This window comes from Orcinus orca, chromosome 16 (assembly GCF_937001465.1).
Source record: "Orcinus orca chromosome 16, mOrcOrc1.1, whole genome shotgun sequence".
Lineage (NCBI taxonomy): Eukaryota > Metazoa > Chordata > Mammalia > Artiodactyla > Delphinidae > Orcinus > Orcinus orca.
In genome coordinates this window covers 48,427,886-48,570,212 of record NC_064574.1, presented here as the reverse complement: position 1 = coordinate 48,570,212, position 142,327 = coordinate 48,427,886, and the positions used below count along the sequence as shown (strand labels likewise).

General features: G+C 48.4%; 3 protein-coding genes, 1 long non-coding RNA gene and 1 other non-coding gene across 19 annotated transcripts; 2 read left to right on the top strand and 3 right to left on the bottom strand.

The window, feature by feature from the left end:
* Positions 1–22,993: 22,993 nt before the first annotated feature.
* SNX5 (sorting nexin 5) lies at positions 22,994–73,575 on the bottom strand. 9 transcript variants are annotated; one of them, XM_033429368.2, is made up of 14 exons: positions 73,114–73,435; positions 63,269–63,373; positions 62,045–62,155; positions 60,868–60,989; positions 59,683–59,806; positions 58,913–59,008; positions 57,596–57,701; positions 57,438–57,513; positions 56,137–56,176; positions 55,961–56,047; positions 54,562–54,721; positions 51,970–52,055; positions 45,690–45,767; positions 22,994–23,158 (listed from the first exon to the last, which is right to left on the bottom strand). In XM_033429368.2, exons 1-14 carry the CDS (start codon positions 73,162–73,164, stop codon positions 23,009–23,011), a joined length of 1,392 nt encoding a protein of 463 aa, XP_033285259.1. In that variant the 5' UTR covers positions 73,165–73,435; the 3' UTR covers positions 22,994–23,008. The 9 variants fall into 9 exon arrangements, 8 of the variants coding, with proteins under 8 accessions (XP_033285259.1, XP_033285257.1, XP_033285261.1 ...); XM_033429366.2 differs by lacking the exon at positions 22,994–23,158 and adding an exon at positions 37,665–38,888; XM_033429364.2 differs by lacking the exon at positions 22,994–23,158 and having other exon boundaries at positions 44,718–45,767; positions 73,114–73,195; positions 73,435–73,575.
* LOC117201555 (small nucleolar RNA SNORD17) lies at positions 67,926–68,162 on the bottom strand. Its single transcript, XR_004483619.1, has one exon. It is a non-coding gene; the product is annotated as a small nucleolar RNA SNORD17 (small nucleolar RNA).
* On the top strand, positions 73,488–83,819 carry MGME1 (mitochondrial genome maintenance exonuclease 1). 3 transcript variants are annotated; one of them, XM_033429376.2, is made up of 5 exons: positions 73,488–73,625; positions 74,932–75,509; positions 78,744–78,963; positions 82,123–82,255; positions 82,643–83,819. In XM_033429376.2, exons 2-5 carry the CDS (start codon positions 74,999–75,001, stop codon positions 82,802–82,804), a joined length of 1,026 nt encoding a protein of 341 aa, XP_033285267.1. In that variant the 5' UTR covers positions 73,488–73,625; positions 74,932–74,998; the 3' UTR covers positions 82,805–83,819. The 3 variants fall into 3 exon arrangements, with proteins under 3 accessions (XP_033285267.1, XP_004270447.1, XP_033285268.1); XM_004270399.4 differs by lacking the exon at positions 73,488–73,625 and adding an exon at positions 73,658–73,859; XM_033429377.2 differs by lacking the exon at positions 73,488–73,625 and adding an exon at positions 73,877–73,993.
* Positions 83,820–102,010: 18,191 nt separating this feature from the next.
* Positions 102,011–130,210, bottom strand: OVOL2 (ovo like zinc finger 2). Of its 5 annotated transcripts, XM_033429373.2 has the most exons (5): positions 128,515–129,076; positions 127,628–127,848; positions 125,627–125,702; positions 116,710–116,902; positions 102,011–102,695 (listed from the first exon to the last, which is right to left on the bottom strand). In XM_033429373.2, exons 1-5 carry the CDS (start codon positions 128,554–128,556, stop codon positions 102,382–102,384), a joined length of 846 nt encoding a protein of 281 aa, XP_033285264.1. In that variant the 5' UTR covers positions 128,557–129,076; the 3' UTR covers positions 102,011–102,381. The 5 variants fall into 5 exon arrangements, with proteins under 5 accessions (XP_033285264.1, XP_004270448.1, XP_033285265.1 ...); XM_004270400.3 differs by lacking the exon at positions 125,627–125,702 and having other exon boundaries at positions 128,515–129,081; XM_033429374.2 differs by lacking the exons at positions 127,628–127,848; positions 128,515–129,076 and adding an exon at positions 126,837–127,613.
* Positions 130,211–130,441: 231 nt separating this feature from the next.
* LOC125961388 (uncharacterized) lies at positions 130,442–136,800 on the top strand. The gene is made up of 3 exons (XR_007472068.1): positions 130,442–130,583; positions 130,703–130,822; positions 135,784–136,800. It is a non-coding gene; the product is annotated as an uncharacterized LOC125961388 (long non-coding RNA).
* The last annotated feature ends 5,527 nt before the right edge of the window (positions 136,801–142,327 follow it).

The window sequence follows — 142,327 nt, the reverse complement described above, 5'->3', positions numbered from 1 at the left end:
GGAAGAGAAGTCTGCGGCCCTGGGGCCAAAGGCAACTCAGGATGCTGTTTTAAATTAGCCAACGGCTGTCCCCTCCCACCGGTGACAATGACCAGATTTGGGGTGGGGGGAGCAGGTGTGCCCCAGTTCATGAACATTTGACAGGCAATCCCCAAAGCTTGAGGCTGAGATCATCCACGGCCACACGGAACCTCTGTCTCAGGCAGCCCAGTGACCTCAGGAAGGGCCAGAGGGGCCTGTGCGAGGTGGCTTCTGTGACCCGTCTAGCTGGGACATGCTCTAATTCCATAGCCTCCCAGCCGCCTTCTAATGGCTCCACTGGACCCCTGAGTGGTCCCCCAACTGTTTAAAAAAGGAACGTGTGTACTTTGTGGTGAGAGCACTTACAGACCTCACAATTTAGTCTCAAGAAGAGACTGGAAGACAGCTGTCATTTTGGGCAGCCCTTTTCTTATGGGGGGGGTGCGCCCACTGTGTGGACCTTGGTGGATGGGAGGCCCCGCCTCCTAGTCCAGAGGCTGGGGAAGGACATAGGCCTTGGCCCAGACAATGGGACAACCCTGCCCAGGACTCCAAATGTGGAGCAAGAGGTGAAAACATGCAGGAACCAGTCAGCGTTCATTTCGTGGCAGCAGCAGCAGCTGGTGGCCCAGGCAGAAGCCAGAGGCGATCAGCAGCGCCATCCAGCAGTGCCAGTGTCCAGCCGCGGTTGCCAAGCCAGCCCATCCCATGCCTTTGGCTGCAGCCCTGCGACCAAACCACCCATGGCTCCAGTCCACTTGCCAAGCCCACAACTTCGTGCTCTTTGTAGATCCTGCAGGCTGCCCAATAATCTCAATAGATTTGTTTCTTGCTTCAAGTTTAGCTACAGTTGATTTTTGTGGCTTGTTCCCCCGAAACACTGACTGGTAGTAAGCCAAACCATTCTTACTTTTTTTTTTTTTTGGCTGTATCGTGTCTTCTCTGCTGCATGCGGCCTTTGCTGCGGTGCGCAGGCTTCTCATGGTGGTGGCTTCTCTTGTTGCGGAGCACAGGCTCTAGGCTTGCGGGCTTCAGTAGTTATGGTGCGCAGGCTCAGTAGTTGTGACTCGTGGGCTCTAGAGCACAGGCTCAGCAGTTGTGGCGCTCGGGCTTAGTTGCTCCGTGGCATGTGGGATCTTCCCGGACCAGGGATTGAACCCGTGTCCCCTGCATTAGCAGGCGGATTCTTAACCACTGTGCTACCAGGAAAGTCCCCAAACCATTCTTTCTTACTTCAAGAGTTAAATAATGTCAAAGAATAATTTGAGGAGTAAAAAGGTAAAATTATGACTCTCATCAAAATATAAAGGTTCTGTTTAACTCATTCATTAATGAGGGAACCAATTAAGGTGTTCCAAGTGGTTCAGAGGAGAATTTCCAAGGACCACACACATAGAGGTAGTCAGAATGCCAAAATCACCTTACAAATGGGTGCAGAGGGGCTTCCCTGGTGGCGCAGTGGTTGAGAGTCCTCCTGCCGATGCAGGGGACACGGGTTTGTGCCCCGGTCCGGGAAGATCCCACATGCCGCGGAGCGGCTGGGCCCGTGAGCCACGGCCACTGAACCTGCGCGTCCGGAGCCTGTGCTCCACAACGGGAGAGGCCACAACAGTGAGAGGCCTGCGTACCGCAAAAAAAACACAAAAAACAAAAAACAAAAAACAAAAAACAAATGGGTGCAGAGGAAGTCTGTCCACAGGGTGATAATCGATTGAATTCCACGGGACCAAATTAATTTGCATTTCTATGAACATAAATCACTAGAATTATTGTGGGGTTTTCCGTGACTTACAGAGTTGTAAAACAGCTCAAAGAGTGTGAGAGGCAGAGATGGCCTGGAAGGTTACCCTAGACAGGACACCAGGGATCTTTTTATTTTTCTTGTCCATCTGCAAGTCTGTCACTAATTTTTCCTGATGGTAATATAGGAGATGATCCAATGGACGGAAGAGACAACACAGGCAACACTCAGAAGACTGTACACTCATCTTGAACTCAAGATTACACTCATCTTGAACAGGCTACACTCAGTGTAACCAGTTCAAGACGGAATCATGTGGAAAGTCCTCGGGGCAACTTGAGCTGGGTTTTAAGGCCTAAGTCAGAGCTGAAGAGGAGGGTTTTCTGGAAAGTGTGAGCAGAAGCTTGGGGGCAGTAAGGAGGCTGGCAGGATCCACTGGCAGGTTGGACGCATCTGCCCAGAAAGGCTGGCTTGTGATGGCAACTGGCAATGACAAGGTTGGAAATATAAATTGGAGCATCCTTGTGGCTTCTTATTGCAACTCTCAGAGCTTATTAAAGGGAGAGGGGAAAGGGAGGTAAGATGGCCAAATAAAAACAGTGTAGAAAGAGTCACCTGAAAGGGCTGCTTGATTTAGTCTGCTCACAGTAGGCAAGGCTGGGGTGCTTTCCTAGGGACTCTCTTTTGGAAGTGTCCCGCCTCCTTGCTGAGGACGAAGCAGCAGGCAACCAGGTTTGAAACCAGATGACCCCAGCCCTTGGCGGGAGTGGGGAGGGGTAGGGTTTACACTCAGACCCAACCATAGTCAGGGGATGCTGATTCTGGAGTGGTGAGAATGTAGAAAATTGGGGCCTAGGTTACTACTATGGCAATCTAGAGTCTGTTGCCCACTGTATCTGGAGGAGCAGAAGGGCAGAGCCTCTAGGACATAGTCAGTCTGCAGGGAAATGACCACAGGCCCGGGTGCCTGGCAACCTCTGGTCCACGAGGCCGCAGTCCAGGTCCCTCCAGGGAACACTTTCTCCCTTGAATTCACATGAATAGCTCTCCACTCCTTGCCCCCAAACAGGCTTCAGGGAGCCTGATGAGCCCTGACACATTTCTTCCCGAGCACCCACTCTCCCTGCACCTGGGCAAGGTTTGCAGGAGAACTGTTGAATACAGATTGCACAAATGAATGAACAGTGAATGGTACAAAATCCCATCATTTCACTTCTTTCAGAAAGGCCCAGGAGGACATTCCACTCCATCCCTCATGTATTAATTAAACGCCCATGGCTCCCTTTCACTGGACACCCACTGTATGCCGGGCACTGTGCTGACCCCTGCACATTTCAGAGGCAGCTCTGAGCCAACTGCCTGAGTCTCAGCCTGATGCCCCGCTCTGCCTCTTACCAGCTGTGTGACCTTGGGAAAGTTACTTAACCAACCTTTCTGAGTGTCCATTTCCTCACTCACAGAATGGGAACAATAACTTTCATGCCTCCGTAAGTTGTGGGGATTTCGGTGAGTGAAAACAGGCAAAGCCCTAAAAATGATGCCTGACACAAAGTAAATGCTCAACAAATATTAGATCTAATCTTCAAAACGCCCTTCAGAAGGTAAATACACGTATTACCCCCATTTCAGAGATGGTAAACTGATGCTTAGAGCCCTTTCCTGAGCTGGTAAGTAGTGGGGCTGGGGTTCAAACCGATTCCAGAACCTGTTTGCAGGTTATGTCATGTAGCTTAAATACTCAGTGTGCACCTAAGAGGTACACAGTGCAAGGTGCTGGGGATACGGCTGTCACCAGAACACACCCAGCCCCGCGCCCTCGCTGGAGGCTGACCTGGCTGCCCACCCCCACTCCCCGTCCCTAGCAGCCCCAGCAGCCGCAGGGATGCCCATCGCCCTCAGACGACTCAGGCTTGCGGGCTGGGCCGTTCACGTGTCGGGAAGGGAGGGGAAACCCATCGCCGGGGGAACACCCTCTCGGGGGTGGCGGGCGTCCCTGAGGGCGCCAGCTGCAGCGCTCACTGAAGCTGGCAACGCTTCAGTCCAGCTTTTAATAAAGTACCGTCCGAGCTGGAGTAAACCCGGAGGGAGACGCGGTCGGGCTGCGACGGAGGCCCTGCCGCCCCGGGCTTGGTGGCCGCGAGCGCGGAGCCTGCCCCGAGGCCGCCACGTAGAGGAGCCAGCCTTCCGGTCCACGCCCGACCCGGCCCAGCCCACCCCGCAAGCCGCTGCCCATCAGCCTCTCGAAGGGACGCGGACTCCGTCAGGGCTCGGGGAAGGGCGGGGCTCGAGGAGGGCGGGGCTGCGGGGGAGGCCTGCTCACCAGGCCCCGCCTCCCCAGCGTCGGCTCCCACCCCAGCCCCGCCCCCCAGCGGGGCTGGCCTCTCCCGGGCTCCTGTCTTCACATCCCCAGGTCCTCCCTCTGCGGCGCCCTGTCCCCCTGCAGTGGCCTCTGCCTGCACGCTCACACTCACACAACACCCGGTACCAGGTCCCTCTAGGCTTTCTTCCTTATCCAGTTAGAGCCCTCAGAACCCCCAGAGGTTCAAGGGCCTGCGGTCCCCAACACGTTGGCTGGGTTCAAATCCCTGCTTGCTGGCTCTGTGACTTTGGGCAAGTTACTTAATCTCTCTGGGCCCCAGTTTCTCCATTTGTAAAATAGGGATGATAGTGACAAGTACTCACTCCATAGGGTTATTGTGGAGCTTAAATAAAATAACACAAATAAAGGGCCTGGCTTTAAATCAGTGCTGTTCTCCCATAGCATGACAAAGGCTAATTAGAATACAGAGCCTTATCTTCCCAAGGAGGCTTAGGGTTGGCCAAAGGAGGGCCCTGCTTCCAGGACAGGAATTAAGGTTTTGCTTTAGAATAGGCACGAGGTAGGAGGTGGAGGGGCCCCCTCTGTATTCTTGATATCACAAAGGCAGTCGAATTCCATGGTCTCTGTTTGCTTACCAAGCACTTATCGAGCACCATCTGTGTGCCAGGCCCTGAGCGGGGAAACCACAGCACCTGCAGATCAAGGAGCTCTCAGAATCCAGAGGCACCACGCAGCACAATGCTGAAGAGTATAGAAGGTGCTACAGAAACAGGAGACCAGGAACCAGCCCCAAGGCCAAAGGAGCAGCTAGAAACCTTCCTGGGGTGTCAGGGAGCTGGGTCTCCAAGGAGGACGACCCGCATGGACAGAGGGCACCCTCTTCCTGAGCTCTCAGATGCGTAGTAGGTCCCGTTTGCTCTGCCAGGGAAGCGGGAAGAATTCCTTAGCCCCATTCAGCTGATGGAAAAGTAGAGGCCCGGAGAGTAAGTGACATCTTCCCCAAGAGCAGACTTCTAGTAAAAGGATGTTCTGTCCGATCCTAAGTGGCCAGCTCTTTCTGCTTCCACACTTGCCAGGAGTTCGCCGGCAGACCTGAGATGAGGGGGAGGAGAGAGCCTGCGCAGATAAGCCAGGCTGGCCGGCCACGGGCCTGGCACCAGGTCTGGACTTTGTCCTGTGTGGGTGCGGTGAGTCTGCACAGAAGTATCAACACCCCCACGTTGCTCGGCCAGCCCCAAGGCCAAACTTCGTGCTCGCGACTCCCAGAGCTGCCCTGAAACAGGGCTCCTTACCACGACGCATGATTTAAACACAGTGATTTAAAGGGGAGCAGGGGCCATTCCCACCAAGAATTGTTTCCTCACCTGCCTGGGCCTTTGTTGTGTCCACACAGGCACGAGCAGGACGAGAGGGTGCTTTCACTTATTGGGCACTGGGTGAGCCAGGCCCTCTGCTGGGACCTCACAAATATCAATGCCCTCCATCCTTCAAATCAGAGCCCTGGGGCGAGCATCATGGACAGCAGGCAGCCTGGGATGAGAGGACCAAAATCTGGCTCTGCTGGAGCCATGCAGACATCTCGGGTGGGGTGGTTGGGATTTGACCCCCCTCCTCAGTGGAGGCAGGGGGCTCTCCCTGTTCACTTGGAGCCCACACGGGCCAGGCAGCAGGCACAGGGACCTCCTTGGCAGGGTGAGGTGAGACCAAGCAGGAGGCCCTGGCCAGCTTTGGCCCCTTGCAGGCAGGGCGGCCAGACGTACCAAATAAAATCGCAGGACACCCAGTTACATTTGAATTTCAGGTGAACTAGAAATAAGGTGTAGTATAAGGTGTTCCGTGGACTAGGGCTGTTGGAATGGGGATGAAGAGACGGGGGCAGATTGAAGCTTTAATTTGGAGAGAGGCTCTGCGGGGATTGGCCGTGAGCTGGATGTAGGAGTTGAAGACATGGGAGAAATCAGGGAACCCCCCCCACCAGGCTCCAGGCTGCAGCAACTGTGTAGTTAGTGGAGCCACTGAGCCAGCAAGGGGGATGGAGCGATATCAGATCAGCGAGGGGAACCGTGGGATCTGCTTCTGGTGTGTTAAATTGAGGCTGCCTGTTTGAGCCCAAGTGGAGGTTGTGCAAGTCTGGGGCTTAAAGACAGCCCTGCTGGGGACCTACCAGCACGTGGATGGTATTTGCAGCCATGGTTCTGGATGCAGCCACCTGGGGAGAGTTCTGAGAGCAGGGACAATGGTCCAGAACTTGGCCTTGAAGACTCTCCATATTTGCAGGTCATCCAGAGAAGGAGGGGCGTCCAAGGAAACGGAGTCAGAGCAGCCAGGGAGGCAGGAGGAAAGTCCACAGGGGGTGGGCAACAGGGCAACAGAGGAGCGAGTCTCCAGAAGGCTGGGGCTGACCGTGGTGGATGCTGCAGGGAGGTCTGGGGAGTGGAAGCGAGGGCCGGCCTGCGGTGGACTGGAGGCAGAATTAGAGGGGAGGGTGCAGAGGCACCACATCCAGGAAGAAATCCTGTCGTGGACTTCCCTGGTGGTGCAGTGGTTAAGAATCCGCCTGCAGGGGCTTCCCTGGTGGCGCAGTGGTTGAGAGTCCACCTGCCAATGCAGGGGACGCGGGTTTGTGCCCCGGTCCGGGGGGATCCCACGTGCTGCGAAGCGGCTGGGCCCGTGAGCCATGGGTGCTGGGCCTGGGCGTCTGGAGCCTGTGCTCTGCAACGAGAGAGGCCGCAGCGGTGAGAGGCCCGCGTACCGCAAAAAAAAAAAAAAAAAAAAAAAGGATCCGCCTGCCAGTGCAGGAGACATGGGTTCGAGCCCTGGTCCGGGAAAATCCCACATGCCGCGGAGCAACTAAGACCGTGCGCCACAGCTACTGAGCCTGCGCTCTAGAGCCCGCGAGCCACAACTACTGAAGCCCGCGTGCTGCAGCTACTGAAGTCCATGCACCTAGAGCCCACGCTCTGCAACAAGAGAAGCCACCACAATAAGAAGCCTGCGCACCGCGATGAAGAGTAGCCCCCGCTGGCCGCAACTAGAGAAAGGCCACGCGCAGCAACGAAGACCCAACGACAAAGACCCAACGCAGCCAAAAATAAATACATAAATTTATAAAATAAAATAAAAAAAGAACGAAATCCTGCCGTGCGGGCGGGGCTGGAGGCAGAGGGAACCAGAGGGCAGTGGGGTCTGGGCAGTTTTCCATCCATAACCTTTGGGGCACGTTCCTGCCTGGAGGCATGGAGACAAATCTTGACCACCCTCTAACTGGCAGTGGGTCCCTGGACAAATCAAGTCCAATGGGAACTGAAAACAAGGGCCTTCGAAAGTGTGTTAAGTGACGTAAAAGAGTGGGAGGGATGAACACACACAACGACATGGCTGGATTTCAGAACCGTTACGGAATGTGAAGGAAGCCAGCCTCCAAAGAGCATGTGAGGTAGGAGTCCATTTCCAAGAAGGCCCAGAACAGGCGAAGCTAATCGATGACGAAATAAAGATGAAAACCATGGCTGCCTCTGGGGTAGAGTGGGGATGGATGGACTGGATGGGGAAGGGGCTTGAGGGAACCATCTGGGTGATGGCAATGATCTGAACCCGGACAGGGCTCTGATTCACACAGGACAATGCATTTGTCAAAACTCGGCAAATGGTACACTTAAGATTTGAACATTTCATTGCATGTAAATTTCACCTGAGAAAAATGAACTAGAAAGTAATTATTCAACTGTACTTAATGATGTATGTGCTGAAATGTTTAGGGGTGAAGTGTGCTATAGTTTGCAACTCTCCTTAAAAGGTATGAAAAAATAAGCTGGATTGATGGGTAGAGAGTTGGATGGACATATAATGAAGCAAATAGAGCAAAATGTCATCCAGCTGGTAGGTATTTGAGTGTTCACTCAACCTTTTTCACGATTCACTCAACTTTTCTGTATGTATGAAATTTCTGTAATAAAATGTTGTGGGAGGGGATAAAGAAAAGAGGATGTGAGAACACTTTTCACCCAGTCCCAAGATGCTTTTTGAGCGCTAGCTGTACATGAGGTGCTGCGAGACAGGAGTGGTGCTGATGGCGATCCCAGCGCCATTGCGTGAGGCGCCCTCCAAGTGGGTTCTCCTTAGAGCAGAAAACTGTCACTGTCGCTTCTCACAGGGGACACCAGAGGTCAAGAAAAGCACACACAGGCCTGCCAGGAACTGATTTAAAGAAACAAGTCGCTGGAGCCAGTGGGGTGGGTGGACAGCCAGGTGGCCTGGCCCCTGGCCATTTGGATTGGGTTATTCAACACATGCTAAAGACAGTCAGGTTTGCGAACAACTGCTTAAACTCCAGAGGTTGAAACATGCCCCATCTAATTTGCCCACTGGTAGGGTTTTTGAATAAAGCTCCAGGTCCCTCTGTCTATACAATAGAATAGGAAACCCAGACCCGCCCCCTGCAGGATGTATCCTCAGGGAAGTTCATCATTGCCTGTTTTAAGAGTGAAAGTTTGGCAACAGCTGACATGTGTGTTGTCCAGGTAGAGTGCTGGTTAAGTTATTCACGGTGGTTTAGAAATGCAGTGAAATTCTATGCAGCTGTTAAAAATGAGTGAGGTAGATCTATATGTCCTAGACTTTAACAGCTGAAATCTTAATGTAAAAAAAAAATAATAAATATATATATATAAATGATCTTATTTATATAAAATTATATGTAGGTAAATGTCTATGGATATACATATAAATGGATATGAATATAAATATATATAACTCTTTATATTATGTCCTGCATGTTTGTGTCCCCCCAAATTCATATTTTGAAGCCATAGCCCCCAATGTGGTAGTATGAGGAGGTGGGGCCTTTGGGAGGTAATTGGGTTTAGATGAGGTCATGAGGGTGAGGCACGCAGCATGGGGTTAGAGCCCTTATATGGAGCTCACTCCCGGCCACGTGAAGAGAAACAGTGAGAAGGTGGGATATACAGCCAGGAAGTGGGTCCTCACCAGACACCAAATCTGCCAGCACTCTGATCTTGGACTTTCTAGCCTCCACAACTGTGAGAAATAGACATTTATTGTTTAAGCCACAGTCTGTGCTATTTTTATTACAGCAGTTTGAGCTAAGACAGTATATAAATGTACACACACACAGAGCACTGTAAAAATGTTCACCAAAATGCTAATAATGGTCACTTCTCCATGACGGAATTAAAATTTTCTCTCTGCTTTCTTCTTTGTCTTTTTCTGTATTGTTTAACGTTTTCACGATAAGCATGTATAATTAATGAAGCAATTATTTTGAAAGCTAATTCTTAGAGTAAATGGCCACTTGCAAAGTGCTTATGAGGCTGCCGTGTAGCCCCGACTGTTCACAGCCGTGTCCTCTAGTCCCACCCTGAGTCCCAGAGCAGGAAGAACTTCTGAGAGGGGAGGTGAGCTGAGGACCCTCCCCGCCCATGACTCAGTGCACTCCTACCCCTCCTGAGCCCCAAGACAGGAACAGTGACAGCATTTGTGGGGCTCAGCGCAAAAGCAAAAGGTAGGGCCCTTGTTCAAAAATCATTAAGAATTTCAAGATGGTGACAGCAGAGCCTTCAGCCAAGCGTGAGGCCCTCGTGAGTACAGAGCCTGTGTGATCGCACGCACTGCACGCCTGTGAGGCCCTGCCTGGCGAGACCATCTGAGAAACAGCCAGAGAGGCGGCCAGGAAAAACCGTCCAGGAGGAGCTGAGCATGGCCTTGGGAGGCTGAGAGGGAGACCCACACGGACCATCAGCTAACCAGGAGTCTCCCCAGGGCCAGCGTGAGAAACACTCCGGGTGTGGGTGTGGAAGGCACACAGCGGGAGTGGGGAGCAGGTGCGTGGAGCTGCTTTAATTAGTAAGGGGCGGTCAGGAGGGCCTCCTGCCCTGGGACCGTGTGGGCCCCTTGGAGGTGGCAGCCACCCACTGTTCGGCATCCCTGGCTACCCGAGGGAACCTCCTCCAGGGACCCCACACACACACCCTGGGAGCCCCCAGCCCGGCCTGCCATCCCCCCAGCGCCCCCCGCAGGGCCCTGCGACCACCGCATCCCCCGCTCACGGAAAACCTGCGCCGGCACCGGCCACAAAGAGAGCCTGTGTGGGGCCGGTGGCACAAAGGCCGCTCTGTGCGGGGAGGACCCGCCACCCCTCCTCCGCCAGGCACCGGGCGCGGCGGGCACCGGGGACACGCTGGCCGAGTGCCCGGGGCACGGGCAGGGCTCCCACACGGTCTTCGGGCTGCGGTCCAGACGAAGGGCTCCACCGAGTCCTCCCCTAACCGCGTCCCAGCCACCAGCCGTCCCACACCCTCCAGCCCAGCTGAATGGGACCCCGGCGATGAGAACGAAGACCTGCGGAGGCCCCGCGGTCTGTGGACACAGCCGACCCGTCGGGCGGGCACCCGCCGTCCTCCCGGCTGACCCCATCCCCGCCCCGCTCCACTCCCTCCAAGCTCGGAAGCCTGTGCTTCTGCTAAACCAGAGACCCTCCCGGGCCCCCGCAGAGGCTATCTCAATCCTTAAAATCCGTCTCCTCCACTGTCCCCTCGACTCCCCCCACCGCAGGACCCCAAGGCTTTATTGGGCGCGCGTCCACGGCAGCACCTCCAGGCCGGGCGCGGCGCTCAGCGGGTGCCTTGCCCGCCCGCCCTGGTGCACACAGCAGGTGCTCGGTAGATGGGCCTCCCCGGCCGCCCCGGGGCACACAGCAGACGCTCGGTAGACTGGTCTCCACCGGAAGGACCGCGTCTCCTCCGTGGACCCGGAGCGGCTGTGGCGGCCGCGCCCCGCCCTCCTCCGAACTCACCTGCGCTTCGCGGGCAGCTCCCGAGGCCCGGCTCCCGCCTCGAGCGCCAGCAGGGCTTCGCTCCTCCAGCTGAAGGCACTCAGACAGCCGGGCGCGGGGCGCGGGGCGCGGGGTATCTTATGCCGCCCGGAGCCACCTCCACCCACGAGGGTTAGGAGCTGGCCGGTACATCCCTCAGCTTCCCCTTCCCGGTGGGACAGTTCTGGGGTGCCTCCTACCCGGTTCTTCAAATGGTCCCGGGAGGATGGAGTCCCAGGTGCCGTCGCAGGTAACCACCCACTATCGCACCATCACCTCCCCCTTCCTGTCTCCTCTCTCGTCCCTGCCTGTGCACTGCCTGCACCTGGGCTTGCGCAGGGTCTGCTCTGGTGTAGAACTTCATTCAGACCTCGGGCTCACCTCCTGCTTCCTTCACACGCGACTAACTTTTGTCCCGTGTCTGCTGGCATCAGGCAGTGGTGACGGGGTGAGGAGAAAGTTCTGTAGCGCTTGCCTGCCCCCCTTGCGGTGGGCACCTGGGCACCACGTCCCAGGCGAGAACTGGGAGGGTTCCTCCCTCGGGTCAGTCCGGGGTCTGGGCACCCTCTCTGGCTTCTCCAGAAAACCCCTCCATCCACGGGTGGCCCCACGATCCTGCAGGCTCAGGACCCACCCTGCCCCGCACCCTGGAAAGCCGAACCCTGGGTCTTGCATTGCCTGGGGCTCTAGTCCCCTCTTCCTGTTGGATCCAGCCCTGGGGGGGAGACCCTGGCATGAGACTGGGGGAGGGCTCAGAGCATTGATCACACCCCTCACTCCTCCCTCCCTCAGTCATCGGGGTCTGGTGGGGCTCCTGGTCGGTAGCTGCCCTGGAAAACCCTCTCCCTGGGCCCTGCTGGCTGATGCTACTAGTGGATGGCTCATCAGCCCCTGTGGTTCCCTCCACCCTGCCCACCTGGCTGTGAGCAGCCACTCCATTAGGAAAACATCCTTAGTGATCCCAGCTGAGTTGCCGCTGGTCTGTTGTTGCCTTGACAGAGCTGGGGGCCGTGGACAGCATCCGGCCCCAGCAAAGTGTTCGGTGTTCAACTCAGATGACCTCGACGCAGATCCCAACGCTGCCTTTTACTTCCAAGCTGCTAGGTGTCTCTCAGCCTTTGCTTCCACATCTGTAAAATGGGTATGATAATAGCTATGCTAATGTCTTGGTAATCTCAAAGCGGCAAATAACAGAGAAGAGGGAATTCTCTAAGGGCCCTGGGGCTCCTGACTTGACAGAGGAACCCGAGCCATGTTCTCATCCAGGTTCCGTTTGTCTCTCTGTCTGCTTCTCTCCTTACCTCACACTTGGCCAACTGTGGTTCCCCTCCAGTTCACCAGTCTTTACACTCTGAATAAATACAGACTTTATTCCACAGAAATGGGCCCACACTGCACAATGGGCTGCAACCCGCCTTTACTCACTGATCGCCAGGAGCCTCCCCCGGTATCACTGGATAGTCTTCTGCGCTGCAGCCGCACTGCCCCATGTACTCTGGAGGTTCTACTAAGATTTATTCCTTTGACTTGTCCCTTACCCTAGGATGTTTTGTAGTGACTGTCACCAGTGTTTGAAGCACACATCCCTTCCAGAGCCCTCTCCCAGGACCTTTTTTTTTTTTTTTTTTTGGCCACACCGCATGGCTTGTGGGATCTTAGTTCCCGGACCAGGGATTGAACCCAGGCTCTCAGCAGTGAGAGCGCGGAGTCCTAGCCACTGGACTGCCAGGGAATTCTCCCAGGATCCCTTCTGAAGCAGGGACTGACTTCCTTCCCATCCTGATTTCCTTCCTCCACCCCAGCCCTCGACCTGGCTTCCACCTGGAGCTCCCTACACACAGCGTGGTGCAGGCACGGCATCCTCCCCTCCAGTCCTGCTCTGACTTACTGTGAGCTTTCTGAGGACAGCCCCCTTGGGGACGAAACCATCTCCAGTTTGGGCCCCGTTCCCTGGCAACCGTGACTTTTAAAACACAGTTGACTCTTGCGCTGAAGAAAAGCACAAAGCTACTCTTGTCTCCTTCCCCAAAGGCCTGTTTTCAAGTTCAAACAATAGCAATTCGATTGAACACACACATCCACATCCCTCCTGAGGCCTTCGAAAGAGGAAGAGGACACCACAGAGCTTTTGAAAATATTGTACAAAATAAAGTTTTGAATATCGGGTGAGGCACAGTCCCTGGGGGCACAGAGGGCACTCAAACTGGGTGATTTGAAGGGAGTTTGGTAGATTATTCACAAAGGAGCAGTAGGATTTAGGAAATGAGTGTGGGGTTGTGCAGAATCCTGGGCTCAACATCGAGGGGCCCTTCCCAGAGCTGAGGAGGGATCACCAGAACCCAGAGAGAATGACCGCATGGAGAGGGCCCTAGACAGGAGCTGGGGCCTTTAGGAGAGGGAGGCACCCGACCTGTGCAGACCCAGAAAGGAAGGAGCTGGGGGGTAAATACCCAGACCTCACTTTCCTCCTGCCCCCCAGACGTCATCCCACTGGATGGACCCAGCTGGAAACAAGACATCGTGGCTTAAGTGTCCAGAATCCCAGGACCCAGGTCAGAGTGGAGAAGGACCAGGGGTGCCCGGGCGGGGAGCAGGGAGGAGAGCACTGAAAGATATACTCTCACAAAGCCTTTGAAAGTGTGCAGTCCAATTAGAAATTATGAATTTATTGAACAAGGAGTAGTCATTTGCACAACTAAATGATGTTTTTGATTTTACAAACATTTTCAACTCGTTACCTTTAAACTAACCAACTTCCCCCTGCAGTTAAAATATGGTTCCATTTATGGACAATTCAGCTGATTCAGAGCTGTGCAGGACCCCAGATGTTCAGGTAAATCAAACCAGGGCGCACCAAGGGCTGGCTTGGAGTTACGCATAATTCCCGACAATGGCCCGTCCAGCGACCTCCCTGACGGCATCGGAGTGGGGAAAGGGCAGATAGTTTCCCGGAAGGAAATTAGGGCCGAGAAAAGAGGGGGCAGATGCTGGAAGGCCAGGAAGCCAGCTAGCCATTCCATGAGGTGCAAATTAACTTGCAAAGCTCACCCTGTTCATTTAGTGGCTGAGTCCTGATCAAAATACCAGCCTGTCCTCCCCGACAGCTCTCGTGAATATTTCAGGCTGCCTTCCACCTTGACCTAAGCATCCGACCAGCACAATCTTTCCCAGAGATGTTCTTTCTTGATGCTCCCATCAGAAACACTCAGGCCTACCACAGGAGCCCGTTGCCTTGGGAGATCCAGGAGCCAGTGAACATTTCCCAAGGAAAGTCCTTATGATGGGATTTTTTCCTATGCTCGTAGCTCCCCAGGTACAAGACATCACTGCAAAGCTGTACTTCACTGGTAACAGTGTAACACATGACAGCAATAAGGATAGACCTGCATGCAGATGGGGGCTCTGCTCAATGCCAAGGCCCAAGGCGCCCACAGAGCCCCAGCCAGCAGACATGCGGCTGAGTCCACTGTCCTCGCTGCTGCACCCAGGACAGCACATCTGCCAGCACTCTGCTGGATACCTGACCTCAGCTGGAAGTCACGGACACAGACAGAACCTCCACGTGCCATCCAGCCGTCCCAAACGGCCACGTGCAAATCCTCTCCTGGTTCTTCATCTCTTCTCACCTCGTGCTAACAGGTAATCGTGCTTCACAAACTTGGAAGGTGGATACGGAAAGCGCCATCCCGAGCTGGGTGGGACAAACTACAGGAAGCTCAGAAAACACTGTGTATTTAAAGAGCTGTTTTGAACAGCTGACCTTTTCAGACAAATCCCAGCAACCTTGGCACCGCCCCTGAGACGGCAGACTGGGGAGGGTGTGCAGCCATGGTGGCGTGTCGATGACCACTCAGCAACACCTCCTGCGCCCTTTTCAAATGCCTACTGTTTCCTGACAATAGTGGTGGCCGTGGACAGGCTGGTCCCCGATGTCATATTCCCTCAATGGAGGCCTTTGTCTCCTGCCAGCAGCTCCACAGCCCTTGTCTTCACGATGCGTCACCCTCCACCGGAGCCCTGCTCTGTGGACAGTGTAACATGGTTCTGGCAGGGCTCAAAGGAGGCCTCCACTCCCTCCCAGCACGTGCAGAAGTGCCACTGGCAGGATGCAGGGCGGAGACCTCCATCCCGGAGCTTGGCGGGAACTCGGCCAGCCTGAGTGGGGGATGATTTCATCACACCCTCCAGCTCCAGCCTCTCCCGATCACCTTCCAGCCACATCCCTGTTCCCGTCCCTGTTCCCATGGTAACCAGCCTTTCAGATGGACCCCCACCTCCTGGCAATCAGTCCCTTCCCACATTTCAGAGGGCTGACCCGAGCAATCTGTTGTGGAAGGGCAGGATGTGACTAGGTCATAACAGACATCGTGGCTTCCACCTTGCTCTCCCCAGGATCACGCCTCTGCCATGGGGTGAGGGCAGTCAAGCATCCCCGTGGAGAGGTCCGTGGGATCAAGAACTGAGGCCTCCTGCTAACGGCCAGCATGAGCATTGCATCCACGTGAGTGGCCGTCTTGGAAGCCAGTCTGCCAGCCCCTGTCAACCCTTCGGGTGAGTGTAGATCTTGCATCTTGACGGCAACCTCATGGGAGACCCTGAGCCAGGACCACCCTGCTAAGCCACTCCCAGATTCCAGACCCACAGAAACTGTGAGACAGTAAATGACTGTTGTTGCTTTAGGCCACTAAGTATTGTTACACATAACATGGCATTAGGGAGTCTGATATTCTGGGTGATAAAGTCTGAAGCCTGCAGGGGCAAAGAGCAGAGTGGTGAAGGGCAGAGAATGGACATGGTCAGTAATCCAGCACACGTGGTTTCCGGATTCCTTACTGTCCTGCCCCTCGTTGTGAAAAAAGGAAGGAGGTCTTAAAAATGCAAGTTATCCAATATGCTCCAACCACCAGTCAGTACGTAGGACACCCCCCCCAACCATGAACTGGATACTGCCCTCCCACAAAGCACCCCAAATCATGTTCTTCTTATAAAAATTATACAGCTTTCTTGACTAGAGCCCCGAGCTCCTTTTCACAGAAACTACAGCCTGGCCAGACGCCCTCAACCAGTTCTGCACTTGGCCAATGGATTTCTCTTTAAAATCTAACCTCCTCTCTCGTCAGTTTTATCTTAGCTTCATTCTAAATTTCCAAGCTATCAAAATAACTCATCTCAGCTCAGTGATCACTTTCACTCTTGCGCCCCCAACATTGCATCACCTTCATATCTGATGCCATAATTTCTCCCCATCTGCATCTGGAAAGTTGACTGAAGTAGTGACCTGGGCAGAGCTAACCGCAGAGCCCTTCGGCCCTCCACTACAGACTCCACTACTGCCTGGGGCCAGAGACCCCTTGACGACAAACACTTTGCAGAAAGTTGTACAACCTGCCATAAATGCCCTGGAAATGCTCTCACTATCAATGAGTTTTCCAACCCATTATTCAAATGCTGGCTGGATACAGTTTATCCATTCACTCTATTCACCAGCACTGTCTACAAAGAAAGTTATCTTAGCTTGTGTACTAGTTTCCCGCAGCTGCTGTAATAAATTGCCACAAACCTGTTGGCTTAAAACAATAGAAAAATATTCTCTCACAGGTCTGGAGGTCGGAAGTCTGAAATCTGTATCACTGGATGGAAATCAAGGAGTGGGCAGGGCTGTGCTCCCTCTGGGGGCTCTAGGGAGGAATTGGTTCCTTGTGTCTTCTAGCTCTGGTGGCCGCTGGCATTCCTTGGCTCGTGGCTGCATCACCCCAACTTTCAAGTCCAGTATCTTCAAATCTTTCTCTGCTCTGTCTTCACTTCACTTTCTCTTCTCCACGTGCAGGTCTCCCTCTGCCTGTCTCTTATAAGGACACACATAATGGTATTCAGGGTCCAGCCGGATAATCCAGGATAATCTTTTTTAAGATCCTTTGTCACATCTGCCAAGACCCTTCTTCCTTATAACATCAACAGGTTTCAGGGATTAGGACCTGATATCTCTGGGGGGCGGTGGTGGGGGGAGGCATTATTCAGTTCACCCACACCAAGATTTCCCACCTCCTGATCACTGCATTCTTTCCTAATGTTTACAAATAAACTATATCATGTTCTGCTCTATCATTTTCCAAAAGTTAACATCGAGGTTACTGTCTCTACTTTTATCAATCCACTTAAGAACTCTGCTTCCCCAGGCCGCATCAGTCCGGACATAAAAATGGGGTCATAATAAACAAAAACAGCATTTCTCAAGTTTGCCATTACTGCTGGTTCTCCAGCCCCCTAGAAACATTGGGAATTCCTAGAACGTATCTCTTAAGTGGACGCAGCTTAGAGGTTAAGATCACAATCTCTGTTTGGACGGTCCGGGTTTGACCCATCACTGTGACCAACTTTCCAAAGATGACCACAGAAATCTCTCCCCTCCCAATGCTCTTCTACAGTGTGGACTCGACCCCCGCTCCCAGCAAGAGGTGGAGTCCGTTTCTCCACCCCTTCGATCTGGACGAGTCTATTGTGCGTTCTCCCATAGAATGTGGTGGAAAAGACACTGCGCCATCTCCGGGCAAAGCCCTAAACTGGGCGGGCAGTTTCCCATTCCTCCCTCTTGGAATGTTCTTTCTTGGGATGCTCCTTTCTGAAGCCAGCCACCCGGCTGCGAGGAAGCCCACCACACAGAGAGACCACTTGGCCGACAGCCCCCGCTGAGCTTTCAGACGGCCAAAGTGAGAAGCCACCATGGACGTCCAGCCCAGTCAAGCCTTCAGAGGCCTCATGCCCCACCAACATCTGACTGCAACCACAGTGGACCCCAAGTGAAGACCACCCAGCGAGACCAGTCAACGCACAGAACCACGAGCGACAATCAATTGTTGTCTTAAGCCATTGAGTCCTGGGGTGGCTTATTATATACCAATAGATACTTAAATGAGCCACTTATTAACTGTGTAACCTGAAGCAAGTGACAGGCCTTAGTTGAGGGTCCAGCCAGAAGCAGACCCTGCAACAAAGACCTGGTGCATGTAGTTCATCTGCATTCCAGGAAAGCCAGGTAGGAGAGTGGGGAGGTGAGACAGGGAAGAGAAGGCAGCCAATAAAAGGGTAGCGTTTATGAGCGGGTTACCACAGTGACCCGTCCCTCCAGGGACCTACAACTGTCTCATCAATAAAATGGTGCAGCCATTGTGGACAACACTATGAAGTTTCCTCAAAAACTTAAAATTACTGTGTGACCCAGAAATCCCACTCCTCAGTATACATCCAGAATAATTGAAAACAGGATCTCAAAGAGATATTTGCACACCCATGTTCATAGCAGCATTATTCACAATAACCAAGAGGGGGAAGCAACCCAAGTGTCCATCAGTGGATGAATGGATAAACCAGATGTCATATATACCTACAGTGGAATATTTTCCAGCCTAAAAAATAAGGAAATTCTGTCATATGCAGCAACACGGATGCACCTTGAGGACTTCATGCTAAATGAAATAAGCGAGTCACAGAAGAACCAACACTGCATGATTCTACTTATGTGCAATATTTAAAGTAGTCAAATTCATAGAAACAGAAAGTAGAATGGTGGTTACCAGGGGCTGGGGGAGGGGAACAGGAGCTGTTCAATGGGTATAGGGTTTCAGTTTTGCAGGATGAAAAGTTCTAGAAACCTGTTGCACAGCAAGGTGCACGCAGGTAACACTGGAAACTTAAAAATGGTTAAGATGGTAAATCTTACATAATGTTTTTTTACCACAATTAAAAAAAATTGTCTCAGCAAGGAGCAAACAAGTTGGGGTATTCACCATCAACTCCTTTGTTGAGGGTCACTCTTGGGGTGTTAACTCCACCCCCCATGCTAAGGGCCAGAGAACACCCTGTACAGAGATGCAGGAAGCCATCAGCACATATGGGACTCTCAGGGGTGACCTCTGGGTAAGCAAGGACCTGGGTGGGGCACTTATGGGGTCTGACACATCACCTACCTTTGAGTCTCAGTTTCCTTGTCTGTAAAACAGGAATAAGCAACACCCACCTGGACGGAGGTTGTGAAGGCTATTTTGGGTGACAAAAGCTCCCTGCCTGCTCCCCCCACCCCCGGGGCCTCCCCAGTCTGAATTTAAGTGCACACAGCTCAGTCCCGAGTTAGGACCACCCCCACCATCACACACCCTGCCTCCCCGCTTTTATTTTTACAAATCAGTGAAATATTTGCCCAGACCCAAACTTTTGGAACCAGCCTCTGAGGTTTGCAAAGACCGAGGCAGTAGCTCTGGGTCCCAAATGCACACTCCACCTCCTCCTGGACTCCGCCCCCCCTCCCAGCTCACAGATGTTCCCGCTGAGAGAGGTGGACACACAGGCAGCCTCTCTCACCAACCTCCACCAGCGTGACATCACCTCCCCCGGCAGACAGACTTCGCCCTTCTTTATCTCGCTCGTTTCAGGCTCCAAGCACGGCTTTAGACACCCTTTCTGGAGGCTGGGAGAAAATGTGCTGAAATACCAGCAGTGATCCAGCTGGTTGTAGGACTGGGGGAGTCGCTCTTTCTTCTCTATGCTTCCTGGATTTTCCACAATAAACACATTCTCTTTTTTTATTGACGGAAAAACCAATTGTGTTTTTTAAGCAAGCCACCTAAAAGCCCTGGGTGCCTCCGCATTTTTCGTAGCCTCAGCTCATTCTGAGCGTCAGTTTTTCAGCCATTATTCCATTTCCTGCCTCTCTGGTTTGAGTCCTCTGCCTTTGGACCTTTGCTCCGTCCTTTGAACATCTGAGCTAATCACAGATGCTTGTATAAACCACACCAGCCTCCCTCTATGTGTCTTGATTTTCCTTCTCACTGGCAATATTTATAACCCAAATTTGCTTTACAATCTCCCAAACCAAGAAATTACCCTCACCTTCTGATACGATGCACTAAGAACGTGCCACCCCGTCCCTAATATAGGAGGAAACATCAGACAGACCCAAACTGAGGGACAGTCTATAGCATAACTGGCTCTCACTCTTCAAAACTGTCAGTGATGACAATGGCTCCTTTCCTCCTCCCCAGCTGGAAGCACAAGGGAAGTTTTCGCCCAATATTCACTTCTTAGAGCAGATTGGGCTTCTGGAGGTAATTCACAAACAGGTGAGGACCCCTCTCCCACTGGGCCCCCTCTGGAGTTTCAACTCAGCCTGGTCTACACTGAGCCCCGAGCAATTCGTCAATTTCTGTTCTGGTTCCCTTCCCCAGCCCTGGTTCCTGTGTAGCTTTCTGCTCCTGGAGCCGTGATTCTCTGCACTTATCTGTTGCTGCCTCCGATGCTGTGGGGGCAGCAGTTTGCCCTGTGGCCTCACTTCTTTCACAAATCTAACAAGAGTTGTTGATTTAATAAAAAACAGGACTTCCCTGGTGGTGAAGTGGTTAAGAATCTGCCTGCCAATGCAGGGGACACGGGTTCGGGCCCTGGTCCGGGAAGATTCCCACATGTCACGGAGCAACTAAGCCTGTGCGCCACAACTACTGAACCTGCGCTCTACAGCCCATGAGCCACAACTACTGACCCCACATGCCACAGCTACTGAAGCCCACATGCCTAGAGCCTGTGCTCTGCAACGAGAGAAGCCACTGCAAGGAGAAGACCGTGCACCGCAACGAAGAGTAGTCCCTGCTCGCCGCAACTAGAGAAAGCCCACGCACAGCAACGAAGACCCAATGCAGCCAAAAATAAATACATAAAATAAATAAATTTTTTAAAAAAGAAAAGCATTAGGGCTTCCCTGGTGGCGCAGTGGTTGAGAGTCCGCCTGCCGATGCAGGGGACACGAGTTCGAGCCCCGGTCTGTGAGGATCTCACATGCCGCGGAGCAGCTGGGCCTGTGAGCCATGGCTGCTGAGCCTGCGCGTCCGGAGCCTGTGCTCTGCAACGGGAGAAGCCACAAGAGTGAGAGGCCCGCGTACCGAAAAAAAAAAAAAAAAAAGAAAGAAAAAGAAAAGCATTAAAAAATATATATATCTTAAAAAAAAAAAAAAAACTGTCAGTGTTGTGAAAGACAAAGAAAGCCTGAGGAACAGCTCCAGACTGGAGGAGACACAACCACAGGCAACTTGTGATCCCGTGATCCTGGATATCCTTTTGTTTAAAAGGAAGGTATTGGGACAATTGGTGAAATCTGAATCTGAATAAGGCCTGATATTACATCACTGGATTGATAGAAGTTTCCTGAGTGGGGTAAACGCACTGTAGTTCTAGAAGAGAATGGTTTTTATATTTTTTGGAATTATACAGCTGAAGCTTTGGGAGGTAAAGGGTATCCTATCTGCAACTTATTCTCATATGACTCAGAAAAAACAAAACCAACACACACACACACACACACACACACACACACACACAATGTGGGCGAAGAGTAAAAAACAAGTTCTTTGTTCTATTCTTGTGATTTTTCTATAAGCCTGAAATTATGTTGAAATTAAAAGGGAAAAAAATCCCACAAACCTCAGGCACCGCAGGCCCGTCGGCCCCTGGGGCTGTCCTTTCCGTGTCTGTGCCTTTAGTTCTCTGACGAGAACCTCTTCCTCCTGTCTGGGGGCTCATCCCTCTCTCACCCACAATTCCCTGCTGACTGTCAGAATTTCCATTTGGGACTGTCTCAGGATCCCTTTCGCTAATGAAGACAAAAAGGCCTTTCCCTACCCTGCTGCAGAGCAGGAATTCCCCTCCATGGGGGATCCTGGATTCTCTCCATCACAGCAGTGGTTCTCACCCTTGGAAGCCCTAAAAACTCCACGCTGAGGAAACACCCTAGATTAGAATCTCTGGTGGGGGAACCCAAGCACCTGTGCTTGGAAAGCTCTCTAGGTAATTCTATTGAGTAGCCAAGACTTTAAAAAATCGACCCTACATCCCACCCAGAAAGACAACAATTAAGACCCCACCCCCACCCCGAGTGCATTCCAGAACAATCAGACCAGAACCTCCAGGGTTGGGGCCCAAGCAACTGACTTGTTTAAACTCCCCAGGAAATTAGACCGCCATCACGCTGATTTCTAGATATAAAAATAAAAGAAACAATTGAAAACAAATCAAAAAATACAGAAAAACAATCAACTGGAAACAGGTGATTCCAAAGAGCAGCCACGTTTGAGAACCAGCGACTGAGGACGGCGGTTCCCAAACTTGAGCTGCATCTGAGTCTCCAGTGAGGCCTGATAAAGCGCAGATTGCTGGGTTCCACGCCAGGGTTTCTGATTCAGTCGGTCTGGATGGGGCCCGAGAACCTGCATTCCTAACAAGTCACTTGTCAGGGGACGCGCCTGCTGCCCCTCAGGACAAGACTTTGGGAACCACTGATGGGAATCTCCCTATTGTGTGTGGCGCTGGGATCAGCGAGGCGGCACCACCTGAGAGCCTGTTAGAACTGCAGACTCCCAGGCCCCCCAGAGCTCCTGATTCAGAATCTGCATATTAAACCAGCTTTCTTGATTTCCAAGCCGCGCTGCTGTAAAGGAAATCCCCACCATCTCACACACATACACGTGTGCTAGGGCCCCGAGCACTCAGGACTCAGGATGGAGTGGCTGCATCTGGGGAGGACCCCCATCAGTATGACCCAAAAAGCCCTCTCGTAAAAGATGGTTAACATAACCCAGACAGGCAGAGGCCACCAGTCTGCTGGACCAGGATGAGAGGAAGGGGGTGGGCAGAGGCCCTGTAGGGGTTAACCGTCCAGAAAGCACAGGTGGGGGTGAACACCCCAGGAGCCCCCTGGTCTGCCCTTTGATTTGACCACCAGAGAATGAAGTTGACACAGCTGCCTGACTCCTAGGAGACTCCTGGCTAGCCCAGTCACTTGACGTTCTTGACCTTGGACTGTGTCCTCACCCTGATGCAGCCCCTTTAGGGACCCTGAGCAGGGAGCCCAGCTCAGAGCTAGGTGTCTGTCGCCGCCACACCGTCATCGTTGCCTGCAGGGGCTGCACTTAACTGTCTGCGGGCGCTGCCCCGAGGCTGCACTTCACCGGCTCTTCACAAGAGTCCTGAGGTCGGTATTTATTATTAGCCCCAATTTACAGATGAAGGAACTGTGGCTACGAGAGGTGAACTTGCTTGCCCCAAACCACAGCAGCTGTTAAGTGGCAAGGGCAGAACTGACTCCCAAATCTCTCTGGCACCACCGTCTTGACAATAAACTAACCTGAAGCAGAACCCTCACCCGGAGAGCAGGAGCCTTAACTGGCCACTGTGCTCTTCCTGTGTTTCCTCTCTGGTTTCTCCTTTGCTGAAATGACAGAAACAAAAATTATTCTAAAGCTGTGACCCTTGGGCATGTGTGGCTATTTACGTATAAATTAAAATTAAATAACATTTAAAATTCAGTTTCTCAGTCACACTAGCCACGTGTCAAGCACTCAACAGTTTCACGTGGCTGGTGGCTACTGAAATCGCATAGGACAGATTGTGGAGCAAATTTCCAAAAGTTCTGTTGAACAGCCCTAGTCCGAAAAATTTTACATGCCCTTCACTACCCACGGTCACTCTTCATTCCAAGTTAACTTTAAAAAAGTAAAGAAATGAAACTTCAAACCCACAAAGCGTGCTTTTACCTTGTTCTCATTTGTCAAATAGAAGCCAACGTTTTCAGCCATGAAACATCAGGTGTTAGAAGGGAGGCCCCTACTGGCAACACATGGGATTACAACCTAGCACAATCAGACACTGGAAACAGGCCAGAGGCTGGGGTGGAACAGCCATCACTGAGGTATCAGGGAATACACAAGTGTGGGAGAAATTCCATATCTGGATAGGATCAGGGATGAGACTCCAGGAGCAGACCCTCAGTCAGAGAATCCATCCATTGCCAGACTGAAATCTCCAGTATCATATATCTCATGCCTAACACAATGCCTGACACCAAGAAGATACATAATAAATGTTACTTACTCAATTTCTAAAAATCTAAAACCAGTAAATGGCACGAATTTTCCAGTCATTTATCAAAATGGGCATATAGGTTTCTGCCTTTGATATTCTGATGTGATGATTATGTAACTTCCTAATAAAGCTTGGTCTTGATATTAAAAAAAAATTAGTCACTTAAATAATTGATTGAATGATTGATTCTGAGGATTCCAGAACTGCACCACTGATCATTTAATCCTTTTATCATTTTTTTCGCAATTGGACACATCCTTTTTTTTCTTTTTTAATTTTATTTGTTTATTTATTTATCTATTTTTGGCTGCATTGGGTCTTCGTTGCTGCGCGCAGGCTTTCTCTAGTTGCAGCGAGCGGGGGCTACTCTTCATTGCAGTGCATGGGCTTCTCATTGCAGTGGCTTCTCTTCTTGTGGAGCACAGGCTCTAGGCAGGAGGGCTTCAGTAGTTGTGGCTCACGGGCTCTAGAGCGCAGGCTCAGTAGTTGTGGTGCATGGGCTCAGTTGCTCCGCGGCATGTGGGATCTTCCTGGACCAGGGCTCGAACACTTGTCCCCTGCATTGGCAGGCAGATTTTTAACCACTGCGCCACCAGGGAAGCCCCCATCCTTTATATTAAGAAGCCAATGGAGAAACAGGATTTACTATTTCAGACACTTAGCTGACACGAGAGTGTTCAATAATCAAGGGTGGTTAGGACTTTATGAAATCATCAAGAACAAGATGTCAAAATTTTTGAGTCTCTGGTAAAACATGAAAAGACATTCCTGGTTCTTCCTTTGGCCCAAGGTGGCAGGAATGAAAGATCGCCTGCCTGATTGGGAGATGAATCAAATCCCAAACCATTCATTTATCCATTCAGTTCACAAATACAGACTCGGCCGCATGGGAGCCAGGTGGCAAAGGAAATGAGCTGGCGGCTGCTTATCTGAGCCCTGCGCACAAAAGAACACAACGCATCCAAAGCTCATCCCCAATCTGGAAAGCACCCTGGGCCGAGCAAATGCTCCACAAAGACCTGGGCTGGGGAGGGCAGCCTGTGGTCTCTGACGTCTCTTCTGGGGTTCCAGGTGCTGGGAGCCCTGGGCTATTGGATGCGAATCTTGACCGTGAAGAAATTGGAGTATAGATAGTGATGCAATCCCAGGGCACTGCAGAGGACCCCCAGTTATTGGGGAGGCTTTTCACGGGATCCAAGCAAGCCGATCGACAGGTCTGATTCAGGGCTGTATTAATGATCTGGTGGCCTAAGGCTGCTTATCGGTCGCTGTCCAGAACTGGAGGGGACACAGGGTCTGGCCTAGCTTCACGGGGATGGAAGAGTGGAGAATGGAGAATATCATTTATTGCAAGATCCAAAACAGCCCGCCCTCCGACAAAAAACAAAGGATGGTCCCCCTATTTGATGAGTTTCACTGGGTTCCAGGCTTGTGCGTGGTCCTGTTCTAGGTGCTGGGGAGACAGATCGGTGAGCTTCCGGGGCCGGGGGCAGACTCATTACAAAGGGCCCTTCTATCTCATCCTCCTCTTCACAAGCCCACTTGAGCCCCCTCTCAATTCCTGGCATAAGTAAGGCACTATTTCACGACACTTTTACCTTAATTAAAAGGTCTCAGATACCCATACCCAATGTGCAAACGACTTGGACAGGGGACTATCCGAATGGCTGGGAAACATGAAAAGATGCCCAACAACAATGGTTACAGGGAAATACAAATTAAAACTACGAGTTCTGTGACTGCACCCTCACCAGAATGGCTAAAGCCAAACCTCTGGAAATGTCCAGGGTGGGTGAGGTTGGGGAGTAGCACACACTGTCAGTGGGAGTGTGGATTGGTCCAAGCACTGCAGAGAACTGTCGGGCAATTTCTGTTCAAGTTAAACAGGGACTTCCTTGGTGGCGCAGTGGATAAGACTCCGTGCTCCCAATGCAGGGGGCCCGGGTTCGATCCCTGATCAGGGAACTAAATCCCCCATACCGCAACTAAGAGTTCGCATGCTGTAACTGAGGAGACTGCCTGCTGCAACTAAGACCCAGAGCAACTAAATAATTTTTTTTAACAAAATAATAATAATTAAAGTTAAACATACACTTAACATACAACCAAGCAGTTCCACTCCTGGGGATAAACCCAAAGGAAAGGAGGGTGTTCGTGCACCACAAAGGCCATGTCCAGAAATGCACATCACAGCTGAACTGCAAATACCCAGATCCTAAACATAACCCAAGTGCCCATCAGTGGAAGAATGGAGAAATATCACGTACGGCACCGAAGGGAAATGACCGAACTGCTCTTACATGCGATAATATGGATGAATCTCAAAAACAATGGTCAGGGAAAGAAACCAGACACAAACGAGCACATCCCGTGTCACTAAGTTCATATGGAGTTCGACAGGCAAAACTCACCGGGGGGACTTCCCTGGAGGCGCAGTAGTTAAGACTCTGCGCTCCCAATGCAGGGGACCTGGGTTCGATCCCTGGTCAAGGAACTAGATCCCATATGCATGCCGCAACTAAGAGTTCACATGCCACAACTAAGGAGCCCGCGAGCTGCAACTAAGATCCAGCACAACCAAATTAAAAAAAAAAGTCCTCATCCATGGCGCTGGGGTCAGACAGCGGCTGCCTGCTGGGGCGGTGGGAGGTGGCGACTGGGAAGAGGGCTTGAGGTGACTCACTGGATGATGGAATGTCCTCTGTGCTGATCTGGGTGGTGGTCACATGGGTGTAGACACAGGTAAAAATTCATCAAACTGTCCACCTAAGATTTGTGCATTTTACCGTGTGTAGATTATGCCTCAATAAAAGGGTAAAAGCAATCAAAGGTCTTGGTGACCACACTTGACAGAAGCATGGCTGAACATCAAAAGCTTATGAAATACCATGACCACATCCCCTGGGGGTTTAACAGAACAGCGTCTCAAACACAGTCACAGTCCTCAGGCCCTTGGCAACAGTTTCCATCCTTACTGCTCACCTAGCACCAAAAGGGATGTGTCCCTTTCCAGCCAAGCGGGCTGCAGCCCCTCCCAGAGCTCTCAATGGACTCACTCCCTGGAGTTGTCCTCCAACAGCTCCCAAGCACCTGGGGTTGAGTGCTGCCGGCGCAGTCCTGCACCCCCGGAGCCAGGCCTGCTCAGAGCCTCGGAGACGGCCCTGCTGGACTTTAGTGGAAACTTACGGGGCCCTGAGCAAACTAGACACGCAGGGCTGGCCTGCAAGGAAAGGTTAGACAAAGGGGGCTTCCCTGGTGGCGCAGTGGTTGGGAGTCCGCCTGCCGATGCAGGGGACACGGGTTCGTGCCCCGGTCCGGGAGGATCCCACGTGCCGCGGAGCGGCTGGGCCCGTGAGCCATGGCCGCTGAGCCTGCGCGTCTGGAGCCTGTGCTCCGCAACGGGAGAGGCCACAACAGTGAGAGGCCTGCGTACTGCAAAAAAAAGAAAAAAAAAGTCCTGCTGTATAGCACAGAGAACTATATTCAATATCCTACGATAAAGCATAATGGAAAAGAATATTTTAAAAAAAGAATGTATATATATATATATATATATATATATATATATGTATGTATAAATGAAGCACTTTGTGCAACAGAAATTAACACAACATTGTAGATCAACTATACCTCAATAAAATATTAATTAATTTTAAAAAACCAAGAGAATGAGTTAAGAAAAAAAAAAAGAGCTGTCAAGTGGTAGGAAAGATCCAGACTGGAGGTATATTTGGGCATCATTAGAACAAATTCAGTTTTTAAGTCCATAGGAATCAATGAATCACCTGAAGAGAGATTTAAAGAAGAAAGAGCCTGAGCTCCTAGGAACCCAGACTTTAGAGATTGGGTAGAGCAAAGGGAGCAAGTAAGGAAGCACAAGAAGACTCCAGTGAGGCAGAAGGGAAACCAGAAGAGGCAGGTGTCGCCGAGGCTGAGAGACAAGAGGATTTGGAGAAGGAAGTGGCCTCCCGGGTGGGACACGGCCCATAGGGTGGGCAGCACGGAGGCGGTCAGGACCTGGACGAGGCAACTCCAGTGTGATGATGGGCAGAAGCCCACTGGGATGGACCAAGGGATGAATGGACAGAGCGGGGTGGGGAGTGGAAGCTTGAGTGTCAGTGACTCTATCCAGAAGGTTGGATCAACTGGGTGCAGCTACAGGCAGATATGGACCAAGGACCGATGGAAGAATGGGCGGGAGGGTGTGCAAGCTGAGTGTCAAGACTCTATCCAGAAGGTTGGATCAACTGGGTGCACCTACAGGCAGATATGGATAAAGGATTGATTCTCTTCTGCTCAACATATTATTGTGAAAAACTTCAAACCTGCAGAAAGTTGAAGGAAGAGTACAACGCACAGCTCTTCACCCTTCACCTAAAGTCATCATTTGTTAACATTCTGCCTCATTTACTTTCCACACACACACACATATTCATTTTGGGGTGAACCACTGGAAATAAAGTTGCAGATACTCCTAAATACCACAGCATGCCTTTCCTAGGAACAAGGCCATTCTCCTACATGACCTCAATGCCACATCCCACCCAAAGAAATTTAACATTGAATCGGTAACATCATCTAGCAAACAGACCATATTTACGTTTCCCCAGAAGTCCGGACACGGCCTTTATAGCTGCTTTCTATTTCCTGGTCCTGGATCCAATTGAGGTTCACTCCTTCCCTTTTGTTGTCAGGTTTCCATACTTTAATCGGAAACAGTCCCTGGCCTTTTTCTTGTCTTTCAGGGCACTGACATGCTTGAAGAGTTCAGGCCAGTTGTCACGTTGCCTGTCCCCATACTGGATTTATCTGATTGTTTCCTCATGACTGGATTCAGGTTAAACATTTTTGGCAGGAATACCACATAGATGATGTGAGCTTCTCAAGGGAGAGTTTTTGAAAGATGGAAAATACTCCATCGACTTGAATGCAGATGTAAATGACGCAGTAGATCAGGATGATGACGGGGAGGGAAATTGGCTCAGTGAAGGAGGTCATAACATCCTTAAATTGGCCAGAGGTGGGGTGCGGGGCCGGGGGATGGGGAGGGTGGAAACAGATGAAGGGATAGACATACCTGACTGGCAGCAGGTACGTCTCCTTGGTTGTAGCAAACAAGGAGACGCAGAAGGTGGTGTGAATGAATGAACATAGTCTGAGGCAGGGAGGGTGAGTCTGTTTGGATCTGATAGCTTCTACTCCTCACTGAAATGAGGTGGCTGGTGGGAATGTAAAAAGGCACAGCCGCTGTGGAAAACAGTATGGCAGTTCCTCAAAAAATTAAGTAGACAGGAATTCCCTGGTGGTCCAGTGGTTAGGACTCTGTGCTGCCACTGCAGGGGGCATGGGTTCAATCCCGGGTCGGGGAGCTAAGATTCTGCATGCCATGCGGCATGGCCAAAAAAAAAAAAGAAGAAGAAAAAGAAGAAATTCCCAGGCCTAGATGTTTTCACTGGATAATTTTATAAAATATTTAAGGAAGGCTTAACACCAATTTTATACAATGTCTTCCAGAAAATAGAAAAGTAGGGAGTACTTCCCAACTCATTTTATGAAGCTAGTATTATCCTGACACCAAAACCAGACAAAGATAGTACAGAAAAGAAAACTAGAGACCAATATCCCTAATGAACATAGATGCAAAAACCCTTAACAAAGTATTAGCAAGAAAAGTCAGTCATATATAAAATGAATCATACATATTGACCAAGTAAGATTTATTTCAAACAATAAAATATTTGAATGCAAGGTTGGTTCAATATTTTAAAAATCTATCAATGCAATCCACCATACTGACAGTCTTAAGAAGAAAAATCACATAATCATATCAATCAATGAGGAAAAAAGCATTTGACAAAATTCAACATCCATTTATGATTTTAAAAAAAAGCTCTTAGAAAAATAGAAATAGAGAGGAACTTAACTTGAAAAAGGAATCTACCCAAAAAATCTACCACTAATGATATACTTAACGGCAAAAGACTGAATGTTTGCCCCGTAAGAGCAGGAAAAAGGGCAAGTAAAGGCTCTCACAACTTGTATTCAGCATCGTGCTGTAAGTTCTAGTCAGTGCAATAAGGCAAATACGAAAACAAAAGAAACAAAAAAAGTAGGAAGGAGTAAAATGCATATGACTGGAAGAAAAAAATTGTTCCTGTTTGCAGAGAACATGACTGTCTATGTAGAAAATCCCAAGGAATCTGAGAAAACAATTCTAGAACTAATAAGTGAGCTCAACAAGATCTCAGGACACAAGTTAAACATATAAAAATCCATTGTATTTCCATGTTCTAGTAATGAACAGTGGACACCAAAATTAAAAATACAATACCATTTACAATTGCACAAAAAGAAAAGGAAATACTCAAGAGTACACATCTAACAAAACTTGTTCGAGATCTGTATGCTAAAGTGACAACATGCAAGTGAAAGAAATGAAAGCAGATCTAAATAAATGGAGGGACATAGTATGATGGTGGATTAGAATACCCAGCATAGCTAAGACGTCAGTTCTTGACAAATTGATATACAGGTTTAAAGCAAACCCTATCAAATTCCCAGAAAAGGGCTTTTTTTTTTTTTAGATACAGACAAGATTATTTTAAAATTTATACTGAAAGGCAAAGAAACTAGCATAGCTAAAAGAGTCATGAGAAAGATAAATAAAAAGAGAGGAATCAGCCTATCAGATTTCAAGACTTGCTGTTAAGCCTGCAATTATCAAGGATGTATGGTATTGGCAGAGGAATATACATATAGACCAATGGAACAGAGTAGAACATTCAAAAATAAATGCACACAGACTTGCCCAACTGATTTTTTACGAAGGTGCCAAAGCAGTTCAATGAAGGAAAGAGAGCCTTTCCTACAGGAGGAATTAGACATCCACAGGCAAAAAAAAATTATCATCAACCTAAACCCCACATTTAATACAAAAATTAACTCCAAATGGATTACTGACTTAAAGGTAAAATGTGAAACTATAAAACTTTTAGAAATATGCATAGGAGAAAATCTCTAGGATCTAGGGCTTATACTTGATACTAAAAGCGCTATTCATAAAAGGAAAAATCAGTAAATCGAACATCAAAATTAAAAACTTTTGCTCTATGAAAGATCCTGTTAAAAGGTAGAAAGACAAGGTACAGAGTGGGGAAAAAATATTTGCAAACCATGTATCCAACAAAGAACTATTATTTTGTGTATATAAAGAACTCTCAAAACTCAACAATAAGAAACACAAACAATACAATTAGAAAATGGGCAAAAGACATGAAGAGAGATTTCCGAAGAGGACATATGGATAGCACGTAAGCAGTTGAAAAGATGCTCAATGTTATCAGCCATCAGGGAAACACGGTTTGAAACTGCTATGAGATATCAGTCAGTACACATTTATCAGAAGTCTAAAATAATAATAGTGACACCACCAAATGCTGGCAAGGATGTGGAGTAAATGAATCCCTCCTACATTGTTGGAGGGAATGTGAAATGGAACAGCCCAACTGGGTCTTGGAAAATCTAAACATGCAACTCCCATATGAGCCAGAAATTGCACTGTGGGTAAATTATCTCAGAGAAATGGAAACTTATGTTCAGACATAAACTAGTACATGAATGTTTATAGCAGCCTTATTTGTAATAGCCAAAAACTGGAAACAACCCAAATTCCTTTAAGGGGCAAATAGTTAAAGCAACAGTAGTACATCCATACCATGGACTACTGCTCAGCAATAAACAGGAACAAACTATTGATACGAGCCGTAACCAGGATGAATCTCCAGAAAATTATGCTGAGTGAAAAAAAAAGCCAATTGCGAAAAGAAATCTAAAGAAGAATGAATATATGTATAACTGAATCACTTTGCTATACACCTGTATAACAAATTATAAATCAACTATACTCCAATAAAAATAAAATATTAAAAAAAAACAAAATTTTTTTCAAAAGCCAATTGCAAAAGATTACACATTGTGTGATTCCATTTATGATTCCATTGTTGAAATGGCAAAATTATAGAAATGGATTAAGGAGGGAATGGCTGGGCTTCCCTGGTGGCTCAGTGGTTAAGAACCTGCCTGCCAATGCAGGGGACACGGGTTCGATCCCTGGTCCGGGAAGATCCCACATGCCACAGAGCAGCTAAGCCCGCATGCACAGCTACTGAGCCCGTGCACCTACAGCCCGTGCTCTGCAACAACAGAAGCCACCACAATGAGAAGCCCGCGCACCGCAACAAAGAGTAGCCCCCCGCTCGCCACAACTAGAGAAAGCCTGCACGCAGAACAAAGACCCAATGCAGCCAAAAATAAATAAATAAATAAATAAATATATATATATATATATATATATATATATATATATATATATAAAAGGAGGAAATGGCTGCAGGAGGCAAGTGGGTGTGGCTATAACAGCTCAACATGAGAGCCCTCCCCATGTACACAGGATCACTCTGTATTACTTCTTCCAACTACATGTGCGTCCACAATTATCTCAAAATAAAATTTAATTGAAAAAATTCCAGTTGAATTATTAGGAGATAAAGTCAATGACATTTTCCAAAAGTAGAATGGCAACAAAACATGATAACCTGGAAACTAGGAAAGAAAATGTAAGAAAAATACAGCATTCATCCAGGTGGTCTGACATCCAGCTAAGATGAGTTCCAGACAAAAGAACAGAGAAAAACAGTGGGGCAGGAGATTATCAAGGAAATTATACAACAAAATGACCAGAATGAAAGGAAGTGATTTTCCTATTGAAAGATTCATATAAATGTAAATCATCACGAATGTCAGGACTCTAGGGTGGAAGAACCCAGAGAAGGAGAAAACAGAAGTGTCTCTGGGGTCCTTTGGTGTCAGCACTTTCCACTTCCCCACTGCCGGCCACTATGGATCCCTGTGTCCTGGCTGCTCAGCCTCTCCAGCCTCTTGTCTCTGTAGGGTTTCTCTCCCTTTACTGTCACTTGGATTCAGGAAGGAGCCGACACTAATACCTGTGCTCGGTCTACCCTCAACTCAGACGTCAGGTGCTAGAATTTTACTCTGTGTTTGAACCTAAAATCTAAATTCTCTCCTCTGCCACCTCACAAAAGGCTCATATACAACCAACAAGCCAGTCCCCTCCCAGCCTCTCAGTCTGCAACTGTGCCTTCTTCACGGGAGTTCACACCTGACTCTTACTGTTGTCTAGTCCACATTTCACCTGCATGGCAGAGTGAGTGCTTTATCCCTCGGTTGGGAGGTGGGGCGGAGTCTGGAAAATTCACTTTCCAGTGTAACTTGCCTGTCTTAGATCAACATTGCCTAGATGTCATGTTTTTTAATTATACGAGTAATATTTGGATGCATTCTTTTCATAAAAATTAAGCCCTTACAAAAGATTCTGCCTTTACCCAGCATTCCCAATACAGGCAGACCTTGCAGGTTCGGTTCCAGGCTACGGCAATAAAGCAAGTCAGGGGCTTCCCTGGTGGCGCAGTGCTTGAGAGTCCGCCTGCCGATGCAGGGGACACGGGTTCGTGCCCCGGTCTGGGAGGATCCCACATGCTGCGGAGTGGCTGGACCCGTGGGCCATGGCCGCTGAGCCTGCGCGTCCGGAGCCTGTGCTCCGCAACGGGAGAGGCCACAGCAGTGAGAGGCCCGCGTACCGCAAAAAAATAAATAAATAAATAAATAAAAGAAAGCAAGTCAGATGAACTTTTTGGTTTCCCAGTGCTCATAAAGCTATGTTTACACTCTACTGGAGTCTATTAAGTGTGTGATGGCATTAAGTCCAAAAAACAATGTACACACCTTAATGAAAAAGTACTTTCTTGCTAAAAAATAACTCTCATCTGAGACTTCAAGGAGTCATAATCTTTTTGCAATAGTAACATCAAAGGTCACTGATCACAGATCACCATCACAAATATGATAATAATGAAAAAGTTTGAAATATTGCCAGAATTACCAAAATGTGACGCAGAGACACGAGGTGAGCAAATGCTGTTGGAAAAGTGGCACCGATAGACTTGCTCAACGTGGGGTTGGCACAAACCTTGAATTTTTGTGAATATTGTAAAACATGCAATATCTGCAAAGTGCAATCACGTGAAGTGCGACAAAACGAGGTGTGCCTGTACCAGAGGGATGCGTTTCCAGTCCCTTTTCTATACATTTTCATACATATTCACAAGCCCATAGAAAACATAGAGCATTGTTTTATTGCAGATTTTCTTTTTTACATTTAACACTTGAGAAAACTGTATATCCTTTTTCTACTCAATAACATGTCTCAGCCACCTTTGCACGTCAGGTCTTATAAATCTCCCATCTTTATTTCTTACTACTACACAGATTTTATGCTATGGACATAACATGTTTATATAGTCATTCTTCTATTGATAAGTATTTAAGCTCTTTCCAGTTTGTTTTGCAAGCAGCACAGCTGAGCATCATGACTCAGAGTCTGTGGTCCAGCAACCAGGGCTGGCCCCAAGTTGTGAGGCAGGAGTTGGGAGGGAGTGGTAAATACTGAGAAACTTTTAGAGCAATTTGGCAGTGATGTTATGTCAAATCTCACAATAAAAATCATGGGCTTGTATTTTGTAAGCCTTTCATTTTTAAAACTTTCTCTAGTGATTCATTTTTACTGTAAAAGTAAAAATGTATGAGTTTGTGACAGATTGGAAATAAAGGCTAGAGCTAGCCCAGGACCGCTGAGAAGCCCTGCTTTTGTGAACAACCTCACGCACACCCAAGACCTTACCCTCCTGCTCAAGGGTCTCTGTCCCACAGATTCAAAGACGTGATTCTCTGGGTTATAGGATGTGGAAATTTTTTTATTGCAATAGGTAGTCTCAACTTGCCTCTTTAATTCACTAGTATTTTTTTAAAAGAATTTATTTATTTATTTATTTTTTTATTTTTTCTGCACTGGGTCTTCACTGCTGTGCGCGGGCTTTCTCTAGTTGCGGCGAGTAGGGGCTACTGTTCATTGCGGTACGCAGGCTTCTCATTGCGGTGGCTTCTGTTGTTGTGGAGCCCGGGCTATAGGTGCGTGGGCTTCAGTAGTTGCAGAACTCAGGCTTCAGCAGTTGTGGCTCACGGGCTTAGTTGCTCTGCAGCATGTGGGATCTTCCCGGACCGGGGATCGAACCTGTGTCCCCTGCATTGGCAGGCGGATTCTTAACCACTGTGCCACCAGGGAAGCCCCTTCACTAGTATTTTTAATTCATATGTTCCTGAAAACCGGTGAGGTGGAGCTTCTTTTTAGATTGGTTTTTGTTTTTAAATATTTATTTAATTATTTTATTTTTGGCTGTGTCGGGTCTTAGTTGCCACCACGGGTTCTTCGTTGGGATCCTCCACTGCAGCGGGTAGGCTCCTTGTTGCAGCACATAGGCTTCTCTCTACTTGTGGCCCACAGGCTCAGTAGTTGTGGTGCGTGGGCTTAACTGCCCCAAGGGCATGTGGGATCTTAGTTCCCTGACCAGGGATCGAACCCACATGCCCTGCATTGGAAGGCAGACTCTTAACTACTGGGCCACCAGAGAAGTCCCAGACCTTCTTTTTATATGGTTATTGTCTCTTTCTGTTCCTTGGAGGCCAGGAAGTCAGCCAGGCCCTGGGTTGTGACAACCCTTTTGTCACCTCATCTGCTTTGAAGCCCTAGGCAGTCCTAGGAGGGGGACCAGGCGAGGGTAATTTCCTCTTTAAATTTCCTCCTGTGGGTAATGGAGGCGGGGGCTGCACCCGGGCCCCACATCCACAGATATTTATTGGCAAAGCCCAGGTCCCCTCCCTCCCGACTCAGAACGAAAGCCCAGGCCCAAGAGTTCACCAGGAGAACAGGCTGGGAATACAGGAGGGGCCGGAGGAGTAGTGAGAACATGAAACAGGAACTAGATGCAGGAGGTCAGGAGGGCCGGGGGAACAGTGCAGAGCTGGGACACACAAAGCGTGACTCGGTTCCCTCTTCTGGAGCTGTCAGAGGGGCTGCCTGGGGCCAGAGAGACAGTGGACTATCCATCAGCCCGACAGTCTAAGTCAATAAGAAGCCAGGCGTTTCTTCTATTCACCTAATCTTTTAACACTGTTTATTGGAGGGGTTGACATAACTCAAGCCTCCTGAAATAATGCAGGGGCTTTTCCCCAACCAACTCAAACATCGAACCTGCAACTACCAAGACACTAGGCGGAACCATCACAAACACACACCCTGCCCAGCCTGGGAGGCAGTTTCCTGGCTAGGAAGAGGGCTGCAGAGGAGGAACCTGCCGTGAGAAGCAGGGGCAAAGGGAGAAGGCTCCAGGGTGTTCGGTGGAGACTTAGAACTGTCCTCATCCAAATTCATATCTTCAAGCGCCAGCTCTCAGTACTGTTTCTAGACCCCAGATAAGTCACTTAGCTTCTCTGTACCTCAGTTTCTTCACCTGTAAAATGGGGCTATGCCTGGAGTGGATGCTGTGGGTGTCCTGCCCGTAACCTGTAGACCCTCACCATTCCTGGGCACAACTTTGCCTGAGGACTTTCTCCAGCCACCATAGCCTGCTCTGCCTGCATCCTTAGAGGAACTAGAGAATGAACACGCCCAGGAGCAGCCATCAACCCAAACTAACGGGAATCGGTATATAAGCACCCCTGCTCCTGAGGGGCCGGAGAACTCAGGTATGAATTCCACACTGCCTCCCAGGCTCTCCAGCAGGACTGAAGTCCAGTTGCTCATGGTGATGATTTGCTTGATTATACAATAATACAATAATAATACAGCAATGGCTGCCCTTCCCTCCCTGTCTCACCTCCCCACACCCCCGAGATCACTTCCCACAGAAAGCCCTTGCCCTTGAATCGTTATAACAAGGTCAGCTTCTGAGGGACCCAAATGAAGGACCTCCCTTCCAACAACATTCTCAGTTGTTGGTAAGCTCACTCAAAGCTCGTAGACAAAGGTCAAGGTTATCATCATGATATCTTGGCACTTCCTGTCTGCCACGCAAAGGGAGCTCCTGGTCAGCATGACTTGGGTGTTCTCCAGCTTTTGAACCCTAGGGGCTCCCTGGGGGGACTCTAAGGTAGAAGGAACAGAAACCATCAAAGACAACCATTTGGAGCCAAACTAGGTCCTACCTGGTTTGAATGGATCCCGACACAACAATCACGACTTCCAACCTCCAGATGGTGGGGATTTCTGCAAAGACCCAGCTGTGCCGACACACCAAACAACTAAGATATATGTTTTAGGTATAATCTGGCCCATAATTGATTCAAACAGAAGATGTGACCTGTGGCCTCAATAGCCCACAGAACCCAAGGAGAATATCTAATAATTAGCCGAGTGAGGGCGGCAGCAAATCCTAGAAAACCGAGGGGAACCAGAAAACACGGGGCTGGTCCAAAGGGTACAGGGGCCCTGAAGGAGCTCCCAGCAGCCAGGGCTGAGAAATGTGAACAATAAAATAAAAAATGATAGTATCAGATTATCACCCACAGAATAAAATATCCCTAAGTCCACACAGATATAAATAAGTATTTGATTAAATAAGTCGGAGCAGAAGGGACAGCTCTTTTTTTTTTTTTTTTTTTTTTTTTTTTTTGCCGTACGCAGGCCTCTCACTGTTGTGGCCTCTCCCGTTGCGGAGCACAGGCTCCGGACGCGCAGGCTCAGCAGCCATGGCTCACGGGTCTAGCCGCTCCGCGGCATGTGGGATCTTCCCGGACTGGGGCACGAACCCGTGTCCCCTGCATCGGCAGGCAGACTCTCAACCACTGCGCCACCAGGGAAGCCCTCTTTTTTAATTTTTTAATTTTTATTGGGGTATAGTTGATTTACAGTGTTGCGTTAGTTTCAGGTGTACAGCAAAGTGAATCAGTTATATATATATATATATACATATATCCACTCTTTTGTAGATTCTTTTCCCACATAGGCCATTACAGAGTATTGAGTAGAGTTCCCTATGCTATACAGTAGGTCCTGGGACAGCTCTTTCTTGCAGTGGAAATCCAATCAATACATGTGGAAGGAAGGAGGGAGGGAGGGAGGGAGGGAGGGAGGGGAAGCCAAAGAAGTGATGCTGCAGACAAGATCTGATGGAGGCTAGAATCTTGAAAGGTTTAAGGAGAAAAGGCATCTGCACGGCCTCAAGGAATTTCTCCTGAGATGTCTGTCGATGGGGCTGGGGGTGGGGATGGGAGGTGAATATAACCACTCAGGACCACTTGACCAGAGAGCCAGGCATCGCTGCACAAACCAGCATCGTGACCCCGTGTCCCCAGGTCCGGAGCTCCACGGCAGCGGTGCCCTTGCCAGATGTATGCCCTCCACCCAGACATGAGGACCCCACAAAGCCTGGGCTCAGGGGTGTCGGTCAACACTCCTCGCGGGTATCTGGGTCTGGGCAGACAAGGAACAACTTAGGGACTGTTGCTGATAGCAAAGCAGCAGAGATGCAGAACAACTAAATGCACGGGCGGGACCCTGGATGCATTCTTCTGGAGCCAAGAAGGACGTTCGTGGAAAAGCTGGTGAGGTTCACGCAGGGTCTTGGATTGGATTAAGGGTGTTACGACGAGAGCTAACCTCCTGGCTTTGATCGCTAGGCTGCGGGTTTGTAAGTTTGGGGAAGTTGGGAGAAGAGGACAGGAAACTTTCTGTACTGTTTTTGCAACTTTAATACTATACTTACTACGTTTTACTCCTACTTTTTGAAATGTAGTTCAAAATGAAAAGTTTAGAAAACAGCAGCCAATGTCCAGTTTGCCAGCAATGTCCTTCTTAGAAAAGGAACAATCGCCACACCTGTGCTGATCTGAGCAATGCTCAAAACTGGGACGATAGACCTCAAAATATTCTGCCGCGTGTGAGTGGGGAGGTAAGAGCCAAGGCCTTTTCTCTCTGCAACGCGCCCCCCAGGTTCAGAGGAGGCAAAAATTGCAGGATCGCATCTGAATAAACTTGGCAGAAAAAATGTTTGGTGGCCTGTCCGAGGGCCGGTCACACATTCACCAACAGCGTTCGCAGCTCTGGGCTCCCCACTGGGGTCTCCCAGGCCTGTGCACGGCATCCGCCGAGGCCAGGAGCTGATTTCCTGGAAAATAACGTGCAAAACTGTTTCAGACAACACGTCCTTTCACCACAACCTCTACGTGGCTTGTTCGAACTGGGATCAGGAGCCCGTGTTGCAGCCAGGACCAGTTTGGGACATTTAGAATATTCTCAGGACCTCAGTTCTAGGCCCGTGGACCAGACCCGACATGTGTGGAGCCAGAGGACAGGTTCGAGGTGGAGTCGAGTGACCTGGGAAAGCCATGCTGGGCCCAGGGAGTCTGCTCGCAGAGAAGGGGGAGCCCCCAAGGAAGTACAGGGAAGCAGAGGGCAAGGAGGCGAGGGCTGCCATGTCTGCTGCCGCCCTTTAAGTAAATACCAGCCTGTTTGAGGAATAAATATTGACCAAGGCGAAGAGCAGCACAAGGCCAGGAGGCTGAGGCTGCAGAGGGAGCCTGGCTTAGAAAGGGTCCCCTGGAGAGAGCTCTCAGGATCCCCAGGCCACTGAGGTCCTCTCCCCAGGGCGTTGGAGAGGGGCCCTCACACACGTCCTCGATGTCTTTCAGTTGATGCTCCTGGGGGACTTGGGGTCAGTGGCCAGGATGGGAGCCACACCAGGGACAAAGGCGTAGCCCAAGGGGCTGTCCCTGGTCTAGGATGAGTGCCAGGCCTAGAAGGTCCTGGGTAAACACAGTCCTGCTTCAGCGGGTGCTTCATGGGTCCCGGGTCCAAAAGGCCTACCAGCATTCTCAGGGTCAGGGGAGCTTCTCAATGTGTGGGTACAGGGCTCTCATCAGAGGCCCCTGGGGAGCTGGGTAAAAATGCACATTCCTGGGCCCCCGGGCCCCTCCATACACTCAGAGGTGAAGCCTGGGACTGTGCATTTTTAGCACCTTCCCTGGTGATTCTGATGCCGGTTCAGGCATGAGGCTGGTTAGACCCATTTCGCAGAAGAGTAAGTCGAGGCCCAGAGCGGGAAAGGTGGGCATGGCTTCCTTTGGCTGCAAGGCGGGTGAGGGGCAGTGAGGGAGGGAGGGGAGCCCTGGCTTCACCTCTCCTAGCCCCCGGGAACAGCCAGCCGCTTCCACCCTTTGACTGGGAACGTCTTTCCCTCCCCCCACCCAGATTGTACAGATGACTCCTCTGGGCCACGGGGGTCTCAACCTCTGCCTCCAGCCCAGGAAGGAGTCCCTGCCTGTCCTCGGCCCCCAGCCCCTGGTCCTCTCTCCCGGCACTGGCCACGGCGAGTGTGACTGACCACGACCCCCGGAGGCCCCACAGCAGCACGGACACGGGTGCTGGAGCCACAGCCTCAGGGATAGCTCTGCAGCGCCACACTGCCCACCTCCACCCGGCAGCTCTAACAGATGAGGAGCTGGTCCTCCAAGTCCCAGGGCCATCCCCCATCAGCCTGCCCGGGTCAGGGGAGAAGCTCACCCAGGCCGGACCTCAGGGCTTCAGCCTCACCAGGCATGGGGGCAGCCCTAGCAGGAGGGCACGGCTGGGAGTGGGGGAGAGGCTCCTGGGATGGGGGGGGTTCCTCCCAGAGGAGGGAGCAGCTGGGGAAGCAAAAGCCAGCACCTGTCACCCCGCCCACCCCCTCCTGACCCGGGTCTCACCTTCCGTGAGGGCTGCATCTCCTGCCCATCCCTTTCGCTCACCAGACGGCCCCTAACGGGCTTGCTGGCAGCTCCCGTGTCCCCCCCGAGCCACCCCAGGCTCCACTCCCCTCACACGGGTGTATCCCTGGCCCAGCACTCCCACTTCCTTTGCCTAGAATTGCAGACCCCTCCCCTGCCCAGCCATGGACACCTGCCCTTACTCGCACGTGGCCACTTCCCTGCTCAAACCCTCAACGGCTCCCTATTACCTGCCGTCTGAATCCTCACTCTGGGGTTTAAGTTCCACCTAAATCTGGCCTCCAAGGTGTCACTGGCAGTGTCATTATTCCATAAGCCTGTTCTGATTACTTATAATAAAAAAGGTAAATATCTCCAGATTCTCCGACCCTCATAGAGATTGGACCTGCTTGTGGCCACTCTTTTCTTCTTTATTCCCACGTGGGATGGAGAAGACACCAGCCACCTCATTACCTTCCCTCACTTTTCCTCTAAGCCTAAAACTGCTCTAAAAAATAAAGTCTTAAATAAAGCCACCCCCTGAAAAAGTACTTGCGAGAGAGGAAGGGAGAGAGTGAGTGTGTTTGGGGTGGGGTGGGGGACCCACACTTGTGCAGAAGGAAAGGCTGGAAGGCTGTGTGGGTGTCTCACCTCTCCGTCCTGCCACTCAGTGACTTAACATGTAATTTGGGGGACATTAAAAATCAGTTTAAGGAACTTGGGGGGCAAGAGGCAGTTTGCATGAGAAAAGGCACCAACCACGACATTACACAGGCTGGGTTGGAATCTCCATGGTCACATGGCCTTGGGAGAGTCACTTGTGCCTTTTTCTCTCTGAGCCCTGGCTTCTCACCTACAATGTGCGGGATTATAGTAAATTGCAAACGTGGCCGCAATCTTTGCAGCACCTGCTATCAAAAATTGGATCGATTTGCCCTCCCCTTGAATCTTATATGTTGACAAAGCATGTCCAAAGTGACCGTGCCTGTTCCAAGCCCAGACTTGCTCTCCTGGAAGCTTGTCCAGCGGCCACAAGCACAAGCTGGGTAAGGCCTGCTGGGGGCCGGGAGCCGAGAACACTCACCCCAGTGGAGGCTATCTGAAGCCCCCCACCCCAGCCGGCCTGGCCGCTGACCTCAGGCAGTTGAGTAAGCCCAGCTACCAGAAAAACTGCACTGCTGGGTCCAGCCAGTAAAAATAAACAGCTGCTATTTTAAGCTACTAGGTGCTGGGGTGGCTGTTACACAGCACTAGCTAACAGATATACTCACCAAAAATGCCCCGACCTTGCAACCTTTGCCCTTGCTCTTTCCTCGGCCTGGACCCTCTTCCCCAGATACCCACATGCCTTTCTCTCTCATTGTCCTCAGGTCTCTGCTTGGTGAGGCCACCTCAGCAGGTCCACCCCCACTCACCCTCCCAGATGTGTACCTCATCAGAGCGCCATCACCTTGCTTCTTTAAGTGCCTGCTTGTTTGCTTACTGTCTCTCTCACCCCAACACCCACAGTAGATTAACGCTCCACAAGGGCAAGGACAGTGATTCCTGCCCGGCTGGCTCTGCACCACCCTTGGTGGCTTCATGCCGGCAGCCCCCCATTGGCCCACCTTGCTCTGGATTCTCACTGCCCTGGTCTTTGCATTCGAACGGTCCCTTTAGAGTGTAAAAGGGACTCCACACCATCTATTGGTCCCCTTTCCCTTCATCCACCACTGGGGACACTCCCACCTCTATTTTTCAGAGGGGAAACTGGGGTCTGAGTGACTTGCCAAAGGAGATGGGGGTATTTCAAGGAACATCTTGCCCAGAGCTCCCTCAGACCACTGGACAGAGGTACCTCCTGCCTCCTAGCCCAGGGACCCACTGGAACCCTGGTCGTGAGACCGCGCTGGAGCCTTTTCTTCTGCTCCAGGCTGCACTGGGGCCTGACCTGCCCTCCCCGCAGAAGAAGTTCCAACAATCCCAGTGCCTCACGACGCTGACCTCAGCATTGCTTAATGTGAAGCACACCACAGGGGTCTTCGACTTTGGCCTGGGGTCCCTCTACACCGAGAGCTTCAGAGACTAAGGAAGAGGGGCAAGGAGGGGGTCCCCTGCAGCCTCGGGGCTACTGCCACCTGCACCTCAACCTCCCTCCCACCCCCATGGGCACCTCGGGGTTGTCCTAGTAATTTGGGAGGAAAAGCACCGAGGGCAAGTCTCTGGAGTTCCCGGGTGGGCGCTCCGTCCTGTTTGCCGTGGTTCGGGCTCTTCCCAAGCGTACGGGGAGGACTTGGGCACGTTGTATTTGGGATGTGGCCCGGGAAGCCCTGGAAGGGGGTGTGGAGGTGAGTGGGGTCTGGGACTGTGGACCCACCTCTAACTCATCCCACCGAGGGCCAAGGACCCCCCCAGCTCCTGCCCCTCTCCGGGTGGGGTCCCTCCCAGGGGAGCAGCCAGGCCCGGGGGCAGAGGGCCAGCTGTATGTGCAGGAACAGCAACAGGTGGCCTTGGTGGCCAGGGTTGAACCCAGGGTACCTGCAGTGCCGTGCGGGACGGAGACCAAAGAGTGGCTCCCCAGTGGCTGTGTCAGAGGAGAGCAGGGCCAGGAGGAGGGCTCACGTGGCTGACTCTCCATCTCCAGACCGAACGCAGGGTTTTCCGAGCCCACCTGGCTAAGGGCCTTTGCCCGCAAAGGCCCCTGTGTGTACACAGTATTCTCGGAGGGCAGCTCCAGTCTGGGGAGCAGGTCTAGGCCACTTCGGGAGCTGCCCACCTGGCCAGAGTAAAGCCTGTTGCCTCTGGCTGCCCTGCAGGCGCCTATGAACTCTGGCGGAGCTGGAACTCCTAGAATTAGCCCCAAGGAAAGTGGCTCCAAACCAGTGGAACAAACAGCAGTGATTGGGAGTCTGCTGTGTGCACGGCCCTCAGCCAGGAGATGGCAGGATGGATAACAGGACGACCTCACTTTTGTGAAGCACTGACTGCGCCGCTCAAGGCTTTGCGTGGACCATCTCCCTCGGTCCTCACAGCCCCTCCAGCTAGTCGGAGCTATGACACTCATCCGAGATGACACTGATATTCCAGCATCTCAGGTATGCGCGGGGGCCCATACCTCCCCAGCTGGACCCTCTACTGTGCTCAGAGCAAGCCCCACCCTGTCCCCTGTCCCTGCGCACATGTGCAGAGGCCTGAGCTTCGGGAGCGGAACCCCTGTCACCGCTGATGGGAGGGAGGGAGGTAACTCGGCCTGGATGATGTGGAAGCGTCACAGAGTCCTTACCCACAGGAGACACAGTCCAGGCAGAGAAACAAGCCCCGGAGGCAAATGAGCAAGAGAAGTTAAACCCCAACACAACGCAGTGACACAGGAGAGGGTGCCACCCAGAGCCAGACGCTGGGCACCAGCTGTCCTGCCCCTGCTCTTTACCAACCCTGTGGTTTCTAATCAGTGTCTGAAAAGGCACTTAGAACAGCACTGGGTGGGTGGAGGGGCCGCTGCCTCCTACTCTAAACTGTTCGCGACAGATCTTCCCACCCTTTGCAGGGCTCTGCAAACAGCCACTGCCCCCCTCCGCCCTCCCCCAGAGGGATCAGCCAGCAGGAAAGCAGCCCCTTCACTAAGGCAGGGATGGGCCTCCTACTGCAAATGGAGCCCCCAGGCCTTGGGACACTGCTGGGGAGACAACAAAATTAGAGGGAAGGGCAGTGAGCAAATCACAGAGTGGAGTGGGCGGTTCAGAGAGCCTCTCGTTAGGCTGGTGAGCCGTGCAGTGTGAGCCCAGGCCCTGCGGAGGGGTTACCTACCTCCTGGGGGGTTGAGGGCCCCTCTGAAGCCCAGGGCACCCCAGCCTCGGCTTCCGCCTTCTGGGCAGACCCTGTCCCCTCACTGTAGGGGAGGAGCCAAGGGGCTGCCGGAGGGACCCTTTGACCTGTGTGCCCGGCCGAGCCTCATTTTCCTCATCTGTGAAATGGGGCTTATGAGAACCTGGCTCACAGGCAATGACCAGGGATCCACCTAAACAAGTGGTTCTGATCCTGCCTCTCCATCAGAACCACGGTGAGTGCTGTGAACTGCCAGCACTGGGGCTGTACCCCCCAGCACTGAAATCAGAACCTTGGGGGTGGGCCCAGGCATCAGCATTTAAAAATCTCCCACACCAACAGCAGGTTGAGACTAGACCAGGCCTGTGAAAGTGGCTACAACTCCTTGGTTCGTGTCACCAACACCAATTAAATGGCCGATTTGGAGTCGCCCTCCCAGATCCCCACCCTCCTAGAACAGAGGCTACTTGAGGTCAGGGCCCTCATCTGTCACAGCCACCTTTGCAGCCCCAGGGCCTGGGACGGTACATGGCATACAGTGTTTGTTGAATGAATGCTGGTAACAGAACGAAACCTTACATCTACAGGGAATCTAGGGTCAGCAATCAGCCGTGCTGAATACTCGAGGGCATTTGGAAAGACAGCCCTGCCTCTCCACTAAGCAGTGTTCACTCCTTCCACAGACGTCTGCCAAGGACCCACTGCATGGCAGGCACTGTTCCAGGCGTCCAGGCACATGAGGGAACAGAAAAGGTGTGGAGCCCTGCCCAGCCTCCTTGAGCTCACAGTCCAGCAAAGAGAGACAGAAAATGAGCTGAACATATCAAGAGTAAAGATGGAGAGGTTTGTGAACATTTTTTCAAGTAGGTAAAGTAGATCAGGAATTAAGTAGGATGGTGAGGGAGGCCTCAATGAAAGGCAAGATCTGAGCAAAGACTGGAAGCATGTGAGGAAAGGAGCCAAGGGCGTGTGGGAGAACATTCCAGCTCAGGGCCCGGGGTGGAAGTGAGCTGGGTTCCTGGGGGACTGAGGGAGTTCCAGCTACAAATGACCACAAATTTAGCGCATGAAACAAGCACCATCTTACCGCGCTCAGGGATTCTGTGGGTCAAGGACTCAGGGCCTAGGGGGACAGCTTGTCTCTGTAACACATCGTCTGGGGCCTCAGCTGGGGAGCCGCAACTGTCCTGGGGTGAATGACTGGACCTGGCTTTCTCTAGAGGACACTGGCCAATACAGTAGCCACCAGAAACATGTGGCTGTTTATTCAAATTTTTATAAATTGAAAAGTCACTTCTTGCTAATTCCCTGACAGTCCAGTGGTTAGGACTCGGTACTTTCACCGTTGTGGCCCAGGTTCGATCCGTGGCTGGGGAACCAAGATCCCACAAGCTGTGGGAAAGAAAAAAAAAAAAACTCACTTCCTCAGCTGTACTAGCTGCATTCCGGGTGCCAGACTTTGCAAATAAAAATGCAGGATGCCCAGTAAATTTGGATATCTGAAAAACAACACATAATTGTTCTGGTATAAATATATTCCAAATATTGCATGAGACATACTTAACACTAAATAAGTAGTGTTGAATTCAGAAACAATTTGACAGGGTGTTCTGTGTTTTCTCTACACCAGAACTACCATGTGGCCGACAGGCACCTCGCTAGACCACACAGACAGAACCTTCCCATCACACGGAAAGTTCTATTGTCTGCTTCCTGGGCTGGGATGGCTTGAAGGCTTGGGCTTAGCTGGGACCCGCGACCTCCTGCATGTGGCTTGGCTTCTCCCAGCACAGCAGCTGGAGACAGAGAGACACAGAGACCAGAGGCAAGAGAGAGAGCAAGGCTTCCTCTGGTCCCTACCGGGAAGTTCCACCCCCACCCCACCCGCAGTGTCACTCTGTCCCATTCTATGGATTACAAACGTGTCACTAAAGCCAGCCCAGGTTCAAGGGGAGGGGAAGTAAATTCCTGTGCCGGGCAGTCACATTACAGAAGCACACAGGGGACGTGGACACCTTTGGAAAATACCACCTCAGGGTGGGGTCTACAAATCAGGTGGGGTCTTGCAGTCGTTGGAAGGACTTGTGACTTTATGTTGCATCAGATGGGGGCATCCTGAAAGGGTGTTTTGTGGATGAGGGTAATGATCAGATTCAGGTTTTAAACTGAAACGTTAGGAGCGTCCAGCTCGTCCAGCAAGTGGCTGCCAGTGCTGGTGATGCGGAGGCTCCCTGACAATCCCGGCCCCTGCCCACCTCCTCTCTGCTTACCCAACAAGGACCCTCGCGACAGCACCCCACGCTGGCCTGTCCCCGCCCCCCTCAGTGGGACAAGCGCTTTGCAGGCGGTGTGAACGGGCCCAAAGGCAAAAACCAGACTCCAGAAAAAACACTTGTGCAAGCCCCACAGGCTTCTGAGCAGGCGTTTCCAGAGTTTCCCTCTCGACATGGGCTTTATCCATCACCTGTTTGTGGGCGCTCACCGGCTGCTTCCCTTTTCCTCCCCCTCCTCCTCTGGCCACTTTTTCTGCCCCCAAATCCATGCCGCATGCCTCCCAACAAGACCAAATCAACCCCGAGGACAGGGAGGCCCCAAGAGCCTCTGTTGGAGCCAAAGGCTGACTCACCCTCGAGTGACCTGCTCAGCTGCTTTGCAGGAACCTCCCTTCCCCAGACAGGACAGGCCACTGTGGCGTTGGGACTCCCACTACTAGGCCAGGAATTAGCACGTGTACCAGGCCTGAATCTGGGGAAATTGGTACTAGCCTAAGCCCAGCAGCAGCGTTTTAGTTTGCTGTCCCGGAATCTTGCCCTGTCTTAGGTTGATCCTCCAGAGCAGGCAGAGTCCCCTCCTGTGATTCTGCAGTGTGAGGGGACATGGCCAAGTACAGACACACAATCTCCATTCCATCTCCAAACTCCACCAAAATGACAAGAGTCTGCAGCGTGGCAGTTAAAAAATGAGGCCAGTAAACAGTTCCTGAAACGTTAAGCATCTGGCCAGCCTTCCACTACATGATCTGTACAGCAAGCTTCAGCGGAAATCCTATCCCGACCCCGCAAGCCTCTCCCCTTTGACTGATGCTAAAAAATCCTCCTTCAGCTGAGGGTGCACCAGATGAATTAATGCAAGAGCTGGAAGGCAGCCATCAGAAATAAAATGGCTGTGGGCTGGGATTATGGGCTCTCCTTTTTCCTGAGTGTTTTGAAGATTACAGGTCTCACAATTTAACAAGCTTTAAAAAGAGGTTTTGTAAAGCATGAAAGTAAGACCCAATTAAAATTAAAATCTTCCTAAAATGGCTATGTAAGTCTTTGGTTTAACAAGTGACGACTTTGCGGGAGGGGAAAAAAGATTGCTGAAGAGACGCCCGAGGGTGGGAAGGCCAAGAAACCCTCACTTCCTCCACACTTGACTTCCGGGGGTCCTGCCCTTTTTCTGGTGGGACTGGCAGTGGAAAGACAAAGAAACAAAAGGTGTTCAGGCCTCTGGACCACGGAGACCATTCCAAAGGGAGAGAGAAGGTACTCAGCGGTTAGGAACCTCCAGAAACCAAGCCCTACTCTGGCATCCTGAACTGTAAAATACACTACCTACATAGGTAGGGGGAAAATCAGAAGCATATTAACTGACTTTTATGGGATGTGGTAAAATAGGATTTTTACTTCCTAGTTTAGTTTGTATTGTCTGAATTCCTTTTTGGTAGTCAGAAGTAAAGATTAAAAACAGAAATTAAATGCCTTTTGAATGGCAACAAACTAAACCTGCAATAAGGAGTCACTCTGCTCTGCCCACCCAAGCAAGGGGAGCCGTGCATCTGTTTTGAGGGGCATGGGGAACAGGGCTGGGGGAGGCTCCTCCTGGACCGCTCAGCTCCCAGCTGTCTCTTCAGTTCATAACCGGCCCCTGCCCAGCTGTGGTGCTCCCAGCCTTCCTTCCAGACTTGTCACACGGCCCAGCTCTGAACCCATTACCTCCCATCTGTCTGACACCAGTCCCAGAACGCAAGGAGCAGCCTCAGCAACAGAGTGTCTTGGGTCACCCAGAGAGGGCTGCTGCTCTGGGAAGAGACCATCGGAAACAACTCTGCAGACACCGGGCTGCCCCTCTGTCCCACAAGCTGAGGGCACGTGTGGGATCTGGGTGACTCTGCCCCTACAGGTGGAAGCTGACAGAGCAAGGTGAGTTCCAAATGGGTCTAGGCATCACCTCAGATGAACCTCGAAGGTAGCACCTGACATGCGCTGTATGTGGTACAGAAGGGTCACTAGCTACCAGGTCTCTCAGAGCAATCCTCAACCCTACAGCACACTCACTGAAGCTTTTAGAACACCTCAACAAAAGTCTCCCACACATCACTCAGAAGTGGCCCCAATTCACCCATGGGCTTGAGGAAAAGCATTTTAGAGTGCTCTGTGCCCACCTGTGCCCCTGGAAGGTGCCTGGGCAGCTGTAAGTTTCCCACTTGGCTCTCCTCCTGCTGAGGCTGCACAAGGTAGTCCCTCCCTTGGGTCTGCACCCTCCGCCGCCCCCCAGGCGGCACATAGATGTCAGCACCCAGTCCCACACCGAGCCTTGCCTTCCTGCATCAGGGCGTTGGCTCCCTCGTAGCCAGGTTGCCTGGCTCCTCAGGAAGAGCCCAGGTTTGCAGAGGCAGCAATGGCTCCACTGGCCGACGTGGGCAGGGAAGGGGAGAACTAGAAACACCCTCACCCACCCAGAACCCCATGCAGTTTCACGAATGACCAGCAGGCCCATGAAGACTTTAGTGCAGAAGGTAAACACAAACACTCTGAGATCACTCGTATAAAATTAACTTGAGGGGCACCTAGTTTAAAGCACTGCTGCACCTTACAGATCTGTCTGGTTCAGAAGGGTGCCCCCTTAGCCACCAAGCAGGGCCGGGACTTGGACCCCAGCGTCCCAACCACCTGTTTCACATCCAGCAACAGACCTAGTCCAAAGTGGCCCCCAGTCAAGGGCTGAGGCAAGGTGAGCCATAGCCAGAACTCCTGGGACCAGCTGTGACCCAGGCACACTAGGCAGAGTCGCACACCCCAACGCCACATGACGCCTGTGTTACTGTGGGGGATCCGGGGGTGACAGGTGTGCGGGAACCGAGATGTGGTTAGGAACCCAGACTGGAGCACAGCTTGTTTAAATGCACTCGCTTCCTGCACCACGCCTCCCTCCCAAACGCTTTACGTGAAGGGAGCAGGAATTACCCTGTCTAGGCTCGTTTAGTAAATTTCAGTCACTGTAACTGGCTGGGAGGGCAAGACTTCAGCATCAGTTTAACATCAGAAAAAGTCACCTATGGTGTCCAAAACCAGAGTTTTACAACCCTCACACCAGTTAGTTACAGCTGATTAAAACACAGGCTAAAAGAAGTGGGTAAACTTTTTACACAGTCTCAAAGTATCTTTCGAATAATTACAAAAGATAGACATAAACCTGGCAGGCACCACCTTAAGGCTCAGTCACACCGATGATGGGACAGATATACCCTTAAAAACAGGTCTGTAGTCTTCTAAACTGTTAAGATTAGAACAGAGGCTGGGACAACGCCTGGCAGATACCAAAGCCCTCACCACCCCCAAGGCTTAGCTGCAAGTGCAGTCTCAGGGCACACCTGGCCTTGTTTCCCACAAAAACACTCCATAGTAGAGCATGGATTATTTTATTGTACACTTTATAAAAAGTCCAAACACACATACCGCCCCCCCCATTAGGTAGGGGGTTCACATCTTTCTTAATGTAGATCTGGCCACCTTCTAAATTAGGCCTTATTACTTGTTCTTATACCCTTAAGATGCTTCTCTTCCCTCAAATATTTATCTCCCAACTACAAAAATGGAGTTGCAAAGGGTGTATATAAAGATATGAGATTTTTCTTGCTCTTGTTATAGTACAAACAACTCAAGGTGATTAAAGAACCAGGAGAGTAAGAAAGGGGGAAATTACCTAATGAAGAGATGGAATGTCCCTCATCTGTAACAAGCGGCTGACTCATCTGTTATAATTGGCACCTACCCTAAAGTAACCGGTTTGTAGGGGCATGGGCACAGGGAACAGTGAGGCAGTGTATGCCAGACCACTGCTTACACAGACTCCAGAAGGCGCAAGATTCCCGCACCCTTTCTTAATTACGAAAGACAAATTAGAGGAGAACCCAGTACTTAGATTCTACCCGCTCTGAGGTATTAAATGCATAAAGATTAGTTATGTCGAAGTAGCATGCAATAGAAATATTTTTGAACCAACATGGTTAAGTGTTAAGATCTTTAGAAATCAAAATATTTATTCACATAATTTTAAACTAAAGCCAAAGGTAATAAATCTTCCGTGGTAATGATCTGAGTGCAAGTGATGCGGGCTTTCTTCACATTCACGTCCTTCGTTCAGTTGTTCTTGAACAAGTCGATGCAGCTCTGCAGGAGGGAGACGTTGTTCTAGAAGACAGACGTCGGGGCACTGGTGAGGCATGGGCCTCAGACCTACCTACTTCACTTGTCACAAGACATCTGGCCGGGTACTTGTTTTTCATTCAATGACCCCTGAACCACAATTCCCCTCATCCCAATTTCACGTTGGGGATTTCCTCACCCTCAGAAGGGCTGGTCAGCACTTCAGCACCTCCACCCCACACCCCAGGTTTGCTCCCACTGCAATCATGCCAATCCCACTCATGTGACTTAACCTAAATGTGGTATTTGAAAGCCTTGGAAATACTGGATAAAAAGTTGTTAAAAAGTAGTTGTGGGTGAGATTATAAATGAGATTACAAATGATAAATATTCACATAGGACTTGGCAGGAAATACTGTACAAAGTACTCACTTTAAAGGAATTCAAAAAACCTAGAATACTCAGAACACTATCATAAATGACCCATAAATGATACTTTAAAACTCCAATTTAAAAGGTCATATATACAGCAGGACTTAAAGAGGCAAGTGAGTAAGCATCTCTGTTGTGGTCAAAATAAAGAAATTCAAAATACATACAAACGTTCAGTCTTCCTGCTTTAACCAGCACAGATGGCCAGTGACAGTGACCTGACTGCCCTGGCTCAGACAGCACCCTGAGGCTCAGTATCTGCTGTACCCAGGAACCACCCAAAGAGCCCAGAAACCCTGAGTGAATGAGCCTGGGCACAAAAAAAAACAAAAACAAAAATTCCCTAAGAGCTCCCCAGTAGGATTCTAATATGCTCTAGCACTGAGAACCACTGTTCTCCATCTTTTCTGGGCTAAATTATGCTACAGACATTATGAGGAAGTTTTCCTCCCTTTTAAACCAAAAGGGAATTAATATCAGAAGACACTTAGCAAATTAGAAAACTATTTAAAAAAAAAAATCTTCCATGAAAACTCCAGATAACGAAGAGCTTATAAATGCTATGATGGATGCTCACAAATTACTGGAAAAACTCCTTCAGGGTGTGGCCCGCAAGGACGTCAAGAGAGAAGCTGGGTAAACGCCACCAAGAACGCTCTTCTCAAAAAGCAGTATTTCATCAAGACATACGGAGTTTTGGTTTGCAGTGGAAAAAATACTCTGACAAGTGGCTCCCACCCACACCTCAGGGGATTAAAACCACAAAGCAAATGCCATCTGCTTGATGACACTGGAATAGTGAATTGGTAAATAACTTGAAAAAGACCCCCCAAAGTTGACTTAGTTTGAAGATAACACTTACCCTGGCATGCTTTATTTCCAGTTCAGACATTTCAATCAGATTCTTCCTAAATGCTGCCACTCTCTTTCGTTTGAAATTGATTAGCTCTACAAAGCAAAGTTTACCAAGAAAAACAGAACAATCTTCATCTTTAACTTCCAAATACCATTTTTACAAATAAAATGATCTCCAAAGCTTTGGTACCCTACAACCACATTTTCTCATATTTTTGTTATCTCTGCCATTGGAACACACCCCAGTCACCAAGAATGGCCCCTGAACACCTGGAGGTTTCTGAGTTGAGCTGCCTTGCCCTTTCCCTCTGGGAACCAGTGCTTGTGGAGGGTGGGCTAGGGAGGTAGTGAGCCACACATACTTGCACCAATGACCTTTTTTACGGATCATTTTTAAACTTTGAAAACTGCTTTTTTGTGGCTATTTCTACAGAACATGCCACCTTTGTGTCTATATCCATCATGAAAATTCAGGATCACTGTCCTATCAGACTCCCTCTGATTCCTTCCACACACTTGTGAACTCAGGCTCTACCCTGCAGCTCTCACCATCATTCCTGTAATCAAAATCCTCCCTTAGCTTAAGGTGGTGCTCAGAGTCCTGTATCTTGTCTACACAGCACCATCCAACAGAAATGTAATACAAGCAGCCACATTAAAAAATAAAAACTCAAAAAATGCATAGTGATGTTAACGATAGTAACTCGGATACATCAGGCTGGTTTTGTCAGATGTCAAAATAAGCTCTTCTCCTTCCCTCCAGGACCAGAACTCCAGACTGACCCATCTGTCTCCCAGGACACCTGCCCACCGCCCTGTGCTTCTGCAAGAGTTCCCATCAATTCAGCCACAACCTTAGAACCTCAACCTAAGACAAACAGGCTAGGAGCCATTTATCTCATTATTCTACAGAGTACTGCACTTTTAAATAGTGTACACCCAGGCTTACATTTTGAATAAGGAGGATAAGATCAAACAACAAAGGGACAAACCTTGGGCAACAGAGACAAGCCTAATCTGGCACCATTGTAAAGCTTTGTGGCTTCTCTTTAAAAAAATTCTCAAAGCCACTAAACTCTGGCCTATATAATAACCTAAGATTTCAATTCAGTAGTTTTGAAGTGTTCTTTTTCCTTATAAATTTAAATTAGCTGGTTTTTTTTTAAAAAGCTAGAATTTTTATTTAAACTACAGTGCAGCGAGAAAGAGGTTCCTCTGAAAGAATACAAAGGGCAGCCATGGGAGCATGTCTGCAGGCCATTTGCAAAGACTGTACAGAGAAGTCCTGTCCCTCAGTGAGGGCACCGGAGTCCTGAACAGAGAGAAGCCAAGACAAAGGAGCAGAGCTCTTCCAGATACACCGGGACTGCAGCGCCAAAGAGGAGGGGGAAGTTCTGAGGAAACAGTCTTATAATGAGATACGGATTCCACATGGAAACCTGAGTTTTGAAGGGGGAGGGTGTTCTGAGGGTGAATCAAGTGTCCACTCTAATTTACATTCACATTCTGGAGGACACAGTCTTTACTTTTTGCTCTGGCATGTTCCATGGCCCCTAAGAACTTCAGGGCAGGGAGATCCCCACTAAGGAAAAGACTACCTAGAGTACACTCATGTTCAATGGATATGGTACACCATCTCCCAATTTTATTTTATTTTTTTGGCCATGCTGCGTGGCATGCGGGATCTTAGTTCCCTGACCAGGGATTGAACCTGTGCCCCCTGCATTGGAAGCACAGGGTCTTAATCACTGGACCACCAGGGAATTCCTAAATTATATTTTAAAAGCCCCTTACTCTGGAATGGTAGAAGGCAAGAACCAACCCTGTGGAGATGGAATACAACTGAGTCATTATCACAGACTCATGATCCCTGAAGAGTATATACGTGTATGCACACATCCTGATATTTCCCCACTGTTGGCTGAAAGGTCTAGAAGCAGAGGCACCCCAGAAGAAATGAGCACACGTAGCACTCAATCTGGGCTCCTGGAAGAAATGGCGATTTTCATGGCTGGAGTAGAAAAGGTCTAAGATTAGCACAAAACATCTAATCCTCAAAAATACGGGGGTGTCATAAGGCCACGCCAGCTTTAAGGGCGCTCTCACTGGCTCAGTCTGGACAGTAGGAACACCAAAATAATTTCATATAGTCATGAATTTTAAAACTGTTTGAAAACAGGAATCCATGGGTCTAATGAAGATGATAAAAATAAAAATATGGGAGAGAAGGGAAGGCTTGTGTTAATAAAGGATAGACAGCACCAAGTGCTGACCTGGAGGAGTGGGGGAGAGGACAACTCTGTATTGTATCAAAGGTTAGCAAAGTTGGTAACTGTACTGTAGGGATGTAAGAGAAACACAGCGAAGTTTTCAGGGATAAAACTACTAAGAAAGATACAACTTAATCTCAAATGGTTAAAAAAAAAACCACCCAGATATGTTTATAAAATCACACAAGTAGGAGCACATGTACGTGTGCAAGTGACAAGGCAGAGGATGTATGGGTGTTCTCTGTACCATTTGTGCAACTTCTCTCTGTAAGCTTGAGATTATTTCCTAATAAAAAGCAAAAAGTAAATAAAAAGTGGCCCCACTCAACCTTCTTTTGCAGATTCAGAAAGCTGTTCAAATTTCTGGCAGCATTCCTGCTGGTGTGCCTCAGCCAGCTTGACATCTTTGCTTTTTAACCGGGCCTTATCCAACGCCTTGTTTGAATTCTCATAGTCAATGAGGGCTTTAGTGCGTCTGTATAAGAGATCCTGAGAAGAAAATTAACAGATATGATGCATGGTAGTTAAACCAATACCGAAAAACCTCTAGAACAGAACAGGAAGACTATCTGAAGTACTCTAAAAAACAGACAAGTACCTTGGGGCACTGCCTAAAATGTCAGACATCAACCACCTCCTGCACCGCCCCCGCTTTAAATCTCAACATTAGGCTGGTAATAGCAGTGCTTAATGCACTGCTGACGGCCTTTCCGGCATTCTTTATACGGATCAAGAGAAGGAACCAAACAGTGACAACTACAGGATTTTTTTTCTCTAAGAAAACATGTCACAAGACAAGTCACCTAAAATAAAACTAAACTATGGGGGAAAGAATGAACTTCTACTTCCTGATGACATTTTCCCATTAGGTATTTTCCCTACCTAATTTTATGCTGCCAGGTTTAGTATATTTCATATAAAAATAATTTAAACATTTTTCTTCAGGACAGTGTAGACAGTGAAGAATGCACGTTCCATTCCCAAAGGTCATTCTGCTGACCACTTCACCTTGCTTTTGGTTAAGTAATGCTCTATGACTCAAAGGCTGCAGTGACAACTGCAATTCAATAAAAGATCACAACCCCAAAGCCTTTTCTGCCTCAGAAATAGCCCCTTTGGCATGTGTCCGGTTATCTCTGCATCCAACAGCATATAATCTCCCAAGCCATTACCTGTCTACTCGGCACCAGCCCTACTGCCCCTAAGTTCCTAAGCAATGCAAACTAAGGACACAATGTCACAAAAAAGGCACGTCACTGTGAGATGATTTCAATCTAAAACAGAACTGGAGGATACACACCCGCACCCTCAGAATATAACTATACAACTTAAGAACTGAGAGACTGATTTCCCACAAACACCTGATATACAGGAGACCCAGACTTACCTCCTGACCAGTGAACACCAGCCAATGAGCTTACTGCTGGGGACCAGCTCCCTCACGCCAACCATCTTACTGCCAAAGACTCTTCCTCTTTGCACTCCTTGCCCCAAAATACATCCCACCCCACACCCTCAATGGACTCTCCTGTGGCTTGCTACAGTGTTTCCCACACTGCATGCAACTCCTCTCCTACTCCTGAAGAAACTCGAGCTTGCCTCAGTTTACTTCTTTATTTAGGCTGACATCACTTACATGAACAATCCTGACAAATTCCCATCTTCTTTCATTTTTAACAAAGAGAATACATCGGTATCATCAGACCTCTTCTGGGAGAACTCCCTCACCTTAGCAGCCTCTATGTTGAGCATGTAGTATCGGAGGAGCTCTGTCAGCTTTAAGTCTTCATCTGAGGAGACTCGACTCTCTACTTTCTGTTAAGAAATCAAAGGCCACCATCATCTAAGCAGAAATCTACAGATTATAAAACACACACCTTGAAGACCAACATAAAAATCCTTACCCTAAGTTTTTCAAATAGCTCAGCCGCCTTCAATAGGTACCTGCAAATATACACGATTTTGGCTTACGGTCTTAAATCATGTATGAAATATGCTTATCAATGCTCTAAGACATGAATGGGCAAATTCAGGAGTCCTAGTCTGTGGCGCTTTAGAATTAACTTATCAAAGCAATGCTTTCATCACAAGTGGCCCAAACTAGCAGAGAAGATGGTTACGAAATCGAGCACATTTCCAGTGCTGCACTCACCGGCATTGGTCTCTCTTGCTGCCACTCAGCCACCTTGCTGTGCAGAACCTGTGTCCCCAAGTTTTTATCCGCTGTTAAACTTGTGTTAGCCAAAGTCAGGTTCTAAGCCATAAATACGCTACTAGTTTGTCTTGGTTCTGTCATCAGCCTGACTCCCATTTTCAAGTCTGAAATACTAACGCCCCCTAGACCAAGCCTAGGTGTAAGTAGAACACAGTCATTTGACAGTAACAGTGAGGGATGGTTCCAGGATACAGTGCCCACCCTGCACAGAGCTTAAAATCCACAGTTGATCAAGTCCCTTATCTATATGGTGTATTTGCATATAATGCACATACACACTCCTGTATATGTTAAATCATCTCTAGATTCCTTATCACGCATAAAATGTAAATACTATGTAAATAGTTGTAAGTACACCGTAAATGCTATGCAAATAGTTGCTGATGCACAGTAAATTCAAGTTTTGCTTTTCGGAACTTTCTGGAATTAAAAACAAGTATTTTCAATCTGCAATTGTTTGAAGCTGTAGATGCAGAACCCACAGACATGGAAGGGGCCAACTATACCATCTCACACCAGAAATAACTAGAATGAAGAAACTGTGAAAAATTAATATAAAAAAATGCTCAAAATCAGACTGGGGTCATTACTTTACCCTTATGGCTACCTTAACCAAATCTCTTCAAGTCAGCCCAGGGCATTACCTAGTAAAGCGCAAGCACCATTTGCCAGAAAACACAAAGCAAACTTCTCTCAAAGACAATTCCAAAATCAAAAGAATCAACAACAGACACATGTAAGTTTGACAGAAATAAAGGCTTTGACAACAACTATCACGTTTGGTACAGAAGTGCCCTGAGTCCCCTACAAACGTCTTGCAAGTTTTTATGTTCAGAGGGTGTATAGATAAAGTGAGTGCTGGAGACTATGGTCCACCCGAGATGGGCTTGGCTCAAGAGCGGAACTGAACCTGTGTAGTCATTACCCATTTTACCACCCAACAGCTTTCAATTAGGGGATTAGAGAAAATGTTTTCCAACAAAAACTTACTTTTTGATGACCGTGGGCTCTTCTAAAGCCAGGCTATGCAAGCAGGCTGCGGTGTGGATGTAATCGTCTGCTACATCTGCAGGAACAAGGATAGCCGTTTTATGTGAGCAGAGCTGGCACATTAGCAGACTAAGGGGCTAATGGGCGAAAGTATTTACTTTTGTGAGCGCTGGTCATTCTGTCAGCCTTTGCACAGGAACCCTTGATCCTATCGTAATAGTTACTGAGGAAATGCTTCTCTTGCTCAAAGAAGTCATCTACTTCCTAAAGGGAAGGAAAAAAGAGGTCTAAGAAGCAAAACTTCTTACAAATATGTATTTTATATTAGAAAAAAACACTAAAGAAATAAGCTTATGCATAAGAAGTTTAACCTCTAAAGACTAGGGAAATAAAAATAATTTTTTTTTGAAATGCACTTTTTATACCTGGGATTAGGAAAAATGAAATGCTAGCAGGAAATGTCAACAGAGAGAACCACTTTGAAGAGCCATTTAGCACAGCCCAGTAAAACTCAGCATCTTCTCTAACCTCCAGCAATTCCGCTAGAGCAGTGGTTCCGCCCAGTGGGTGGCTCCCTCGCCTCGGATACCTGCACCTGCCAAATGTGTTCGGTTCCAGACTGGGAGGCAATGCTGGCATCTGGTGGGCACTGACCAGGGATGCCAAACGCCCCCGCAATGCGTGGGGACAGCACACCTTCAGCTGTGCCAGAGACAGCCCCAGAGCTTCCACATTTCTGACAACGCCCTGTCTTTCTCAGCACCTACACCCTGGGCTCCCTACTCAAGCCCTGAAGTGGCAAAGTCAGACACCAGACAGTAACTGTTATGGTAGAAGGGAGGGGCGCTGAGGAGTGAAGAAATAAACCACACCTACAAGGCTAGTGAGAAACTTGTACATTTATTTGATGTTCTAGAACAGCACTGTCCAATAGAAACATGTGAGCTACACGTGCCGCTTAAAACTTTTGTAGTAACCACATTATAAAAAGAAACAGGTAAAACCCATATTTTATGGTTCTTTCTCCCTATCAAGTCCTTGAAATCCAGCATGTAAACAAAACATAAAATTCAGTTCCTTTATTACACCAGCCAACTGCATCTGTCAAGTGCTCTACTGCCACCTGAGGCTGGGGCTACCAGGGGGCAGTGCAATTCTGGAGAATAGCATGAAATACTGGTCTTGTAGCTTATTTTTTTAAAAAAATAACTGAGTAACCTCTCCTTACAGAAAAGGAGAAAATGAAGATTTAAGTGTGGAAAGGTTCTTATCCCTTCTCCTGGGGAAGAACAGAGTATTTTTGGAAAATAAGTGAAAATTCAATGAGTAGATAAAAATAACCAAATTTGAAAAAAATTATTTACATTTTTGAGAAGCTAATACCATTTGTTTCACAAATATCTATTCTGAAGAAACAAAAGGTCACCTATTCACACAAAGAGAAGAATTTTCTCAAATAGCTAAAGGCCACTTACCTTAACTCCTGAAAAAAGAACTTCATCAGCACTTTTCACCACACTTTTGAAAAAGCCACCAAACATCTCTTTGGTATTTTTCCGCCTAACACTTAGCTAAGGAGAAATCCAAAACAGTTAACGGTACATATATTTCCCATCAAGTCCTGAACACATTCCAAGTAACTGTTTACTAGTATAAGTATACACTTAAGATACCTCTAATTCCATCGTTAACAACAGATCTAAAATATCAAATAAACAGCTAAATCTAAGCACAGGTTGTAATTCTAAAAGTGTGACTTAGGAGATATTGTGAAAAACTATCTAGGTATCAATATCAAGTCTTAGTGCCTTTAAATTCTTGATAGAATTACTGTGCTGTTATGCTGATTATTCACTGGTTAGAAGACCTGAGGAAATGTCTAGGTCAGGGCTTGCCTCATACATATTAAACAGCAAGAAATGTAACGTATTTTTGTAAAAAAGCAAGCATATGTCTCTCTTTCAATGAATAAAACAAATGTGGATCAACTTAAATTATTTTGAATAATCCCAAGCTTAACTGAGGGGAAAAAGGTCAAAATATTTACATGCAACATTTTATAAAAATGCCTTACACATTGGATCTATTGCCCTGGGGGAGGTAGGCAAGGGGAGGAGCATCTAAGAAAGGTTTCTGTTGTGTTGGTAAGAAACTCAACCTTGAAAGTCAATTTTTCAGAAAATATATCAAGTATATTCTTTGTACATTTTAACTGGATCATGGAAATGGAATAAAAATGCCTTACATCTTGATCATATTCCAGGAAAATGTGAAAGTTGCGATCTTTACTGAGAACAGGGTGAGAGGAGAGCCGCTGAAGAAAGACTTCATGGGAAGACACAGTCTTCTTGAAGACCGCGAGATACTCACTGGAAGAGAAGCGCACAAGGCCTCAGCTCAGCTGACCACCCAACACTGCTCCCTGGGACCTCACTGTGCTGCTCCTGCAGCCATGCAGAACACCTCAACTGGACCCAAAGCAGCTTGGTATAATGTAGCATCCAACTAGGTAATAAGGCAGTTCTCGTTTTGGAATCTGTGGAACAGCCACCGAAAGGGGAAGCGATATAACCAGAGTTGATAGGGTACATCTGTGAAGCCCAAACCCACATGTACTTAAGCACAAAACACTGGCTTCTTTATAACCATGAAAACCCTTTAATTTTGCAGCCATGTACACAGCAGTGAGTCTAACAAAGCCTGGAACCATCAGAAACTACTAAGTGGCTTCATCTTAATCTACACACTAGAGATGACTCTAAACTCCCCAACAGTAGGAACTTGTCTGTTGTGTTCAGCGCTCTATCCTCAGAGCTGTCCACGGGGTACCAGGCTAATGGGCCTGTGGCAGCATGCTGAAGAGACTCGCTGAGATGGACCCCGAAGAAGGGAGGGAGCCAATAGAAAGAAGTGCAAGGAGGGCGTCATAAGAAACTGTATGCAAACCTCCAACTATGATACAGAATAAAGAATCCATTTTTCTTTGAAAGAATTACAACCAGATTAAAAGAGCCATAGCTGTGGCTATTCTTAGAATGCTTCTTTGTAGCAGCACTCACTGCCATCTAGTTTCAACCATACTTCCAGTAAACAAACTTCAGGGAAGAAAGTTTTGTACATTATCACAGCCTGAAGACTTGTTTATATATAAAGACAAACGTTTAGTTCTTCACTTTATGCCAGACCAACACTCCATGACAAGCATGGTCTACAGATAGAACCACCATCTACTCAGCGTCAGCAGTCCCCAGGGAATCAATGTCTAAAGTACAAAGACCAGGCCCCTTCACCCACACTCTGCAAAATGTGGTTTGAGAAGACAATAGCCAGGTAACTAATTAACTGAAATTAGCTGTCAGATTCTCGTTTCTGCACACATCACCACTTTTATTCTCAAAGGGTAGAGCCCCCATCAAGAAAATGCACTTACGCTTCCAGCTCTTGCTTCATCTTGGCAAATTCTTCTTTGGTCATAGACCCTTCACCCTCTCCCAGTTTCTGCATCTTCTCTCGAGGGCCGTCGAAGTCAGGCTTTGCAGGCGCGGGCGGAATCTGCAGTCAAGGCAGTAACTCGTGAGGGTTCTTGCCCCCGATATGTGCAACTCAGTGCCTGTGCACAGGAGGCAGGGAGCCCAGTGGGGCTGCCTGAAAATCAACTTGCACTTTTCTCTTAACCTTATTCCTTTCGGCCATTTAAAAGAAGTGTCCCCTACAATGGGCACTCACTTTGACTGCAATCATTTGTTCGGTTAATCATTGGACAGTTGGTAGGTATGACAGTTTATCCTGCTTCAACTGTCAGTTTAATTTATATATTACAATCAATGCTAAAATGAAGCCAATGAAGTACGATGAAGATAATAATCTCTGGATTTATAAAGGAATTTATTCCAGAGGATAAAAGATTCTAATTTTGTGTGGACATTCTTAAACATAAGCTTCAGTACTGATTTTGTTTAACTATTTGGCCAGATTCTTCAGCTGGCCTGGCAGGAAAAGCCATGTTTCTCTCTCCTTTAAAATCGGCTAAGGGACTTCCCTGGCAGTCCAGCGGTTAGGACTCTGCGCTTTCACTGCCGAGGGCGCGGGTTCAATCCCTGGTTGGGGAACTAAGATCCTGCGAGCTGCACAGTGCAGCCAAAAAATAAAAATAAATAAAATCAGCTAAGTCTCTTCCCAGAGCCACGCATTAACTCTCAAGGGCCAAGCACAAAGACAACTGCCCCCTTTACGCCTTCAGCAGAACACACCTGAGAAACCCAGCACACACTACCACCAGCAGAGATCAATTCCACTTGATGGCTGAAAGGAAATGCCAGAGAAATGCTAAACCCAAAGGTAGACAAGACTTTACACCATGAAACTGCTTACTCTCTTTTATTGTACAGAATATAAGACTATGCTTCATCTTACAGCTAAAACGCTATTTTCACATACTTTAGATTTTACCAATAATAGCTAACACATACTCTAGTTGACAAATGAAATCAGACTATTTTCACAATCTATTATAAATAAAAGTGGGTAAAAGTCTCTCAAAACAAAATGAACAGCAAGGTAGAAGAAATTGGCTTCAGTAATTATCTGATTATCCAAAATGTACTTACAATAAGCCCAGCGTAGTCTGTAGTTTCAATAAGAGTGTCATGTAGCCACACAAAGTCTTCATGTTGCCTTGTAACAGAAAACTCTGGGCTCTGAAACGTGGGCAGCGTGGTCTGTAAAGAAAAAAGAAGTGACTGTTAACTACTATTTTCAGATAAAGTGGCTTGGGTTTCATGCAGTGCACTATGGGAAAATTCTGCATAATAGAACATCCAGTTTTTTAATGAGATCCAATAAAGAACAAAGCTAAGATTCAACACGTTCTTTACGGAATTCTAGTCACAAAACTCCACCTTTCAGGTCAACTCAAACAGATATAATCACGTAGGCCTCACGCTGCCTGAGTGACAGGTATGTTAATACCACCAAGCCACCAAGGTACACAGAGAAAACCTCATGGGAGAGGACCTCATAGACAACATATTACCAATATTATGCTGGAGATGGCATAAACCAAGAGCTCTAGCTTCAAACTTCCTGACTCAAATTGTGCCTCAGCCATTTACTTCATTTAAACCTGTACCTCAGTTCCTCATCTGTAAGATGGGGATAACAGAATACCATAAGATTGTTAGAAAGAGAAAATTAAGCCCATGTAAACCCTTTACAAAAGTGCCTGGCATAAGACAAGCACTCAATATATTTTAACTAGTATGGAAGGAGAAAGGAGGCTAAAAATGTTTCTGAAAAGATCCCAAGGAATTAAACTTTCTATATTTTTCACAGATTGGCATATTGCTTTTGTCAAATGAAAAATCTGGAGAAAAATTAACACATTATAAATCAGTTATACTTCAAAGTAAATTTTTTAAAAAATCTGTAAGAAAAAAACCTCTTCTGAATCATAATAGGTGGGGTGACGGCCAAGAACTTAGTAAATATGGGAAAAGCAAGCACTTCCCACGCACGCAAATTACAAACAAAGGTGGAGTTCTGTGGCAGGTGGCTCCAGCTCTGTCGCTCTGCCTGGTTTGCTTCCCCACGGAGCAGAGCACAAGCCACACTAAACACCAGCAAAGGCCACAGCCCCAGGGCTCCACCACAGTAGAAAATGCTGTAAGAAGAGCACTCATCTGATGCTTACTAGGAGCAAGTGGAGGGAGGGGCCTCACTTAGCAGGAGTGCCACACTGCACTCAGGTCACTAGGTCTCTTCTCACACCCACTGTGAATAACAAGGCTGCAACCTGGCACTGTTTTTATTACTGAAGTCATTCTGTCACTTACCTTGGTGTGCACCGTAAATTTGACTTTATCCCTCTCACTGAGTGCATCAGGTATGTCAATCTGAAGCGAGGGATCAACATTCAGGTCCACTGACACAGATCTCAGCTGAAATACATTTTTTGGCTATTAGTCTCAAGTTCATTTTAGTCCTAAAAAGTATCCTTCCAAAAATGGGGAGCTAGTAATTAAAAAGCAGTCTATACAAGACTTCTATTGTTCTATTTTAGAACAAAGTTGAGATAGTATTTGAAACTGTGGGGAAACCTGCTCTTAAATGCATGGGTGGGTCCAGTGAATTCCTGTAATCTAAACAAAGCAACTATATAATTCTAATAGCATGTACATTACATACTTTATGTGTACATGAAAAATACATTTAACCAAATAATTGAAGAACTGTATTAAGAATAAGAAGGCTTCAACTGGATAAAACGAAATCTTGAACTTCTTACATAAATGCCCAAATTACAAGAACATTCAAGAGGCGTTAACAGACTGTACGTATATCTGAAAGTTAGAGGCTGGGAAAACTTGGAAGTACAGAGAACAGTCAGGTGGTATGGGATCTTGCGTGGAGAGATAAAAACCCACTCAAGAGTGGACCTATTGATATTCAGGGACTGCAAGGAGATGCGAAATCTGGACACAAGAAGTGAATTGTAAAAACCAACAAAGGCCTTAATTATCAGAATTCTACTGCGATTACACATAAGGAAGAAGTGTGAGCACTGCCCTGGAAACAAAAGTAAATGATTTTTGTTAGTTGGAAACTCAGAGGAAAATAATATCCAACTCCAGTTTTGACTGTTTAAAAAGAATTCTTGGAAGAAGTGGACTGTTAGGAAAAAGTGGTTAAAATGGTCTTGCTTAAAAAAAAAGCTTTCCTACTGAGTCTAAAATATGATAATTTCTTTCATTCTTAAGACAGACAAGCTGACAGTGGATCTGAAGGCCTGACACAAATAAGAGATTGCAGGGATTAAACATCTCATCCTTCCCCCAGCCCCCAACTGTAAACTATTGCTAAAGTTGCCAGAACCCTCTAGACTATTAAGGAAAATGCCAAGTGAAGACTGGAGTTAAGAGGATGAGAGAACAGGGAATCCTGAGTATTTCCCTTTAAATTTCTCTTTGAATTCCTTTCTTCAAAATAAAAAGACCAAAGACTGATGAACTTCTGAAAATAGAAAAACTGGTTCTATTAGGTATGAAAAGATTAAACATATTCTCTAAGAACACATGGATTACTTCTCTCTCCTTTGTAGTATCTCAGAAACTGTCAGTACTTCCCTTTTTCCTTCAGCACTGTGACCAAGAAAAAAATTTTAATTGCAAAAACCAGAGTGAGCCCTTAGAACAATGGCTTTCCTCTAAGAACTAAGGCTCACGTTCTTGCCACCAGAACTTGATTTTTAACATCAAGTATTTTAAGATCACAATATACTTAACAGTTCCTTACATATCAACCTAAATACATCTTCCAAGTGAACTCGTGATGACTCCTATGAAATATTTGCTTGTTTGGCTTAATTTTCACATGTCCACTTATGAAATCTCTGCAAAGAAAGATAAAGCTTCAAGGTCAGGGATACTTCATTTTATCACAGCTGTGACTCTCTGACATATTTCTGATAAAAGCTTCCTTCCTTCTGATAATTTACCACTGGGCAAATGCAGCATTCAAAAAGACCTCAAAATATACACTAAATTTGACTGCAGAGAATACTGGCCACCCCACTGATCTCATGTTTATACGCGTCAAGAGTCAGTACACGAATAAAGTAGGTCAGGTTACTGGTGGAAAGATGGGGCCGGCCCAGGGACCGTGTCTAAGGTGCATTTCCCTGAGTTCAGCAACAACAGCCATGTTTCCTGAGATTCCATTTCCCAACGAGGTCACAAATCCTGGTTTCCAGCAGTCTCTCAATTTCTGAACATACCGTCAATTCCATTTTAGCTCACTCCCAGCCCAGTGAGCCTGCGAGCACCACAAGGACTGCCTTGGGAATTAGGGTTAGAAGACCCAAGGGGAATGTAATCTAGTAAACGGGGCTCATTGAAGCACCAGTCAAAGCAGCAATGGACTTCACCAGCGAACATCAGATGTCACCTCTTTCCCACACCTCCAACCATACAGAAGTAACAGCCCAGGTTATTCACTGTGTTACTATCTTCTTGTCAGCAAAGATATTTTGTTTTTTAGTCTAAGAGTGTGATGAGAACACAAAATAACAAAAACCACTAGAGGTTTGGAAAGACTGTGCACTATAACAAGATGCCAAGCACCCAGCTTCTCCAGCAGTAATCACTTTTGCCTAAATATACCACCCTAGGAAGGGACTCAACAATCCCACCACCTGACATGATAAACACTCCCACCCCACCACGAAAACAAAACAATTAAAAAAAAAAAAAGAAACCCACAACAGGTAACACGAAAAAGTCTGCATTTGGGCCTCAAAGAATTGTCTGAAAAAGGATGGTGGCAAAATTCTGAGTATGCAGACCATCACCAACTCAAATGATCCCTATTCACAAGTCAAAGGAACTTTCTTGTATTGTAGCAAGATAACCCTCCAGATAATGAAGCCCATAAATCACCAAGGAGTAAAAAGTTGTGAAACGTTTAAACCTTCTAAGTCAGCACTGCCTCCTCACTCCGGAAGCATCAACTGTGATTAAAAGCTCAGCATTCCTTTTTCTGCTTGGTCAACAGAACCAACACTCCATAGCCCCACGGCACAGTACTTGCTAAATAATCAACAGGGTGGAGGGTACAGCGAGTGAGTGACACGCGTCCATACACTTTCGCCCACTCACCATCTCTGCCCCCTAGCCTAAGTAAGTGCCCAGAGTGCTGCCTTAGCCCTGTTGGCCAACACTGTCTGACCTGGGCCACAGGTGTCAAAACGACTGGGACAGCTGTTTAAAGCAGCGGGGAGAGGCAGGCAGGAGAGGCAGGCTTCAGAACAGAGTCTAACCTTAGGCACGTTAACTTTCCCTTTCCCATTCCCTTAGGTCACTGGTGAGAATCAAATTTAAAACACATTTATTCTCCAATGCGCAATGTTGTTTTAAAACAGACTTTCTTTTGTAGATTTCCACAGAAACCACTACATCACATACTCCAACTTTTAGATGGAGTTTCAGTCCCCAATATACTTCCTTATCAGACTAATCCTTACAGTAAGGATTACAGTGATCTTTGTGAGAAGAAAAGGGGGTAAACAAGCATCGCTTCATTTAGAAAACAAAATTTTAACTGTTTTAAGAAATCTGAAGGCTTGGTAAGAGAGCTGAAAAGGAGAAAAACTAAATCAATCCCTGTGCCTTCCCTCACTTGTTCATCAGCCTCCCAGCTGGGGCACCTGACACTGGCCACAGGACAGATCTGCAAAGCTCTGAGCTGCTAAGGACCACTTTTGGTCCAGATCTCACTTATGACTCACTTTGGTACACAACTTTAATTTAACGCCATTGCAAAGCCTCCTCTTCAAAAGGTTAAGTGGCACACAGATGGCAAAGAGCACCTCTGTGGCTGGACGACACACAAAGCCAGATTCAGAAATTCAGAACCCACAGAAGAAGATACATAAAGTATAAAAAATGTTATGGCAGCTGCAGACTCCAGTTTACATTACTGCCATATAGCCAAATGACAAACACAATGGGAAGAAATCATCTCCACAGTCACTCTGATCTGCTAGAATGGCGTCTAGTTGAATAGCCACTTAAGTCTAACCAGTTTTGTATACATGCAAGAAATTGAATATGCCAGCCCCTATATTTCCATCTTAATTTGAATGTTGCAAGGAAACTACTGCAGATAGAAGAAAAGCCTGCATGTATACACTGAAATGACTTTCCATTCTCCAGTACCGAAACAGAAATGTACTTAACCAGCACATGCTACATCAGTGTGCCTCTCCTTCAAACTGTTTCTCTCCTAAGGATTCTGCTTTGCTTTCCCTTCACCCAATGGCTAAGGTAAAAGACCCCTACCAGGGAGAGGGCCAATATGACAAATAATCTTTGAATGGTCTGTAAACAGCATGGAGTCAGAACAGGCAAGAAACAACCAGGCCATATTTCAGCTAGACAGGTACGGATACCTTGCCTAATCCAATACTCACTAGTGAGGAAATAAAACCAAAAATGCTCTGCGGCAGACACACTGGATTTGCAGTAATTTCTGAAAACTGACTCACATGATACATACTTACGAAACATATATTACTTTGTTACTGTTTCAGCTCACAGGAAGGAAGTGCTCTGTAAGAAATTCTCATACTGTATCTTTCTCCGAACCCCTCCTTATGGCTCAAATACTGTAATGGTACTGAATTATTTCTCACTATTTTCTCCCACCCTGAAGGTAACCAAAATTTGTCTGTGTTCTATCCCACTTATCCCTGAGGCACTGGTGCATGAAAAACAATTGAACTGACTGTGCAATACATGAGCTGCTTTTACAGGTATGTGTTCATCTCCCCCCCCCCCACTGGCTCCCCCCTTCCTATAATTCAGGCCTGCCAGTATCATATCATAGTCCTCAAGGACAACAGAACCAAAGACTTTTAGATCTCAGTCTACTAACATAGATAATAGTTATGGAAACTAGCCACAAGCTTAACAACTAGATAAAGAGCTGCAGCAAGTGATCAGATTTCCACCACTCATCTTGGTGAGATGAGACCCACAGGGACCCATCCCTGCTGACACCAACCATTCTTACCGGTAGTCCACCAACACACAAGCTGTCCACAGTAGAACACTGCAGACTGCAGGGCATTTGGAGGCTACGCAGCCCAGAGCTCCTAGAACAGAAATCCAGGCTTCGAAGAAGGTCAGTGCAGCGCACTCAGCGAATGGATAAACTGAATCATCATTTCACAAGGCTGCAAGCCCACGAGCCAGTGGAATCCCAACGTGGAACCAGAAAGAGATTAAGTTGAATTATTGGCTAAAATAAAATTCATTGTGAAATTCATCTAATTACAATCCATCTAATTGCAAGATACCTGGATTATTTTCAGGAGTTTACAAAGTGAAACGCTTAACCACATGATCTATAATGATCTAGCACAAAAATTCTATTGGGAATCAACATACCACTGCTACAGAGGAAGAAGCTGCCACAGACAAAAAACTAATTTCCTCCATTCAAAGCTAAAGCCCTTCACCTACTACTAGATTTCATCAAGTCTCCCTTCCAAAAGTTCCTGGTCTATTAAGTCCATGGCTCCTTACTACAAAGCAGTCTTACTTTATGATCAACCCAAGATGAAATAGAAAAAGATTTGAGAATAAAATTTACCTTCACCAACAAGGATGATTCAGCAACGTGGATGGAGCTGAGCTTGAGCTTGTGTCATGAGTTAAAGATACAAATGGCAGCGTGGAGAGAAGAAAAGCTTGCCTGCTTCCTGGTGGGACTCCTTGTACGCTAGTCAGAGGCACCACACATTTCGCAGATCTTTCAGATATAAATATTTCAGCCCTTCATCCCTCACCAGATACCTGGTCCCCACTAGCACAACATGTAAGCTTTGTACTGCTCTTCATTAAAGATCAGGTGAAAGCCTTAAGGCTGGTGACATTTGCATTTGTGCTCCTCACCATTTACACTAACTAGACCCAAAGGCTTAGGGATCTGCCCCTCAAAAACAAGTAAACCATAAACTCTTCTGGCAGAAAACGCATACCACAGATTAACATAAGCAACTATTTTGAGAAAACTACACTTTTCTCTCCAGACCATATAGCAGTGCCTGAAAAAGTTACACCAAATTTCTAAAAGGAAGCGGGGGAGTCAAGCCAAGAACCCAATCTCTAAACTAAAGTTCAGTCTCTCCTGAACCTCAAACTACAACTTCACTCCTCCCTGTGTATTTACGGTTTGCCTTTGGGGTATGAAACAGTTGAGAAATTCCATATCCCCCTTTTAGGGGGAAATCTCTCTTCTTAAGAGTTAACTTAATGGCCAATCAGAAAATATACAGGTGTTGGAGGTGAAGTATCTTTTTTTTTCTTTTGGGGGGGGAGCTAGTTTCTCATGTAAAGATGTAGAGAACCTTCTCAATTTGAACCTGTAAAAAACAAATTTGCTATTCATGCAAGACAAGATTTCCCACTATCCCTTCACTATTTCAAAAATAAAAGGCAGAACTTATAAAGCGCAAAAATACTTTTCTCTGAATAACTGGGTTCATTAAAAGGTTGTTTCCCTAAATACAACCTAACTTCACTATATGTGCCTTTCACTACTGGCCAGTGGTACTACTGACCTACAGAAGTACATCCTAATATCCTCAAGCAATCAGGACAACAGAGCAAAAAAGCAGGATTTTTAAACCAAGTTCCACCCTGTAGCACATTTCTCAGTGATCTTCAATTCTGCACCACAATGCTTTGTGAGTACTGTGGCATCCGAGCCTCAGGTTTCCACTGTCCAAAGGGGGCAGTGAACTCCAACATGGTAAACACAGCAAAGTTTGTAACTCTCAACTGCCCAGAACCCTTTACCATTTTTTGGTAAGGCTCCTCAATACTGGGGGGAAGGCTAATTCTACCAAAGATAGTCAACGATCTGACCCACCCATATCACACCATTTTAGAAAGTTTAAATTGGTGATTCTCAACCAAGGGACATTTGACAGTGTCTGCATTTATTTTTGACTGTCACTGATGAAGGGAAGAGAGCTACAGGCACCCAATAAAGGCCAGGAATACTGCTACAATATGCAGGAAGGACAATTCCCCACAACAAAAAATTATCAAGCCCAAAATGTCAATCGGTAATGCTCAGGTTAAGAAACCCTGGTTTAAACTGAAGCTCTACATTAGATGTTAGTCACTTACTACGTCTCATAGCAAATGAGAATTTGGATCTCAGAATCCAGAAAATTCTCTCATAGTTGCCCTAAACCATTTCTTCCTACAGCCAAAAAAAAAAAAAAAAAAAAAAAAAAAAAAGTGGGCAGATCATGACCTGCTATAGTAGTATTCACAAATGGGGATCTTAAGACACTGTCTGCAAGTTACTGATCCAGAACTAAGGCTTGGGCAGCTTTGAGAAGCCACACTTCCCGAATTTAAGAAGTCAAGCCATAAACATAGTACAAAACTTCAGTCCACAACAATCAGTTACTCTGGACTTGCTGCAGTATTGGTGAAAATTCAGGACTGTTCCTATACTAACATAAATTTTAACACTCTTCATCTAAGCTGGTGGAGAGTGGTGTCCCTAGAGACAACTTCCACACCAGTTAACAATCTGCAAACCAGAGCAGCAGCATAAATGTAAAACATTAATGACTGGCTCTGGGAAGGAAACACTGTCTACCCAAAGCCCATGTAACCAACTAGTGAAAGTTAAGGTGAAAGTAACAGCACTAGGCTGGGGAGGGCCCTTACAGATTCTCCTGTGTGATCATTTGCTTCAGTCCACTAACAAGTTAAGAATAATAAAAATCCCAGGAGACAATCAGGACTCGCACTCCATTTGCCGTAGGTTGGCAAGACTAACAGGACCAAGACTCATCACAATAGACATACACTGAGTCTGTGAGTGGGAGCCTAAACGCGCTGCCCACTGTTTAAAGGACCTTTTGGCAAACAGGAAGCCTGGGTAAATATCTTATGGGAACAAGGTTCTGCATAATCTCCATTTCTCCCCCCAACCTTTAAAAACTCCAGACACCTTAGAATGCTGATGCAGCCAGTGCGCGAGGCAGGGCGGGGACTGCACTACACCAGTTTCTTTATCGTGAAGATGCGGCCTAATGGTGTTAAAGGTTCAGTTAAATTTCTCAGGGGCTCGACTTAGCAAAACCTTACTTTTCTAAATTTAAAGACCAGAACACCATCTTTCCCATCAGTAGAGGACTAGTTAAAGAACAAATTAATCGGGTTTCCCTGGTGGCGCAGTGGTTGGGAGTCCGCCTGCCAATGCAGGGGACACGGGTTCGTGCCCCGGTCCGGGAAGATCCCACGTGCCGCGGAGCGGCTGGGCCCGTGAGCCATGGCCGCTGAGCCTGCGCGTCCGGAGCCTGTGCTCCGCAACGGGAGAGGCCGCAACGGTGAGAGGCCCGCGTACCGCAAAAAAAACAAACAAACAAACAAACAAACAAAAACAAAAAAAAGAACAAATTAATCATGCAACTGCTTTCTGGGAAAGGAGACAAATCAACACCTTCAGCTCAAAAGGATATGACTAAATGGAAGTGCCAGGCTACCGAATAGAGGCCAGTACTCCTGTTTTGCTGAACTAGCCAAAAGTTCTGCAGGAGCACTCAAAATCCTCAAGAATTAATTATGTTCCCTGCCTTATTAGCAGGTCTAAACCTCAAGAACCCCTATCCTCATGGAAATTCCAAAGCAATCAGAAAGTTTAAACTTACATTTTCAGCAAAAACGTAAAATATTTGTTAACTAACAAAGTTGAATTACAGCAAAAGAACAGTTTGCCCAAGATTTGCCCTCCTGTTATTCCACTCTTGTCCCAAACTCCCCTTTGGTGAACAGTAAAAATCATCTAGACTTGATCCACATGCCAGGACTAGTATCGGATACCAGGAAGAAAAATGAAGCCACGTGTTACAGTAATATTTTATTAAGTTTACTATTTCCTTATTTCTGCAATTAAAAGAAAACCAGGAAGAAAATTCTATATAATCCTTTCCTGTAGTCACTAAAACCAGGAGGCAGGAAACAGCCTTCAGAATCCTCTTTTGCTCAAGGATCAGAATGGTGGGGAAGTTATTTTAAAAACCAACCACAGGTATACTATACTAACAAATAGGAAGGTCGGTTGAACTTTTAAACAGCTGTCTAAAATAAATTCTGGACCAAGAAAGAAGATGGAAGGTAGGGGATGGGGGGGGGAATCCATCTACCCAAATTTCTATTCAGCCATCTAAACGTCTAGAGAGAAAACTACCTTTGGAATGTTCTAGAAAGAATGGTTCTCAAGTTCCCACTTCCGGCTTTAGGGAAGGAAAAAAAAATTACTTCTTTCCACTTTGAAATAAAAATACCCCAACCAAGACCCTATCCTCACGCTTCATTTCAGTAACTAATACAGCAGTGACCCCCTTGCTGAACAATCCCGCAGCCGTGTGCGACCTTTGGCACCACTAGATGAAAAGCTCTCTCCAAAGAGCTGTGGATCAAAAATGCCTTTGATTTCTTAAGAGATGCCTTCCACGTTACTTAAATGTCAGAGCGCCTCGAATTTCTAGATTAGTTATTTTGATTTTCTGTTAGAAAAACGTTTCTGTTGACGATTCTGCACAAAACGTTGCGGCTCATACCAACCCCTGTATATTTCAAACTAACTTATAAGTAAAGGACGAATCAAAGTGGAGGCTTACCTCAATCTTCAATTGGTTATGGTGACATAAATTGCATTAGTCACCTTTTAGACCTCAAGATCCAAGCGGCATGGGGGTACCTTACATCAACACGCAAATCTTAAGAGCGAAACTTAAGTTCAACTATTTGAGCACCTCCTAAAAATGACAGCACTCCCTCCCGGAGCGGCGCACTAAGCGCTTATGAAGTTGCAAGAGACACTCTCGATACCTGACTGGACTGAATCTCCCCAGTATTTTGGAGGGGCTGGGGTGCGGTTTCGAGCTCCGTCGTTTGCTGCAAAGCGGCTCACGCGTGCACCGCGCGGTCTCCCCCGAGAAGTTTTAGCAACTTTCCACGCCGAGCGCGCGCTCCCGCGTCTCCGGCCGCTGCCCCGCGAGCCCCTCCCGGGAACCAGGGCAAGGAGCGTGGGAGTCTGGGTGACCGCCGGGGCCTCCCGGCCCGGGGGCCGAGGGCGGCCAGGGCCTCACCTTGCTGCGGTCCTCCTCCTGCTGCTGCAGCAACTCGGGAACCGCGGCCATGGCGACGCGGGCCTCGAGCGTGGCCGCCTGGCTGTGCGAGGAGAGAAGAGGCTGGGCCGCCGCCGCCGCCAGGGCTCGTCTCGAGGGCGGCCGCGGCCCCGCCTCCGCCAGCCTCTCTGCCCGACGGCGGCGGGAGCCCTCGCGACTCCTCCACCGTCCCAGCAGCCCCAGGAAAGGCGAGCGGCGCCCCACGTGCTCCCCCAGGGCGGCCTCCCCCGTCCCCGCTGCCGTCCATCTTGGAGCCGGGCAAAGAAGCTACGCGGGGCCTACCCTCGCTCCGAGCCACGCAGAAGCCGCCGACCACCGGCCGTCACGGGGACGCGGTGCCCCTGACACTCTCCCAACGAGGCGCTTCTCAAGAAAGGCTGTGCGCTTTTGGGGGGAGGGAATTTATTATTCAGTCAGAGTCCAAGATGGCGACGAGCTCTGACGTAAACGAAATCTCGTGAGAGAGAGAGAAGGCGAGATTTGGAGGCGCCCGCGCTTCTGCGTGCGGGGAGGGTCTCCCCACGGATCGCTCGAGTGTCCACTGAGGTGCACGAGGGGCTAGGGGTGGGGCGTGAGCACCGCAGTGTATGCTGGGGCCGCCGTGCCTGGGGCGGGGCCTGAGTCTGGAGCAAAGCGCGGGAGTGACGAAAGTACCTGCTCGTGGGATTGTCGCGCCCTGGACCTAGCAGAGCGCGCCGGCTTCCGAGGTACCTCCCCTGCCGGCCCTCCCTAACTCTGACGCCCGCCCGAGGGGCCGCCGCCGTCCTGTCCCCGCTGGGGCTGCGCCTCCGCCGGAGCGGGGATTGGGCGGTGGGCCTTGCTGATGGCCTCTAGCCGGCAGGTCAATGGGGACCCTTCAGGAGCGCGAGTGCCGCGTCTTGAGCGGGCCGGGTCGCAGTGGTGCCCACCTTGGAGGGTGTGAGGGGTTAGATGAGAACTCTCCACGCAGGATACGTAGCAGAGAATCTGGTGTTTAGGGATGAGTGGAGGCACTGTTAACTGTCGCCGCCCCTCGAGCGTCCTGTGTTTCTTTGTCTCACACACGCCTACCTTCGTGGCCGGCACATGGCTCCATAGCTGGGGACATGTGGCCCCAAGCTGTCTAGTTCACGTTTAACAGGTGCCGGTCCTTTAGACATAGTTTTGTCCGAGTATTACCGAGTCCAAGCTCGGCTGCAGGACAAGCCAATAAATTGACAGATGAGCTGTTAGGGCAAAGTATAGAGACCTTATTCAGAAAGCCAGCAGCCAGAGAAGATGGTGGACTTGTGTCCCAAAGAACTATCTTCCCCAGTTAGAGTTCAGGCTTCTTTTCTACTAAAAGGGGAGGGGGTGTGGCTGCTTGTTGCCCACTTCTTGGTGCCAGAATCCTTTGTTCTTACAGCTGTCCACGCAGGTCTGGTCACAGTGTTCCTATATACCTGCAACAAGATCGTTCTGTTCTGCAACTTTTTAATCTCTATATGATTGGAAAAGTGTTAATACCTTTAAAGGTCAGAGCCTTTAGAATGGGTTCTCCTGTGTATTTCAGGCTATAGGCAACGTACTTTTCCAAAAGGTGCAGAGCTGAAAAGACTAAGCCCCCTGCAACAGGGCACAAAGGTTAGAGCTAAAGTAATAGATTCAGTATGGAGTTAGGTTTGTTTTCCTCTGTTAAACATGTCGAAAAAGCGTACCGAATACAGTTTTAATGTGCAATATCATACTGTTGCAGCTTTCGCTTTGATGGTTCAAATATTTAACACATTTGATATCTAACACCACTTTTCTCTTTGATAGGAAAGCGAAAATTAAAAAGGTCCTCGACATTACAAGTAGACTAGAGGGAAGTGAAAAAAATCTGAAGATGAAGGTATTTCAGACCATCTGCAGGCAGCTTAAAAGTTCAAAGGGGTTTTCTGTAGAACCAGCCCCCCGTGTGGTCTTCTCCACTTCCTCTTATTTGTGTGGCCGGAAGAAAAAAGTGAACCCTTATGAAGAAGTGGACCAAGAAAAGTACTCTGATTTAGTAAGGTCTGTCTTGTCATTCAGAGGCCATGCTCAGGCGCCACAGTCTTTGTTTGAGGAAGATGCTTTACTCTACGGACCTGTGAGGAAGTGTAAGGCCCCAAAGCAAGAAGAAGCAGGAGTTCCACGAAACTGGTGTCCTCTCTTCAATCCAGAGAAAAGCGGAAAACCAAATGCAACAAATGATCCTACAATTCCTTTGAAAATCCCTTTGCAAAGGAATACGATACCAAGTGTGACCCGAATCCTTCAGCAGACCATGACTTCAGAACAGATTTCCTGTTTGGAGAGGTGGAAACGTCGGATGATTCTGGAACTGGGAGAGGATGGCTTTGCAGAATATACTTCAAGTAATTTTCTTTCTTTTTTTTTTTTTTTTTTTTTTTTGGCTGCGGGTTTTCCTCTGGTGTGACTCCCTTCTCTCAAGTAATTTTCTTAATCCTGATTCTGTATGGTTATTATGTTTTCCAGAATACAGAGCACCAGTGTCAAAAGGATGAGTTGTTCTTTTTCTAACGTTAACTAGTGAGGAACTACTTTCAAATGATAATTAGTATTAACAGCATTTTTTATATATTAACTCATTTAATCCTCATGACAACTCTATGAAACACAGATACTATTATCCCCATTTCACAGATAAAATTGAAGCACAGAGATCAAGTACTTTGACTAAAGATGTATGAAATTCATTTATTTTATAAGCTACAAACTTAAGTATTAGAATTGCCTGTTTCGTTTGATTATGGGACAATCGCTTCATAATGGAATTCTAGTTGTTTGCTAGGCATTCTGTTCAGAATCTAGTAAATACCCCCTTGCTCTGCTTATCAGCAGAGACTGACTCATAAATTTAAAGATGGGCAAAAAGCCAGAACATGTGATCTGTATTTAGGTCTTAGTAAATTGAGATTATCGGATGTTCTTCATTAGGAACTGAATTGATAAACTTCAGCCTTCAACTCCTAACTCACTAACTTCTTAGACAAGTGAAGAGAATAGCTTTCTTAAAATAGATTCCATTCAAAAGCAAGATGAAAGAAAAGACCAATGGTACAGGAGAATTAGCTGGTCCCCCATCAGGATTATAGTTGTTGAAGCTAAGTTTTACACTGAGCATTCCTTAGGCCATGCTTCCCAGAGAGCAGTACATGTACCCCTCGTGGTACACAAGAACTTTAATTTTTAATTTAAGAGCAATGCACTTATTTTGAGGCATCTTAGAAAAAACCTGTGTGTATGCATAACACATTAAACCTGTGGTCACATGTTTTAAAGAAAAAATATTAAGTATTTAGGTGGCACTTGGACATGGCAAAAATGGTCAAGGCCAGAGCCCCGTGTAAATTCCTTGGCTCCCTGGGGCAAGGACTATATGCAGGAGCTAATTGCCTTTTATTTTTATATAAATTTATTTTATTTACTTTTGGCTGCGTTGGGTCTTCATTGCTGCGCGCGGGCTTTCTCTAGTTACGGTGTGTGGGGGCTACTCTTCATTGCGGTGCGCGGGCTTCTCATTGCAGTGGCTTCTCTTGTTGTGAATCACGGGCTCTAGGCACACAGGCTTCAGTAGTTGTAGCACGTGGGCTCAGTAGTTGTGGCTTGAGGGCTCTAGAGCAAAGGCTCAGTAGTTGTGGCGCACGGGCTTCGTTGCTCCACAGCATGTGGGATCTTCCCCGGCCAGGGCTCGAACCTATGTTCCCTGCGTTGGCAGGCGAATTCTTAACCACTGCGCCACCAGGGAAGTCCTACACTGACTTTTTAAATTCTAAAATATCCACGCTGTCAGTCAGAATATAGGAAACTCATGTTTTGTTTTTTTTTTAATACGTTTTATTTACTGGGACTTGAAAACATTTCACTTTTATTCCTTTAATTTATTGAGTGAATTACTCTGACTTCATGCTATCTGCGATAACTCTTGAATCTTTTAAGATTTATTTTCACAAGTTTAATCACGTTTAACGTTCTCAGCTTTCCAATCCTAAGGGATTCTGTAACCCAGATCCCATGTTTGTTGCCCCTTAAATATGAAGACCTCCCTGGGGTTAAGACTGCAGTGGGGAATGAGTTGTCTATTTGCTTGGCTGTTGATAAACAAATTTTTTTCCTTCATGTTTTTAATATGTTTGTGTTCTGCTTCAGTAAAACTAGTCTGTAGATAAATACTGCTCTTCTTTTCCCTAGGTTTTAATTCCATAAGGCTTAAATTTGTAGGCCTTTTATGTGCTAATAAGTCCAATTAAGCCAAGTAAATTTGGAGTAGAATAACTTATTTCCTCAGTTGAATTTCACTTCACTTTCCAAGTAATTTCCCTGAAGCAATTCCACTTTTTGCCAATGGTAGAACTGACCTTTCAAAATCTTTGTAAAAAATACTTGACAAAGGTAATATGGTTTGACATTACCTCATTAGATCAGATGGTTTTCCTCATTTTCTGTGGGTCTGTCTCCAAGCATGTGTATTTCCTGCTCTGTTTCTGTGTGTATCTTCCTGGTGGTCCCTGATTTTTCATCTCTCACTCTGCTGTGTCAGGGACCAGAATGACCTTAGGCTCTGGTGCCAGGCCCCAGGCCAGCATTTTGCTTTGAGGCAAATTAACAGCACTGCCTAGGCCTTCTTCATTAAAATGGGGGTGATGATCTTATCTTGCCAGGTTGTTGTGTTTGAAAGTTAACAGCTTGAAAGCGCCAAGTCCACTGCTTAGCACAGCTATACCCTCTTTTTCTTTCTTTCTCTCCTTCCCTTATCAAAAGTCAAGTGAATATGTAGTGTTTCTTGCATTTGTTGAATATGTTTGTGTCCTCTTTTCTTAAAAGTGTATGAGAAGGGACTTCCCTGGTGGTCCAGTGGTTAAGACTCCACACTTCCATTGCAAGGGGCACGGGTTTGATCGCTGGTCAGGGAACCAAGAACCCACATGCTACATGGAGGCCAAAAAAAAAAGTGTACGAGGAAAAAAAATTCAGGACAGAGCCACTGTCGTAGGCTGTTCTTGCCCTAAAAGAAAGTGCAGGAGGAAAATGTCATATATTTTCCTCCTCTCTGCCCCAAATCCCACAACATTAATTTGTGTGTGCCTTGATTTTCACTCTTTGCCAGTCACTAAGCCTGTTGGTAAAAGGATGCCTCCACCTATGTTCATAATTAAGATTTGGTTGTAAAAAGAACTGTAAACAAGCACAGTTCCCTAATATTTATCACAGCTAGTTAACTTACTGGTTACCTAAATTAAACGGACACTTAAATTCACACTTAAATGCTGTGTGAATTCACTAGGTGTGGTCCTGTAAGCCCAGATCTTCAATTCTAGCTTTGACCTAATGCTACTAGAAATACTTCATTTTAATCTATTTTATTATCTAAGCTCTACTAGTCCCTTTTGTTTTCAAAGTGCATTGTTAGTGTATTTCACAAGAGGCTGAAATATGGTGTCTTAGGGGTTGTCACTTAAAGGTAACTCATGTAATTTTTAATTTGATTGTTGAGAGTTTTATAGAGTATCTGTTCGTTAGTATTAGCTTTGTTTGGGGTTTTTTTTGTTATTGCTGTTGTTTTCCTTTTCCCCTGATTTTCTTTTCAGACATGTTTTTACAAGGGAAACAGTTTCATGAAGCCTTGGAAAGCATACTGTCACCCCAGGGGAACTTAAAAGAGCCTGATGAAAATCTTCTCAAATCCGGCTACATCCAAAGTATCCAGCATGTTCTGAGAGATGTCAGTGGAGTGCAGGCTCTGGAAAGCGCTGTTAAACATGAGACCCTAAAGTATGTAGGTCTGCTGGACTGTGTAGCTGATTATCAGTAAGTATTCAATTTTTTACATCAAGTGTGGAGGTGAATTCATTCTGGGTGGGACACATGGTTCCCTTCCAATGCTAGTTTTTCCTTTTAATTCCTGCTTCAAGGTGTGGCCTCTGTAAAGTCACATCAGGTAAGAGCCATCTCATCCTTGTAAATCTATCTACATTCCGAAGTCAAAGTGTTTCGTGGAGAAAAGGTACAACTTTCCAGTATCCCTAAGATGGCCTTTTTTCCAGCATGTTCCCCTCCCCTCCCCCCACCCACCCCTAGCAAAGTACCAGCCGTGAGATCCAATTTGATTCCTGCATTTTCTTTCCTGTTTCCCTAAAAATAGCACCTTGATCTGTTGGCCCTGAAAGTCAACTCTTTGCCTGGCTTCCAGGCTGTGTTTGACATGGATAGGAACTCTGAGCTTAATAAAGCTTCCCGTGGCTTTTAAATTGCTGCTTTGTTCCTGTTTTCACCACTTACTCCTGATTTCAAGGGTAGATATAACCTGCAGATACCCCTATTCCCAAAAAAAAAAAAAAAGGAAAGAAAAAAGCGTATGAGCGATACAACAGGATAAGGGGAAAATCTGTGAGTGAAACCCTTGGAACTCTAGTTAAAAGTTACTGGGCTCTGGAGACAGGCTGCCTGAGTTTGGTTTCTGGCTTTTCTTCTTAACCCTGGGCTACTTACTTGGCTTTGGCTTCTCTGTACCTCAATTTGTTTATCTGTAAAATAGGGCAAATAATAGTACCTACCTCATAGGTTTGTTACAGACGTTAAATGAGACATTCCCTGTACGGTACTTAAAATGCACACTATCTACTCAGTAAATGTTAGCAACATTATTTTGATCCTATTCTCTCTTGATCCTATTCTCTTTTTAACTGCTGTTGGGTATGAATGAACCATATCCAGTTCCCTGTTGGGAGCACTCAGGTTATTCTAGTTTTTCAGTTACAAACTACAGCAATGACCGTGTCTCCTCCTATTCTGTCGTGAGTTTCTCTTGGCAGGCGCACGGGTTCGTTGGTTTGTTTGTTTTGGTGAATGATATGTGAGGTTTGGATAAATTCCGTTGATCTGAAGTAGGCCTGGGCGTGAATACTTCTTAAATTTTCCAGGCATGTGTCACTTGCACCCAGGATAGCAAACCGTTGCTCTATGGTACAGACCTAAAAGGGAAATTGCGGGGCCACAGGGAACATGCGTTTTAACACTGTTTTGTCATTTCAGCCTGCATTTCAAAATAAATTAGGCTGAGCAAAATAAATTAGCTCTTTTTATTTGTTAAAGAGCTATTTGTGGACTGTCTCATTACAATTTTAATTTGGGTTTATACTACTAAGTTTTTTTCCATGTTATTAAGTTCTGCAAGTTATAGTACATTGCTAGAAACAGTGGTACGTGGCAGAAGTCTTTACTGTAGGGTGTTTTGATTTTTTTCAAGAGAGAGAACTGGGAATGGTAGTGCCCTGGGGATGCTGGGGCCCTCTCTTCATTTGCATAGATTGTCAAGCTCTACAGCAATAGAAAACAGTTATAAAGATGACATGTTACCTCTATACCTGCACCGTCCAGTAGAGTAGCCTTCAGCCATAAAAGGCCATCATTAAGCACGTGACTGTGGCCAGTCCAAACAGAGGTATGCTGTAAATATACAAACTAGATTTCAATGACTTTGTACAAAAGAGAATGTAAAATATCTCATTAATAACTTTTTAATATTAATTATATATTGAAATGATATTTTGGATACGTTGGGGTAAATAAAATATTAAAATTTCATCTTTTTTTCTTTTTGGATGTAGCTACTAGAAAATTTTAAATAATGTGTGTAGCTCGCATTTTATTTCTTTAGACGGTGCCATTCTAGACTTTATAGATTCTATAAATACCTTGCATAAGTTGTAATCTAGTGCTACGGTGACAGGAAGGTAGCTCTGTGCAGATCTCCCTCTACACTGCTGGTTTTGAAGCTGAAGTGAGCAGATAGAGCCCTTTGAGAATCACCGGTTCTCAGTGCACCCACCCTGCTGCAGCCCTTTTTTTTTTTTTTTTTTTTTTTGCGGTACACGGGCCTCTCACTGTTGTGGCCTCTCCCGCTGCGGAGCACAGGCTCCAGACGCGCAGGCTCCGCGGCATGTGGGATCCTCCCGGACCAGGGCACGAACCCGTGTCCCCTGCATCGGCAGGCGGACTCTCAACCACTGCGCCACCAGGGAAGCCCCCTGCAGCCCTTTTGACATCTGTGCTTGGCAAGTGTAAAAGTCCACCAGGATGGGATGGGGGTGGGGGATGTACTGGTTTTTTAACTTAAAAAAAGTGGCAGGGGCTTCCCTGGTGGCGCAGTGGTTGAGAGTCCGCCTGCCGATGCAGGGGGACACGGGTTCGTACCCCGGTACGGGAAGATCCCACATGCCGTGGAGTGGCTGGGCCCGTGAGCCATGGCCGCTGAGCCTGTGCATCTGGAGCCTGTGCTCCGCAACGGGAGAGACCACAACAGTGAGAGGCCCGCGTACCGCAAAAAAAAAAAAAAAAGTGGCAGGAATTTTTCTATTTTCCCAATATCCCTAATAGTAATATCCCTACCCTGTTTGTAAACTTTTAGGACAGGGACCAGGTCTTCTTATTTATATTTCTGCATATAGTTGGTGCCTGTTAAGCGTTGATGGATTTGAACTCCAGCTTTGGTTTCTGAGGCACCACGATGCTTAGTCTTTTACGATGGGGACTTTGCTACTGGTCTGTTGTGGTTCATTCTGATAGATGTTTGAAGCCAAATCAACTAAGATAATAATAGTTTCAATTCCCTTGTCAACTGTTAAACCATGGAGGTCCAAAGGAACGTCTAGAAAGTTTAGAAGCTTGTGCTGGAGGAGTTGTTTCCCAGCACTCGCACCTGGGCCCGCACCTGCAGCTCCCATGGGTGCACTTAGGAAGCATCTTCCGTCGTACCTCGTGGCTGACCTGAATGAGGGGCTCAAAGGAAAGAGAACGTCACACCTCTTCAACCCTAAGTAAAGCTCAGGAGAGCCGACTTCTTGGAATGTGGGGAATAGAAGCAACAGTCATTGGGTGACAAGTAGCAAACTATGTGTAAGAGGCTTAGCCTAATAGCGTTTTAGTGTGCACTATTACCTTCAAGGGCTTCCTTTGGTTTCTCTTTAGGGGCAAGCTGTGTGTGATTGATTGGAAGACATCGGAGAAGCGAAAGCCTTTCATCCAAAATACATTTGACAACCCGCTGCAAGTCGTGGCGTATGTTGGTGCCATAAACCATGACATCAACTACAGCTTTCAGGTCAGGACGCGGAGCCTCTGCTTACTTAAAGCTTTGCTCGATGCTGGGTTATAGCTCCTTCCCTCCTTAGGGTTTTATTCTGTTTGTAACCCACTGCTTACTCTGTTGCTGTCCTTCTACCACTTCAGAAAGCACTTTCCCCCTCTTCCTGGGCTTTTTGTTGTTGTTAATCTTTAACGATCACAGTCCATTCTTTAGCATCTTAACTGTCATCTTTGTGTTCTTGTGTATCCTGGGCCAGTCTTTCATCAACCCGCCTTAGAAATTGAGTTAGGAGCTGTTACTGTAGATTGTTCTGTTCTGAGTGTGCCCTGGAGTAAGAAGGAAATGGACCTCAACTCTGTTGCTACTGTGGAGATGCTGGAATTGCCCTGTGTTCCTTCCTAGGTTCAGTGCGGCTTGATCGTGGTTGCCTACAAAGACGGGTCCCCTGCCCACCCACATTTCATGGACGCAGAGCTCTGCTCCCAGTACTGGGCAAAGTGGCTTCTTCGACTAGAAGAATATACAAAGAAGGAAAAGAACCAGAATATTCAGAAACTAGATTAAAGGGCAGGAAGCTGTGTGGGAACGTTCAGAGCTTTCTCAAAGTTTGGGAACATGTATCGCTGTTTCCTGTGATCTGGAACGAGGTGCCACAGGGTCTGAGAGCTGCAGTAACACAAGCAGAACTAGTAATTTGTTGAAATTTATTGCAACCAAAAAGGCAAAGCCAGAAAAGTTAAATTTAAAGAGCTGGACTTAAGCACATAAAAGACCAGCTCTGCTACCTCTGACTAGCATTTACCCGAAAAAAAGGCAAGCAACACTGGCACAGTGTTGGTGGCTCTGGGACCCCCATAGACCTTTCTGTGTCCCAGGCAGGGCGCCCAGTCTTTGAACTGAGAGATTCAGGGCGGTGAGGCTTGGTGTGCCGAGCATTTCCCCTGGGTACGCCGGGGGGGAGGGCTGTGCGCACCCCTAGGGTATGTGTGCAGTGAGAATTCGTATCAGCCAACTACTGCTGCAGTGCCGGCTCCTAAAACTTGTTTTATGTATGTGGTTCCCTGTATTTCATTTGGGGGAAAAAGCTTCCATTTGACATTTTTGAAAAATAAACATGATTCCTTAGGCTCAAGTAGACATTGTTCTCTGGACAGATGGAGCACACTCACCTTATCGTGGGCAATGCCCCTTGGCATCCCACCAGATAACCCTCAGAAGCAGCCAGGCTCTAGTCTGAGAATCGTAATTGTAGGTATTTTGGTAGCTAGCTTCTGGTTTGAGTCAAGGGATTGTGTACGTGGAGAAAATGTATTGTTTGTGGAATTTTCCAGCTATGGGAAACAATAATAACATGTAATTTTTTCCTATGTTTGATAAGTAATAAAACTGACTAGTTGCCCCTGGGTTCGGGAGACTTAATAAACACCCACTACAGCCCTGGGGGAAGGCTGTTTTATGGAGTAGATTAGCATTTAAGTTACAGTTGCTGTCTTAAAATAGTAGGATGCTACAAACACTTTTTTCCTTCATTAGCCATTAATTATAAGAAATAAAATACAAGATGTGATTAAGGAATGAGGCTTTTGGTTTTGCTTTTTATTTAAATTTGTGCATTTATAGAGTGATTTCACAAACCTGGAATTGTTTAGATTTTGTTTCTAAATTCAGAATTTTACCATTGACTCAGTACCTCTGGGGCATGTTGTATGTACATGCACACACGAAGGAGGTGCCCTTGACCATGGTCACCTCACACGGAAAGTAAGCTTCGGGTAGGAGGGGGGAGGATTGAGGGAGACCTGGTGTTGACTCCACACACGTCACATATTTTTCAAGCAGCGTATATTCCTGTAACCTGTAATTTCCAAAGTCAGAAACCAAGTGAGAGCATTCGGAGTTGTCCCAGCAGGTGTGGCCACTGCTCCACCAAGCCTCACCCTAGAGGTGGGGAGCCCAGACCCAGCAGGTTCTCTTGGCTTAAGATAAACACACCTCGGACCTGTTACTCTGTCCCAAGTCTCCCAAGCTGAGGTGGCACGAATTGTTCCATGAAAGACCCTCAGTCCAACCGGGAAGGCGTGGTGAGAGTGAAAACAGTTAAGGCCCCCGGAACTGCACCGGTTCCTCCCTGCATCCGCCACACGCCTCAGGCTCACCAGTGAAGGAGGCGCTCAGTCCCCTGAGCCGGGGAGGTCAACTGAAAAGAGCTTGTCTCACTACTACGGCAGAAGAGGAAGTTTCTCACGGAGTCACAGCTCTTCCAGAACTACCGTGGGTGTTCCTAATATTTGGAACCACTTGTTCCCTTAAGCGATGTGGCATGTTAAACTCCAGGGAAGGGAAACAGGATTTGCAACAGGATAATTAAAGTATTTGTGAAAGGAAGTAGAGATTGCTCTTCTGAGGAGGCCTCCTCACAGAAGTGCAGAACAGAGCCGTACCGTCCTGAGCTTTGAGGCAATCCCAATCCGTTAGAGTCAAAGCTAATCTGCACGCCAACCTATTCCACCTTTCCTCTGCAATTCTACACTTCTTCCCCGCCCCCTCCACCCCCCGGCTGTGTGGCTTGTGGGATCTTAGTTCCCCGACTAGGGATTGAACCCAGGCCCCAGCAGTGAAAGTGCAAAGTCCTAACCACTGGACCACCAGAGAATTCCCTACACATTCTTATTAATGCATTTGGCAGCTGGCAAAAGCTCCATGCTGGCACTAAAAACCAGTTTTCGATTTTTTTCCCCTCAGACCTGGCTTCTTGCTCAGAGCCATTAGCCCCCGTTAATCTTGGAACATTAACCTCTATAAACCTTTCAGAGTTCTAGGGAAACTTGTCAACGAATGACCTATGGTTTCATATGTGTTGACCCTGGTCAATACAGGAGGCCGGTTAGTCATAAGTCATTGTGTTTCTAGGTAACTAATTTGCCTACAGCTTTAGAAGAACTTGGAGGGGGGAAATTTGTTTTAATCACTGACCTTTCCACCTGAGCAATTAAACATTTGATTTAACCTACCCTACCCTCCTCCTACACACAAAAAGCGAAGCAAGGGAACAGTTGGAACTTTTATGTTTAAAGAAACACCTCAGTTGTTTGGAGCTGGTGTCCTAAAGAGAAGCACTGTCTTAAAGCAAACCAGTTACTAAGTAAAAGGCAGAACTGACTCTCCCGGGCTCCCTTCCTTTCCCTCCATCCTTCTTTTCCAGGTTAACGAAGATGTGCTGTGGCTGGAGGTCTAACCTGCTGAACTCATGAGCTATTTACACCCCAGGAGGGAGCCTGGGGGAATCTCTGGGGAGATACCCTGCCTGAGCAAAGGCTCACCTGTTGCCTTGACAGTCACAGCTGTCAGGTGTAAGAATTGCCTTCGTGGGGACTTCCCTGCGGTCGAGCGAGTAAGACTCCACGCTCCCAGTGCAGGGGGCCCGGGTTAAATCCCTGGTCGAGGAACTAGATCCCACATGCCTTAACTAAGATCCTGCATGCCACAACTAAGATCCTGCATGCCGCAACTAAGATCTTGCATGCCGCAGTTAAGACGCGGCGCAGCCAAATAAATATTTTAAAAAAGAAATGTGTTTGTGAAGATCATAAAATGCTTTTCTGAGTTAGAGTAGGGTTTGAGTTTTTTCCTTTTTGCTCAAGAGGGAGGGAGGAAGAGAGAGAGAAAAAAGATAATAGACACTACAGATAAAAGCTATTTTCCCTAATCCCACTTGCCTCTCCCCTGAGACAAACACCATCATAAACGGGGTGCACTATTTTGAGCGTATCCTTTTATAGTCTTACTACTTATACCTGTGCTGGTCGTCATGAATAACACAGTTCTAATTTCTGTGTTTGGTTTTTACTGCTGTCTCAACATCAGTCTCTGAGATCATCCAGGTTGACCACCACTAAATCTAGCGCACGGCTCCCAAGCGCCCTGCCTTGTCCCCTTGTGCTTTACGGTCTCGCCCGTGGGCTGTTAGACCAACAGTGTTTCTCTGCTGCAGACAGTGCTTCAGTGAGCACCCCCAGGTGTACCTGTTTCCTGGAACACGAGCCGTGTGCAGCGCAGTGGAAGCAGGGTGTGGATTGTGGCTCTGCCACTTGCGAGCTCTGTGACCTTGGGCGAGTTACCTGACCTTTCTGCGGCTGACTTCCTCATTTGTAAATTGAGAGGAAATAATAGTACTTCTTAGAGTTGTGGGGATTAAATGAGGCTTCGTGCCTGGCACACAGCAGGAACACAGTACATGTTGGCCATCCTCGTCCTTATCAAGGGTGAGACCTGCCATGTCTGCCGGGTCGCAGGACGTGCAGGGCATGAGCATCACTGCCCAGTCCCCCGACAACTGCGATGTCAGCTCACGCGCCCACCAGTGGCTGCTGAAACGTCCTGCTTTCCCTCATCTTCACTCACAAAAGGGTTTAAGACTTATTCCAACATAATGGGGTGAAAACAGTTATTTTTTACTTTTTAACTTCAACAGTGTTATTGCTTGAATAAAATCTGCTTTAAAACACGATTGCCGATGGGCTTCCCTGGTGGCGCAGTGGTTGGGAGTCCGCCTGCCGATGCAGGGGACACAGGTTCGTGCCCCGCTCCGGGAAGATCCCACATGCCATGGAGCGGCTAGGCCCGTGAGCCATGACTGCTGAGCCTGCGCGTCCGGAGCCTGCGCTCCGCAACGGGAGAGGCCACAACAGTGAGAGGCCCGCGTACCGCAAAAACAAAAACAAAACCAAAAAAAAAAAAACAACACGATTGCCGGGCTTCCCTGGTGGCACAGTGGTTAAGAACCCGCCTGCCAATGCAGGGGACACGGGTTCAAGCCCTGGTCCGGGAAGATCCCACATGCCGCGGAGCAACTAAGCCCATGTACCACAACTACTGAGCCTGCGTGCCACAACTACTGAAGCCTGCACACCTGGAGCCCGTGCTCTGCAACATGAGAAGCCACTGCAATGAGAAGCCCGCGCACCGCAACAAAGAGCAGCCCCCGCTGGACGCAATTAAAGAAGGCCCGCACGCAGCAGCGAAGACCCAACGCAGCCGAAAATAAATACATAAATTAATTAATTAATTTTAAAAAACGGGATTGCCATCTAGTGGTGGGAGAAGTGGACTGCAGTTAGGGGCCTAGAGCCAAATGTGAGTGGACCCACGTATACCTCGGGATAAACTGGGCATTTTAGTCACTCACAGCTGGTTTGAATTGAAGCAACTGCGTGAGAGTTCTTCTCTTCTCCCCTTTTGAGGCAGCTTGTGATGTTGTCCTCACTTTTCCTGGTGCAGCGGCATGGAGACCCGTCTGCACAGTTCTAGACAGAATCTTCCAGCCAGTGGACTGGGTCGCTGGCTCAGAAAGGAGCAGGGAGGTAGATTAGGAACGAGGCTGTTTATAAAGTGGCGGGATTCTGTGGCTCCAGCCGGGCAGGCTTTCCTTGAGCGACCCTCATCCTCCAGGGGAGGAGGCTCAGGAGCAGGTGGGCGTCAGGGCTGTGCCCGCAAACTGCCTCCAAGGGCTGAGCTGAGCCCCAGTGAAACGTCCTTCCAAGCCAGGGTCTTGGACTGTCTGCTGTGAAGAGTTCTAAGATCACAGCTGAGGAAGATGAGTGCACGAAAATGTTAGATACTGTTCATCAAAGACAGAGATACCTGTTAATGGATCTGTACAAAAATGTTCCACGGAAGATAAGAGTGTCAAAAAAGCAGTGTTGCTGAAATGTCATATAACATGTCTTTAAGTAAGTACTGTCACTAAATGAATGGGATAGTGAAAGTTAAAAAAAGAAAACAAAGTCTAGGACTTCCCTGGTGGTCCAGTGGTTAAGAATCCACCTGCCAATGCAAGGAACATGGGTTCGATCCCTGGTCTGGGAAGATCCCACATGCTGCGGAGCAATGAAGCCTGCGTGCCACAACTACTGAGCCCGCACGCACTCTAGAGCCCACGCTCCACAACTACTGAGCCCACACACCATAACTACTGAAGCCCGCGTGCCTAGAGCCCATGCTCTGCAACAAGAGAAGCCACCACAATGAGAAGCCTGCGCACTGCAACGAAGAGCAGCCCCCACTTGCTGCAACTAGAAAAAGCCCACGCTCAGCAACAAACACCCAATGCAGCCAAAAAATAAAATAAATTAAAAAAAGAAAAGTAAAAGATTATTTAAAAAAATAACTACTTCATAGGGTTTTTATAAAGATTAGAAATAACAAATTTAAAGTCCCTGGCATATAACCAATACTCAGTAGTAGCTGTTTTATTGTTATGAATAATGAAGACGTTTAATCTCTATTGGATACGAGTATTTCCTAAACTTCAGTCACTCCTGTGCCACCACCAGGTCTTTTACCATATGTGAGGGCCATTAGACAATTTTTTTTAAATAAATTTATTTATTGTATTTATTTATCTTTGTCTGCGTTGGGTCTTTGGCGCTGTGCGCGGGCTTTCTCTAGTTGCAGCAAGCGGGGGCTACTCTTCATTGCGGTGCGCAGGCTTAGTTGCTCCACAGCATGTGGGATCTTCCCGGGCCAGGGCTCGAACCCGTGTCCCCTGCATTGGCAGGCGGACTCTTAACCACTGAGCCACCAAGGAGGTCCCCACTTAGACAATTATTTACACGATGTTTTTCTTTCAACAGGTTCACTCTTCTTATTTAAAGAAATTTATTTCAAAAGCAAACTATCTCACTACCACCTTGAAAAACAGCTATGACTTGCTGTAAACAGAAGGCAGCTGTATAATAAATACAAGAAAAACAAACAGTGCTATTCATTCTAACTCAGTTCCCTTGCTTTCCGAAGGCCAAATCTGAGGCCTGCTTTCTCTTGGTTAAAGAGGGTATTCGAGCAAAAGAAGGGCCAAAAGGTACAGCCTACAGCGGTTTTCTTCTCAATACGGAGAGAAAAGAGGCCTTTTTCACTGCATGCTCGTGTTATTTAGAGCAGCACATGGGCAGCACACAATATGGTCTCAAGCCATCTGGGAAATGCTGAGGCCGGACCAGAGACCAGAGGGAGAGAATGGCCTGTTTAGCCCCCTCCCACCCTCGTGACGGCCCTTGGGCCTCTGGGGGGCTCTAAAATGAGGGAGACACATGGGACAAGGACCCGGGTGTGCCTCCTGGACCTGCCACGTCCTGGCTACGTCACCTCGGGCCCATCCGTTGGCATTTGGGAAACCTTGGTTTCCTAAAGCTAATAACTTCTTACCTGCCTTACGGAGTGGCTGTAAGAACCGATCATGAGCGTGTATGTCACTTTGCTTCTTAATCTGTAAGCTACTGTGTAAACAGAGCAGGTCATAAGGATATTCCCTGAGGCCAGGCATGAAGAAGTGGGCGCAAGGAAGGGATGGTCTGCTCCTTAATCACTGGCACAGGTGACAAAGCGTGGGCACACTCCCCACCCGTGTGGTCTTAAAAGCAAGGAGCTAGCCAGACACGACTTGGGCAAGGAGGCAGGGCCAGGGGCCTCTCCGACCACTTCCAATGCCTGGACCCTCTGATTGGTCACCAGGGCCACTGGGCTGCTGTCCCTCCCCACCTGGCACCAAAGGTGTTACCCTGGGATGTGGGGCTGCCTGAGCCCAGCCCCCTTTGCTGAATGCCTGGGGGAGCAAGTATCCCAGCCGTCCAGCCTCACAGAAGGCAGCCGCCACGTGAGGCAGAGACGCTGTGAGCGGCTGACCACGCGCACATGACCCTGAACTTCATGCGGCTGTCAAGAGGCGGCTCACGTCCCCGGCCCTGCGAAGCTCCTCGCTGCCCTCAGTGTGGTCTGCCTCCCGTGGCGTCTGAGCCAGGCCTCTGCGTTAGTGTCCACCTCATCTGCTCATACAGCCACTGCCCCCACTAGACGGTTTGTGTTTCTTCTACCCCCAGTTCTGGCACCACACCTCACCCGCAGCGGACGCGCAGGCAGTGCTGGTCGGTGTAGCAAACCCCGCCTCACCCTGTCCGCGTCCCCTCAGCGCTCGCTGTTCGAAACCACGGTGCAGTGGGCCGTGTCCCCTCAAACTCGTATGTTGAAGCCTCAATCCCAAAGCGATGTTGTTTGGAAGTGGGGCCTTTGGCAGGTGATTAGGTCATGAGGGTGGAGCCCTCATGATGGAATTAGTGGCCTTACAGGAAGAAGAGCTGGCTTGCTTTCTTCCTGCCATGTGAGGACACGAGAATTTGGCGAGAATTTGTCTACAACTCGGAAAAGGACCCTCACTAGAACCCAACCATGCTACCACGCTGATCTTGGACTTGCAGCCTCCAGAACTGTGAGAAATACATCTCTGTTGTTTCTAAGCTACCCTATTTATGGTACTCTGTTGTACCAGCCCAAGCTAAGGCATCTTAGTAAGAACCTGAGAACTTCTGCCTGGAGGTTTCGTTGGGCTGCAGGCAGACCGAATTCCACGAGGGTAACGCCCGGGGGTCCGCCCTCAGCCAGCGGAGTATAGGAGGTGGTGGGTGAAGAGCCCAGCTTCCCCACCCCTTGGGGTGCCCTGAGCCCCGCAGTGGGGCTGAGGCCCGCTTGCCCACAGCGGTAACCTGCTCCCGGTTAACCCCGGGCTTTCTTCTCTTATGTTTCACGTCCCCACAACCACCTCACACTTCCTGGGGGCAAATAAGCCACTGTCTCAGGCGTGCTGCTGGCTCAGTCCGTAAGTTAGCTGGTCGACTGGATGAATGGAGCATGCCTAGCAGCACGGGACATGGAGGCAGCTCGCACGGCGTCCCCAGCACAGGCTGCTGCTCCCAAGGCACGTCCAGACTCCAATGGGCACGTGCACAGCCAACAGCTCGGGCACAGGAGAAGCACTTCCCAGCTGTCCTCACCAGCCTGCTAGCTGTCATCCCATCCATCTGCTGTCCCCACGAAACACTCCCCCACGTCAGCTAAAATGGTGCACTGGGCTTGGAATCCGATGAGAAAACGTCAGGCGGATGGAACCAAGGAGAGACCCGAAATAGCAACTGTGTGGACCGTGGTGGCAGCCGCAGGACTCGGGCCCTCTGCAGAGGAGGCCGGACTCTGGGGCCCGAGAGGCCTCTCCGGGGGATTATTCCGTGGCGGGGTGTGCAGGGCGGGCCCTGCGAGGCATGAGCAGCCCTCCATGCATCTCCTACCTGGTACCTGGTGCCTGGTACCTCCGCCCCTTCCTCTGGCTGGCTTCCCATCACCTACTGCTTCTTGTCCCCTCTTTGGGAACACAGGGGATTCTCCAAACACGCAACTGGATTCGTTTAAAGTTGCTGTTATATTTTTAAATGTTTATCTGTTAGTTTTCCAAGCAGTCTTCCATGTAGCAGGAGTTCAATAAAAATGTGCAGATTCTCATGCCTAAGGTCAGTTACAGGAGGTACTCACAGAAGAGTGTGTGCCCTTATGAGCTGGGGATTGGATTTTTTTTCTTAGAGGAAAAGGGTCATTCTAAAACCAAGGCCATTTTGATCTCAGAAGAGGGGATAGTAATCCACTCATCCATTCAGTAAGTATGTATGGAGGGCTTGTTATGAACCAGCCACTGTCCTCAGCTCCAGGGATAAAGCCGTGAGCAGAACGAACAAATTCCCACCTCATGGAGATTGCAGGGCAGTGGGAGAGATGGATAGTAAACAGATGCATGTATAAATGTCAGGAAATTTAAGGGCTGTGAAGAAAAATAATGCAGAAGAAAGGAAATAGAGACAGAGGCTGCAATTTGAGTGGGTGGCCAGGGGCAGGGTTCCAGTTATTTGCAGCCTCATCAAAACTAAGTGATGAAAACAATCAATTTATTACCGTTCAAGATTCTGTGGACTCAGGGGTATCAGCTCGGTGCTTTGTGACCGCCTGGAGGGGTGGGATAGGGAGGGTGGGAGGGAGGGAGACGCAAGAGGGAAGAGATATGGGAACATATGTATATGTATAACTGATTCACTTTGTTATAAAGCAGAAACTAACACACCACTGTAAAGCAATTATACCCCAATAATGATGTTAAAAAAAAAAAAAAAAGATTCTGTGGACTGACTGGGCTCAGCTGGGTGGTTCTTCTGCCCCCTCCCCCCCCACACCCCATGGAGTTTCGCTGGGGCTACAGTCATCTGAGGCTTCCCTGGGTGGGAACGACCAGGGTGATTCATTCACACATGTGTGTCCTGGCAGGATGGCGAGAAGCCAGGGCTCTGCTGGGATGTCAGGAGAACTGGGCCCCTCTCTCCATGCAGTCTCAGGGCTGTTCCCTCTCTGGGTGGCCTGTCCATGTGGCCTTTCCCACAGCCTTTCCAGCAGGGTAGTCGGACTTCTTACGTGGCATCTCAAGGCTCCCCAAATTCAAAAGCAGAAGCTGCCAGGCCATCTTTAGGCTTAGGCCTGGAATAGCACAGCATCACGTCTGACACGCAGTGTTGGTTAGTGTCACAGGGCCAACACAGATTCGGCGTGGGAGGGGGCTGCACAGGGGGCAGAGCACTGGGGGCCGGCCACCCAGAAGGCCTCATCGATTGTGCAACATTCGAGCAGAGACCAGAATAAAGTGAAGGCGAGAGACACGTTGCAGTCAAGGGCGTGCAAATGTCCTGAGGCAGGACTGTGCCTGGGGTGTGAGAGGAAAGCAGAGTCACCGAGGCTGGAGCTGAGCGCTGGGCCACGGGGTCAGGGGGAGGCCTGCGGGCCACAGAAGCGGAGCAGGGAGTTGACCTCGGCGTGACGGGAAGCACCAGACATGCCGTGACCCACAACAGTCATGTGACCTCGATGCTACTGGATCCCAAGCTTTTGGGTGCAGACTCCCCGTCACCTTCCCACCAAGGCCCAGGACCACCTGTTTCACCCACAGCCCCCACCACCCGGCTCTCGCAGGCACCTTCTCTGCTGTGTGACTCCACAGCACTGAGTGCCCCCTACACGCTCCATGTTTCACTAATTTATCTATGTCCTACCTTCTGTAAATCAAAATGTACTGTAAACAGACAGGCAGGGTTTTTTGCCTGCTTTGTCTGTAGGCCCACAACTAATACTTGTACGAGTGAACTAATGGGTCACTCCCTGCAGCCCCCCACCCCGGGTCTAACACGACATTTGAGACACATGGAGTGGGGCTGCCTAGTAAACAGTGAACAACATAATTAAGTTGGCAGCAGAATAACTTTTTTTTTAACATCGTTATTGAGGTATAATTGCTTTACACTGTTGTGTTAGTTGCTGCTGTATAACCAGGTGAATCAGAATAACTTTTACAGTTCACTCCGCTTATCCAAAAGTCACCTTCCAGGAAGCAATTATCCAGGGAAAATGAAGAGGTAAGGAAAGCAGCCGAAACAGGGACCAAAGGTCACAGGACAGCCCCCGCGTCACCTGTGATTCCAGGGTGCCCCGCGAGCCGGTCATCAGACAAGTCCTGGATGAAAGCAGGAGGCGCGGTGAGAGGACAAGGAGAAAGTGACGGCCGGGGGAGGGCAGATGCTTTGTGCAGCGGCAGGTGGGACGGCCTGGGCTGCAGGGCGCGGGAACAAGCAGCTGGTGGGCCACGGCACCTCGCCAAGGCTTGCACACAAACGGTGTGACCGCAGGCGACGTTTATAAAGTGACCAGATCACTCGTAACAGATCGGATTGTGTTCACAGTCCTTCATTGAAGATGAGGAAATACACACAACTGAGAAAGATTTTCGTTCAAAGGGATGAGCAGGTGCCCACCGGTGACGGAAAACACCCGTGAAGGTGCACCCGCCCCATTGCCTCCACCGCGTCCCTCCTGTCCGATGACAGCTCCTTTTTAGTCCCCATCACTGGGTCCCCCCTTCACTCCCTAACCTCCACGCCGGCGTGCCCACGTGCCCGCGGTGCTTCTCTTCGCTGGAAGGACAGCATCCAGCCTTGTGGCTTCTCGCTCTCTGCTCCAGCGAGGCTCAGGTTCGCATCTCCACCTCCGACCTCAGGAGGGAGCTCCCACCTTCCCAGGCAACGTGGATGTCTCATCAGCAACTTGAAAAGCTCAAAAACCGGAACTCCTGACCCCACCCCTCCCAACCCAGCTCCTCACGCTTGGTCGGCCCCACCTCAGTAAGTGGCACTGCGACGCCTGCACAAAAACTCTGGAGCCATCCTTGACTCCTCTCTTTCTCACCACCAGGGTGATGATCGTGTCGTTCATATATACGCTGGAACTGCCCCAGACAAAGAAAGCTGTATGGTCTGTCGATAACCCACGTCCAACTCATCAACAAACCCCGTTAGCACTACTTTCAAAAACACATCCAGGGCTTCCCTGGTGGCGCAGTGGTTGAGAGTCCGCCTGCCGATGCAGGGGACACGGGTTCGTGCCCTGGTCCGGGAAGATCCCACATGCCGCGGAGCGGCTGGGGCCGTGAGCCATGGCCGCTGAGCTTGTGCATCCGGAGCCTGTGCTCCGCAACGGGAAAGGCCACGACAGTGAGAGGCCCGCGAACCGCCAAAAAAACCAAAAAACAAACAAAAAACATACCCGGCATCTGGACGTTCCTGCCACCTCCTCCACCATCACCCTGGTCCAAACGTTCCTTGTGTCCTGCCTTTATTTCTGCAGTGGCCTCCTAGCTGGCCTCCCCACCTCCACCCAGGCCTCCCACCTCCAAATCTGTTCCCACAGCAGCCACAGCCAGTCCGCTCAAACCTAAGTGAGATCTTGTTACTCTTCAGCTCAAATCTCTCAATGGTTTCCTGATTCATTCAGAAGAAAAGCTGATGTCTTCAGACCACCTGCAGTGGCCGCCTGCTGCCCCCAACCTCCCTGACCTGTCAACACTCGCCCCAGCTCTCCTCACCCCCTGCTCTCAGGCAGGCCGCACGCGCTCCTGCTTCCCGGCCTCGGCCTTTGCTCTTCCCTCTGTCCTCACTTCTTCCAGGCCACACGTCCCTGCCCCCCAAAAACATAACACCAACACTCCCCACCAACATCGCCTGTCCATCCTGGTCCCAGCCTCCTTGCTGTAGGTGGCAGGTTCCATTTTCTAAAAAGGGCCGTAGCAACGTGGACGGTTCCCATAAGCTCTTCTAGAACCACTCCTCCCATCAAAAGGGAGACTCATTTCCCTCCCCTCAATGTGAACCAGCCTTAGGGACTCGCTTCTGACATAAAATGCAGCAGAAGTGACCCTGCAGGACTCCGGAGGCTTCAGAACACGCCCCTGGGAACCCACCACGTTGGAGGAAACCCACAGAGAGACCCTGTAAGGAGAGGCCCACAGCGAGGGGAATCCAGAACCCAGGTGACAGCCAGCATCGGCCCCCAGATGCACAAGTGAACAAGCCCTCAGACAGTCCACGGGCCCAGACGCCCTGGAGCAGAGGAGAGCCATCCCCTCTGCCCCTGTGCTGTACCCTGTCCCAATGCCTGCCCCAGAGAGCCCCGAAGTTTTGACACAGTTTTTATAGCCATAGTAACTGGAACACCAAATTTTATTTTTTCTATACTAGTTAACATAGGGGAATTCCCTGGCGGTCCAGTGGTTAGGACTTGGTGCTTTCACTGCCCTGGGCCTGGATTCAACCCCTGGTCGGGGAACTAAGATCCCACAAGCTGCACAGTGCAGCCAAAAAAACCAAAAAAACCCAGAAAACAAACAAAATAACACAGTCTATATTTGCTTATTTCTTATCTGTCTCCCCCCAGTAGAACGGGCGCTCCCGGAGAGCAAGGACTTGGGTCCATTTCTTCCAGCCCCAGTATTTAGAAAAGTACCGAACACACAGTGGGCACTCAGTTAATACTCGCGGAACAAATGAATCTCTGCTAATTAAAGAAAACTGCTCCTCACTATAATTTGCAATACCTTCTGCTGAGGCATAAGACCTTTTCCTGAAGACAGTGTTTTCTGGTGTGTTTTGGACCAGCTCCCTGTTAAAAAATATCTCTTGTCAGCCATCTGGAATATGATAAAGTTGGATCCATACCTCCCACTATACGCCAGGAAATAGTCCAAATGGATCAAAGATTTATATGTGATAAAATGAAACCGTTAAAGTCCTAGAAAAAAGCATGACAGGATTCCGGTACAACCTTGGAGTGGGAAGGCCTTTCTAAGTATGACTCGGTCTCCAGCAGCCATAAATGAAAAAGATGGATCAATTCAAACTACATAAACATCACAAAACTTCTGCTTGGCCCAAAAACAAAACAAAAAAAACAGCATGAGCAAAATTGAAGAATAAATGACAATGATCTGGGAGAAAACCAGCAACTTCGACCACAAAGAACAAAACTTCCCGATATATTCAAAACAAACAAATTCCTACAGGTTGGGCAGAAAAAAAGACCAACCACCCCACAGAAAACTGGGCATTCGGGCAGCTCCCAGGAAAAGGAACTACAAACAGCCCTTAATCATGTGAAAAGCTATGTAACCTCTTTCACACAGAATAAGAAAAACGTAAAACAAAATTACACTGAGAAACTATTTCTCCCTATCAGATTGGTCCAAATCCCAAACCATGGCAATATAAGGTCAGCAGGGTGGTGGGGAGAAGGGCCGTCTCACACTTTGTTGGTGGGACTGCTAATCAAATTGGTAGGTCTCCATGCTGGGCAATTGGGCCATATTGATCAATGTTATGGCAGGTCCACCCTTAGCCCTAACAATTGCATTTCTGGGAATTTATCCCACAGATATGTCTGCACATATGTGAAATCACAAATGTAGAGAGTTACTCACTGTAGCATTCTTCGTAGTAGCAAAACTTTGGAAACAACATAAATGTCCATCAGTAGAAGACAGATAACCTAAGTTATGGTACATCCATACAATACAATAATAGATAGCTGTAAAGAAGAATGAGATCACTTTTTTGTACTACTATGGAAAGAGCTACTAGATGTATTATTAAAAGAAAAATGGAGGGGAGAAGGATAAATTAGGAGCTTGGGATTAGCAGATACAAACTACTATATATAAAATAGATAAACAACAAGGTCCTATTGTATGGCACAGGGAACTATATTCAATATCTTTTAATGAACTGTAATGGAAAAGAATATGAAAAAGAATATATATGTATAACTGAATCACTTTGCTGTACACCAGAAACCAACACAACACTGTAAATGAACTATACTTCAATAAAAAATAAATAAAATTCAAAAAAGAAAAATGCAAGGTTCCAAAGAGTATGCATAATGCTATACGTTAATTTTAAAAACAGCAGTGGGGAACAAGGATACATATATTCCTATTTGCTTCTATATGAGTAAAGACACTCAAGAAAGGTACACAAGAAGCTAAGAGCAGCTGATGATGACAGTAGAGGTTTGGCAGATGAGAAACGAATCTGGGGGAAAGACACTTCTCTGCATACATTTAAAAACATTTTTTATTCCCCCCCCAAACACCACATAATTTGCAATAAGTGATTCACTCCTTTAGCTACCAAAGAGGGCCCTTATCAAAGTATAGCCATTGGACCTTGAATCTCCTTCACCCCTAAGAATCCACTCCTGTGATTTCTCCCTCCCTCACCCTGGAAACCTCCGCGTGAACCACCCCCAGGTTCCAAAAGGGTTGGCTGCTGAACAGCCGGTGGTCCTGCCTTCCCCCTCCCCCGCCCAGGGATAAGCCAATGGCCGGCCCCTGGCCTCGCGGTGGGACAGTCTATGGCACCTCACACTCCAGAGCTCCCCCTGGGATCGGGCTGAGGCTAGACTCCAGCAGAACCCACAGCCTTGCCTGGTTTCTCTCTGTTGTAACTTGCATCCCTCACTTCCTTATTGGTTTCTCCTGAGAGCCTCCCCCACTAAATCACGTACCCTAGATTCCCTGTCTCAGGCTGCTTCAAGGAACCCAGCCTAAGACATCAACCAAATAGAGCACATAGGTTGATAACAGATCCCTCTCTCTGAAACAAAGCACCAGGGGCACTTCTGATGAGCCCCAGAATCAGTTTCCATACTAGGTGCTGACCTAACACCAACCAAAAGCAAAGACGTTGCCGGGTGGACTTCATACAGGCTAGTAGATGGTTTCCAATGAGGGACAGAAGATATTGACAATAGCTCATCCGTCTCCACCCTCACCACTTACAGACTAAAGGTCCCAGGGCTGCCAACCTGAGAACCAGTGCCCTAAATCATGACACTGTAGCTGGATTTCCTGACAACTGGCTGAGAGCAGGACAAACAGACAGGGTTGGGAGGAGGAGGGGGTCAGAGGCTCGGGTGGTCGTCAGCTGGCTTTGCCTGCCACACCAGAGACCGCGAGTTGCTCCCATAATCCGTCCCCCGCTCTGGCATACAACAGCCTGTGGCTGAGAAGCTGCATTCTTCTGCCCCCCAGGTAACATGACAAAATCCTCACCCTGGAATGTGAGTGGAAGGGCTGTGTGCCACGTCCGGGCAGCAGCTTCAGAGGGTGGGTGTGACGCGTCCACACCTGTACCAGACCCAGGGCTGCCCCACCCACGTCCCCTCAGCATCTGCTGTATGTGGTTGGTATATAAGATTGCTCACGGCCAAGCCCTTGAACTCTTCCTGGGGGCTTTTCCTGGCACAGGAAGCATGCCTGGCCAGTGCACAGGGCAGGCTGGAAGCGCCCAGAAATGAGTGCCTCCAGTGCCAGCACCCTCAACCAAACCCCCAGGCATGGGGAGCTAGTGGACCATGGCTTGCTGTGCCCCTCCTGTGGGGGAACAGTCTCCCAGCAATCCCCTCTTGGATTAAGCTCCAACTGCCCACATCAGTAACTTCTCCGGTTACAGCCCTTGCATTCGTTGTCTTTCTTTTCCTGTCCCACTTCCCCACCTCCCTCCATCTGTTGCTTTCTGGGATCACCTGCTAAGCCAGCAACTTGAACTTGAACTCTTGACTCAGAAGCAGCTTCTGAAGGAAACCAGACCAGAACAATTCTCTTACTGGCTGAAAACCAGAACCCCAGCTCCAACCATGCACATGTTCACAAGGTCCCAGGGCAACAGATGAAAGAGGTTCCAGGACTTCCCTGGTGGCGCAGTGGTTAAGCATCTGCCTGCCAATGTAGGGCACATGGGTTCGAGCCCTGGTTCAGGAAGATCCCACATACCGCGAAGCAACTAAGCCCGTGCGCCACAACTACTGAGCCTGCACTCTAGAGCCCACGAGCCACAACTACTGAAGCCCGCATGCCTAGAGCCTGTGCTCCCCAACAAGAGAAGCCACCGCCATGAGAAGCCCGTGCACCGCAACGAAGAGTAGCCCCCGCTCACCGCAACTAGAGAGAGCCCGCGTGCAGCAACGAAGACCCAAAGCAGCCAAAAATAAATAAATAAATACATTTATTAAAAAAAAAAAAAAGACGTCCCAGTCCCTGAGTGATTGTATGGAGGAGAACCACCTGCCAACCCAGAGCCGCTAGGTGAGGAAGAAACACCCGTCTCTCTCCTTTAAGCCATACCACATGCTGGGAATCTTTGTTCCAGCAGCTGTGCCTTGTCTTAGCTGGTACACCTACCCAACCTCCATTTCCTCCCTGGGTACTGCACCCTGCTTTCTGCCGGGGAAGCACTTTCCCATCCCTCCCAAGCCAGAGGTGTAGCCAGCCTGCTCTCTCCAGCCCTGCTTCGGAGGAGGCAGGAGCCCACGGCTCAGGCCTGGGCCAGCAGAGCACAGTGATTGGCTAGGGTTGGAGGGGAGAGGTGATGACAAGAGACAGACGGGGCCAGTCAGACACAGGAAGCATCAGCCCAGGATCTTTGGCTAAAAGATAAACCCCCGCTTCTGCTGGGCTGCTGCACAGATGTCCAGAGCAGTGGATGGACATCCAGCCCCCACTTGAATCTGCCTGAGAAAGAAGCCACCTGGAGGAAAACTGGATAAAAGACAGAAAGATAAAGGATATGATTTAAGCACCTAGATCCAGCCACCCCTGAAGCTGGAAAAACCCTAGACATTACAACTAATACATTCTTTTCTTCTGTTAAAGTCATTTTAAACCGAGTTTCTGTCATGTGCCACCAGAAGAGTTCTGTTTAATAAAAATCTGACCCTAAAGAGAACACCACGTCAGCTAGTTCACAATTCCCTATGCAAAACCGGCCACAGGCCAGCTGGCCCAGCCAGTCATTGAGATATTCCTTTACAGGAATGCCAGGTAACTGAGGAAGGCAAATCAGCCACCTTCTAGCCTCTCTCCCCTGTAACAACTGCTGAGACACAACCCAGTTTGCCCACTGGACCAGGGCTGAGCCCTCAGCACTGGCTGTGTCCCTTGAGGCTGCACTGGGCAACCACCACACCCCACATGCCACTGTGGGTCCCAAGGGCAACCCTGCCACCGCTGATGCTCGAACGTGGCCATTTAGACCATGTGGCACTGCAGCCTCGGCCCAAACACCCAGACCTTCAGATGCAGCAGAGCAGGACCCATGGCGGCCCCTCAGGCTGGCCCGCAGCACTGAGTCTTACCTTCAGAGAAGCCGGAGGGGTGAGGATCCCCCAAAGCCTGCCCTAGTCTCACGTTTGCCTCTTGTGTAGCCAACGTTGGACCTGAGGCCTTGTCTTTCCTTTTTGAAGGGAGGGTGGGGAGAGGGAGGGAAAAAGGAGTTCTGACCAGATTTAGGGGCCCAGGACCCTTCCTCCAGCGGCCAGCCCGGCCGGCGGCCTCTGTGGTTGCCTCCCCTGCCCCCCACCACCTGGCACAGGGATGCTGACCCCCCAGGAGTGCTCTAGAGGACATCATGCAGCGAGGGGTGCCTGGTTCAGTGCCCGGTGCATCGTAGGTGCTCGGAAAGAGGGTTTATTTCCTCCCTCTCTCCCTTCCTTCCTTCCGAAAGAAAAGTGCTGACTCACCAAAGAAACGTTGAGTTATACGGGATGTACCACTTAAACTGCCCGGATCCTGACATGAGGCCCTGCCCACAGTGGTGGCAGGGGAGGGGGCGGGGGGATAAGTAGGGAGAGAAGGGGGGAGGGAAGGGGGTAGGGAAGGAGAGGAGCAAGGGAGGATAACGGATGGGAGGGAGGAAATAAGAAAGAAAATGGCCTCACCATCCAAACGTTCCCAAAGAAAGACTTCCTTGACTTTCAGAGTGGAAATGAGCCTGCGCGCTCCACCCCGGCAGCGCCCAGGCACAGCTGATCCGCACCTCCTATAAGTCAATCCCTCCCGGCCACAGGGGCTCCTGAGAGTTCTAGGTCCTTTCTCCAGCCCCTGCAGGCACAGAAGGACCCTGGAGACCACCTCACACACTCGCCCCCCCACTACCATCAGCTTTATTGTTAACCTCCCACGTGAGGAGGTGCAGGTGGCCAAAGGTCACCTCGCGCAGCAGTCACATGCCCGGAAGGAGATGCTGACGCCGCCATCACCTCCCCCCCACCCCGCCCCCTGCAGGGGCACTGAGGGCCCCCAGGGTCTCCTCATGCTCCAGCCTCAGCCCCGCGATGTCCACGATGTCCCTGGTGCTGGACTCACGGAGGGGGGATGGCCTTCAGCCAGCAGGCCCGGTCCTGGAGGCCAGAGCATCTCTGCAGCAACACCCTGGCCCAAAGAACATCTGTGAGCCGCCTGCCAAGCTGAGCCCAGCGCCTCTGCCTGGCAGCCACGTGTGGGGCTGTCTTGTCACCAGCTGTCTACCTTTACCCAACGCTCAAGATGCCCTTCTTCAAACCCACCCACTAGTACAAAACAAATAACCGGAAGTCGAAGGTCCCACGATATGCCCTGGACAGGGAGCTACAGGTCAACGCTCTCCTGTTTCATTCTGATCAGGAAAATGTCACCAGGACGTTTCCTTTATTAAAATAATTCCTGCTAACTCTTTCAGAATAATAGGATTCATTATCCCTGCTGGAGGAGCATTTCAAGTGGAAGTACTTTTATTTCAAGGCACCATATCAATCTCTCCAAGGGGTGTCTCTCTTAAGAACACCCCTGCCTCCATGTGTGAAAATCCTAAAAAAAAAAAAACAAAGAAAAACCCAAACCCCAGACGGTGATCATAGCCATCCAGAAGCTTTCATTCATGTGACAGTGTTCCTGAGGATACGGGTTACGGGGGGCCTGAAGCCACTGTTATCACTGACAGCCTTGGAACGGAGCCCCCCATCAAGGCCCCCAGAGGACAGAGAGATGGACGGAACACTTGGACTTAGAAAGAGCCCGTGGGTCAGGGGGCCCTCAAGACCGGGAATCTGTGGACACGTGGCAGCGTTGGCATCCACGCCCTCTCCTACTTCTCCTCCTCCTCGCTCAGGTTGGCATTGCCCTGGAGCGTGGATGTCAGCTTGTTTTGCAAGAGGGCTGCCAGTTTCTTGGATGTCTTTTTGAGGAACGCGCTGCCCGGGTGGGCACCATTCACATGCAGGTACAGGTCCTCCTGGGTGGGGCCCGTGTAGCCACAGTCTTCACAGACATACAGCTTGTCCCGGCGCTGCTTGTAGGCATACTGCTGCTGCACCCCGTGGATCTTCTTCAGGTGGGATTCCAAGGAGCAACGCTGGGTGAAGGCTTTGTGGCAGACGTCACATTTGTAGGGGCGAATGCCTGCAGGGTGAGGGGCAGACACAGCACCGGTCGGTCACAGCCCAGCCAGAGCCTCCCACTATGAAGCCATTAAAAGTCATCCTGCACCACCCAACGGCAAAAAACCAACAACACAATTCGAAAACGGGCAGAGGAACCGAACAGGCATTTTTCCAAAGACGTACAAAGGGCCGACAGACACATGAGATGTTCACCATCACCAATCATCAGAAAAATGCAAATCACAACCACATAGAGAGGAGAGATCACCTCACACCTGTCAGAATGGCCATTATTAAATAGACAAAAGGTAACAAATGCTGGTGAGGGTGTGGAGAAAAGGGGACCCTTGTGCACTGTTGGTGGGAATGTAAATTGGTGCAGCCACTGTGGCAAACAGTATGGAGGTTCCTCGAAAACTTAAAGACAGACCTTTCTATATGATCGAGCAATCCCACTGTGAGTACTTATCCAAAGGAAATAAAAACAGGATCTCAGAGAGATATCTCCACAGCCATGTCCACTGTAGCACTATTCACAATAGCCAGGACATGGAAACAACTTAAGTGTCCACCAATAAATGAATGGATAAAAGAGGTGTGGTGTATATCTACAATGGATTATTAACCAGCCAGGAGAAAGAGGAAATCCTACCATTTGCAACAACATGGATGGACCTTGAGGACATTATGTTCCGTGAGATAAGCCAGACAGAGAAAGACGAATAGTGCGTGGTGTCACTTAGATACAGAAAAGTCAAACTCTCAGAAACAATAGAAAAATCGTTGCCAGGGGCTGAGGGAAAAAAAAAAAATCATCATGACCAAGGATGAGAAACATGAGGAAAATGATTAAGGCAGGAGACAAAACTGTCCACAGAGCAAACATAATAAAAAAGGATGCACACAGCAAAACACCACCACTTGCCTGCCTTAATGTCTGGGTTTCAAAGTGGGCAGAGTAAACCTTGTTTTCATTTTAGTTTGGGTTTCACTGGAAAAGGAGTTATTTGGGAGGTTGCCCTCAGGAGCGGTGACCCCATGAAAAGTGGGAGGTGACTCCCCATCTGCAGGGGAGGGAAGATGATGATGACAAGGGGGAGAGGGGTCATCCAGCCAGTCACCACTGTGGGCAACCAGAGTCCACATGGCCAGACAAGGTGCGGGACAGAGCAGAACACACACCTCCGAGTTACCCTGGCCCTCGGGAGCTGGAGTCTTTGTTCGCCTGCTCCAGTAGCACCGCGGAGAGCACCCTGGGTGGGACAGGTTCTCTCTCCCCAGCATGTACAGCCTGCCTTGGGGTAGAGTGGCCTCCAGCAAGGACATCCTCAGGCTGGGCTGCAGGTGTGGGCAGCCACGACATGGACGGGTGTGCCCAGAAATGGCAGGGGTCACAGGACACTGATGGCGTCGGCTACAGTTAGGAAACCATTTCCAACCTAGATCTCCTGCTGGCTTTAAAAGTGAGCTACTATGAGTGGGGCCTGCCTTCCAGATGGAGGCCACAGGTACCATATGAGCAGGGAGCTCAGCCAATCAAACCACAGTCATGCCCATGCCCACCGTGGGCACCCGACAGGGTGAGATGGGAACTTAGGTAAGGAGACCTCAGTAGGTGTATCTCAGGCTCTAAAGTCGGGGGGGATTCAAGGAAGCATATAGTGTCCCATGAGCACGGAAGCCCAGAGAGGGTGAATGCTGTGCTCGGGGTCTGTGGAACAGAGTGGGCTGCCAGCTCTCAGAGCATCTCAGAGCCCAGAGGCCAGGAGGACCACTGCCCGCAGTAATCCCCAAAGCTTTAGGCTCAAAATTTAAGAGTATGTGAAATCATCAATCAAGATAAATATTTTCAAAATTAAAATACATACAAAAAAATCCATGATGAACAAGTTATCAAAAATTTAAGTAAGGACAGGATCCACCAGGGCTGCATGGAGTCATGTTGGAGCTTGAGGCAAAGGGAAAATGTGCATCCCCATGTAGACGTTTGTATTTGTTTTTTTAATGGTTAATTTTTTTTCCCCAAGAATGTTCGAGTTGCTGAAAGAATAGTGAAAAATTGAAAAACAGGTGTATTAAAATTCACATTCTAAAATGCTTAAATAGTTTATTTATGCAATAATGGGTTTTATCATGATTTTACTATCCTGGCTTTAACGGAAGCAAGCTATTATCAAAAGATATTTTCAAAATCTACTTTTCTCGCTTAACAATATTCCTGGTGCACCGCAACACACTGACCAGAATGGCCATCATTTAAAAGTCTACAAACAATAAATGCCAGAAAGGGTGTGGAGAAAACGGAACCTCCTGCACTGTTGGTGGGAATGTAAGTTGGTGCAGCCACTGTGGAGAACAGTATGGAGGTTCCTCAGGAAACGAAAAATAGAATTACCCAGCAATCCCACTCTTGGGCATACATCCAGACAAAACTATAATTTAAAAAGATACATGTACCCCTATGTTCATAGTAGCATTATTCACAATAGCCAAGACATGGAAGCAGCCTAAATGTCCATCAACAGATGAATGGGTAAAGAAGATGTGGTACATATATACAATGGGATATCACGCAGGCATAAAAAAGAATGAAATGATGCCATTTGCAGCAACATGGATGGACCTAGAGATTATCATACGAACTGAAGTAAGCCAGACAGAGAAAGACAAATACCATATGATATCACTTATATGTGGAATCTAAAATATGACACAAATGAACCTATCCATGAAACAGAAACAGAATCACAGACATAGAGAACAGACTAGTGGTTGCCAAGGGGGAGGGGCTTGGGGGAGGGATGGAGTGGGAGGTTGGGGTCAGCAGATGTAAGCTATTATATATAAGATGGGTAAAAAACAAGGTCCTACTGTATAGCACAGAGAACTATATTCAATACCCTATGATAAACCATAATGGAAAAGAATATCAAAAAAAGAATGTATATATATATATATATATATATATATATTAAACTGAATCACTTTGCTGTACAACAGAAATTAACACAACATTGTAAATCAACTATACTTCAAGAAATAAATAAACATTCCTGGAGATTTTCCCATATTGGTGCTTACAGCTTGGTCTCATTCCTTTTTAAGAGCACCGTGGTGTTTTGTTGTACAGCTGCACCCAAATCCCATCTTTTAAAAACTGTAGAGACTGAGGAAGCCCTGCTCCAGCCCACACCCTCCCATCACATGATGCTGCCTTGTACAACCTGGTACTATGGTGTAGTCCACCTCACATCACATCACCTAGGAGCTCGTTGGAAGTGCAGAGCCTCGGGCCCCACTCCAGACGTCCTGATCCAAGCGAAAGCAGTGTTTCTCAAATGTGAGCCCGAAACAGAACCACCTAGAGGGCTTGTCAAAACACAGATTCCGGGCCCCCCTGCTGGCGGATCTGGTTCTGGGGTGGGGATGAGAATCTGCATTTCTCACAGGTTCCCAGGTGCTGCTGAGGCTGCTTATGCTGGAGTTACAGGTCTGAAGCAACGCGTGGTGAAGCCTTAGGACGGCACTTGGGGTGTCTGAGGCAGCCGGCTCCCCCAAGTCCTCTCTTCAAAGTTAAATGTCCCCAGTTCCTCACTGGTGGCGCGTGGTGGGGGGCCGGGAGAGCTATGTCTGTTCATGAAGTTTTTTAAGTACACAGATGACAAAGGAAGTCAAAATGGAAAAAAATACTCCCCCCACCCTCGTTCAACCACCTGAAAAAATCGAGTCGCTTCCACTTTTCTTCCTGTCCACATCCAGAAGCTCCCATCCTTTCCTCTAACGTTCATGTGAAAAGAATTGTGTTAGCTCAATGCCGTGGTGGGGTGTTCCTCCAGCCCACCCACGCAGAAAGCAGGCCTGTATTATATTCCACATGTTTCAGAAAAACTGCTAAAAGAAACTCCTTTATAATCCTCAGCACTTGGCACATAATAGGTGCTCAGTAAATCATTTTTATTTTTTATTTTATTATTTTGTTTTTGGCCGCACCACGTGGCTCGTGGGATCTTAGTTCTCTGACCAGGGATCGAACCTGGGCGCTCGGCAGTGGAAGCGTGGAGCCTTAACCACTGGACCAGCAGAGAATTCCTAATAGGTGCTCAGGAAATAATTTTTGAACGAATGAATGAATGAATCCTACTGGCCCAGGTAAAAGAGAGGTCACATCTTGGGGCTAGTTTTCTACAAACGCAGGGGCCGTGAGGCCTCTCCAAAGGAATACACCACGTAGGTTGCATGTCTGGGCCACAAGGGGCTTTGTGTTAACCAGTCCTCTGCGCCCACATGGCAGCTGGTTCCCACCACCTCTGGCTGATCAAGCAGCAACCTGACTTCAGACCCAAAGCTCATCAACACAGAAATTCACCCAGAGGCCAGCTGCTCCTTTCAAGGGTGACTGGAAACAGCCCTCGACTATTTTAAAACATCCAAACTCAACCAGTGGGGAAACCAGCACACTGACACCAGGCTTTAACCTGGATTCTGGAAGTGGACGCTTCCAATCCTACTCCTGGGGGTCCCCACTCCCAACGGTGACCTGAGAAGGTGATGCGGACGGGGCTGCATGGCTTTGCCTGAGCCCTGCCCCTTGCCGAGGGCATCGGGCCAGGGCCAAGTCCACTCGCACGGTCACGTCTCCTTCCTCTCTTCATTCCCAGCTCAGCCGAATCCTACGGGCACAGCACCCAGCAGAGCCTGGATAGCCAGGGCTAGAGGATTTCAAAGCCCTGCGCCGTGCAGATGACGGCTAGGATGAGGATGACTGCGGGGGGTGGAGCGGGGTAGACAGGAGGTCCCCACACCTCTAGTTATGGCAGTTAATTCTGACTTTTGCAAACCTACCCTCCCCACCCCGCTCTGCAAACACCACATTCATCCCTCGCTCACTGGTGCAGGCAGACATGGTCACCCAGCAGCCGCCTCTTGGTGACTCTTTCTGGGCTGGGGAACAAGTCCCTCCCTCCTGGAGTCCTCCTCTCCCCCAAACTCGGGGGCCAGGGAGGAGCCCCAGATGAGGGGGACAGATACCAAGGCCTCCCTGACATTGGGCCTCACCTGTCCTGGACGTGGGCGCTCTCGAGCAAAGGCCAATCTTGTCCGAGCCTGGAGTGGGATCCCGGAACCATCCCCGCACCAGGCATCATTAACCTACTGACACCTACACAGTAACAGAGTCCAAGGCCACTGGAAACCCGGGCACCACCCATCAGCCACGCATTAACTGAGTCCACACCTCAGTTTCATCACCTGTAAAATGGGGATAATAATTGATACCCCTTGTAAGGCTGCTCTGAGGATTAACCAAGATCTCACAAGCAAAGGATGCAGCACACACTGAATATTCAACGGGTGCAGCTTCAACAGCTTACAGTCCAGGTCAACAGGACGCAAACACGCTCTATTCAGAAGCTGGCTGGCGGGTGGGTATGTGAATATCTAGTATCTGTCTTTAAACTGTATCTATATGTACACCTTTTTGTTCATTATCTATTTTACAATAAAAAAGGATAATTTTTTCCTATAATAAATCATAATGGAAAAGAGTATGGAAAAGAATATATATACACATATGTATAACTGAATCACTTTGCTGTACGCCAGAAACTAACACAACACTGTAAATCAACTATCCTTCAATTTAAAAAAATAATTTTTTTAAAGGCTATTTTTTTAAATGTCGTTCCTAGGCAGCTGGTGGAGAGAGGAGGGGACAGACGTCCTTCCCCGTCCACCCTCCAGACTACTGTGCTGCGGGTCTGTATCACCTCGAGCAGAAAATACTGTGTGTTGCGTTATCACAAAGGGTCTCTTCTTTTCAGATGTTCTATTCCTACTACCAAATCAAGCTTCATGTCACTCATCCCCAAAGAAAAGTCTTTGTCATTGGCACTCTCTGCTTGCTGTAGCTAAGTCTCCTTTACTGAACTTTATCCAAACATGGACTTCAGCAAGGAGCTCTCTGCAGGCCTCCTTGTGGGACTGGACATTTAGGACAACCTCTTCAGGAGGCAATGTGACCACCCCATAAACATCATAATGGGTCTGCCCTTTGGCCCACTTCAGGGAAATTATCTACAGAAAGACTCACACAAGTAGGCAATGGATTTACAAGAATATCTGTGGTAGTCCTGTCTAAAATTAAAAGAGAGAGACAGAGAAAGAGAGGAAGGAAGGAAGGAAGGAAGGAAGGAAGGAAGGGAGGGAGGGAGGGAGGGAAGGAGGGAAGGAAGGGAGGGAGGGAGGGAGGGAGGGAGGGAAGGAGGGAAGGAGGAAAGAAAAAACCGACCCTGAAAATGTAAATAAGTGTCATCATTTGGGGCAAGAGAAAAAAATGACAGCGCCTCCACATTTGAAATTACGTCATAATCTCATATTAAGAAACGCTCTGACAACTATTCAAAAGAGTGATATATGTCTACCTCTGCAGATGGGAAGCAATCTCCAGGATAGATAGTGCACGAAAAAAGCAATGTGTGTTAAAAACTTCTGGGGAAAAAAAAATTAAGTGGTGGCTTGCTTTCAGGAGTGGAACTAGGGCTTGGCGTGGAGAGGAGGCTTCTTTTTTTCTTTCTTTCATTCTTCCCTTTCAATATTATTTTTTGTAGCTAAAAAGTCAGTCAAAATAAAAGACGGGAGAGTTTGGTGAGTGAAGGAGGCCACCCTACAAGGCAGCATTCAGCTCCCTCGGGGTGGAGGTAACTCTATTCTTTTCTCCCACCCGCCCCGCTCCAAACTTCTCCCAGCCTGCATTTTTCCCAGTCCAATCAACCCTTCCCCGTAGGCTCCAAACAGACACCATTGTTTCCTCTTCTTCAATCAAGATGGGATTTGTTTGCCTTCTCCTCCTTCTCAATGTGGCCCAGATGGAAGATAAGGCCCGAGGGCCCCACCAAGGGGGGAAGGGCAGACCCTGCGCTCCGGCCAGAGCCCCCTCCCCACTGCCCGGACCTCAGATCTGAATTCCTCAGCCTCCCTCCGTGGAACTCAGAAGCTTCCGTAGGAATGGCAGGCGCACCTCGAACCAACTCCTTTACTCTAGTCAGGGTCGTAAAGTTATCACCAACCCGAGTTATGCCCCCCTGGAGCCCTCACAAACCGAGCGGGGGACCCCGCATGTGTGTTTGCCCTTTTCGACTGGTTACAGCAGCACAGGTTTTCTCCTCTGTAGTCTGTATATTGACTGAAGTCTTTTACAAAGTAAGTAGTCACTTTACATACGAGAAAAATAAAATGCATTCAATGCAAGCTGTACTTGTCTGATGAGCCTGGCACACCTGGTCATGGTGGCGAACAACGCCCAGACCACACCTGACACCTCAGTAAACGTTCACCACGCCCCCAGGCGCCACTGGCGCCGGGGTCCCTGGGCAGCGAGGGGGGAGACGCTCAGTGCTGAGTTTGGCACCTGCTGGTTGTTGGAATCTAAATGACAGATTTCCCCCACCCACACCCTGCCCCCAGCAAACTCTCTCCTTCCCTGGATGGCCAGCTGGCTCAACCTAAAACACGTGAACAAATCCAGAAGAATATTCTGTAAAACCAGGCCCGTGACGTTTTTCACAGGCTATGAACTGAACATACAATCCTGTCTTGAAAGCTCATCCCCCCCCCCGCCCCCCGCCCCGTCTCTACTTTGTCCTGAGGTGGGTCAACAGCCGTAATTTCACACGTTGGCCTCAGTGACCCTGTCAACTCCACTTAAATAGAGCAATTCCCTCTATTAAGTGTGCAGTGGACACTCTCGGTCCCCCATCAGGACCCCCTTTTCTGGGCCAGTACTTCACTCCCCAGCTGTCACCTATGTTGGCAGCTAACAGTTCCTGGATGTCCCCTTCTCCAAGGAACAGGCACTGGGCAAGTGACCTGCCCACCCAGGGGAAAGGCAGCCTCTGACTCACATGGGCACAGAAATGTCCCCCACTTGCCTGGGGACAGGACAGGCCTGTAGCACCAGTCACACCCCAGAGCCCTGGTGGGATCAAGCTGGGGCCACATCCCTGCTACCCTGTCCTGCTCTCCCCTCCCTCACAGGTTTCTCCCAAGAGCTCTCCCTCAATAAATCAGTTTATAAGAATCGCCATCTCAGAATCTGCTTCTAGGGAACCCAACCTAAGTCAATTTGGATTGAAAACAGCCACTCGTTTGCAGACGTATTTTCACAAAATGTTAACCGAGTTTCTTCTGTTCCAGTTTCTCTCTTCCAATCTGGACTCAGATGTCATTTGCTGCTCCCCCTCCCCCATATCACACACACACACACACACACACACACACACACACACACACACACACACACACACACACACACACACACACACACACACACACACACACACACACACCCCTCTCTGATCTACTCTTTCCTTGGTGAAGTCATATCCAGAAAAGAAGTCTTAATCTTTTCTTTCATCTGCTTGGATATTAAGGTAAGACATTTCCAGGCTCCGGTTTCCCTGGACCTTTTCCAAGAAGTTTCCTCGTGTTCTGAGTCTTAGAGGCCCCGCTCTCTCAGGAGGAGACGTGGGGGAGGGGATTAATCCCGATCCCCGGTCCCACCGTCTTTGCCCACCTCATCAACACTGTCGCTGCAGTTCTCAAAAGAAGGGTCCTGGGATCCTAGGTAAGTCTTCAAATTAGTCATGGTCTGGCCCAACCGGACTGGGAGCAACCATAACCTTCACTCGTCTGCCTACTGTAGTTGTGAGAACACTGTCCACATCTTTGCTTCTGGTCCAAACACAACATTTACTTGTAATTGTCAAGAGCCAAAATCCAACATTCACGTCTCCATCAAAGGCAAAACCGAATTCCCAGAATTCTGGTGAGATCTTTTGGAGCCAGTGAGGTGGTACACATGAACTACAGAAAGGTCTGAGGAGCCCAGATGTTTGCTCTTTTTACTGATTATCCCTTTTGCACAGAGCTCAGAGCTTGCAGGGCAGGCCTCTGGCGCCAGGACGCCAGGCCTGTCCCTCCAGCCCCCGCAGAGGGGCATCCCCAGAGCTGGGGCCCTTTTTTCGTTTGCCACCAGCCAGTTTGTCAGCAATGTTTTGACTCCTCTTCCTGGTCATTATCACCTGGAGGCACATCTCCATCAGAAAATAAACCAGGGAATTCGTCCCACCCTCCCCTTCCTCCCGTGTCCACATCTCCGTTCTCTACATCTGCATCTCTATTCCTGCCCTGCAAATAGGTTCATCTGTACCATTTTTCCAGATTCTACATATCTGCATTAATATACATATTTGTTTCTCTTTCCGGCTCACTTCACTCTGTATGACAGACTCTAGGTCCATCCACATCTCTACAGTTGGGAGATTAGAATTGACTTATATACACTACCAACGTGTAGAATAGATAGCCAGTGGGAACCTGCTATAAAGCACAGGGAGCTCAGCTCGGTGCTCTGTGACGACCTAGATGGGTGGGATGGGGGGTGGTGGGAGGGAGGTCCAAGAGGGAGGGGATATAGGTATACATAGAGCTGATTCACCTCATTGTACAGCAGAAACTAACACAACATTGTAAAGCAATTATACTCCAAAAAAACCAAAACAAAACAAAAACGAAACAGGGAATTCCCTGACTGTCCAATTGTTAGGGCTCCGCGCTTCCACTGCAGGGGGCACAGGTTCGATCCTTGGTTGGGGAACTAAGATCCCACGTGCCTGGAGGCACGGCCAATTAAATAAATAAAATGAACCAGAGGGAAAATAGGTTCAATACATTTCCATAATGCTATTTGTTGGTCACTTTAAGAGTCAAAATTATAATAAAAAAATTTTTAAATCATTAACTGTAGATTCAATGACCTTAGAGCTATCCAACAGAGATTAAAATGCAAGCCATCTTGTAATTTTAAAATGTCCAGTAGCCTCATCAAAATAAGTAGAAACAGGTGAAATTATTTTAAGGATACCTTTTGTTTAACCCAATATATTCAAAATATTACCACTTCAACATGAAATCAACATTAAAAATTGATATATATTACGTTCTCATTTTGCATTAAGCCTTTGAAATCTAGTGTCTGTTTTACACGTAACCACACATCTCAATCGGACCAGCCACCCTCCGCGGACCCAGAGCTCCCCGTGCGCAGAGAGGCTGCAGGGTTCCAGTCCTAAACGCCTCCTGAGTGCCAGCCTCGCCCCTCGTGGGATGAAGTGCGTGATGCCCTTTGGGGAAGCTGCAGGTGGAAGGCGTTTTCATTCAGCAACCCGGTGATTTTCAGCCCCTCCTTTAGGAGTCACTAGAAGTCTCATCTTTGAGGAGTAGGAGATGAAGGAGCCCAGGGCCCTGGGGGTGGGGGTGGGGGTGGGGCGGGGTGCAGGCCACCCCTTTTCTGCTCATTCGGTGGCCAGAGGACATGCTGGCACCACTGAACACATGCTCAGACTCCTCAGCAACCCACTGTAAAGCCCAGGCTGGAGGGTGCGGCTTGTGCCCGGCCCGAGTTCCTCTCTATCTCGCCTCTTGCAGAGCAAGCTGGCTTCTAGAAACTGAACCGGGGCGGCTGGTAAGGCCCAGCCTCGGGAAGGACGCCGAGTGAGCACAGTACTGAGGGGCGGAGACAGAGAAGGGTCCTGTGGAAAACGGGGGACCTGGACTCAGGAAGACCAGCGGTCCCCAGCTCCTCACCTGTGAACTGCGGGTAACAAGGGCTCGGGGCTCCTCGGGGCTGTTGGACACAACAGGATAAAGCCGAGGGCCTGGCCTGCAGAAGAGCCACCACTCTGAGCTCGCTGCCACCTGAGGAAGCTGCGCAAGCTTCCACAGGCTCTCCCGCCTCTGCCAACGCCCCCCCCGCGACCCCCGGCTGCTAAGCCTCGTTCTCCCTGGCAGACACTGCTCCCCGCCACCGAACCCCTCAGCCTCCCACCAGGCCGGCTCGGACAGTCCCAGGAGGCCAGTGGCTTCCTGCCGCTCCTGCCCGATGATGCTCCCCGGAAACGTGAGGTCTGCAAGGGGCTTTGGGGAGGAAGTGCCTAGGAGCAGAGGGTCCCAGGATGTACCCCCAAACAAGGAAGGATGGGAGTTGATGGATAAATACCCCACTTCCTGCCCCTGAAGCAATTCTGGGGTGCATTGTGTGCATTCAAGCCCCAGGGGGCTTGAGCCCCAGTTGCTCCCAGTGGTAACCCACTCAGTAAGTAACTAGCTCTCACTGAGTCTCCTTCCCTGTCTCCTCTCCTCATCCCCTCACTGTGCCCCCGGGACCATCTCCCAAATAAACAGCTTCACCCAAATCCTCGTGTCAGGGTCTGTTTCTGGGGGAACCCAAACTAAGACATTCCCCATCTGCAATGCCCTTCCCTCCCCGTCCAACTGTGAAAATCCTGCTCACTCTTCAAGGCTCAGCCAAAAGGACACCTCCTCTGAGAAGCCTCCCTGGTGCCCCTGCCAGCAACAATGCACCTTCCGGGCCTCCCCACCAGCATTCGCCACTTTTTCTTCTGTCTGGCACACCTGCTGGTTTCCTTGGGTCACAGTCAGGGGTTTGGGTTCTTTCTCCCTGTGTTGGCTGAGCTCTCCACAAGCACAGAGGTGAGTCTTCGAGCCTGCCACCCCGCAGGGTCCCAGGAAAACTCTGCCAACTATTTCAACATTTACCACCACTAATAGCTCATAATTACTAAGTGCTTACAATTTGTGAAGCACTTTATATGCCATTATTGCCCTGAAACCTCGCAGCCATCACTTAGGTGATAGGTAATAAATCCATGCCCATTTTAGAGATGGACACACTAAGGCAAAAAGATAAGTAATTTCCACAAGGTTGCAGAATCAGCTAGCTCAGATCCAGAGTGCTTAACCACTGTGTGACCAACTCAGTGCAAACTCTTACAAACTCTTCCCTGAGAGCAGTCAGTCCCTAATATTTCTACTGATGGAGAATTAACTCAGTCACAGATGAGGCAGCTCCATGTTTACTCCAACTGAAGGTACCAACAGCCCACAATGCTCCCCAAGCCCCCTTCACTCTGTGGGGGAGTGACCACAGAGCCCACCAGGTGAGGAGTTGCAGAAGAAATAGGCCATGCCCTCAAGGACACCCTCAGATAAAGAGGAAAAGCTGAGAAACTCTCCAGGACAACCAACGACAAATGACGCCATGAGTGGTCCCCAATTTCCTCCAGCTCCTTGGGTCAGTTGCCTATAAGCCCAGCTTTGCAGTCACGTAATGGGTCCATTGATAACCAGGGGTCCCCCCGTCACCCACAGGACCCCCACCCTTCACAGGACCCTCTACTACCCACAGGACCCTCCAGCACCTGCAGGACCCTTCACCTTCTATAGGACCCTCCCTAATCACACAGGACCATCAATCTCCCTAAGCATTCTCCCTGCCCCAACCCAGGTGTCAGCCTGGCCACACAGAGGTCAAACTTTTACTGAAGTCAGGCTACTGGTGCCTCTTGGAGGGAAAGTGACAGTGACCAGAGGGGGCAGGAGGGAGGGGGCAGTGTCTTATGGGGGCTGGAAATACTCCAGCCAGTTATATGCTTGTGTTCGCTTTGTAAAAAGTCCTGCATCCTCAAACTATGCACTTATGGTTTGTGTGCTTTGCTGGATGTATGTTACATTTAAATGAAAATTTCACTTTAGAAAAGTTTTTTTTTAAAGGAAAAAGAAAAACCTTTTAGTAGGCCAGTCCACTCTCTAGGGTGGAGGACACCCTTCTGAGGCCAGGGAGGAAGCTCATGGCCAGTACTCTAAGAACAAAAAAGTGTGATAAGGGCTTAAAGGAAATCTGAATACAGAGGATCTGAGAAGGGCCCTGTGTGGCGGCTGGGGACCTGAGAGGCCCCCTGGGAGAGAGGAGTGGTCATTTTCCCACCCCACCCCCAAAATGCTGAGGGAAACCCTAAACCCTGAAAGAGCTTGATGGGATCAGCGGGACTATAATTAGTAAATTCTATGAGGTTGTAGGGAGAGTGCGTGGCACCAGGGCAAGACTGAATGGTTAGGATGGGTTGGATTTAGATGAGATGAAATGGATGGGATGAAAAGATGGAGTGGGATGGGGTGGGAGGGGCTGGGACAGGATGGGGATTTGAAGATGGGACCCAGACTGTGAGGGGCTTGACATGGAGCCCATCAAGATGGGGAGTTTGGATTCTGTCCTGCCCAGAGCTGGAGAAGGTTTTTTTGTTTTGTTTTGTTTTGTTTTTTGCGGTATGCGGGCCTCTCACTGTTGTGGCCTCTCCCGTTGCGGGAACGCGCAGGCTCAGCGGCCATGGCTCACGGGCCTAGCCGCTCCGTGGCATGTGGGATCTTCCCGGACTGGGGCACGAACCCGTGTCCCCTGCATCTGCAGGCAGACTCTTAACCACTGCGCCACCAGGGAAGCCCTGGAGAAGGTTTTTTTAGCAAGGAGATGGCATCTTAGAATTCTCCTCCAGGGATCGCTCTGGCACAGGTGTGGCCCTCAAGGAGCAGCCTGGAGGCCAGGTGTTTCCTAGACAAAACTACCGAGGCTACGAACAGCCAGAGGGGGCGGGAGGGCGGCCAACCGGCACCCCAGGGCTGTCTGTGGAAGGGAGCTGGTGAGGACCCAGACCCGCGCTGAGTAAAGCTCAGGGTGGGGGTGACACTTGCCCACCCGCCCCCGCAGGAGGCTCGGGCAGCGCTAAGTCAGCTGCGTGTTCTCTTTCTGAGCTCTCAGGAGGAAGCCACGTGATGCTATTTTGAGACAGACTCACTTCCCGAGAAAGGAGCACAAAATACCAGCAGAGGGACCAGGGGGACCACATTCCATCCCTCAGCCCGGCCCGAGGGCTGCACCGAGTGGGCATCACAGCTCCCAGGACACTTCCGGCCAGTGATGCGCCGCCCATCTCACCGAGGCGAGAACAGGCTGAGAGCGGCGCGCGGGCCCCAGGGGACACCAATGGCAGGTGGCAGAGCCGGGCGGCCCACCCCAAACACCCCGCCCCGCGATTCTTCCGGAAACATAACTCTGCCCCAGGCTCCCGACTGGGTTCCTTGCGGGGAAAGTCCAGGGGCTCTTGGCCGCGTCCCTCCCTCACCTGTGTGTGTGCGCACGTGCCTCTTGAGGTCGAAGGTGTCGTTGAAGCCCTTGCCGCAGAAACTGCACAGGTGCCTCTTCACCTGGCTGTGGCACTTGAGGTGCCGGTTGAGCATGCGCTGCAGGCGAAAGGCCTTGCCGCACAGGTCGCAGGTGTGAATCGCCGCGTCGCCGCCGCAGGTGCCTGTGGTGAACTGGGACAGAGAGAAGGGTGAGGACCCGTGTGGGGCGGCGCGCCCACCGCCTGGTGCGTCTAGGCTGGACCTGACTCGGGCTTCTGCACCCCCCCACACACCCATGCTCCCCTTGCTCCTCTGGACAGACCTCTGATTACCAGCTGGGCGCCCCGCCCCCAGCTACGCGCCTACGTTTCCCAGCCTCACAGCAAGTCCTGCGGGTGGGACCACCTGGCTGGTGAGATACACTCTCTAAGGGGAAAGATGGTGCCCTCTCCCCTGATTTACTCCTTCCTGCTCGGGAGAGCAACAGCCACCTCGGACCCAAGGCGGAAGCCAGTGCTGAGGATGGAAGAGCAGAAAGGAAAGAGGAGTCTAGGTCTGATAACATCACAGAGCCCGCAAAGACAGCCACAGTCAATTCCTTCCTCCCGGCCAGCATCCACCAAGAGACTGTCTCCTCTCCCCCTGGATCTGGGCAGGGCCTGCGTCAGTTCCAGATCTTAAGAAACGGTGCAGCTTTTCTGCATCCTCCCTCTTGGAAGCCAGCAGCCATGAGGAAGCCTGAGCCCACCATACTGTGGGGAAGCCCAAGCAGCCATGCAGAGGAGCAATGAGGTGCCAGGTATGAATAAAGACTCACTGGACCTTCCAGCCCAGCCAGGGCTGCCACCAGCTGAGTGAACAAACCCGGCCCAGAGGAAAACTGCCTAGCCCAGCCGTGCCCCAGTTCCTGACCCAGAATCATGAACAAATAAGACGGTCATCTTGGGAAGTGACTTGGTCAGGATCCCACAGCTTTGTTATCAGAAAAACTATAACCAAATCCCAGGTTCTGGACTGCCTGGTTCATTCTCTCAACCGTGTTTGCTGCCTCAAAGGAAGGAAACAGAATCTATAACTGTGTGAAGAAAAACACGAGATCTGATATATTCATTAAAGGTTTCCTAGTTATCAGATCCTTTAGAAGATGGATCCAACCGTTCTGCCAAAATTCTATTCATAAAAGGACCTAAAAAACTTAATTTTCAGACAAACATTATTAGCAAGAAGAGTTGGTCTTTTCCTGGCTTAACACCTTCCTTGTCTGAAACACCCTCCTTTCATCCACTGGGGTACTGCCTTCCGCCAAGCCTCAGCTCACCTGTTCCCTCCCCGATGAGCTTCTACAGCCACTGCAGCCCCTGCCCAAACTGGTCTGTGTACCCCTAAGACCAGTGCCTCTCAAACCTCAGTGCACACACGAATCCTCTGGGGGTCTTGTTAAAATGCAGGTTCTCTCTTGCACTGTTGGTGGGAATGTAAATTGATACAACCACTATGGAGAAAAGTATGGAGGTTCCTTAAAAAACTAAAAATAGAACTACCATACCACCCAGCAATCCCACTACTGGGCATATACCCAGAGAAAACCATAATTCAAAAAGACACATGCACCCCAATGTTCATTGCAGCACTGTTTACAATAGCCAGGTCGTGGAAGCAACCTAAATGCCCATCGACAGACGAATGGATAAAGAAGATGTGGTACATATATACAATGGAATATTACTCAGCCATAAAAAGGAACGAAATTGGGTCATTTGTAGAGACGTGGATGGATCTAGAGACTGTCATACAGAGTGAAGTCAGTCAGAAAGAGAAAAACAAATATCATATATTAACGCATATATGTGGAACCTAGAAAAATGGTACAGATGAACCGGTTTGCAGGGCAGTAATAGAGACACAGATGTAGAGAACAAACGTATGGACACCAAGAGGGGAAAGCGGCGGGGGTGGGGGTGGTGGTGTGATGAATTGGGCGATGGGGATTGACATGTATACACTGATGTGTATAAAATGGATGACTAATAACGACCTGCTGTATAAAAATAAATACAATAAAATTCGAAAATAAATAAAATTTAAAAAAAAAGTGCTGATTCTGATTCAGGAGGTCTTGTGGAGTCTGGATGCTGCATTGCTAGACAGCTCCCAGGAGATGCCACCATGCAGTCCATGGACCACACCTGAGATGTGAGGGGCTGGCCCTCACACGGTTCAGGACTTTATTCCAACTCATTCCAGAGGCTTCCATCAGGCACGAACGTTTCCTCAACTAAACGCCTTGTGGAAGCCAGCAAGCATTCGCGCAGGCTCCTGCCCACCCCCCACCCATGCCCCAAGCGCACATGAGGGCCCTGCACAGTCAGAAAGTGTTGGTGGGCAATGGCTCACAGGTGGCAGGAGGAGAAGGCCCCAGCACAGGGCTTTCCAGTCAGCCCCCTCCACCAGTTCATTCTCACTGCTCCATCTTAGCCTCGGCCGACACTGACGTGTGCCTGATCCGAGATGGGGCCTGTGCTCAGAGCACCAGGATGGCTTGTCCCCAGGAAGCTGCCAGTCTAGTCGGAGAGCAGACCGGGCAACAGGCCACTGCCATCTGGGAAGCCCCAGCTGCAAGGGGTGGCTGGGAGGGGAGCCTAGCCCAGACAGTGGGCGCACGGGAAAGTGTACCCAGAGAGGTGAACATCTCAGCCAGGCCACGATGAAGAAGATGGGGGAAGGGCAAGGAATATCCCAGAGAGGGCACTGGGAAAAGGGGGACTGTGTGTAGTCCAGCCTGGCCAGCCTGAGCCCTGGGGAGTCGCTGACGCACAGAGCTGAGGGAGGAGAGAAGGGCAGGGCCCCCAACGACTGTCAGAGGGCGGGGGGAGGGTGGGCACATTGGAAGATACAGGAGGACAACCGCAGGGCTTGAGTCTGATGACCCTCCTGCCTCATACCCCACCTCTGCCCCCCAAAGGGGTGGGGCCTGGCAGGGCCTGCGGGAGACCCAGCTGTGCCCAAGGCTCTCCTATCACAGGACAGGTCATGGTCTCCTGCTAATCCGCAGTGCCCATTCTAGTCACTGCCTCCCTTGAAGGGATGTGAAGAGACTAAATATGGCCCAGGTCTTGGCAAACAAAATGCCGTGAGCTTCTGAAGGCCAAGTCTACACAGGATAAAGGTCATTTGAGAGGTAGTGCGGCTAATGAAATAGAACAGAGGCACATGAACCTGGTAATTCTGATGAAAAACGTGAAGAAAGCTAGAACTGTCTTCTGAAAGTCTTGCACCATGTGCCCGAGGACTCGCCAACTATGGTTCCAACCTGAACCCTTGTTTACTTTAATCCTTTTGGTAAACTCCTATTTTTAAAATGCTCAGCATGTAACATGAATACCTCCTATTACAGTCCAGGATGGAAATCTCAAATCACTGGCATTATTTGGTTTGAAAAGAATAAAAATTTTGAGGGCAGAGAGGATGGAGATCAGTGACCATTTAAGGGAGTTCAGGGTCAGTGGATCATCTGACTGAGAGAGATACAGAAAGCTTTTTAACACAGGGGAGAAAGAGGGAATGAGGCGAGGGGACTGGAGAGGGAGGGCACCCCATTCTCTGGGGAACTTCCCTCTGGTTTTCTCAGAGCAAAAATAAAAGACCTCCCATTGCCTCAGCAAACGCAGTGTTGCCATTTCTCCACTCTTCACAACATGGAAAACTGAGTCAACACAAAATGCTCATGTAGAGAATTGCCATAAGGTGCACCCTCCAGCCCATGAAGGGTTGTTCGCCAACTATAAATGTATTTCTGACCAATCCAGACTCCAGACGTTTATGAATTATATCCAGAACGTCTGAAGAGGGCCTTTTCAAAAGAAGATGGAGGGTTAATTCAACAGCAAAAAGATCATGGCTGACGAAGCCAGCTTCTGCCAGACTTGTTCACTTTTCAGAGGAAGGAAAACTTCCTTCGTTAGAAAGGTGAGAGTCCTTATTATTCAGCCATAAAAAAGAATGAAATCATGCCATTTGCAGCAACATGGATGGACTCAGAAATGATCATACTAACTGAAGTAAGTCAGACAGGGAAAGACAAATACTATATATCACTTATATGTGGAATCTAAAAAATAATACAAATGAACTTATTTACAAAACAGAAACAGACTCAAAGACAAAGAGAACAAACATGGCTACCAAAGGGGAAAGAATGGGGGGCGGGATAAATTAGGAGTATGGGATTAACAGATACCACTATATATAAAATAAACAACAAAGATTTACTGTATAGCACAGGGAATTATATTCAATATCTTGTAGTAACCTATAATGGAAAAGAATCTGAAAATATATATACACACATATACATATATGTATACAGACATATGTATAACTGAATCACTCTGCTGTACACCTGAAGCTAACACAATATTGTAAATCTACTACACATCAATTTTTTTTTAAAAAAAAAGGAGAAATTCCTCAGAAAAATATTTGGAGGATAAATTCCTAAACATGAAATTTATCCACAGAGTGTACTTCACATGTGCCTTGAAATTTGGTCTGTGATAGCAAAAAGCTGGAAACTACCTATATGCCCATCAATAGGAACTTGTTAAAAAAAGATGGTATAACCATATAATAAAGTAGCTAGAAAAGGACAAGAGTACCAACTGCCAGTCACATGAGTGAGCCCTCCTGGATGTTCAAGCCCCCAGGAGACTCCAACCCCACTGTCATCTGACTGCATCCACAAGAGAAACCCCAGGCAAGACCCACCCAGCTGAGCCCAGCCAATCTGCAGAACTAGAAGACGTCATAATAAAGTGTTATAAGCTGCTAAATTTGGGGTTGTTTGTGAAGCAGCAACAGAACACTGGAACGGTGAGAGATGTATCACATTCTCTCTAGAACACCAGAGCTGCCACACTTCTGCGTGTTCTCTCCCAGGATGGGCAGCATGATACAGAAGACACCCCTGATTCCTGAAATGATGCCCCATGTGCCGGAGGACCGGCAATCTCTCCTCGGGTCACCTGTCTGCTCACTGGGCCATCTTTATTATGTTTACACAGGCTTACACCTACCACTCTACTTCCTAGGAGTCCAAAATAGGGTTAACCAACTACCTTGTTACTCTACTCTGCAAGGCGTAGACCAAAATTAGTTACATCTTTGTCACCTGGTCACAAAATGAGTGGGATGGAGAGACAAGAAATGCTGAGGATCAATTAAAAACCTAGACCTGGATGGCTGTGTGATGTCATTTAATATCCCTGGGCCATACTTTCCCACATGTAAAAATAATAAAATGGGACTAGATGAGCTCTTTTCCTAAGTTCAAATCCTGCTCTACCACCTACAGTCTGGGAAGTAGGCAAGTTACTCAACCTCTCTAAGCCGTAATTTCATCACCCATAAAATGTGGACAATAATGATACTTGCCTCTTGAGACTGTTAAGGAATTAAATAAGAAAAGCTACTTTAAAAAGACTGGGTGCTAGGGACTTCCCTGGCAGTCCAGTGGTTAGGACTCCGCGCTGCCACTGCAGGGGGCATGGGTCCGATCCCTGGTCAGGGAACTAAGATTCTTGCAAGCCGTGAGGTACAGCCAAAAAAGAAAAAACAAAAAGACTGGCTGCTGCAGTAAATGCTAACTCTTAGAGTTCGACAAGCTCCAGAGTCCTGTGATCCTAAATAAAAGGTAATTGGTCAAAACCCATTGTTTCTCCATTTGTCTTTTGAGCTTTTCTCTCACTGATGGAAGAAAAAGGGAACCAACCTTCAGTGTGAGTCACTAGCCCCTAGTCTTTCATCTGCGACTCTGAAATCCAAATAGCTCTGAAAACCAACATTCGCTCCTATCTCCCTTGGCAACAAAAGTGGAAGCTACCCATTTGGTGTCAATATTCGTGTTTTGATATGGAAAGTATTAATGTTCAATTACAGTATACCGCTCCAGACACTGTTATACTCAGCAAAAGCTTAATAGTCTCATCCTTAATCCAAAATTAACTCTCCAAAAGGCTTATTACTGAAGTGAGGAAGCTACCACGAGGATGGGAGGTGACATCAGTCTGGAGATTAATTAACTAACTGGAGATTAATTCAGGGCAAGAAAGATGAAGAGAGATAGCAGTTCCCCAACCCTGAAGCTTGGCGCTTTCTTATTTGCTGTCCTGTTTTCTGCAGGATCTCGGCTTTCATTTTAAAAAACACACAAAGTTCCCCTCTAGTTCTTCTAAAAACAGGCCTGTGCAGCAGAAACAAACCCATCATTGTATCAGAGCTGCTGAAGACTTCAGGAGCATCTAGGGAGATAGGGACCTGGGCTGGCCCTCTGACCAACTTCAAAAGCTGGCTAAGGTCACTTACCTGTCAACTTCTAAAGGAAAAAAAGAAAAAAAATCCTTTATTTTCTGTGGATGCTTCCACCAGACAAGTTCCTTAAATTAATGGTCCTATTTCCTGTGGGAGGCTACCGTGAGTGCAGGCTACCTTCCGGTGGCCGCGCAGACGAGATTTCCAGTGACACATGTGCTTATGCCTGAGCGCTCAAAACATGCTAAGCGTATTTCCCCAGCTCCTTTAGGATAAAAATTCCCCTCCTGCTCCTATGTACTACTTCCTTAAGCTTCACAACTCCACTACATGGCAGAATGCAGAACCTTCCCAAATGCAGAGATGCTGACGGGAACATATCCTAATCATCCAGAAGAAACAGATTCAAATACCTGAAACCCGCCTGTGGCCACAGGGCTTGTAGGTGCCCACACCGAGATTCTGATGGGACTTGTTGTCTGCAAAACGTGTGCCTGCACTTCCCCGGGACAGGCCCATGGGTCTGGGCATGACGTGTGGGAGAGGCAGGGATGAGCCCTGTGGTTTTGTCTCATGTCACGGTGAGAAACTGCTTCAATTCCTTCATGTCAGGCTGTCAGTGCTAATGGCTAAGGCGTCAAAGGTGGCTTCCACGATGCAGTACAACAACGCTAAAGAATAAGGAGCCTTGGGTTGGGCTTTGCCACTAGTACCTGTGACGAACTCAACAAAACCTCTCTGGCTTTACCTTTCTCCCCACAAAAATAAGGAGATTGGACCACATAAGGGTCCCTGAAGTAGATCCTGTGGGTGGACACGCTCAGCCTCTATTCCTGCTCCTCTGGTGGGCCTTCCTGTACAGCAGAGGCTACAAAAGCTAGACACTACATTTCCCAGAATCCCTGGCATCTGTGGTCTTTAGATGTGACTGGGGTACCACCAGTTACATGCACCAGCAGGAGATTTGACTTCGGGCCTGAGTTAATTGAGCCGAGGCAGGTATGTGGCAATTGTTTCACACCCTGCATTAGCAGAAGCATCGTGATGCACGACAGCAGCCAAAGAGGCCGCGGCTGCAGTTCCCTAGGTAGCCCAGTTCTGTAGTGTGGCTCTGGGGGCCACTCCTGGGAGCTCAGCCTGGTCTCTCTTTAGCCCATTTAGTACCCCATAATTAACCACTGTCTGCTTAAGTGAGCTACAGTGGATTCTGTTTCTGCAACAAATCCATTCAGACCCTTCCAACCACAAAAACCGACTTACCTATATTCCACTTAAAAGCTGGCTGCAGTTAACACTTGCATTGTTCTCCTATTCCTTTTTCCCCCTTTAAATTAATTTAAGCTTTTTCAAGCATCCATTCCAAGCTTTTTTCCCTTTTGTCTTGCTTCCTATTTCCCCCCAGATGCTACTGACTCCTTCCCTGCCTGTATTCCTCTTCTATGTTGACTTATGTCCTCCTATGAGTCAGGCATTACTGCACCGGGTGCTGAAAATACAAGCTCAGCAGGAATGCTCCCTGCCTTTGGTGGGTCTAGAGTCAAGAAGAAAAGTCTGGTCAGCCAAGGAGATGGTCAGTGAGTTACAAGACTGGTGGGGGGAATTGGGACATCCAGTTCTGTCTTGGGAGACTGAAGTCAACAGGCAGGGAATTAGGGATGGGGCTTATGTTACCTTCCAAATATCAAATGGGTGGGTTTTTTAAAAATACTTAAATCCAGCCAATCCAGTTGGTAAATCCCTTGTCCCTGCTGTAGGCAACAAAGTATTGGACATTAACAAAACTTGCTATGAGTCACTGTTGGCTACCTCCCCACTGGGCAGTTTACACACACACGAAATTGCTCAGCGTGTTGCCTCCATTGTCTCATGTAATCTGCCCAATGCTTTGGAGAGGCCGATTCGCTTATCTCTATTTTGCAGATCAGAGAACTGAGGCTCAGAACAGATAATGTATCCCCAACCACAGCTGGTGAGATGGACCCAAATGAGGTTTTCCTTCTCAAAAACCTTCCAGAGCCCCTCCTCTGCCCCCACGGGAGCACCCACACTTCTCGGCTTGGCCCCATGACCATCACAGCCTGTCCTGGCTACATGTCCAGTTCCTCACCTTGACTCTCCCTGACCCCAGGCCCATTTCCCATCCTCCCTCCAGCTCTGAGTCCTGTCCTTACTCAAGCTTTGGGCTCAGCCCATACGACCCTAAAGCGTGCCTCTCCCCCTTCTCTCACAGCCCTCAAATCCACACCAAGAGACCTTCCTCTGCTCAGAATGTACTGCATCTTTGCTTGTGCTTCTAGTTGAGCATTCACTTTCCTGTAATAGGGTTAATAATTAATTTAGTATTTGTGTCTCTCCACCAACCCAAATAATTCTAGCTAGAGTTATTGGACACCTACCGTGTTTCACGCTTGACTCATTTATCCTCACACCTCTATGAGGTTTCATTACTTGTTTCATTACTATCCCCATTTTTACAGGCGAGGAAACTGAGGCCCAGAGGGACTAAACCAGAGCCTAGAGCCCTAACCGTTACTGTCAGAAGATTCTGGAACACCAGGGTGGCAGCATCTTTATCTCCTGGCTGCCTTGTGCACAGCAGGCACTACATACTGTTGGATGGGATGTAGCTTCTCTCTGCCCTTCTCTGGTCCTAAGAACCAACGGTCCAGTAAGTGTCTTCAAGTCACTCAAAAACATGCATCATGCCTGAGTGGCTTCCCCCTCTTATGGTTAGGAAACTAATTCTTAGACAGTTCAGCATACTTGGCATAGAACTCTACAGTTACACAACGTGCTAATTCACCGGCAATTGGACCAGTCATTTGAAAATGGCCAATACCACAGCTGATAATTCTGTAGGCTTGAAGCATCTTAACCCCAGGAGGTCTTGTGGAAGCTGAGAAGGAGAGGGAACCTGAACTTCGGCCTCAGTAAACAAACAAAAACTCCTCTGGAAACCTTGTTAAGGGTTGAGGAGCAAACTCTATGCCCTCCCCCCCACCCCTGGCGTCAGCACCAAAACAAGGATCCTGGGAATAAGATTGGTTTATTCATTCCCTTAATCCAGGGCCCCAGTGGAGCTGTTTGCCTGGGGTGGCAGAGATCTCCTAAAATGGTGGTTAACGGACTGGATATTTTCCTGTGCCACCTTGTCTCCAGGGCAATCTGGGCAGTTGGGGGACAGAGGGGTGAAGTATCTATAGACCACCCGAAAACAATGTTGCAAATTGTCCTTCCCGCGGATGATAAATATGCAAGTGGATACTTGGTAGAATTTCCCGGAGGGCAGAGCTACAGGCCTCAGGCAAATTGTCCCTCCCAGTTAACCCCATCTGGCCCAGAAAAGCCTCCCATCAGCTGACTTTGAACCTCGTCAGCGCACTTAACACTAAGCAGGATGCCTACACCCAGTCACAGCATCCTTTAAAGGTGTCTTTCTTAAGGATTCCAGGCTCAAGCCTCTAGCCTCAATTGATAACCAAATGCACGCCAGCCCACCACGGAGCCAAGCCCCTGGAGCCAGGAATATGCACAGGGGAGGGAAGACCTCTCCCAGGAAAAGTAACGGAGGAGGCTTTGGCAATCCACAGCTAACCCTAGGGCTTCCGCCCCATCTCGGTGCCTGGGCAGGGGGCTTCGGGACCACCCTGGAGCGCCCAAGAATTAACACCTACACCAAGGGCCTGGAGCCCGAAAAGGCTCACACTAAGGCCCACTTGGCTAGGAACTGGGGTTCTGTGATTCCTAAAAGCCACTCCCAGGCTCCCGCCGCCCGTGAGTCAGTGGAATGGGACAGCTTAGTCTTAGAGGTAGCGGATACCTTTGAGCAAGCAATCATGGCAGTTCCACACAGGAAAGCGCAGATGGGCGTCCGGATAAGCTGTGGCCTACAATTCCAGGAGGCTGGGTGGGGGTGGGGGCTGAAGCGCGAAGATAGAGGGAAGCAAACACTCCAACCCACTGGGGGCGGGGCAGTAGGCCAATTTGCAGTTGAATCCGTTCATCCGTGAACATAATTCAAGAAGATTTGACAAACACAAGTTTAAAGTGCCCGGCACAGACCTCGTGTCTAACGAGCACTTCATAATTGGCACTGGGAATAGTTGTGATTGCGAAAGACCCACTGTGTGCCAAGCTACCACCACTGCCTCCAGAACTCGAGGAAGGGGGCGAAACTCAGAATTCACAAAGCTGTAGGAACTGCACCTCAGAGGAGGGGAGCCCGGGGCCTGGGGTCCCTTCTTTCCCACTCCAGGAACTCCGACGGCCAGGGTGTTCCTCAGGCCCTGCGCACAGAATGGACTGCTGGGGGGAGGAAGCTGTGCCTGAGCCTTTAGGCAGCTCCGGAGGCCACGCGGAGGGCCTGTGCCCGCGCGGGAAGCCAGTCTCCGGGGTGCAGCAGCGCGGGCGGCCGGCTACCTGGCAGGCGGGAGGACGCGGGGAGGCGCCCTGGCCGCGACCCAGGGGCAGGTGCAGGAGCTGCGCTGCGGGCGCGCTGGGTGCTCGGGTGCCGGGGCGCGCGGGCGGGCGCGACAGGGAGAGGCGCCGGCCCTGGGAGCCCGACGCCAGGGCGTGGTGCAGGTGGCGGCGGGGGCAGAGTCGACATCGTACCTTGATTTTCGATCTGGCGACCGGGCGCTGCTTCGCCGCCAGGTGTCCACCGGGGACCTCGCCATCGCCAGGCTCGGGGGTTTCGCGCTCGGGGGCGCGCGGGGACGAGCTGCTCTCCGCGCCTCCGGGCTCCCCCGCGCTGTTGCTGCCGCCGCCGCTGCTGCTGCCGCCGTCGCTGCGGCAGTCCTCGGGAGGGTCGTGGAGCAGACGGCCCAGGCCCACTGCATGGGAGGGCCGCGCCCCGACACACAGACACGCGGCGTCAGGCCCGGGCGCCCGCGGCAGTTTGACCTGCGGGCGGTGCCGCCGCCGCCCCGCCCCGGACCTGGGCACCTCGCCAAGTGGGCAACGCCGCGGGGGTGGGCGAGAGAGCCCCGGACTCGGCCTCCTGAGCGATCTCGGGGTTCTGGGAGCCGCTCCTCAGTCCCAGTTACAGCGCCCACGAGGAAAAGAGGGCCCAGCGCGGCTGGGGACCCGCGCGCCAAATTTCCTCTCCCTGGGATGGGGGCGGGGGGCCTGACCTCGACCCATCCAGCCCCGGAGAGGTTGACCCATCCCTGTGCAACCCCACGAGGACGTGGGACTGAGGGTTGCCCCTACTGGCCCCTAGCCCCCTTCCCGGGCCACCCCGGCCCGCGCTGCAGCCAACGGTCCCGCCGCCGGGCAATTAGAGGCGCCCACTAGGGGGAAGGGGGCGCAGGGCGTCCCAGGTTCCCAGCCTCTCACTCTCGGTCCTCCCGCGCCTCCGTGACTTCCTCCTCCCCTTGAAAGAGGGACATGGGGGAGGGGGACAGTCCAGCCTCGGCCGTAGAGCAGAGGGGACCCGGCCACCCTTGCCCGCACCCCAGGAACCCGGCGCCCAGGCCCGGCCCCGGCGCGGCGCTCACCTGGGATGTAGGTGTCTGCCCTCTCCTCGTCCGGGAGCTCATCCCAGCTGCGGACCGAGACCCCCGGGCTCCTCCTCTTCACCAGGAAGACTTTGGGCATCGTGGGGCCCCCTCCCCGGACTGCGGCCCCTCGTCCCGGCTGCTCCCCTCTAGGGGCGGCGGCGGCTCGGTCCCCGGTTCCCCGCGGCCAGAGCCCACCTTCCCGCCCGGCCGGCCCTCTCCCTCCGCCCCCCGCCGCGGCGCGGCCCGGCCTCTCCCCCGCACGCCCAGCGACTCCCAGCCTCCCGGCTCGGCGACACCTATGCCTTAAATCGCGGGTGAGACCACGCCGAGGAAAAAGTTTCATAAGGTGGAATAGAAAAGGCACCAGGAAACTTGGGAGTGAGCATGCGCCCTGCAACATAACGGTGTCAACAAGCTCGCTACCTGTCCGACCGGTTCCGGCGGCCGGGGCTGCCTGTTCCAGCCCTTCCTTCGGCACGAATGTTTGCAAAAGAATTTAACGTCTCAGTCTTTCCCCCCTCCCCTTCTTAAAAAGGGAAGAACGTTTTTCTCTCAGCCCCCTGCCCCATTCCCCATCACAGGCACCGCAGGGCGAACTCTTTGAGGAAAGCACCAAGTCCGCTCCCCGGACGTCCCCCCTAGAGCTGGAGCCCCCGCGAGTCGCCCCCTCCCCCGCCCCCCCCCCCCACCCCGCCCCAGTGGATTCGCCTCCGACAAGCAAGCCAGAAAATGGCTCAGTTCCTCTGGACTTTGTGGATCATTCCCGGGTTTGTTGAAATCTCGGTGTGCGGAAGGGGGAGGCCGCGGGAGACTCCCCAGGATTCTGATCTGGTAAAGAGGGAACTTGGGAGCTTCAGCTCCCCCTCATAGACAACAGTCCCCCAAATAAACACAGTAAAATTAAATGTTAAAATTCATGCATCTTTACAACGTTATTTTGTGCCATACAATCTAAGAAAAACAAGTCCGCTTGTTCCACCACAAGAGTCCCCTTACCCCAAATAAACACGATGGAAAAAAAGCCAAGGGCTGGCTATGCAAACACAGCTTTGAAACAAATTTCTTATCCTCGCCCACTCCCATTATTGCCTCCCCTAGCCGTTTGCTCCCCAAATTCTGAGGCTGAGAAATACTTTCCAAGAAACCAGTGAAGATGGGCTACATATCCCCTCACTGCCCCTACTGGGGAGGTGGCTGGAGAGCTTGGTATTTATTTTGGGTTTGGGGTTTTTTGCTTGTTTGTTTGTTTTCATCTACCTTTATACCTGGAGGGCCGAGGATGGGGGAGAGGGTAGAGAAGGAAGGGGAGCTGGTAAAAGAAAGATGCCAAGTTTCTAAGAGCAGCTGTACCCGCGTTGCGGGATTTGGGGGGCGCGCTGCGGGTCCTACGACCTCTGCTCGGTGTGCCCAGGGACGCATAGCACCGCCTCCACGGCCGTGGCGGCCACCCCCTTCCCGGGGTGATCAGACGTGTGCCAGCTCCGGGGGCTGCGGGGACGCGGCCGGCCAGGGGTGCTCTGGCGCCAGCAGCTCGCCCATCCGCCCGACTCACCTGTCTGTAACCTGACCCGTTGCGCGCCCAGCCCACAGGGCGGGAGAATCAACACAGCGGTTTTCCCCGTCCTCTTCCGCCCTGGAATGGCCTTTGGGGACACAGCAGCCTGGTAACGGATTTCTTGGCTCGGCTGGAATACTCTCCCCGCTCTCGGAGACGGGGCGCAGCTCGGCCCAGACTGCTCAGGGTGCAGACGCGCCCCGCCTCCGGAGCTGCCCTCAAGGGGTCACCCTTTCTGGGCTCTTCCCAGTCTGGACTCCAGATTTTCTCTGAGAACGACAAACAAAGAAGGAAAAAGACTTTGCGCCGGGTGAGCCAGGGGAGGAGGAGGAAGACATTTCCATAGCGGCACAAGGAGACCAGGCTTCTTTCTCGTCCACGAGGCTGATGGCGCAGCTTCTGGGAGAGACTGCGAATGTATTTTTATCCGCCAACAAACTGGAGCCTTGCTAGAAAGAGAGAGCTTGGCTGAATGAAAGTAAAAATAGAGTAACACTGTGAAATCACGGAAGTATGTCCCATCTCATAAAAAGCTTAAAAACTTCACTTCATTCAAAATTCCTTATTTTACAAAAAAGACCCCATTAACAGAGCTTTTTTTCTTCTTCTTCACCTTTCACTGGATTTCAGATCACCGAATGCCTGAGACACTTTGTCCATTATTTGGAAATATTATAGAATGATAGGATCTAAGAATAGAAACCTCAAAATGCAACACAACCTTCAGAGGATTGGAGGTGAAAATAACAGGTATAATTACACTTTTATTCAACCAATTGTTGTATACCTGCCTATTCTGATATTTGCTGGATATTTCTTTGGAAGAAGGGAAATCTAATGTGTTATCTTTCTTTTGTGTGTGTGTGATCAGACGAGATAGGTTTATCAACAGTATTAACATTTTCAAAGAAACAGTTTTGCCTTTGTTGACTTTTCTCTAGTGTAAGGTCAGATTTCTAAGTATTATGAGAGGTATTGATAGAGTATTGCCTAAAAGTAGGATAAGAAATGGTAAAAAAAAAAAAAGAAAAAGAAAAAAGAAAAAGAAATGAACCCAATTCTTTTAAAAATCTCAAAAGTTTGGAGTTGGACGAGACGGAAGACACGCTATGGTCCAGAGCTCACCCAGTATTGCAGGGAGGAGGTGGTGCCGGCAGAGTGCCCTTGATAGGTGTGTCGCCAGCCCTGCTTGAATACCTCCAGTGCTGGAGAGCTCATTTTTCCAAAAAGCAGCCTATTCTCTGGTTAGACAACACTGATCTTGAAAGCTTTTCCTTCTGCTGTATGGAAATCTGTTTCCCTGCATTTCCATCTACCCTCTCCATTCTGCCCTCAGGGGCTACTGAGCCCCCTCCCCCTGATAGTTCTTCTAAAGCATGCAAGCACCATAGGTGTTCTCACTTAAGACTTCTTTTCTCCAGTAATGTATGGTGAGATTGAAATAGACAGGTACAAACCTGCTCAGTGGCATCCTTGGAGCAGACAGTTACGAGGAGAGGTTAGGATGTCAGGAAAATATTCCTTAAATTTTTTTTAAACATTTTATTGAAGTATAACACAGTGTTAGAAAAAATGCACAGATCATAAGGCCACAGCCAGATAAATTTTCACAAACCAAATTCACCTTTGAACCAGCACCCCAGACCAAGATAAAGCTGCCGGCTCTCAACATTCCATTCAACATTAGACCAGCTTCCTTATAGGTTCAATAAGGCAAAAAAGAAGAAATAAATGTATAAGGATTATAAAGGAAATAACAAACCAACATGATTTGTAGTCAGTATGATTGTCTATGTGGAAAACTCAAAAGAATCCTCAGATAAATTATTAAAATTAATAAGAGAGTTTAGGGCTTCCCTGGTGGCGCAGTAGTTGAGAGTCCGCCTGCCGATGCAGGGGACACGGGTTCGTGTCCCGGTCCGGGAAGATCCCACATGCCACAGAGTGGCTGGGCCCGTGAGCCATGGCTGCTGAGCCTGCGCGTCCGGAGCCTGTGCTCCGCAATGGGAGAGGCCACAACAGTGAGAGCCCGCGTACCGGAAAAAAAAAAGAGTTTAGCAAGGTTGTTGTGTATAAAATCTGTGTGTGTGTGCCTGTGAGAGTGGATATGTGTTGTGTCAATTGCATTTCCATATGGCAGTAACAGAAAAATTAAAAGTCTAATAAAAAAATTGACTTACAACAGCAACCAAAATAAAAGTGCCTTGAAGTAAATTTTTTAAAAATATTGTGCAAGTTCCTTGTGGATAAAATTAGAAAACTTTTTATTGGAAGACGTTAAAGAAGATACTAATCAATGGAAAGATTTACCATACTAATGGATTGGAAGACTCCGAGTCAAAAAGAGGTCAAAAATCCCCAAATTCATCTGCAGATTTAATACAATTCTTAAAAATATTTGGGGGGAAAAAGATCTTTTTGTGGGGCCTGACAAAATTATTCTGAAGTTTATATGAAAGAATAAGCAACACACTCCCGAAAAAAAGCCAAGGTGTATAGATTTGCTCTATCAGACATCAGTAGTAATTAAAAGTGTGCATTGGTACACAGATAGACATCGGTGCACAGGCTGACCACCATTACAGAACAGAGAGCCCAGAAACAGGCCCACACATATGTGGAAATTTGATTTATGAGAAAAGGCATGGCAGAGCAGTGGGAAAAGATGAGTCATTCAATAGGTGGAACTGGAACGTTGGTTATCCATTTGGGGAAAAATAAAGGAAATTGACTAACACACACACAGAACAATTTCCAGTGGATTAAACATTGAACTATATATGTATAATTATACATATATATTGGTTTGACCAAAAAGTTCGTTTGGGAAAAATCCGAACGAACTTTTTGGCCAACCCAATAGAGAGCTAGATAATGTAAAAGAACATATTTATGATATAGGGTAGAGAAGAGTTTCTTAAGAAACAAAAAACAGACCATAAAAAATTTGATAAGTCTGACTGCCAAAAAATTTTAAAGGTACCAACAGGCACCTTTAAAGAGAATAAGCTAAACCACATACTGAGAGAACTTTTTGCAACACATTTATCTTACAAATGCTTAGGATCCAGAATATATAAAGAACTCTTACAAATGAATATGCAAAGACAAACTCAACAGAAAAATGTCAAAAGACTTGGATAGGCATCTCCCAGAAAAGAAAACATGAATGGCTCATCAACATATAAAAAATACTCAATCTCATTAGTAAACAAGAAAATACAAATTAAAATGACAGTGAAATGCGATTTTATGTTTACCAGGCTGGCAAAATTTTAAAGTTTGACAATACTAAGTGTTGGTGAGGATATGGACCAATGAAATTGTTCAAACATTGCTAATGTGTATGTACATTGATTCAACCATTTTGGAAAAGAGTTTTGACTTTACCTAGTCAAATTGGACATACACATATTAAATGACCCAGAAATTCCACTTCAGGTTTTGTAATCTAGAAAAAGTCTTGCACTTTTGCACCAAGAGTCACAGACAAGAATATTCATCATAGCATCATTTGTCATACTCAAAAAAAATAAAAACCTCAACACAACCCAAATGACAATAACTGATTGGATTAATACATGGTGATAAATCTGTACAGTGGAAAGGAATGGCTCACAGACACACACATTAACAAAAGTAAATCTCAAAAGCATATTGTTGAAAGAAAAAAGCAAGTTACAGAAGAATTGTACTATAAGATTCAAATGATTTTAAAAAACATCAATGTAAACAATATATTGTTTAGGAATACAGACACTTGTTAAAACCATTAGGCAACAAGCAACGACTTGGAAGAATCTCTAGAGACTATGCTGAGTTAAAAAGGAATCCCAGGGACTTCGCTGGCGGTCCAGTTGTTAAGACTCTGTGCTTCCACTGTAGGGGACACGGGTTCGGCCCCCGGTTCGGGAACTAAGATTCCCGCATGCCATGTGGCCCGGCTGGGGAAAAGAAAAGAAAAGAAAAGTAATCCCAAAGGTTACCCATTGTATGATTCCATTTATATAACATTCTTCTTATTGTTTACTTTTTATTTAAAAAACTTTTATTCCATTTTTATTTGTAGTAAAGAAATGCAGGAAGATAAAATTTCAGTTGTTCTAACAGGCTTACCAAAAGGCCATTGTAACCCTTGACAGTTTCTTAGAGGCAACAAAATCTTTTCTGGTTATGCTTGTTTGTTTAGTTTAGAAACTAAATATGCTCACAGTGATACCTATGTATATTTGAGTTTAGTGCATTATCTTTTAATATCCTACATGGGAAAATAAGGATTTAGGGCAATCTCCCTTCAGTCTCTGATCCCTCTGAAATTAGTTATTTTCTCTTTAAAAAAATTAATTTTCCATCTTTATATTACTTATATATTTTATTTTTTTTTGCTAGGGCTCCATAACAGTCTTTTTTTTTTTTGTAAATCTTTTATTTTTTGCCCTATACTTTTTTTTAATATAAATTTATTTATTTTATTAATTTTTATTTTTGGCTGTGTTGGGTCTTCGTTGCTGTTCACGAGCTTTCTCTGGTTGCGGTGAGCGGGGGCTACTCTTCGTTGTGGTGTGTGGGCTTCTCATTGCAGTGGCTTCTCTTGTTGAGGAGCATGGGCTCTAGGCACAAGGGTTTCAGTAGTGTGGCACGTGGGCTCAGTAGTTGTGGCTCATGGGCTCTAGTGTGCAGGCTCAGTAGTTGTGGTGCACGGGCTTAGTTGCTCTGCAGCATGTGGGATCTTCCCGGGCCAGGGTTTGAACCCGTGTCCCCTGCATTGGCAGGTGGATTCTTAACCACTGCACCACCAGGGAAGCCCCCCATAACATTCTTGAAATGACAGCATCATAAAAATGGCGAAAAGATTGGTTGTCAAGAGTTAAGGATTTGTAAAAGGTCAAGCAAGGGATCCTTGTGTGATGGGACTGCTCAGTGTCTATAGTAGCTGATACACGAACCTGCACCTGTGATACAATTGTTTAGAATCAGACACACACACACACACCCACTCACACACCAGTGAGTACAGGTAAAACTGGGTAGATCTGGATAAGACCTGTGGGTCGTCTCAGTGTCAATATCCTGCTGATAATACCCTCCCTCGTTCCGTAAAATTTACCATTGGGGAAACTGGATGAAGGGCACACCACTGCATGTGAATCTGCATTATCTCAAAATGAAAAGTTTAATTAAAAAAAATTGAAAGTTGCTAAGAGAGTTGATCTTAAAAGTTTTGATCACAAGGAAAAAAACTGTAAGTATGTGTAATGATGGATGTTAACTAAATTTATTGTGGCAATCATTTTGCAATACATACGTATATCAAATCTGCATTGTACACCTAAAACTGATAGAATATTATATGTCAGTTATATCTCAATTTTAAAAAACAGTAGGCAAAGCAAGAAAATGATTGATACAAAAGTCAGGTGAATGCTGCTCACTTGGAGAGAGGAACGGGTCTGAAATTAGGGAGGGATAAACATGGAGTGGGGCGGGCATTCCAAAGTACTGGTAATACCGTATTTCTCAACCTGGGAAGTGAGAATAATTGTTGTTGTTATTTAACCATGTATACATATTTACACATTCTTGTCTATGTAATATGTTTGACAATATTTTTAAAACTAAAAAACCAAACCAGCTGATGTAGCGCACATGAGCCCTGCTTGAGGAAAGCTAGTAACTTGGCACACCTTCCCTTTTGGGTAATTTTCCCTTAGGAGTCTCACCTCCTCACAAGGGAGCCAGAAGATTGCTTTCTCAGACTCTCTCGCTGCTGGGTGCAAGCCTGTGACCCGGGATCCATGACCGGGGGTTCACACACACACTGGGTTTAGCACAAGGAGCGGGCGTCAGAGTCCTGGAGGCCCGTCCTGTGCTCAGCGAGGATGGGACCCCGGGCACGCGGACCACGGCGACAGAGCCCCTACTGGAGACGCCCGGAACTGCAGTCTGAGCATCGTTTCTGGCAGCTCGCTTCGGAGACTGATTCTATGGTCTCCTAGAGATTCCACGAGCTACTTAACAACCTTCCATAAATTCCTTTTCGCATTGAACAAGCTAGAGTGGAGTCTGTTGCCACACCTTGGGTCATCTATTCTGCAACTGGCGTTGTCTCCAGGACCTCATTATGTTGTCTTCCAATCAATGACAAGATTATGAAGTCTCATTCCCACGCTACTATAACTCAAAATAAAAACAACACGAACCACAAAATATGTATCCTTATTTTAAATCTTTGCTTTCTAGAATAATTTGCAAGGTGCTGGTTAAACTCCTGGACGTGAAACTTCTCTCTCTCTTCTCTCAGCCCCTCTCATGCTCTTGCTTTTCTGGTGCTCTAAACTGACACCTAATCTGCCTCTAGTCCTGCACTGTCCAAAACGAGAACCACCAGCTTGTCCTATGCGGCTGCTGAGCACCTGAAAGGTGGTTGGTCTGAACTGAGATGTGCTGTAAGTGTGAAATACACATTGGACGTTGAAGACACTACTGGAAAAAAAAAAAAGACTGCAAAATATTTCATTAATAGTTTTGTATATTAATTTATATGTTGAAATGATAATATTTTGGATATATTGCATTAAATAAAATGTATTATTAAAATAGAGTTCAGGGTTTTTTGTTTTGTTTTTTACTTTTTAATGTGGCTACTAGAAAATTTAACGTGACATCTGTGGTTCGAGATGTAATTCCATCTGACAGTGCTGGTCTAGACTGTTAATGACCAGCATGAGGCGCCTATGCTGTTCTGGACGGCTGTCCTTCAGCATCCCCACGTGTTCCTGGTCAGCATTGTGATTTGGGGGGTGACAGGGAGGTCGCATTGAGAGACCAGGACTTGGCATTGGACCATGGCTCTGCCACTGACACACTCCAGGGACATGGCAAAGTCATTTCAATTCTCTGAACCTCAGTGTGTTCATCCCTAAAATGGAACGATAACGTGTCTCTTACCTACTTCACACAGTTACTGTGAGTATAAAATGGGATCATATTTGTGAACGTGCCTGTAGGAAGCATTTTCCTATTGTTTAGATGCCAATGACCAATGTTAATCGAATGCCTTCTCTAATCCAGACGCTGGGTAATATGCACTAGCCACGTTGTTTCACTAAGCAACCATCTGTGGGAGAGAAAAACTCTTTTTATACCCACTTCACAAGTGAGAAAGCAAAGGTTTAGAAAGGTCAAGGACCCCTTCTCTCGAGCCCCTCGTTAGAAAAGCACCAGATGCCGAGAACATCCATCCTACGCTCAGCAGAAACCAGCAGTGTGTCCATCAGGGTCCCCAGCCAGCCTGGGATGTGCCATGCGGGGGACCCCCCTCGCCTGAGGGTTACTCTGTCTGTAAACACACTCAGAATCTTCCAAGAACAAGATCTCGGTGTCTCTTCCACACTAATGAGCTCTCCCTGCTCCTGGGCGCACCTGTGTCTGGGGAAGGGCAATGTCTACCTGTGGAGGCCACCTGGTGTTTCCACCTGCCCCCCAGGCATCCATTCCCCTGTCTTCCAGTAACTGAACATACGGTTCTGGACAGGCTGAGTTTACGCCTCCTGCGGGAGGTGGGTGCTTAACTCGGCTAATTAGAACCTTCAACTTGGCCACAGGGCAGAGATCCAAACTGAACCAGTGCTGGACAGGAGCTGTTGCCGAGACTCCGATTCCCTTGAGATTGAGAGAGCATGCGACACAAGCCCGGGGCAGGCAACCACCTTTGCCACCAGCAGCTGCCTGAGAATGCTGCCAACACAGAGGAAAGCAAAGCCAAAAGATGGAGAGAGCCAGACTGAGTCCTCATGACAGCCTGAAGCAAACCTACCCCTGGAAACGTTGAATAAATTCTCTCTTTCGTATTTTTGCTCAAGCCAGTGGGAGTTGTGCTTTCTCACTTTCTACCAAGAGTTTCAACTAAATACCTAATAAAAATGACACTTGTTCGCTTCTCTGCTGTCCTGTGATTCATGGAAAAGACAGTGTGTCCCTTCCCCATGAACCACAAGCTGGGTCTCCAAAGGCCACCAGACCACAATGACTTCTTAGCTTATTCCTATGAGACAGAGGGCATGCTTCTGTAAATTAAGGACGTACATGAGAAACAGCAAATCTCCATCATTTGGGCACCATATAAATATAAATAGATAAATGGCTTGGGAGTGAGTTGATTATCATTGTGAGTTACTGATCTAATCTTCTAAGATGCTTACAGGTGTGTACGAATCCAGATTCACAACTCAGGTATAGGGACAACGTCACAATTTTATTTTCTTTTACCTGACTCCAAGCTCCCATCCCAATGTGGTGGGTTTGCCATGAAGCCACCTTCTCTACCTTTTCTTCTAGATCCTGTCCCCAGTGAGGGGCATGAGGGTCCTCACTGCTTCTGGATCCTGGGATCCAACCTCCCTGCTCTCCCTCGATCCACACCTCTCCCCCCAACTTGTGAGTTTAGGTTTTCTTTAAAGACTGCAAGAGAGATGCCTCAAAAGCCTTTGCTTTTTCAACCCAGACCTCCCCAAGGACTAGAAAGCATCAAGGAACATCTACCTGATTGGTACTGATGAAGGAAAAATTACTACTTGAACATAATAAAAGTTAATATCTCAATAATATTCCCACCGCAAGGCTTCCCAGCAATGAACTCAACAAGGCAAGGCTCTGTGGCTGTTTGAGGCGTATTTACTGGTCTCAGGTAAACACGAACATGGAAGCCCCAGGTGAGAAAGTTGTTTTCTTTTTAATTCTCTTTGACCTTTCTGATTAGGTCCGGGAGAAAGTCTCAGCTTGGTGCTAATAGGTCTTTAACTCCTTTCTAGTACTGGCAAGACTCCCCTGTAAGGAGCAAGCCAACCTCAGGCTTTGATCCTCTGTCAGGCAAGCAATGGGTACCTGGTTAAACTTTAACAACATCATTCTGCTGGTCTATATTGCTATCGATATTTTCAGCTTTCCCCCTGTTTATGGCAAGTGACATTGGCTTTCTATTTCTTGTAGTGGTGTGAAATGTCCTATTTATTTATTTATGTTTATATTCTATTAGATTATTTTATTTAATTTTTGAAATTGAAGTATAGTTGATTTACAGTATTATATTTGTTTCAGGCATGCAGCATACTGATTCAGTATTTTTACAAATTCTACTCCATTAAAAGTTATTACAAGACGATGGCCAGGGGAAAGCAGGGAAAGGGGTGGTGGTGGGATGAATTGGGAGATTGGGATTGACATGTATACACTAATATGTATAAAATAGATAACTAATAAGAACCTGCTGTGTAAAAAAATTAATTAAATTAAATTTTTTAAAAAAGATGATGTCTATAATTCCCTGTGCTGTACAATATACCCTTGTTACTTATCTATTATATACATATTAGTTTGTAGTCCTTAATCCCCTATCCCTCTCTTGCCCCTTCCTGCTCCCCCCTCCCCTCTTGGTAACCACAAGTTTCTTCTCTATGTCTGTGAGTCTGTTCCTGCTTTGTTATATTCATTCATTTATTTCATTTTTTAGATTCCACATGTAAGTGAGATTGTGCAGTGTTTGTCTTTCTCTGTCTGACCTATTTCACTAAGCATGATGCCCTCTAGGTTCATCCACGTTGTTGCAAATGGCAGAATTTCATTCTTTTTTATGGCTGAGTTAAAATTTCCTTTTTATTTATTATTTTTACATTTTATTTTATTTATTTATTTTTGGCCACGTTTGGTCTTCGTTGCTGCACACGGGCCTTCTCTAGTTGCGGTGTGCGGGCTTCTCATTGCCGTGGCTTCTCTTGTTGCGGAGCACAGGCTCTAGGCACGCAGGCTTCAGTAGTTGTGGCGCATGGACTTAGTTGCTCCGCGGCATGTGGGATCTTCCCAGACCAGGGCTCGAACCTGTGTCCTCTGCATTGGCAGGCAGATTCTTAACCACTGTGCCACCAGGGAAGCCCTAAAATATCCTTTTTAAATACATTTATTTAATGATGAATTACTTAAAGATAAGTATTAGGTAGGTAATATGTGTTAATCCAGATTATCTAAGAAGCAGATACCAAGAAGGAATTAAATGTGCAAAAAAGTTTATTAGGGGATATGCCTGGGGGAAAACGGAAAGGAGGGAATTCCCCTGTGGTCCTGGGTTCAATCCCTGGTGGGGCAACTAAGATGCTGCCAGCCATGTAGTACGGCCAAAAAAACAAAAACAAAACAAAACAAAACAAGAGAGGGGACTGGGAAAATTTGGAGAACTGTCCGACCAGGCTCCAGTCCGGACCCCAGTGACAGAGAGTGGGAGGGAGGGAGGCTGGGTGGATGGTCTTAGACAGCCGCGAAATGCTAAGGCCTAGACAGCAAGGCCTTCAGGGAGTCCTCAGCCAAAGTCACCTCTCAGAGGGGCCTCCTGGGGGTTGGCGGCAGCCTCAGTATCCCTGCTGTGCTCAGTCACCGGCTGGAGCAGCCCCTGCTTCAGAGCAGCAGCTGAGGTCCAGGGCCAATCACACTCCCGCAGGTGGGGACAGGAGAGGCATGTTCTCACGGCCACCGTGTGATGGAACGGTGGTGCGTACACAGAGCTAAGATACCGCAGGCTGGTGTTGGAAAGGATGATTTGGGGCCAATGTAGTTCTAAAGGGAGGCGGCTTTTCAAGTGGGGGAGCTGACGCATCCATGTCCTCTCCTCAGCTGAAAAATGCCCCGGAAACCAGGAATGTGATATTATTTGGAAAAGGGGTCTCTGCAGAGGTGATTAGGTTAAAGATCTTCCGATGAGGAGGTAATCCGGGATTATCTGCTCGGGGGAGGGTAAATGCCGTGACAAGTGTCCCTGTAAGAGGAGACAGAGGGGGGCATCACACGGACAGAAGGGGAGACCATGTGAGCACGGATGCAGAGACTGGAGTGATGCGGCCACAAGCTAAGGAACACCAGCTGCCCCCAGACCTGCAAGAGGCAGGAGCAGTCTCCTCTGGAGACTCCAGAGGGACGATGGCCCTGCTGACACCTTGATTTCAGCCCAGGGATACTGATTTCAGATTTCTGGCTTCTACAACTGTGAAAGAATGTATTTTGGGGACTTCCCTGGTGGTCCAGTGGCTAAGACTCCATGCTTGCAGTGCAGGTGGCCTGGGTTCGATCCCTGGTCAGGGAATTAGATCCCACATGCCGCAACTAAGTGTTTGGATGCAGCAACGAAGATCCCCCGAGTAGCAACTAAGACCCAGCACAGCCAAATAAATAGATACTAAAAAAAAAAAAAAGAAAGAAAGAATACATTTCTGTTGTTTAAGCCACCAAGTTTGTAGTAATTTGTTATAGCAGCCCCAGAAAACCAACATCACCTTCCCTTCCTTCTTTCCTCCTCTCCTTTCTTTTCTCCCTTCCTCTTGTGCTTTTTCCTCCTAATTTCTATTCTCTTTAACCACCTTCTAGGTTTGTTTTTTGTTGTTGTTGTTTTTGGGTTTTTTGTTGTTGGTTTTTCTTTTTTTTTGGTTTTACTCTTCTTTTTACTGAATCAGCATGAGTAATTTTACTTGCTAATTAATGCACCTTATAAGCCTATTTTCAAGAGAATTTTGTGACTGGCTCTGAATGTTTCTTCTGTTTTGTTTTCTCGTCTTCTGATTTCCTTCACTTTTCCTAAGTAGACCTTCTATTATCAAAACTCCCCAAACCTGGAGGTCAATATCACATTAATTTCCCCATCCTGCTAGGTGATGGGGACCCAAAGGGGAACAAATCTGGGCTCCTGACCTCAAAGGGTCACATCGAGAAGAAGGAGACAGAAATGTAAATTTAAAATGAGTCCTAAGTCTTTCACGTGCTTTGATAAAAGCCTGTCCTGGGTATTGCTGGGCAGAGGATGTAGTTAATTCTATCTCAGGGTGAAGGGTAGGGACTCTCCCTTAGAGGAGGTGACCTGGAGTCCTGATTTCTAATCCACAGTGACCACAGTCCATCATTGTTGCATATTTACGACCTACCAAGTGCCAAGCAATGAGCTACTTAGGGAAACATGGCTGACAAAATGTGGCCTACTAGATATCCATTCTCCATTTTTTCCTTGGTGACAGACCTCCAATTTCATGTGGCATAGTAACGTACCAAGCTCCACTCTCTTTCCCAGCCTCCCTTTCAGCTAGTTATGGCCATGTGACATAGTTTCATCCAAGGAGTCCCAGGCAGAACTCGGCTTGGATATGATGTCTGGAGGTGTGGCAGCCATCTTGTGACCATGAGGATGGCAGCATAATGATGAGAGCCCATGTGCCAATGTTGGCA

What these genes read in the sequence shown, in the direction of transcription:
- SNX5 (XM_033429364.2), bottom strand. Translation starts at nt 73,164, where the DNA reads ATGGCCGCGGTTCCCGAGTTGCTGCAGCAGCAGGAGGAGGACCGCAGC. An exon ending in CAGACTACGCTGGGCTTATT is followed by an intron (nt 60,990 to 62,044) that starts GTAAGTACATTT and finishes CCTTGACTGCAG; the next exon opens with ATTCCGCCCGCGCCTGCAAA. An exon ending in AGCTATTTGAAAAACTTAGG is followed by an intron (nt 56,048 to 56,136) that starts GTAAGGATTTTT and finishes ATTTCTTAACAG; the next exon opens with AAAGTAGAGAGTCGAGTCTC.
- MGME1 (XM_033429376.2), top strand. Translation starts at nt 74,999, where the DNA reads ATGAAGGTATTTCAGACCATCTGCAGGCAGCTTAAAAGTTCAAAGGGG. An exon ending in GACTGTGTAGCTGATTATCA is followed by an intron (nt 78,964 to 82,122) that starts GTAAGTATTCAA and finishes GTTTCTCTTTAG; the next exon opens with GGGCAAGCTGTGTGTGATTG. An exon ending in ACATCAACTACAGCTTTCAG is followed by an intron (nt 82,256 to 82,642) that starts GTCAGGACGCGG and finishes GTTCCTTCCTAG; the next exon opens with GTTCAGTGCGGCTTGATCGT.
- OVOL2 (XM_004270400.3), bottom strand. Translation starts at nt 128,917, where the DNA reads ATGTTGCAGGGCGCATGCTCACTCCCAAGTTTCCTGGTGCCTTTTCTA. An exon ending in GGCAGACACCTACATCCCAG is followed by an intron (nt 127,849 to 128,514) that starts GTGAGCGCCGCG and finishes CCTCCCATGCAG; the next exon opens with TGGGCCTGGGCCGTCTGCTC. An exon ending in GCACGTGCGCACACACACAG is followed by an intron (nt 102,696 to 116,709) that starts GTGAGGGAGGGA and finishes CTCACCCTGCAG; the next exon opens with GCATTCGCCCCTACAAATGT.